The following is a 144,179-nucleotide window of genomic DNA, read 5'->3' as shown; positions in this document are numbered from 1 at the left end:
TATATTTTCAATGGGACTTGCATAGCACCGGTATTACAAGTCTGACCAAAAGTGAGCGGTAGACCCTCTCCTGTCAAGACTGGTACCGCATTTTAAAGTCAGTAGTTAAGAGTTTTACACTACAACGCCATAGCATAAAACTCTTAACTAAAGTGCTAAAAAGTACACTAACACCCATAAACTACCTATTAACCCCTAAACCGAGGCCCCCCACATCGCAAACACTAAAATACAATTTATAATAAACATATTAACCCCTAAACCGCCGCACTCCTGCATCGCAAACACTAGTTAAATATTATTAACCCCTAATCTGCCGTCCCTCGCATCGCGCCACCTACCTATATTTAGTACCCCCTAATCTGCCGTCCCCAATGTCGCCGTCACTATAATACATTTTTTTATTTTGTTAGGGGGATTAGAGTAGGTGTAATTAGTTGAAAAATCTTGTAATTTCTTTATTATTTTTTGTAATTTAGTGTTTTTTTTCATACTTTAGATAATTTTATTTAATTGTAATTAATTGTATTTAATTTAGGTAATTAATTTAATTATAGTGTAGTGTTAGGTGTAATTGTAACTTAAGTTAGGTTTTATTTTACAGGTAAATTTGTCTTTATTTTAACTAGGAAATTATTAAATAGTTAATAACTATTTAATAACTATTCTATTTTGTTAAAATAAATACAAAGTTGCCTGTAAAATAAAAATAAACCTTAATCTAGCTACAATGTAACTATTAATTATATTGTAGCTAGCTTATGGTTTATTTTATAGGTAAGTATTTAGTTTTAAATAGGAATTATTTAGTTAATTGTAGTAATTTTATTTAGATTTATTTTAATTATATTTAAGTTAAGGGGTGTTAGGGTTAGGGTTAGACTTAGGTTTAGGGGTTAATAACTTTATTATAGTGGCGGCGACATTGGGGGCGGCAGATTAGGGGTTAATAAATGTAGGTAGGTTGAGGCAACATAGGGGGCGGCAGATTAGGGGTAAATAAAAAATGTAGGTGTCACCGATGTTGGGGGCGGCAGTTTAGGGGTTCATAAGTATAATGTAGGTGGTGGCGGTGTCCGGAGCGGCAGATTAGGGGTTAATAATATAATGCAGGTGTCAGCGATGTCAGGGGCGGCAGATTAGGGGTTAATAAGTGTAATATTAGGGGTGTTTAGACTCGGGGTTCATGTTAGGGTGTTAGGTGTAGACATAACTTTAGTTTCCCCATAGGAATCATTGGGGCTGCGTTAGGAGCTTTACGCTGCTTTTTTGCAGGTGTTAGGTTTTTTTTCAGCCGGCTCTCCCCCATTGATTCCTATGGAGAAATCGTGCACAAGCACGTTTTACCAGCTCACCTCTAACGTAAGCAGCGCTGGTATTGAGGTGAGATGTGGAGCTAAATTTTGCTCTACGCTCGCCGGGTTTGTAAAAACCTGTAATACCAGCGCTGTCTGTAAGTGAACGGTGAGCATAAACTGCTCGTTAGCACCGCACAGCCTCTAACGCAAAACTCGTAATCTAGGCGATAGTTTTTTCAGTCTTTATTTTTATATTCTTGTATAATACACAGCAATATGGAAAAAATACTACTGAGAATGGATTTGTTCTATTCAGCAATAGGAAACATTTATCTGTAAGAGAAACACAATAGTTATATGGCTTGGCAGGTATTGTGACTAATCAATTGCTATTTTTAAATTCCACAATATTGATTGAATTGTTCAGTTTCAAAAATACTTCAACTATAAGTTTCAGGATATATCAGATACCCAACATAATACAATTATTGTATCCTGTAGACAAATACCCGGTTGACTGTGTACGTTGCCAGCTGGATATGGACATAAGAATACTGATCTTCACACAAATGAGTAGCCGTTTATTGCACGTTTAAACGTCTTGTTGTTATATACAGTTATGACAGTGCTTTGAACACTAAGGCTTGTGCCTTAAGGCTTGTGATTGTACATAATGGTATCACCTACAGGAATCATTAGTGTTAATCTTTACCACTAACCCTGGGGACATTTGTTCATAGCTGTTTCATGGAAAGGTCTTTTCAGGGTATTTTTGTATACTTTTCGTGGTTGGTCCGCTAAAAAACAGGCAGGTATTTAAACGCAGAGTGTGGAACACATTTGTGACAGACATGGACATGGATAACATAGTATTATCCAGTACCTTCTATGATTCTGAAGCTAGGGAGTTATTCAGGAGAGTTTTCTTGGCTGGTAAAAATGAAGGTTTTATTCCAGGTATGGAATCTCAGTTTAAAACCTTGAAAAAATTGTTAATTATGGATTTAAGACTCACTTGGGACATTGAAGCTTTTGAACAATATGTAGAGTTAAAAAGAGTATCCAGGGGACTCCAAATGAACAAATTCCCCACATTCAAAATCAATGATCCAGATATTATTCGGGAATGGGGGCCAATTTATCAATGTCTGTCCAACATGATTGGCTGTAGTGTATCATGTCCGACAGACATCGCTGAATGTTGACAGCGCAAAGATGCAATATTCAGCAGAGATAGAATGGACTATATAAGGTTCAAAAAGTGTATCATTGGCCAAATTTCCACCAAGGCAATCGCAGCTTCAATAACAAAAATAACAAGAAAGGAAAGTTTAACAACAACAAAAAAGAAAGAAATAAAAAACTTCTGATCAACAGGAAGATATAATTCCTAATAGACTTGTGTGCGGCGGAAAAATTTGGACTGATTTGGATTTTTTCAAATTTTGTTTTTGGATTGATTCAAATTCGGATACATTTGAATGTATTTGTTTCAGATTCATTTGGATTTGAATAAATTCGGATGTATTTGGATGTATTCGGTTCGGATTCGATTCATAAATTCGGAAATTTTGGTATGTGTTAGGTTGGATGTGCTGTGTATTAGACTAGTATTATGTACTGTATATTAGGTGTGACCCATCTAAATCAACATAAGTACCAACCTCACAGGTACCAGCTACACAATATGCACAGAGCTAGCAGAGGCATATAACCGAATATACAGTACATAATACTAGTGTAATACATAGCACATCCCACCTAAGTACCAACCTCACAGGTACCAGCTACATAATGTGCCCTGCAGAGAGCTTGCAGAGTGATATAACCTAATATACTGTACAATACTAGTATAATTGTGATTAGTCCATGGCCATTCAAATGTAACATATAAATCCAAACTAATTCAGATTTATTCATTACAAATGCATTCGGATTAGTCTAGTTTCGTTGCTAGGGTAATTAGGAAATTCAAATCGATTTTAGATCAACAGTGGACCAACAGGTATACAAAATAGATTTCTATGCAAATTGCAAGACCACTTTTGTGGTTTATTTATTGCGATGCAAATTTTGCCACTGTCAGTATATTGGCAAAACAAGAATACCCTTACAAGTGCATGCTAGAGAACACTTTAATGATGTTAAAAATTACAATGTGGATTTTACAGTCGCAAGACACTTTAATAATGTACATTTTACCACAGAGGACATTTCTCCATTAAAGCTATTGATATAGCCAAAGTGCCAGCGAGAGGGGGTAATAAATATAAAATCCTAGATAAAAAAGAGCTATATTGAATTTTTAAATTGAGGACAAGGTCCCCCTTAGGCTTGAATAAGGAATGGGACATCAGTTACTTTGTATAAAATTACCTTAGTTATTTTGTATATAATATACAGAGTTATTTCATATAGAATTATCTATGATAAAATATAATGAATGAAAAAGCTGATTTTATAGCAATATATACAAATGCTTTATCTGGTGATATTGTCCTCTTGGTCATTACAGGACAAATACTAGGCTTCTTTGGGTTTTGTGCTTTATCGAAGGGAAGGAGGGATATGTAAATATATGCTGTGTTGATCTTTAAATGTTTTTAAATGTGTTCACATTTTTGCTGCTTATTGATACCAGGTGCACATTTCTTTCACCTATAAAAGGGGATTAGATACTTACCTTAAAATCTATGATTAAGCACCACTAGGGGGCACGAAATGCGTCAGACTGTCTGCAGCCTTCATGTCTGTCTGTCAGAGTGTTTGCTGATATGCTGTAATAAAGGATTTTTCCATTTTTATTCTACTCTGCGGTGCTGTCTTACTCTTTTTATTTGATACAATTATTGTATATTTGGGAAATATTTAATTTGTATCACTTTTTTCTTTAATCAAAAAATGAAACAACAAAGTCACTTAATATTAATATGAAACAACAAACAACAAAGTCACTTAATATTTCTACTATTAAGAGGACACAAAACTATTTTTTTTTTCCTTTCATAATTATGCATACAATGTTAAACAAATTTCTAATTTAATTCTATTATCTAATATGCTTCATTATCTTTGCATCCTTTATTGAAAGAGCAGCAGTGCGCTATTGGAGCTAGTTGAACCATTTGTGTGATCCAATAACAAAATGCATATATGTGCAGCCACTAATCAGCAACTAATTCCCATTAACAAGAACATTGAAGTTCCTGAGCCTACCTATTTATGCTTTTTAACAAAGGATATTAAGAGTATTAAGCAAAGTATTTGATAAAAGTAATTATTAAAATTGTTTAAACTTGCATGTCTTATCTGAATCAGATTTGTTTAATTATCACTTTAGTGTCCCTTTAAGTTTATAAGTTCTTCTTTGTATCCTACTAAATTTCCTTTTCCTGTTCCCACCCAAGACAAACAGGATTGCTTTAGAGACCACCCTGGAGTCATTTGATGATCATCAAACTACTTTTCAAGTAATTTGCACATTATCAGACATCATCAGGCTTGTAAAGTTAACAGCTAAGGGAAATAATACGGGTGATGACTTAAGAATGATTAGCAGATAACCTTACTGATTACTTCACAAGCATGAACAGCCAGTGAATGACTCTAAAGTCATCTCATTTAAATATTTTGGCCTGTGGGCATACTTCAGGATGGCTAGTCTGGAGTCATCAATTACTTCAGAATGACTGCAGGAAGATCATCCTTTTTGACTAGGGAAGTCAATTAACAATACTCATAATAAGGCAGAATTTATGTAGTATCTGGGATAAACCACAGGTGTTCTCCTCTTCCCAGTCCCATTTGTAATCCGAATATTCCTACTTCTGTACCCTTCTTTGTCTATCTTGTTTTCAGTAATATTTTCATGGAAATATGTGATCTGGATTCTGTGCTCACAATGTGTCACTATTCTAAATGTTGAATAAGAGGATGATATTTAATGTAATATTGATATTTCACTAACAAAAAAAGCTTACTGTTGCATTCTGGCTGCAGCGCTAGTAGATAAATATTTTGAATAATTTAAATAGCTTCCAGAAGTGTATGGTCTGTTATTTATATGACAGATCTGTCTAAAGGGACATGAAACCCCAATTGTTATTTTTAATGATTCAGACAGAACAAGTGAATTTTTTAAAAATAACTTTACAATATATTTCTATTATCTAATTTGATTTGTTCTCTTGGCATTTATGTTTAAAAGCATACCTAGGTAGGCTCAAGAGCAATGCATTACTGGGGGCTAGCTGCCAATTAGTGGCTGCACATAAATTCTTCTTTTCATTGGTTTACCAGGTTTGTTTAGCTAGCTCCCAGTAGTGTATAGCTGCTCCTTCAACAAAGAATTCCAAGAGAATTAAGCACATTTGAGAGTAGAAGAAAAATGGATAAAAAATTTAAAATCACATTCTCTATCTGAATCATGGAAGAAAGTGTTTTGATTTAATGTCACTTTAAATGTAAGAATGCACATAAACTCACTAATAACTATTTGTAATGATGATGCTTTTACAGTAATTTCTATTAAATGTAAGAATGCACATTAACTCACTTATAATTATTTGTAATGATGATTTTACAATCATTTTGATTATATGGTTTACATTTTCAATCATGTCTATATTACCTGAGACTGTTAAGAATGCAAAATACAATTTTACTTTGCAGATTTATAAATAGGGTTTTCAGCACTGTTAATTGTTAATGCAACACATACTTTATTACAAATTAATTTTCCTATTATAAAATATACAAAGCACCTTCTCTGTTTGCTGCACTTCCTGAAGCAAAGTCAAGTGCCAACCGTGTCTCACCTTAAAAGGATTTCTCTGGATTTATAAATCTTATACCTTCTATTAACATATAGTGTGTGACCAGGTCCAAAAGAGGTATGTGCTGCTCTAAAAACCTTCAGCTTCGGCATTAGAGTTAATTAAGGTCCAAAAGTGTCCTATATGGTAGATGAGGGCGATAAAGAAGATGTCCTTAAAGATTTTTAACTTTTAGCTTGCTATCATACACCAAGGGTCCATAAGTGGCCCTATAGTTTACTAAATGTTACAGAATTGTAATTCTTATATTTCTTGCTTATATATTTAATGTTTGATCAGGTCCAAAAGTGGCTACTGCTAAAAACCATAGTCTTTATGTTTTTACCCCCCACACACACACTATTGCGGATAGGGGTGACTGTAACCCTCCGTAATCTTAGGCAGATTTAGGTAGCATCTGCCCAACCTTAAGCGTATGCTCTAGGCATGAGCTAACACAGTGAGGCCAATTTAACATAGGTCTTGTGGACCTGATCAGTGCGGATCAGGTCCGCAAGACCTCGCTGAATGCGGAGAGCTGCTGGTGCTACACCGCCCCCTGCAGACTCGCCGCCAGCAGGGAGGTGTCAATCAACCTGATCATACTCGATCGGGTTGAATTGTGGCGATTCCTGTCAACCTCATCAGAGCAGGCAGACAGGGTTATAGAGCAGCGGTCTTTAGACTCGCCAGAAACACAGGCCCACAAACTCCATATGGAGCTTGATAAATGGGCCTCTATATAATTTATTAGATAACTTAAAAGCACTACAAATGTATTACTTGTTATAGAGATATATTGCAGATAACAGTTTTTATGCTGCATAACATTATACCTTCTTAGAAGGTTCAAAAGTGGTCATTATGCTGTCAGAAAACCTCCTATAGTCGCTGTGATATTTTTTTGGGTCCAAGAATGACCTTAGTTTGTTTAAGGAGGTGAAAGTTTGAGTGAAGTTTATTTTGCAAATATCTTATTTCTAACAGATTTATATATGTTTTTCTAATGTGCTATTTATTATAGAAATGTTTTCATAGTTTATAGTGGTCCAAAAGTGGCCTATATAACTTAAAAGTATTATTTACTGTGATAACACTCATAGTAACTTATAAGTATTTCTTCCCTGTTGTGTCGCCTTAATATGTTCAGAAGTCCAAGAGTGGCTTCTAGCTGTCTTGGGGATATGTATTCGGCAATCTTAGAAAAGAATGTAAAAATAGAGGTGATGTATTGTGCTTTATTTCTTCAGTGTATGTAAAACATTGCTCTGTGAAGCTTTAGCCTTGTTTTACCATCAGAAACTGTTGTTTTAGCCACTCAAGGCATAAATAATAAATAATTCTGAATCTGTACAAAGTCATGTGCTATATTTTGTTTTTGTGTACTTTTGCAGTGTATCCCTTAACTCCTCAATAAAAATTGTCGCGGTATTGCTGAGTGACATTGGATAAACTGTGCATGTATCACATAATTTAATAATTCCGTTGAGCTAATATCTACCTGATATGACTTGATTTGGCTATAACTAAAGGAGACCCCCCTCACTACCTTAGACATCTAAGGGCTAATCGGCCGCCAGCAGGGGGGTGTCAGTCAACCCGATCGTACTCGATCGAGTTGATTTCCAGCGATGTCTGTCCGCCTGCTCAGAGCAGGCGGACCGGTTATGGAGCAGCGGTCTTTGTGACTGCTGCTTCATAACTGCTGTTTCGCTGGCTCGCCAGAAACACAGGGCATCAAGCTCCATATGGAGCTTGATAAATATGCCCCTTAATCTTCATAATAATTTAAAATATCCAGATCATATTGAAAACATCTATATATATGTATCAATCTGAAAATTATACTTTATTGAATAAATATCTGCTATATGGAGTAAATAACTGTATGGTGAGTTTAAAATGTTTAACTTATTTCAAAATAAATAATGCTTTTCTTTGTTGTTGTTTTTTAAGAAACTGATGTGACAGTGAAATTCCAAATATGATACATACTAAATAAGTTATCCTATTAATATGTCATAGATAGGGGGTCCATATTTCAAATGTGGTTGAAGCATGTGAAATGGTGAAGTGAAATATCTAATCAATGTACTAATCAATAATTATATATATCTGTCATGAAGTAGTTACTGCAGAATCCACTTCCAATTACAGATGTGATATAAGATGGTGACTGGGAAATGCAGTATATACTGGCATATTGAATGAACTGATATATTAATTAATATCATACTGAAAGTATTAAATTATAAAAATCCTTTTAAAAGACCTAATATTTAGAATGTATGAGAATACATACTGAATCAATATACTTGTGTTTGATATTGATACATGCATTTTCAGTAGTGTTAATTGGTCCCATATATGTTGAACATATAATTTATTAATAATAGGAAATATACGGCTAGATTACGAGTTTTAAGGTAAGAGCTGCTCGGTACTAACTTGCAAGTTATTGTCACTGCTCACCTCCCTACAGTGCTGCTATTACAGGTTTTCAAAAACCCGACATTAGCAGGCAATATTGCAGCGTAAAGCAAAATTGAGCTCCATACCGCACTCCAATACCAGCGCTGTGGTTAGCTGCGGTGAGCTGGTTTTACGTGCTCGTGCACAATTTCCCCATAGACATCAATGAGGAGAGCCGGATAAAAAAAAGCCTAGCACCTGCAATAAAGGAGCGTAAAGCTCCGTAACGCAGCCCCATTGATTCCTATGGGGAAAGAAAATTTATGTTTACACCTAACACCCCAAGATAAACCCCGAGTCTACACACCCCTAATCTGCCATCCCCGAAATCGCTGACACCTACATTACACTTATTACCCCTAATCTTCCGCTCCCGGCATCGCCAACACCTACATTATACTTATTAACCCCTAATATGCCACCCCAACATCACCGACAGCTACATTACACTTATTAACCCCTAATCTGCCACCCCCAACATTGCTGACACCTACATTAAGTTATTAACCCCTAATCTGCTGCCCCCGACATTGCCGCCACCTACCTACACTTATCAACCCCTAATCTGCCGTCCCCAATGTCACCGCTACTATACTAAAGGTATTAACCCCTAAACCTAACCCTAACACCCACTAACTTTAATGTAATTAAAATAAATCTAAATAAAACCTACTATTAATAACTAAATAATTTATATTTAAAACTAAATACTTACCTGTGAAATAAACCCTAAGCTAGCTACAATATAACTAATAGTTACATTGTTGCTATCTTAGGTTTTATTTTTATTTCACAGCTAAGTTTATATTTATTTTAACTAGGTAGAATAGTTAGTAAATAGTTATTAACTATTTACTAACTACCTAGCTAAAATAAATAGAAATTTACCTGTGAAATAAAACCTAACCTGTCTTACACTAACACCTAACCTTACACTACAATTAAATCAATTACATTAATTAAATACAATTAACTAAATTAAAAAACACAAAATAAAAAATAAATTATCATATATTTAAACTAATTACACTTAATCTAATAGCCCTATCAAAATAAAAAAAGCCCCCCCAAAATAAAAAACCCTAGCCTAAACTACCGATAGCCCTTAAAAGGGCCTTTTGCAGGGCATTGCCCCAAAGAAATCAGATATTTTACCTGTAAAAAAAAATACAAACAACCCCCCAACAGTAAAACCCACTACCCACACAACCAACCCCCCCAAATAAAAACTAAAATACCTAAGCTCCCCATTGCCCTGAAAATGGCATTTGTATGGGCATTGCCCTTAAAAGGGCATTTAGCTCTTTTCCGCCCAAACCCTAAGCTAAAAATAAAACCCACCCAATAAACCCTTAAAAAAACCTAACACTAACCCCCGAAGATCCACTTACAGTTTTTGAAGACCAGACATCCATCCTCAACGAAGCTGGGAGAAGTCTTCATCTAAGCGGCAAGAAGTCCTCAACAAAGCTGGGAGAAGTCTTCATCCAAGCGGCAAGAAGTGGTCCTCCAGACGGGCAGAAGTCTTCAGCCAGACGGCATCTTCATCGATCCGGCGCGGAGCTGCTCTATCTTCAAGACATCCGGTGCAGAGCATTCTCTTCTGACAACGCCTCTTCTCGAATGTAGGTTCCTTTAAGTGACGTCATCCAAGATGGCGTCCCTTGAATTCCAATTGACTGATCGAATTCTATCAGCCAATCGGAATTAAAGGTGAAAAAATCCTATTGACTGATTCAATCAGCCAATAGGATTGAGCTTCAATCCTATTGGCTGATCCAATCAGCCAATAGGATTGAGCTTGCATTCTATTGGCTGATTCGAACAGCCAATATAATGCGAGCTCAATCCTACTGGCTGATTGGATCAGCCAATAGGATTGCAGCTCATTCCTATTAGCTGATTGCATCAGCCAATAGGATTTTTTCACCTTTAATTCCGATTGGCTGATGGAATTCGATCAGCCAATCGGGATTCAAGGGATGCCATCTTGGATGACGTCACTTAAAGGAACCTTCATTCGAGAAGAGCCGTCGTCAGAAGAGGCTGCTCCGTGCCGGATGGATGAAGACAGAAGATGCCATCTGGGTGAAGACTTCTGCCCGTCTGGAGGACCACTTCTTGCTGCTTGGATGAAGACTCCTCCTGGCTTCGTTGAGGACTTATGCCCTCTTGGATGAAGACTTCTCCTGGCTTCGTTGAGGATGGATGACCGGTCTTCAAAAACTGCTAAGTGGATCTTTGGGGGTCAATGTTAGGTTTTTAAGGGTTTATTTTTAGCTTAGGGTTTGGGTGGAAAAAGAGCTAAATGCCCTTTTAAGGGCAATGCCCATACAAATGCCCTTTTCAGGGCAATGGGGAGCTTAGGTTTTTAGATAGGTTTTTATTTGGGGGTTTGGTTGTGTGGGTGGTGGGTTTCACTGTTGGGGGGTTGTTTGTATTTTTTTTTACAGGTAAAAGAGCTGATTTATTTGGGGAAATGCCCAGCAAAAGGCCAATTTAAGGGCTATTGGTAGTTTAGTTTAGGCTATGTTTTTTTTTTATTTTAATAGGGCTAGGAATTATTTAGTAAACGATAGGAATTTTTAATTAGATTTATTTTAATTATATTAAAGTAGGGGGTGTTAGGGTTAGGTTTAGGGGTTAATAACTTTAGTATAGTGGCAGCGACGTTGGGGGCAGCAGATTAGGTGTTAATAACAGTAATGTAGGTTGCGGTAATGTTAGTGACAGCAGATTAAGCGTTAATAATATTTAACTAGTGTTTGCAATGTGGGAGTACGGCAGTTTAGGGGTTAATAGGGGTCAGATAGCCTGAAGAAACAGCCAGTTGTAGGCTGAAAAACATGTTGCTTTTAAAATAAAAACATTCTTTTTAACTAATACACTTGCTGCTGGATTTTATCTGGGAATCCATCTATACTCCTGCACCAGTTTTGGGAGCTTTCTTATTTGCTGAAACCTTTGAAACAGTCAGCTGGGTGGCTAAGAAGTCCCAGTCTGTGTATATTGCACTTGGAGGTGCTTTGCTACATGTAAGTGTGCATATTCCCTGGATACACATATATTTGTACAAACTGTACTGGGCTATGTTGGCTCTATATCCTTCCCTTTAGGAACCAGGAGTTCCTCACTGGTGAAGAAGTACTACAGAATTATCTCTGCGTCTGTTCAGTTTGCTGGGCAACTGTAAGATTCCAGTCTGCTTCCTTGCACTTTTTGGTGCTATTCGTTTGTGAGTATTAGTCTTACATATTTTGCTTGTCCCTTGGTATTGTGGTATTAGGCCATAGGGCACCTCTGTGTTTCTTTATTCAGACCATCTTTTATCATCAGGATTTGGACCCCACTACAACAGAGAGCTGACCTTTGCAATCTTCTGGAGCTATTGTGACTTACAGGATATCATTTAGTTATTGGACATTTATTGTGTTTCCAGTCACAAGGTTATATATTTTTTTTCCTCTGGTATTCTGCTGTTTATTTTTGGAGTGTTGTTGTATACATTATTATTGTTCTTATTACATTGTGTTACATTTTTTTTGATTGAGAGCACCCCCTTGAGGATTGGTGTGCTTCCACACACCATATCTATATATTTAGGGGTTAATATGTTTATTATAGTGGCGGTGATGTCGGGAGCGGCAGATTAGGGGTTAATAATAGACATGTGCAATTCGTTTCGGATCGATTCGGAAATTCGGCCAAATTCGGTAAATCCAGAGATTCAGATCGATTCGAATTTCCGAACTGAAATAGTGCCGAATCTACCGCATAAATCCGAATTAGTTCGGATTTATTCAGTAGATTTGGATGGCCATGGATTACACTAGTATTGTACAGTATATTAGGTTAATGACTCTGCTATGCGTTACACCTAATATACAGTACATAATACTAGTCTAATACACAGCATATCCCACCTAACACATACTGAAATTCCGAATTTCCGAACCGAACCGAATTGAACCGAATCCAGATGAATTTATTCAAATCGAATTAATCTGAAACGAATTCATTCAAATTTTTACGAATTTGAATCGATACAAACCGAAATTCGAAAAAATCTGAATCGAAACGAAACAAATTTTTCGATCATGCACAAGTCTAGTTAATAATTTTATTTTAATGTTTGCGATGCGGGAGGACCTCGGTTTAGGGGTTAATAGGTAGTTTATGGGTGTTAGTGTACTTTTTAGCACTTTAGTTATGAGTTTTATGTTACGGCTTTGTAGCGTAAAACCCATAACTACTAACTTTCAGTTTAAGGTATGGATCTTGTAGTTATAGGCTGTACCGCTTAATTTTTGGCCTCCCAGGCAAACTCGTAATACCAGCGATATGGAAGTCCCATTGAAAAATGACTTTTTGAAAGCTGTGGTAGTTACGATGTGTTACGGTCAAAAAAGTGTGCGGTACAGAAATACCTGCAAGACTCGTAATACCAGTGGTAGTGAAAAAGCAGTGCTATGAGGCTTTTTCAGCCATAACGCAAAACTCATAATCTAGCCAATAGTAAATTAAGTGAACACTTAAAAATTTACATTTGGCTATAATAGTATTTTGCTAACAAAGCCGTTCTCCTGCTTATGTTGCCCCCAATGGAATAAAACTGGCATTACAGCCAAAAAGTTGGCTGTTCAGAGAGGCATTTTCCAATAACCAATGAGGGACAAGTTCAGACAGGGCATAAACAAATTCTAATGGAGTGATTCAAAGAATAAAGGAGTGGCTTATAATTGATATACACTTACACACATGGCAAAAGGGTGAGACTCACATGACAAACAGAAAAATACTCAGACTTGGGGCAAGTACTTTCTCTGACACGTGTTGGAATCCTTCCTGGTGGATAAGAAAGATAATTTTTGTGATCTGCTCCCTTGCAAATTGTGAAATATACCTTCACGTATGACTAATAGAATATTGGAAAAGCTGAAATTCCAAATTGGTTATTTTGTAATGTATGATGATTTATATAAATGTTAATAGATTTTAACAAAGGGATTCTATAACTAAATTGTAGCTGTAATTTGTAAAAGTGTAAATTTTAAGTATAGGTAGGAGTTTCATAGTCCTGTGTAATTTAGAAATAATTATATTGGTGCTAAGTGATTTTATTTGCTAGAAAGGATCTTGCATTTTATATTTGAGTCAGTTTTATTATTGTGAAATCCCTTAGAAATTGTATATAAATTGGCTGTTGTGTTAATAATATTGTTGTCAAATTTATAGCTATCTCAGTAGTGATATTTTGGAGTACACTGCAGAGATTTCATATCTTACTGAAGTGTATTGACAAAGTTCTGCTATATTAATTGTAGATATCGCTGACAATAGTTTTATACTGCTATTAATTATTATTATTCATAATTACAATACGCAACACATTGGAGGACACTCCTGAGACGTATCAACAAATTGGAGGCACCGCTAAAAATCATTATCTTTTATCACCTTGATATAATATATTTTGTAATAAATAAAAAATATTATAAAAAAATATATTTTTTTAGTAATATTTAAAAACGAAAATAAATATTTTTTGTGCCGTTAAAATTGTATTAGCGTTTTAAGGTAACCAAATCCTAAGCCAAAATAATAATGTCTGTTACTAGAAGTAAATCAATTGAATCTCTACCTAATATTAAAATATGTTCCCCAAAATCGCCCATTAGTCAGTCAGAAACGCCTAAATCAGAAGCCATTACTCACCTTAAAAATAGATTAAGTATTAAGGGAGAATTTGACCATTATATTAAGATGTTTTAGACTAAGGCAAAAAATATTGCAAATAATATATGGTGTGGAGAAAGGGAAATATTTCAGAAACCTAAAAAGCGCAATTAAATGATTTTAAAAACTTGGGGTCTGCTCCTCTATGTGAACAATGAAATATCCAATAAGATTAAACGACAAAACTCACAATTGGAGCAACTGAGGGGTGAACAGTATTCCTTAAGACTAGATGAGGAAGAGGCGGGACGAGTCCAGGATAAAATTGATGAGTTGGCCCAAAACATGGCCAACTTACAAAAGTATAACCTAAATTTAGAAGCCCAAATAGAAGGTTTGAATAAACAACTTGCAGAGAGCCAGGGAGAAAATTTATTATTAAGAGAGAAATATTGTCAGGCTGAAAACCAGGAACAGAAAGAGTTAAGTGAACTAAAAAGACATTATAGCAATAATAAAAAACCTCCATTAAAGGACCAGTCAACACAGTAGATTTGCATAATCAACAAATGCAAGATAACAAGCCAATGCAATAGCACTTAGTCTGAACTTCAAATAAGTAGTAGATTTTTTTTCTGACAATTTTAAAAGTTATGTCTTTTTTCCACTCCCCCTGTACCATGTGACAGCCATCAGCCATTCACAAATGCATACACACTTATTCTTGCACATGCTCAGTAAGAGCTGGTGACTCAAAAGGTTTAAATATAAAAAGACTGTGCACGTTTAGTTAATGTAAGTAAATTGGAAAGCTGTTTAAAATGGCATGCTCTATCTGAATAATGAAAGTTTAATTTTGATTGAGTGTTCCTTTAATAGTGAAAATAATGAGGATAATGCAGGTATTTTTAAAACCTTAAAATAATTTATGTTAAATGAACTGCAGAACATTAGGGAAGAATTTATACAAAGGAGAACAGCTATGATAGTGAGTCAGAGGGCAGAGCCATTTACCCAGATAGCCCATATAATACTAAATAGTAAAAGTAGGGCAGATAGGGGGCACTCCAGCCCAAAAAATAAGGTCCCTAGGAAGACCCAAGATGCAACTAATAAGTTATGACACCCCTAAAATAATTACTTTCTTAAGTGGTGCAGTACTTAAACTTTTTTCAAAAAGGGAACAACTTCTATAATTGACCACTTAGAGGCCTATGAAAATGCTTTATCCACAATGAATGTTAATAGTGAGCAGTCAAAAATAAAATTTCTGCCCTGGGTATTTGAAGGTAAGCCTCACAAATTCTTTGCTTCACTTAAAAATATGAATATCCATTCCTGGAGTGAAACAAAGCAACAGTGCAAAAAGGAGTTTGTTTTTTATCGCACGACCGCTGCTGCTAAAGCGGCCGTACATGGTTTGAAATGTAGCATGAGTCAAAGCCCAATTAAATTCCTTTCTGCACTAAAAAATGCATACAGTATGGCTGAAGACTACCCCAAATTTGAGAGCTCAGAATTTGTGAATTTATTTTATGAAGCATTGCCCACGCACATCAAAATTAATTTGGTTAGAGATTTTGATGATAACTGCTCATTGGACTGGCTGATCAAAGAGAGTACAAAGTTATACTCTATTTAGCAGTCCGGTGAACAGGGGGTTAAAAGGGAACTAAGGCCCAGCCTTAAAATTGTGCCAGAAACTAGGGTGTCACCTACCCCCCTCCATTCCAGTCCAAAAGAAAAACTTATGCGGAGGTGGCCAGAGAAAACAGGTCCTCACTGCAAAGATTTGAGTCTGCACCTCCCCCACCAAGGGCTGAGGTGCAGAGAGAATATACTCAAAATGGGGGGCATACCCTGACAAATAGTTATCCCCAAAGAGATGAATACCCAAAAGGTAAAAGGTATACCCGTAGACGTAAATACCAAAAGTGGCGAAAATACTCTCAGGATAATCAGACACCCCAACAAATAGTGCTCCCCAAGATATTAACGCTGAACAAGTTGAACCCCAAAGACCACCACGACAAAATAGAAACAATAGCTATGATTCTGAGGGATCCCAAGGATCCAGGAATCAGTACCCTGGGATATCAAAAAATCGGTCCATGGGTAAAAATAGCTTGTACAATAAAGTAGGCCAACTCAGTACATAGTTAAGTACATAGTTAAATAAAGTATCTACACTATTTACTAATATGAGTCAAGCTTTGATGGCTCAGCACCCTAATAATCCTTTTTTAGGGGTACAGCCAGTGGCCAGCAGTGGGCCACAAGCACAGTCATAAATACTCAGGTATTACCTGAGAGAGAAGGGAGATAAATACCAAATGAAATAATCAATGTTAATAATGGTACTAATCATGTTCTCTCCCTACAGCCCAGAAACGGAAGCCTAGCTGTGATGACAGGCAGCCTCAGCCTGTAAGCTCTAACAAATCTCTTCCTTTGCAGTTTTCCCTAAACCTTATTCTCACAGATGCAGTACACAGGAACACAGTTATTCCAATTATAGAGGAAGTGACTGGTAAGAGTGAAAATTCTTCTGCATCAGGTAATGTGGCGGATTCAGGTAACTTGTGGTGAAGCCCACAGATGTGTAATCATGCTAATTGTATGTGTGATATGGTAGATACTGCAGGGAGATATTATGTATTAGCTGAGCTCCAGGATTCAGTTACTAAACCTATTATGGGATTAATTGATACTGTATCTCAGGCAACTATTTTATCCCACAGGTACTACACACAGCTAAATGAGATGACACCCCACAAGCCTAGACTCAGGGAATTTGATGGTTCATTAATAGGTGTTGGGGATGGTGACTTTCTCAAAGTTTGGGGTACTGCATGTTTAAAGCTAAAGCTGGGGAACAGAGTAATAAGACACCCTGTCATTATAGTGGATCTGCCAACTGATCGTTTACTAATTAGTATTGATCTCCTTAAGATAATAGATAATAATTGATTGCATAAATAATGTAATTTGGTCACAAGTCAAAATACCTATTAATTATGAGCTGCCCACCATAACTGTCAGGGTTTTTTCCCTGTTTTGTTTGCCATGTGCTGCTGGCAGACATTTTACTCACTTCTCTTACTGAATCTGGTACAGAGTGTGTGATGCTGCTCATTTCCTGCATGCCCTCTTATGGCCAGACTGGTGAACATCATTCGTGTGAGACAGGTTGCAGTCTCAGAATTGTTATGTCATCACTTATTATTATAATATTTTGACTGATTATTTGACTTGTGGACTTTTTATTATTTTTTGTTATTAATAAAGGTGTGATTATTTTTGCACTTCTCGTCTCAACCTGATTCTTGGCACCCTGACATTACGCAAGGGCCATGAATGCTGATGATGCTAATAATCCACCTTTACCTACTATCATTTCCTGGATGGATGAACAGGATCACTGCTTGGATCCTACCAGGATCATGTTCAGTTCTGCACCTCTACCTCAGTGATATGGAGGTGATCCTAATCAGTGCAGAGTATTTTTGAGCCAGGTTGGCATTTACTTTGAGATGTTACCTCAGGCGTTTCCCTCTGACAGAGCTAAGGTGGGATTTCTCATCTCTTTACTCTCTGACACTGCTCTTGCCTGGGCTAATCCCTTGGGGGAGACTAATAAACCTGTGATTTCTAATTACCCTGAATTTCTGGCCCTCCTTTCAAAGGGTATTTGATGTTCTGGCTTGCTCCTCCTCTGCTGCCAAATGACTCATGTCCATTCAGCAAGGTACGAGATCTGTTGCTCAGTATGCCATTGAGTTCCATACGCTTGCCGCAGAGGTAGGTTGGAACAATGAACCCCTTGTTGCCACCTTCTTTCATTGGCTTTCTGATGCAATTAAAGATAAAGTTGCTGCCAGAGATTTACCAGAGCATCTAGAGGCTTTGGTGTCTTTTTTAATCCTAATTGACATCAGACTCAGAGAGAGGCCCTCTTTCAAGGAGCGCTTGCGGAAGCCTTCTGTTCCATTGTCTCCTACGTTTTCGTTCCCACTGATGCCTCCCTCTCCTACCATGTCTCCTGGTCCTGAGTCACCAGGTACTGCTGAGCCAATCCAGTTGGGATTTACATGTCTTTCTGCAGCAGAGAGGGCCTTTAGGAGGAGGGAGGGGCTCTGCCTCTATTGCGGGTTACAGGGCCACCTTTGAAAGTCTTGTCCTACACAGTCGGAAAATGTTCGCACCTAAGGTCATGTTGAGAGGAGACCTTGGGTGGTTTATCCTCATCCCCGGAATCGCTAAAGGAGAAACCTTTGGTCATGGTTGTCCTTTCCTGGGTGGACTTCTCCATAGTCACCCAGGCTCTTGTTGACTCCGGCCCTGCGGCCCTGCGGGCTATTTCATTGACAGTGCTTTTGTATCACAGCACGCCATTCCTGTATTGCCTCAGTCCGTTCTGCTTGCTATTGAGGCCATTGACTCACAAAACCACTCCATTATCCATGGCTGTTGGGGCTCTCCATTTTGAAACCCTCCAGTTCCAGGTAATGAACTCTCCGCATTTTCCGGTTGTTCTGGGTTATCCCTGGCTCCAAAAGCACAATCCCAGTCTCGAATGGTGTAGGTCCGAAATTTTGTGATGGTCTCCGCAATGTATTTCCACTTGTCTTCGGAAACCAGTCAAAGTCCTGTGCACTTCTTTGGTATTTCAATTGCCTGAGGAGTAGCGATAGTTCCAAGACGTTTTTGATAAGGTGCATGCTGGTACGTTGCCTCCTCACCGATTGTGCCATAGACCTGCAACCTGGAGCCATTACTCCTTGGGGCCGGGTTTACCCTCTCTCGGTTGCAGAGAACTGTGCTATGGGGGAGTATGTTGCCGATGCTCTGTCACGGGGGATCATCTGCAAATCCTGATATCCTGCAGGGGCTGGCTTCTTCTTCGTGAAGAAAAAGGGTCGTGAGTTAAGACCATGCATCAATTATAGGGGTCTTAATCATCTTACCATTAAGAATGCTTACCCTTATGCTCATTATGGAACTCTTTGACCACCTCAAGGGAGTTACAGTCTTTTCTAAACTTGATTTGAGAGGAGCATACAATCTCGTTAGGAATAAGGAGGGCCACAAATGGAAAAAAGCATTTAACACCAGGAGCGGGCATTTTGAGTATCTTGTAATGCCCTTTGGCCTTTGCTCCAGCTGTTTTCCTGGAATTTATTAATGATGTCCTACAAGATATGTTGTAACAGTGTGTTTTGGTGTACTTAGACAATATCCTTATACACTCACCCACTTGAGGCTCATCATTCTGATGTTACATGGGTACTTCAGAGACTACATGAGAATGGCCTGTTTTGTAAACTTGAGAGAGTTCCATCAGACTCAAGTAACCTCCCTAGGTTATGTAATCTCCATTGCAGGGTTCTCCATGGATCCTGACAAGTTGCCTGCAATCCTGCAGTGGCCTTGCCCAGTTGGTCTACGCTCTATTCAACATTATTTGGGCTTTGTAAATTACTATAGAAAGTTTATTAAAATCTTTTCTTCCTTGGTAAAACCTATCACTGACATGACCCGTAAGGAGAATGATCCACTCCATTGGTCACCTACTGCCAATATGGCTTTTAAGAGTCTTAAGACTACCTTTGCTGCCGCTCCAGTTCTGGATCATCCTAACCCTGTCCTGCCTTTCATTCTTGAGGTAGATGTGTTTGAGACTGGAGTAGGTGCCCTCTTGTCTAAATGTCTTACGCCTTATGGTTCCTTGCATCCGTGCAATCTGTTCTCTAAGAAATTGTCTCCGGTGGAGTGCAATTATGAAATTGGCAACAGGGAATTACTGGCCATAATTTTGGCACTCAAGGAATGGAGGCACCTTCTTGAGGGTACTAGCGTACCAGTGCTCATTCTTACTGACAACAAGAATTTGACTTATCTATCCGAAGCAAAACGTTTGTCACCATGACAGGCCAGATGGGTGCTATTTTTGTCTCGGTTTAATTATGTGGTCTCCTACCTGCCTGGTAGTAAGAATGTTAGGGCTGATGCCCTCTCTCGACAATTTTCACCTTTGTCCAAGGAGGAGTCTGTACCTACTCCTACACCTACTACTGTTTCTTTCCATGGACTTCATTGTTGAGCTCTCTGTTTCCAATGGCAATACTGTTATCCTAATGGTGGTTTACCATTTTTCTAAAATGTCACATTACATTCCCTTGAAGAAGCTGCCTACTGCTCAGGAACTTGCTTCAATTTTTGCCCGGGAGGTCTTCCGTTTACATGGGTTACCCAAGGAGATAGTCTCGGACCGGGGTAGCCAGTTTGCCTTCAGATTTTGGCGTTCCTTTTGTGCACAAATGGGGATCCAGCTTTCCTTCTCCTCAGCATATCACTCTCAATCCAATGGGGCTGTGGAACGGTCTAATCAAGCATCCCGGCAACTCTGTTCCACGTGGGTGCAGATTCAGGATTGTCTTCATTATTCATTGTTCTATGCAGCACCAAAAGTTCCCGGCTGATCGTAGGCGTCTGCCCATGCCTTCCTACCAGTTTGGTTAGAGGGTTTGGCTGTCATCCCGCAGCTTGAACCTTCATGTGCCTTCCAATAAACTGGCTCCCCGTTATGTTGGTCCTTTTTGAACACTCCGACAGATCAATCCTGTGGCCTACGCTCTTGAGCTTCCTCCTGTAATGCGCATCTCCAATGTTTTTAATGTCTCCCTCTTGTTACCATTGGTTTGTAATCGGTTTACCACTGTGTTGCCTTATCCCCATCCTATCTCTGTTGACAACCATGAAGAATATGAGGTGAGCAGCATTATTGACTCTTGTATGTTCAGGGGTTGCGTACAGTATTTGGTTAACTGGAGGGGCTATGGAACAGAGGAACGTTCATGGGTTCCCACCTCTGATGTTCGTGCTCCCGCCCTCCTCCGTGCCTTTCATGTCCATTTCCCCAATAAGCCTTTAGTCCTCCCACAGAGGAGGGGTCGTTGAGGGGAGGGCACTGTCAGGGTTTTTTCCTGCTTTGTTTGACATCTGCTGCTGGCAGCCATTTTACTCACCTCTCTTACTGAATCTGGTACAGAGTGTGTGATGCTGCTCATTTCTTGCACACCCTCTTATGGCCAGACTGGTGAACATCATTCGTGTGAGACAGGTTGCAGTCTCAGAATTGTGATGTCATCACTTATTATTTAAAGGGTCTCTGTTCAGTATGCTTTGTCCTTGCTTTGTCTTAGACCTGTTTGTGAGTTCCTGTGTTCCAGTTCCTGTGTATTACCTGGCTAGTCGGACATCCCTTCTGGTTCATGATATCTGGCTTGTTCCTGACTCTGCTGTTCTCCTTGTTCCTGATTCTGGCTCGTCTGACTACTCGCTTTGGCTCTTGACTCGGCTCGTCTGATGACCAGCTCTGGCTTTGACTCCTGGCTTGTTATTTGACTTGTGGACTTTTTATTATTTTTTGTTATTAATAAAAATTAATAAAATTAATAAAAATTCTCGTCTCAGTCTGATTCCTGGCACCCTGACAGGCCCAAAATGAGTTGAGCTTGCAGGGTAATCAGATCTCCTTATTTTTTCACTTTCTGTACGCACAAATGCTTCCTTATCTCTGTCTGTATACCAAATCCCAAAAAAAACAATCGGAAATTAACATTGTATAACTTATTTCTCCTACCTCCCACAGTAAGGGCCCCATGTACTAAGCCGTCAATTCATCCGTCATTTTAGACGCGGCTAAACTCGCTGTTACTCGCCGCGGGTGAAATGGTGTCCGCTGTTGCTATGTACTAATAATCCCATAATAAATAGACACGTCTAGCCCGCCGCGAGCAGTGGTGGAATATTGATAAATTTGACGCCTCGCTCGCCGCGACTAAGCTGATGTACTTAACTTTCAGTTGAATTGTCTGGCCAATTGTTAACACGTGACATGTAAGGTGTCATGAATGTCATAGTAGTCGCGGGAATAGAATGTTGCTCCTATAAATGTACAACTTTTCTAAACAACTTTATTATTGTTCCAAAATTTTTGGAGAGTAATTACCGAGCGCTCTTTTTTGTGATCTGTATTTACAAATTCGATATGGCTTCATCTGGATCTGAAACCGCTTAAAAATCCAAGAATCCTCACTTTTCTCATCAGCAAAACGTCGTTTTGATTGACATGATTATTGACTCTTATGATTATTTGTTTGGATGTCGTGTCAAACAGACACATTTTTCTAGGAGGAAGCAGATCTGGCAAAGGATCAGCGATGCTGTTAGTGCTCAGGGTCCAGGAAAAAAGGATGTCGATCAGCTGAAGAAGCGTTACAACGACATTAAATGTTTCGCCAAAGCTAAATTGGCCAGAGAAAAAAATTTGGCACGTGCTACCGGAGGAGGACCAGCATATGTGGCAGACCTCAATGATTATGAGCAGAAGCTTGTTCAGCATCTGGGACCAGAGATCATCACTGGTATAACGGATGATTGTGACAGTGATTTAAGAGGTAAATGTACAACATAATTGACGCAAATGTTTTTTTTTAAATTATGATAGGTCATTGTCTCCAATATATATTTCTTTAAAATAACATTATCTGACTTCTTACGCTTCAGTATCTGAATCTATATAGGCCATTTAGGCCCCAAATACTGTAATCATTTATGTAGCATATATGTATAAGGGATTGTACAAGCCATTTAGGCCCCAAATACTGTAATCATTTATGTTGCATATATGTATAAGGGATTGTACAATAATAGGGTTGTTATACTGCCTTTTTTTTAAAGGTCTAACGGAACTATAGATTTGTTGATTATTAATATAGTGATCCCTAAAGATAACACCCATGTGTTTATTTTCAAACCAGTATTGCATAGAAACCTTAAAGAGATAATGACAATAGAAATAATGTAATTTGAAACTATTAAAAAAATATTGATGTTGTGTAACATGATATGTCCGACATTAATCTTGAGACTAACCCCAGATCACATACCTTCTTAAATTTCTGATCTATTGACTTCCATGTTGCGTTATTTGACTATAGAATATTATTTTCAACATCTTTCAAAATTGTTCTCCGCTTTATAAACATATACTTTTTTCAGATATAGCTATGCACATAGTTGACGCAGTCACATGAACCATCTATGTGCATCAACCAATGATCATTTACTGTGCCTGTATAGATTTGCTTTTCATCAAAGTATAAAAATCCAATGAAGGCAAAAACATAATACAATTAAATATTTTTGAAAAAGCATTTTCTTATGCGATTTGTAAAGGAAATTTTATTTGTTCATGTCCCTTTAAAGGGCCACTAAACCCAAAATCTTTTTTTAATGATTCAGATAGAGAATAGAAATTTAAACAACATTACAGATTACTTCCATTATTTCTTTGGCTTCATTTTCTAGATATTCTTAGTTGAAGAAAAATAAATACACATGTTGAGCCAATCCCACGAGGCTTCTTTGTGCAGCAATCAAATGCTTTTCAACAAAGAATATCAAGAGAATAAAACAAATTAGATAATATAAGTAAATTATAAAGATGTTTATAACTGCATTCTCTTTCTAAATCATAAAATAAAAAAGGTGGGTGGCATGTCCCTTTAATGATTGAGCCTTCATTCACTGCTGTGATTATTATTATTAACACTTTTAGCTTTCAGTTTCAACTAGAAATAAAAATAAACCTAACGTGTTTTATTTTTTATTTTTTTTAAAGCAACGCCAACAACACAAGCAGAGCCTGTGAGGAGTAACAAAGTGCCCACTTGTTCTACTTCATCTTCTGCGGTTTACAGACCACCCAGTTCAGCTGTTTCCAGACCTTCGGCCAGTTTTACACATGGACAATTAATACGCTCCACATCTAATGTTACACACACAACTTCCTCGGCGGACACACTTCCTGATGTAAGGACCAGCACTCCAGAAACTGGTGTTGGTAGAGCAACTGGTAAGTACTTTACAAATGAATAATTTCAATGTTGTGTGTTTTATCTCTTTTATCTATCAATTTCTTTTTTTAATTTTTTTTTTAAAATGTCAAATGTCATTACTGACATATTCTAGTTCGAGATCTTTTACAGATGGAATGTAATTTGAAGGACAAATAGCAATGATCATAGATTTTCATGAAAGGGACACTGTACAAATTTTTTTAAATGAGGATTCGTGTAGAGCATGCATGCAATTGTAAGCAACTTTCTAATGGGTTTAAATGTTATCATTATTTTCTTTTTGAGAATTGATCATAGTATTACATTACAAAGTTGATTGAAATTCCATGCTATATATCTTATTCTCAAAAATATTATTTTTGCTTCAGTGTCCAGTTAATTGCAAAGTACATTTCCATTAATAATTTTCCAAATAGAAATTTCACTGAATGTAATAGCGTTTGAATATATGGTTACATTGACTAAAAAAACTTTTTATTTTATTTATTTATTTATTTTTATTTTATTTATTTTTTTATAGGTGATTTGGGAAGTCTTTTCCAGCGATTGACTGGACATTCATCTCCATTATTTGATGGTATGTATCACATATGTATATATATATATATATATATATATATATATAATATAACTTAAATTGGTGTATGACGGTTGTATCTGCTTTCTCCTTCTATTCTATTTCTGCAAGTGTTTTTAGAACATTTTATTTTTATTTACTAACAATTTGTTATGTCTTGATCTAGAAGAAGAAAACTCATCAAGGGAAATCACTATCAATCTCATGCCGATAGTGGAAAATCCGATTCAAGATGAACCACCAGGAGGGCATGATGGAAGCGAGACTCCAGATATTCTTGAAGATTTTGGAGATGCGCAACCAGATGAAATTCACACACCGGAAAACCTTGAGGAACCTGTTGAAACACAGACACCACCAATTGCACTGCAAACAGGTGGTCTAAATATTGACAATACACCGGCAGAAGGACTATTGGCCGATGTTGGAGTGAGGGAAATGTTGACACTTGCAAGGCAATACAGAGAGGACCACAGAGAAATGCAAAATATGATTAACACTAATATTGACCGCTGGGCTGCTCTGTCAGAAACAAATGTTGAACTAGAAATGCAAAGGAATGAGATTGAAATGCAGAAATTACAGCTGCAAAGAGAAATGTTCCAGTGGCAGAGGCGGATGGATGAAGAGAAAAACCAGCAAATTAACAGAGCTTTAACCATCAGTGAAAGGACATTACAATCTCTTTTGGCTATTGTCAGTGAAAGGGAGGGTACAACAGACCCAAAGAGGCCACGTCTGGAGTGAACATTTAATTTATTATTTCTAACACTATATTAGTCACTGTTGATTTTTTTTCATCGATATATTGTTTAATAAGTTAGTTTTTGTGTTCTTTAAGTTTAAAATGTTATTATTTAATAAAGACAAATTTTTTTATGCCCAAAAAAAAAGTTTATTTACATAAATTCAAACTCACTTTTGATTCTTCAACACAAAAGTTTTTCTCAGTTATTAATTGTCATTCTTCTGACAATCATCATGACAAAACAAAAAATGAAATCAAATAACATATTTACGGTATAAAAAATCTACTTGCTCCATTAACATTCCCAAAGTTGCCCTAATTTTAGAATTTTTTTTGTTTAACATGATCTTCAAGACAACTCTGAGTACTTTTGTCTGCAGTTTCAATAGTTGATGTTGAAGATAAATCTGTAGAAAAGTAAATGCAAAGCAAATTTTAATTCAATTTTCATATACATATGCAATGTATGATAGGGTTTTTCATCACAAATATTACCTCCTGATGTGCTGTTATCTAGGTTATCTACTATATTAGCTTCTACACTTATGTCCACTCCTTTAAAGCTTTCATCTGAGCCAACTCCTATTTGAAATATACAATATGTATTAGTTAAAACTTTGATTTTCTTAGATTTAAGATTACAGAGTATGAAACATAACTTTATCTACCATCATTGTTGGTAAAACTTCTATCCTTGGTTGAGTATCATCTGAACTCAAGGCTTCAAATATTGGCACACTATCAGGATTTTGAAATTCTTCCATTTCCATACTATTTTCCATGTCTTCCATGGTAATATCTATGTACGTAATTACAAAGATAAAGATAGAAAACTATTAAATCAAAAACCTAGGATATATTATTTAAATCTATAATAATAATCATTAAAAGGGACATTGTACCCAATTTCTAAGTTTCATGATTCAGATAGTGCATGCTATTTAAATAAACTTTCTATTTTACTTCATTCTTTTTGTATCTTTATTTGAAAAGCAAAAATGTAAGTTTAGATGCCAGCCCATTTTTGGTGAACCAACTGTGTTGTACTTGCTAATTGGACAGAACCAATCAAAAAGTGCTGTCCATGGTGCTCAACAAAAAATTGGCTGGCTCCTTAGCTTAGATGCCTTCTTTTTAAAATAAAGATAGAAAGATAATGAGGAAAAAAATGATAATAGAAGTAAATTAGCAACTTGATTAATATTGCATGCTAAAACTTTTTAAGCCAAAACCTAAAATATATGATTTTAAAGTTAAATAATAAATCATTACCTGTCTGTGTCTTTTTATGAAAAATTTCATATGGATTTGGAGATAATTCAATATCCAATAGTATTATTGGCAAAGGTGGAGAAAGAGCTTCACTTCTGGGTGTTTGCACCAACATTGACCTTAGGTAGCGTGGTGGGTGTTCACACTTCATTCTCCTACTTCTCATATCTATAAACATATATATAAAAAAAAATTGGAATAAAAAAAATAAATTTAATTATTCCAAGTAATTTTTTGTTTTCAAAATATTCAGTTCGGCATGCTTACTTTTCTAACATGTTTCAATGGTATATAGTAATATATTTATATTGTATTCTACTAACTCAGTTCTGCATGTTTCAATGGTATATACTAATATAGTTATATTTTACTCTACTAACTCATTTTTGTATGCTAACTTTTCTAACCTTTTACGTGTATATAGTAATATAGTTAAATTTTTAATCTACTAACTCAGTTCTGCATGCTTACTTTTGTAACTTTTTGCAATTGTATATACTAATATAGTCAAAGTAACACTCAGAAAATAATATTGTCCTGGATTCTTCAATGATGACGCAGTTCAAAAATAAACGCTTTTTTTATATTATAAAAAATTATTTCATATATAATTTTGGAACTTACATGTCCTTATCAATCTTCGAATCGATTTACAGTACTTCGGTTCTCTTCTCTTCAAATCACTATATTTTCTAAGACACTGTTGTCTTGTTCTTTTAATTTTTGAAATACGATGCATTCTTCTCAGCATCTCGTATATAATTTTGTCTCTGCATTCCTGTCTCACTCCCCTCACACCACCAATCCGTTTAGGGAAATATTTATCCATGGCATAAACTAATATCACCAATTCTCCAGCACCAAAAGGTTCAGGACGCGACATGTTTGACGATGACGTGATTAATCGTTATGTCAATCATTAGCGCATTGATATAGATATGTATCCCCGAAAAATAGAAAAAAATATAATGTATATGTAGATTAATGTATTTTATGAAGGTTTGTAAATATTGATGTTTATAGTTATTACAAATGATATTTGGTTTCTATACATGTTCTTTGTTTCAGATGTGTTGATATGTATTAAAATTTACTTTGGTTTACAATTGTTATTTTGTTTCTAAACATTTTCTTTGTTTCAGATGTGTTTATATGTATTAAAATTTATTTTGGTTTACAATTTTTATTTTGTTTCTAAACATTTTATTTTTTTAAGATGTGTTTATATGTATTAAAATGTACTTTGGTTTACAATTGTTATTTTTTTCAAAACATTTTATTTGTTTCATATGTGTTTATATGTATTAAAATGTATTTTGGTTTACAATTGTTATTTTGTTTCTAAACATTTTCTTTTTTTTCATAAGTGTTTATATGTATTAAAAGTTACTTTGGTTTACAATTGTTAATATATAATGTTTAAAGATTGTAATTTTGTAATAAAATAATTTATTTGCCATTATTTTCTATATGCCACTATTCTTTTAACAAATCTTGAATGGAAAAATATATTATTAAGGATAAGAAAATAAGTGTTAAGAGTAAGCCCTTAAGGTATTTATTTGAATATGGGAAAACCTAGTAGCTGTTTAAAATTGAGGTTAGAATAAAACAAATCAAATTAGCAAGTCTTTTTTAACTCAAAAATCCTATCTGATAACATAAAGCACTGTTGAATATACTGTCGCTTGTTACAGCTACAATTCAATGACACAATACAATGAATTAGCATCAGCTATGGAGGGATTACATTACACTATTCACATTATGTAAAAGAGTGAGAGCAGCTATAGACACTAGTGTGATGTCACAAAGACAATGTATTACCTATAATATATTGTCTGTAATAACTTTGATCATAAACTTTATTTATTTGAAACCTTTGATAATTGAAGAGCAACAACTTTTATGTATTTAACTGTTTATCATGAGTGATTTTTAATAACCTTAATTCTTAAAAAAAAAAATGGAGACAAGTTAATAAAGAAAGTTTTTTATTGATAAACTGAAACTTTAATCTTCAAAATATTGTTCTGAAACCATGTCCCTTGTTGCATTTCCACGCCTATTAGCTTGTTCTACACATATTTCTTCTGGTAAATCATCAGCATCTATTGGATCTTCATCTTCTAATGGACAGCCTCTTTTAATTGCTATATTGTGCAGTATGCAGCAAACCAATATAATTTTTGCAACTTTCTCTAGTGCATACTGCATAGCACCACCAGAACGATCAAGACATCGAAACCACATTTTCAAAAGACCGAAAGTCCTCTCAATAATCCCCCTGGTAGATCGGTGAGCTTCATTGAAACATACTTGACTTCTGGTCTGTGGGTTGTTATAGGGAGTCAACAGCCATTCTGTACATGAGTAACCTCCATCTCCTAATAGAAGATATAATAAATATAAATATTAATATAAGAATAATTATAAAGATTCAGAACTATACAATACAAAATTAAACTATACAGATTACAGTCGACAAATTGGGCGCAATTTTTGTACATTGAAATGAGAGACAAATTAGACGCCAGTTATGCTTACCTAGAAGCCATCCTTCAGGCATATTTCCGTCCTCGAACTTCCGGTATAACCCAGTCTGCCTTAAGATGTAAGAATCATGACAGGAGCCAGGAAAGTTAGAACGGACACTGATAATCCTCATGTTGGGGTCACAGACCATCTGGACATTCAAGGAATGGAAATGCTTTCTATTTCTATAGATCTCCTCACGAGCTTGAAGTGGTCTTACAGCAACATGGGTACAGTCTATGGCACCTAGGACATTGGGCATCCCAGCCATCCTATAGAAATTTGACTTGATAGATTGCCATTCTTCAGGGGTAGATGGCAAACAAACATATCGATGAAAAATAACCATCATAGCCCCTATTACTTTGGATAAGTGGCGTGAAAAAGCAGATTGACTCATTCCAATAATGACGCTAGAAACTGCCTGAAAGGAGCCTGTTGTAAAAAAATGCAATACAGCTAATAGTTTCAGAAGTCCCGGAATAGCTTGTGAACGAGCAGTCATCGGCTCCAAATGATCTTCAATCTCTCGATACAGGTGTAATATCGATTCACGATCAAGCTGGAATCTTTGTATGATCTCTCGGTCAGAAAGCCGTGCAAACCAACCCGTGGAAGGAATACACGGGGGACACAAACTCTCCTTCTTCTAACGATACGATTAGCTACATTTCCAGTATTCTGTCTTCTAGCCCGAATTTGCATCACACGGAGAATAAACAAAAACAGAATTCTCTCCATAGCTGCTGAAATGAACAATGTAAGTACAATGCTGATATTACTGCCTTTTATATATGTCTAGACTGGCGTCTAGAGTGACTTTCCTATTGTTTTGTACCTTGCCCGCCACCTAAAAGGTGGCGAGGCAAAAATAACGAGGTGGGGGCGGAGATTGACGCGAGCGGACAAATGGATTTTTTAGTACATTCGTTTTTGGCGAGTTGGTGGTTAAATGTGTCTAATTACAGTAAAAAATGGAGAGGTAGCGAGGTTTGGCGGATAAGTACGCTCGCAATTTTAAAGATGCGAGTTTGAACATAATTGACGGCTTTGTACATATCAGTTTGCGAGTTTTGACGCGAGATTTGTTGCGGGTAGCTCGCTGACTGCTTAGTACATGGAGCCCTAAGTGTAATTTATTCTTCTGGCTATGTTTACACAGCTTTTCTATAGCTAATAATTAAGCATATAAACTTTTGGTATAGGTAGGGATTTATCAGGCAAAATCAGCTATTTCAAATGATAATATAAAGGTAAAGGAGCTATTTGTTAACAATTTAATACACTCCAGCAGTTAAAATTGATTTTTGGGAACAAATTAAAGGTAAGAAATGTTTAGGGTAAACTGTCCCTTCAAGATCAATGTTTTATAGAAGCTGCTTCTAGGGTACATTAAGCAAATACGAGTGGTAAGCCCAAAGAGCGTAAACCCCCGTGATAAACCCACAAACTCTACACAAGCCTCATATCATCATACACAATGCTAAGAGTCAGCTTACTATAGGGCAGTTTGATTGAAGAACCTGAGTGTGTCAAATACCAAGAGAACACTACCTACCAGAATGCTTAGTGCCTACAGGAAAAATTGGTGAAGGAAGGATATTGGTCTATAGATGTTTACAGTTTTTTCTGGGTTTATGCTAATTTCCTTAATTCTACAGAAAAAAAAACACATTTTAAACAATTGGGTGCTTCAAACTCGGTGGCAACAGTTGGTGGAAGACCCTTTCCAATTTGAGAATGACTACGCCCATGTGCACAAAGCGAGGTCCATGAAGACATTCTTTAACAAATGTGGTGTAGAGCAACCTAAATTACCTGCACAGAGCCACAGCTTTAACCCCAGTAAACACCTTTGGGATGAACTGGAATGTCAATTGCAATCCTGAACTTCTAGTCCAACATCAGTGCCTGACCTCACAAAAGCTCACAAAGGTTGGATGGGCACACATTCCCATAGACCCACTCCAATTTTTTTTACAAAGCCTTCCCAGAAGAGTTGTAGCTGCTATTGCTGCATAATGGGTGTTAGGGGTGACTCCTTATTAATGCCCGTGACTTTGGGATGGGCAACTCCTTATTAATGCCCGTAGCTTTGAGGTGGGATGTCCAACAAGCTCATTTAGGTGTGATGGTCAGGTGTCCACATACTTTTGGCCATATAGTGTATACGATTGCACAGATTAGCCAGTTTTAATGTATTGTATAAAAAATAATTAAATAGAATAACACACTATGGTCAAATATCCAGTATCCAGAAAATGAGTAAAAGGCCTAGTAAAATGCAAAGAAACCAAAATAATTCCATTCCAGGTTGTTTTGTTTTTAGAAGTTTTTTTATTTACAAACTATTTACAAACTATTTACATATTATTTACAAATTATTTACAAATTATTTACAAACTATTTACAAATGATTTAATAACTATTTACAATATATAAAATTACTATGTACAATGAACAATTAATGCTAGGGGGAGGGATTTATATTTACATATATATAGACCTACTTAAACCTCTTAAATTTCTTAAACCTCTGGTTTTTTAAAAAAAAGTTTTGACTTTTTCTGTAGTTTAAGTTTTGGCATTTTCTTTATCTTTCGTATCTTTGAGAGTTTTAGTTTCTGAATTTTCTTTAGCTTTGGTGCCTTTGCAAGTTTGATTTTCTTCTTACTTCTTCCTTCCTTTACTTTAGTCTTTTCAGTTTTCCTGACCTTTTCTGTCTTTTTTTTCTCCTCTTTTGCTTTTTTATGTTTACGTTTTTCTTCCTTCCCTTCCCCCTTTTCCTTCTTTTTCCTCTTCTCTTTCAGTTCTTTACGCTCTTTCCTCTTCTCTTTCTCTTTCAGTTCTTTACGCTCTTTCCTTTTCTCTTTGTCTTTCCTCTTTTCCTCCTTTTCTTTTAATTTATCCTTGTGCTTTTCCTTCCTTTTCCTTTTTTCTTTTTTATCCTTTTTCGTGTCATGTTCATCGTCTTCACTTTCCTTGTGTTTATGTTTTTCACTATGTCTTTCCATTTCTTGTCTTTCTATCTCTAATTTCCTCTGTTCAATATGGTCCTGTATTTTATGCCCTATCCATGACACTATTGAGCCTCCTGTCTACTGTTCTACAGCTTCATCATTCGAGGTCTCATCTTCATCCGAGGAAATCTCTTTTTGTATTTGGTATTTACGGGCACCTAATGCAAAATCATAAGATAAAATCAGTACATACAAATCCTTCTATAAAACGCTAAAATTCTTCCATTTGCACTATGTATCCTTCTTACATAACTAACCCTTATTTTATATTACCCCTCTGCAGAAAATCTATTGTTCCGTAAAGTCTTCCCAGTAACTCACTCAGCTGCTTAACAGAACAGTCCATCAATCATCTCAGTGTTCCTTATATTTTTTAACAATATTATTTTCTACTTGATGCAAAAAGGACAGTCTAAGCCCAATACATAATTTTAATTACTTATTGTTACATACCAGAGAAGCATCCTGCAACTGGTCCCACATCTATAAGCTTGTTAGAAGTACATGAAACATTTAAATACTCATCGTTTTTTAGGAGCCAAAAATGTCCTTCAAGCCCCACCCACCTATTCAGTGTATATTTTGGTATGTTAAGTTTCTCCAATCACGATCGACTTGTGAATATGTTTTCCTACTAACTCACGCTGATTTGTGCATGTGCAACTTGAAAAAGCTAACTGAAAAATATAAAATGTGTCATACAAAAAATCAGCTTACTGGACAAGAGGAAAGCTGTAGACAGAGCTTGGTGGCCATTTTCAGCTGCTAACAAACGATGTTTATTTGAAAGCAAGATGTTTGTCTGGTATGTCACAATAAATAATAAACAATGAGTATTGGGTTTAGACTGTCCCTTTAAACTTACACAATACTGAGAGAGAACACAATAAAAAAAAATCCTTTAATTTTATTGTAAAATTGTTTATTTTTACTTGGTGTCTTGTATTAAAACGTAAAGGCCTAGATTTGGAGTTTGGCAGTAGCCGTGAAAACCAGCGTTAGAGGCTCCTAACGCTGGTTTTAGGCTAACGCCGGTATTTGGAGTCACTCAAAATAGGGTCTAACGCTCACTTTCCAGCCGCGACTTTTCCATACCACAGATCCCCTTACGTAAATTGCGTATCCTATCTTTTCAATGGGATTTTTATAACTCCGGTATTTAGAGTCGTTTCTGAAGTGAGCGTTAGACATCTAACGACAAAACTCCAGCCGCAGGAAAAAAGTCAGTAGTTAAGAGCTTTCTGGGCTAACGCCGGTTTATAAAGCTCTTAACTACTGTGCTCTAAAGTACACTAACACCCATAAACTACCTATGTACCCCTAAACCGAGGTCCCCCCACATCGCCGACACTCGAAAAAAATTTTTTAACCCCTAATCTGCCGACTGCCACCTACGTTATACTTATGTACCCCTAATCTGCTGCCCCTAACACCGCCGACCCCTGTATTATATTTATTAACCCCTAACCTGCCCCCCACAACGTCGCCTCCACCTGCCTACACTTATTAACCCCTAATCTGCTGACCGCAAAGTGCCGCCACCTACGTTATCCTTATTTACCCCTAATCTGCTGCCCTAACATCGCCGACCCCTATATTATATTTATTAACCCCTAATCTGCCCCCCACAACGTCGCCTCCACCTGCCTACACTTATTAACCCCTAATCTGCCGACCAGACCTGAGCGCTACTCTAATAAAGTTATTAACCCCTAATCCGCCTCACTAACCCTATCATAAATAGTATTAACCCCTAATCTGCCCTCCCTAACATCGCCGACACCTAACTTCAAACATTAACCCCTAATCTGCCGACTGGAGCTCACCGCTATTCTAATAAATGTATTAACCCCTAAAGCTAAGTCTAACGCTAACACTAACACCCCCCTAAGTTAAATATAATTTAAATCTAACGAAATTAATTAACTCTTATTAAATAAATTATTCCTATTTAAAGCTAAATACTTACCTGTAAAATAAATCCTAATATAGCTACAATATAAATTATAATTATATTATAGCTATTTTAGGATTTATATTTATTTTACAGGTAAATTTGTATTTATTTTAACCAGGTACAATAGCTATTAAATAGTTAAGAACTATTTAATAGCTAAAATAGTTAAAATAATTACAAATTTATCTGTAAAAGAAATCCTAACCTAAGTTACAAATAAACCTAACACTAGACTATCAATAAATTAATTAAATAAACTACCTACAATTACCTACAATTAACCTAACACTACACTATCAATAAATTAATTAAATACAATTGCTACAAATAAATACAATTAAATAAACTAGCTAAAGTACAAAAAATAAAAAAGAACTAAGTTACAAAAAATAAAAAAATATTTACAAACATAAGAAAAATATTACAACAATTTTAAACTAATTACACCTACTCTAAGCCCCCTAATAAAATAACAAAGCCCCCCAAAATAAAAAAATGCCCTACCCTATTCTAAATTACTAAAGTTCAAAGCTCTTTTACCTTACTAGCCCTGAACAGGGCCCTTTGCGGGGCATGCCCCAAGAAATACAGCTCTTTTGCCTGTAAAAAAAAACATACAATACCCAAGCCCCCCAACATTACAACCCACCACCCACATACCCCTAATCTAACCCAAACCCCCCTTAAATAAACCTAACACTAAGCCCCTGAAGATCATCCTACCTTGTCTTCACCTCACCGGGAATCACACCGTCCAGAAGAGCTCCTCCGATGTCCTGATCCAAGCCCAAGCGGGGGGCTGAAGAGGTCCATGATCCGGCTGAAGTCTTCATCCAAGCGGGGCAGAAGAGGTCTTCCATCCGATTGAAGTCTTCATCCAAGCATCCATCCGGAGCGAAGCGGCAGCATCCTGAAGACCTCCACCGCGGAACATCCATCCTGGCCGACGACTGAACGACGAATGACGGTTCCTTTAAATGATGTCATCCAAGATGGCGTCCCTCGAATTCCGATTGGCTGATAGGATTCTATCAGCCAATCGGAATTAAGGTAGGAATATTCTGATTGGCTGATGGAATCAGCCAATCAGAATCAAGTTCAATCCGATTGGCTGATCCGATCAACCAATCAGATTGAGCTCGCATTCTATTGGCTGTTCCGATCAGCCAATAGAATGCAAGCTCAATCTGATTGGCTGATTTTTTGTACTTTAGCTAGTTTATTTAATTGTATTTATTTGTAGCTCTTCTGGATGGATCGGTGTGATACCCGGTGAGGTGAAGACAAGGTAGGATGATCTTCAGGGGCTTAGTGTTAGGTTTATTTAAGGGGGGTTTGGGTTAGATTAGGGGTATGTGGGTGGTGGGTTGTAATGTTGGGGGGCTTGGGTATTGTATGTTTTTTTTTACAGGCAAAAGAGCTGTATTAATTTATTGATAGTGTAGTGTTAGGTTAATTGTAGGTAATTGTAGGTAGTTTATTTAATTAATTTATTGATAGTCTAGTGTTAGGTTTATTTGTAACTTAGGTTAGGATTTCTTTTACAGGTAAATTTGTAATTATTTTAACTATTTTAGCTATTAAATAGTTCTTAACTATTTAATAGCTATTGTACCTGGTTAAAATAAATACAAAGTTACCTGTAAAATAAATATAAATCCTAAAATAGCTATAATATAATTATAATTTATATTGTAGCTATATTAGGATTTATTTTACAGGTAAGTATTTAGCTTTAAATAGGAATAATTTATTTAATAAGAGTTAATTAATTTCGTTAGATTTAAATTATATTTAACTTAGGGGGGTGTTAGTGTTAGGGTTAGACTTAGCTTTAGGGGTTAATACATTTATTAGAATAGCGGTGAGCTCCAGTCGGCAGATTAGGGGTTAATGTTTGAAGTTAGGTGTCGGCGATGTTAGGGAGGGCAGATTAGGGGTTAATACTATTTATGATAGGGTTAGTGAGGCGGATTAGGGGTTAATAACTTTATTAGAGTAGCGCTCAGGTCCGGTCGGCAGATTAGGGGTTAATAAGTGTAGGCAGGTCGGCGATGTTAGGGCAGCAGATTAGGGGTACATAGGGATAATGTAAGTAGCGGCGGTTTACGGAGCGGCAGATTAGGGGTTAATAATAATATGCAGGGGTCAGCGATAGCGGGGCCGGCAGATTAGGGGTTAATAAGTGTAAGGTTAGGGGTGTTTAGACTCGGGGTACATGTTAGAGTGTTAAGTGCAGACGTAGGAAGGGTTACCGCATAGCAAACAATGGGGCTGCGTTAGGAGCTGAACGCGGCTTTTTTGCAGGTGTTTGTTTTTTTTTCAGCTCAAACAGCCCCATTGTTTCCTATGGGGGAATCGTGCACGAGCACGTTTTTGAGGCTGGCCGCATCCGTAAGCAACTCTGGTGTCGAGAGTTGAAGCTGCGTTAAAAATGCTCTACGCTCCTTTTTTGAAGCCTAACGCAGCCTTTATGTGGACTCTCAATATCAGAGTTATTTTTATGGTGCGGCCAGAAAAAAGCCGGCGTTAGTTTTTCGGGTCGTTACCGACAAAACTCCAAATCTAGCGGAAAGTGTTTCCTGGAGAGCACACCAAGGTAGGCTTAGGAGTATGCATGTGTACAAAGCATTATATTGCAACAGCGTTTAATGAAACATTAATATACATTGCAACAAACCCTACTGCCATATAGTGCTCTAAAACCTACTTAGGTAATTTGTTATGGAACAGAGCTTAGTTTAAAAAAAGAATAGCAAAAAAAAAAAGATTTTTTTTAATTGAATGTTTATTGTGAATCATGACCCTTTAATTCTGACCGCCATGACCCTTTAACTAATTATGGCCTAGATTTGGAGTTTGGCGGTAGCCATGAAAACCAGCGTTAGAGGCTCCTAACGCTGGTTTTAGGCTACCTCCGGTATTTGGAGTCACTCAAAAAAGGGTCTAACGCTCACTTTTCAGCCGCGACTTTTCCATACCGCAGATCCCCTTACGTAAATTGCGTATCCTATCTTTTCAATGGGATTTTTCTAACTCCGGTATTTAGAGTCCTGTCTGAAGTGAGCAGAACTCGACAAAACTCCAGCCGCAGAAAAAAGTCAGTAGTTAAGAGCTTTCTGGGCTAACGCCGGTTCATAAAGCTCTTAACTACTGTACTCTAAAGTACACTAACACCCATAAACTACCTATGTACCCCTAAAACGAGGTCCCCCCACATCGCCGCCACTCGATTAAAGTTTTTTAACCCCTAATCTGCCGACCGCCACCTACGTTATACTTATGTACCCCTAATCTTCTGCCCCTAACACCGCGGACCCCTATATTATATTTATTAACCCCTAATCTGCCCCCCTCAACGTCGCCTCCACCTGCCTACACTTATTAACCCCTAATCTGCCGAGCGGACCGCACCGCTATTATTATAAAGTTATTAACCCCTAATCCGCCTCACTAACCCTATAATAAATAGTATTAACCCCTAATCTGCCCTCCCTAACATCGCCGACACCTAACTTCAATTATTAACCCCTAATCTGCTGACTGGAGCTCACCGCTATTCTAATAAATGTATTAACCCCTAAAGCTAAGTCTAACCCTAACACTAACACCCCCCTAAATTAAATATAATTTTAATCTAACGAAATTAATTAACTATTATTAAATAAATTATTCCTATTTAAAGATAAATACTTACCTGTAAAATAAATCCTAATATAGCTACAATATAAATTTTAATTATATTATAGCTATTTTAGGATTAATATTTATTTTACAGGTAACTTTGTATTTATTTTAACCAGGTACAATAGCTATTAAATAGTTAAGAACTATTTAATAGCTAAAATAGTTAAAATAATTACAAATTTACCTGTAAAATAAATCCTAACCTAAGTTACAATTAAACCTAACACTATACTATCATTAAATTAATTAAATAAAATATCTACAATTACCTACAATTAAACCTAACACTACACTATCAATACATTAATTAAATACAATATCTACAAATAACTACAATGAAATAAACTAACTAAAGTACAAAAAATAAAAAAGAACTAAGTTACAAAAAATAAAAAAATATTTACAAACATAAGGAAAATTTTTTTTTAAACTAATTACACCTACTCTAAGCCCCCTAATAAAATAACAAAGCCCCCCAAAATAAAAAATGCCCTACCCTATTCTAAATTACTAAAGTTCAAAGCTCTTTTACCTTACCAGCCCTGAACAGGGCCCTTTGCGGGGCATGCCCCAAAGAATTCAGCTCTTTTGCCTGTAAAAAAAAACATACAATACCCCCCCCCAACATTACAACCCACCACCCACATACCCCTAATCTAACCCAAACCCCCCTTAAATAAACCTAACACTAAGCCCCTGAAGATCATCCTACCTTGTCTTCACCATACCAGGTTCACCGATCCGTCCTGGCTCCAAAATCTTCATCCAACCCAAGCGGGGGCTGGCGATCCATCATCCGGCGGCTGAAGAGGTCCAGAAGAGGCTCCAAAGTTTTCATCCATTCCGATCAGCCAATAGAATGCAAGCTCAATCTGATTGGCTGATTGGATCAGCCAATCGGATTGAACTTGATTCTGATTGGCTGATTCCATCAGCCAATCAGAATATTCCTACCTTAATTCTGATTGGCTTATAGAATCCTATCAGCCAATCGGAATTCGAGGGACGCCATCTTGGATGACGTCACTTAAAGGAACCGTCATTCTTCAGTTGGACGTCGCCGGAAGAAGATGGGTCCGCGGTGGAGGTCTTCAGGATGGAGCCGGTCCTCATAGGATGAAGATAGAAGATGCCGCTTGGAAGATGATGGTTACCGGTCCGGATCTACTCTTCTTCCCGGATAGGATGAAGACTTTGGAGCCTCTTCTGGACCTCTTCAGCCACCGGATGATGGATCGCCAGCCCCCGCTTGGGTTGGATGAAGATTTTGGAGCCAGGACGGATCGGTGAACCTGGTATGGTGAAGACAAGGTAGGATGATCTTCAGGGGCTTAGTGTTAGGTTTATTTAAGGGGGGTTTGGGTTAGATTAGGAGTATGTGGGTGGTGGGTTGTAATGTTGGGGGGGGTATTGTATGTTTTTTTTTACAGGCAAAAGAGCTAAATTCTTTGTGGCATGCCCCGCAAAGGGCCCTGTTCAGGGCTGGTAAGGTAAAAGAGCTTTGAACTTTAGTAATTTAGAATAGGGCAGGGCATTTTTTATTTTGGGGGGCTTTGTTATTTTATTAGGGGGCTTAGAGTAGGTGTAATAATTTCCTTATGTTTGTAAATATTTTTTTATTTTTTGTAACTTACATTAATTAAATACAATATGTACAAATAACTACAATGAAATAAACTAACTAAAGTACAAAAAATAAAAAAGAACTAAGTTACAAAAAATAAAAAAATATTTACAAACATAAGGAAATTATTACACCTACTCTAAGCCCCCTAATAAAATAACAAAGCCCCCCAAAATAAAAAATGCCCTGCCCTATTCTAAATTACTAAAGTTCAAAGCTCTTTTACCTTACCAGCCCTGAACAGGGCCCTTTGCGGGGCATGCCCCAAAGAATTCAGCTCTTTTGCCTGTAAAAAAAAACATACAATACCCCCCCCAACATAACAACCCACCACCCACATACCCCTAATCTAACCCAAACCCCCCTTAAATAAACCTAACACTAAGCCCCTGAAGATCATCCTACCTTGTCTTCACCATACCAGGTTCACCGATCCGTCCTGGCTCCAAAATCTTCATCCAACCCAAGCGGGGGCTGGCGATCCATCATCCGGCAGCTGAAGAGGTCCAGAAGAGGCTCCAAAGTTTTCATCCATTCCGATCAGCCAATAGAATGCAAGCTCAATCTGATTGGCTGATTGGATCAGCCAATCGGATTGAACTTGATTCTGATTGGCTGATTCCATCAGCCAATCAGAATATTCCTACCTTAATTCCGATTGGCTGATAGAATCCTATCAGCCAATCGGAATTCGAGGGACGCCATCTTGGATGACGTCACTTAAAGGAACCATCATTCTTCAGTTGGACGTCGCCGGAAGAAGATGGGTCCGCGGTGGAGGTCTTCAGGATGGAGCCGGTCCTCATAGGATGAAGATAGAAGATGCCGCTTGGAAGATGATGGTTACCAGTCCGGATCTACTCTTCTTCCCGGATAGGATGAAGACTTTGGAGCCTCTTCTGGACCTCTTCAGCCACCGGATGATGGATCGCCAGCCCCCGCTTGGGTTGGATGAAGATTTTGGAGCCAGGACGGATCGGTGAACCTGGTATGGTGAAGACAAGGTAGGATGATCTTCAGGGGCTTAGTGTTAGGTTTATTTAAGGGGGGTTTGGGTTAGATTAGGAGTATGTGGGTGGTGGGTTGTAATGTTGGGGGGGTATTGTATGTTTTTTTTTACAGGCAAAAGAGCTAAATTCTTTGGGGCATGCCCCGCAAAGGGCCCTGTTCAGGGCTGGTAAGGTAAAAGAGCTTTGAACTTTAGTAATTTAGAATAGGGCAGGGCATTTTTTATTTTGGGGGGCTTTGTTATTTTATTAGGGGGCTTAGAGTAGGTGTAATAATTTCCTTATGTTTGTAAATATTTTTTTATTTTTTGTAACTTAGTTCTTTTTTATTTTTTGTACTTTAGTTAGTTTATTTCATTGTAGTTATTTGTACATATTGTATTTAATTAATGTATTGATAGTGTAGTGTTAGGTTTAATTGTAGGTAATTGTAGATATTTTATTTAATTAATTTAATGATAGTGTAGTGTTAGGTTTAATTGTAACTTAGGTTAGGATTTATTTTACAGGTAATTTTGTTATTATTTTAACTAGGTAACTATTAAATAGTTATTAACTATTTAATAGCTATTGTACCTGGTTAAAATAATTACAAAGTTACCTGTAAAATAAATATTAATCCTAAAATAGCTATAATATAATTATAATTTATAGTGTAGAGCTATATTAGGATTTATTTTACAGGTAAGTATTTAGCTTTAAATAGGAATAATTTATTTAATAAAAGATAATTAATTTTGTTAGATGTAAATTATATTTAATTTAGGGGGGTGTTAGTGTTAGGGTTAGACTTAGCTTTAGGGGTTAATACATTTATTAGAATAGCGGTGAGCTCCAGTCGGCAGATTAGGGGTTAATACTTGAAGTTAGGTGTCGGCGATGTTAGGGAGGGCAGATTAGGGGTTAATACTATTTATTATAGAGTTAGTGAGGCGGATTAGGGGTTAATAACTTTATAATAATAGCGGTGCGGTCCGCTCGGCAGATTAGGGGTTAATAAGTGAAGGCAGGTGGAGGCGACGTTGTGGGGGGCAGATTAGGGGTTAATAAATATAATATAGGGGTCGGCGATGTTAGGGCAGCAGATTAGGGGTACATAGGGATAATGTAAGTAGCGGCGGTTTACGGAGCGGCAGATTAGGGGTTAATAATAATATGCAGGGGTCAGCGATAGCGGGGGCAGCAGATTAGGGGTTAATAAGTGTAAGGTTAGGGGTGTTTAGACTCGGGGTACATGTTAGAGTGTTAGGTGCAGACGTAGGAAGTGTTTCCGCATAGCAAACAATGGGGCTGCGTTAGGAGCTGAACGCGGCTTTTTTGCAGGTGTTAGTTTTTTTTTTAGCTCAAACAGCCCCATTGTGTCCTATGGGGGAATCGTGCACGAGCACGTTTTTGAGGCTGGCCGCGTCCGTAAGCAACTCTGGTATCGAGAGTTGCAGTGGTGTTAAATATGCTCTACGCTCCTTTTTTGGAGCCTAACGCAGCCTTTATGTGGACTCTCAATATCAGAGTTATTTTTATGGTGCGGCCAGAAAAAAGCCAGCGTTAGCTACGCGGGTCCTTACCGAAAAAACTCTAAATCTAGCCGTCAGTTTATTTGATCTCACTTTGTTTTCTTTCCTTTACCTCCCTCAATTTCACATTTACCCCTTTTTACCTTTTTTCTTGTTCTTTTTCACTTTCTTGGGTTTATCTTCTCCCATTTCAATGACTGTGTGTCCTATTGGAGATTCAAAGGCAAAATGATGTTATAATATTATACGTATGCTTTTATAACAGCCCAGGGGTGTATCTACCTAGGCAAACAAGGCACTGGCCTAGGGCAGCAATATGGGAAGGGGAAGCCCCATTTTGTGATTATATTTTCAAGAAGCTTACAGTTATTTAAGTATTATACAGATATATAATAGGAGATTTTTCCTAAAGAGCTTACATTCTAGGGGGTATAATAAGAGACTGCCCATGGAACTTACAGTAAAGAGGTAGCTCCGAACCTTTCATTTATTCAGCTAGCTATTGCCTTTAATTCTATTGTCTTTAGCCCTTAATATTGTGTTTAAGGAAGTATTGTTTTAAGAAATCTGTGTTTGTTTTATATATATATATATATATATATATATATATATATACTGTTTATATATATATATATATATATATATATATATATTGCAGCAATAGTTTAGGTGTGTATGTGTCTATGTATGTTTGTGTGTTGCTGTGTGTGTCTGTATATGTCTGTGTGTGTCTGTGTGTTGCTGTGTATGTCTGTGTGAGTGTCTGTCTGTGTGTGTGTGTGTCTGTGTGTGTATATGTGTATTTTAATGACTCTGTGTGTGTGTGTGTCTGACTGTGTGTGTGTATGTGTATGGCTCTGTGTGTGTATGTATATGTGTATTTTAATGACTCTGTGTGTCTGACTGTTGTGTGTGTATGTCTGTGTATGTCTGTGTGTCTGTGTGTTGCTGTGTATGTCTGTGTGAGTGTCTGTCTCTGTGTGTGTGTCTATGTGTATTTTTATGACTGTGTGTGTGTGCGTGTTAGACTGTGTGTGTGTGTATGTGTATGACTGTGTGTGTGCATGTTACTGTGTGTGTATATACATGAACATTTATTTTGGAAATGCCATAAAAAATTCACATTACTCCCTGGCCAAAAAAATATTCTGGCCAAAAAAGGCCTAAAACCTTGGGGGAGGGGGGTTAGAGGGGAAGCTAAAGTTTTAGTGGCTATGGCAGCACAAATCTGAAATACACAACTGTATTAGCCCCTATAATGTCTCCAATGACTTTATACTTCCCCTTTTCTCAAATTTTCTATTTAGTTTGACCTACTTTTGACATGTTTGGGGCAATGTTCCTTTTCCTTCTCTTCATCCGGTGTAATTTTACCCAAGATCATCAGAATTTCACTTATTTCTGTTGAATTCTGCTTACTGGGGAAAAAAAAACACTAAACATTTTTTAATTTTCAAATGACTTAGCCATGAAAGAGTTAAGGTGCTAGAAGAACCTCCCCCATATCAATATGTTCTGATCTTGGTATCATATATCAGTTTCTAATATTAGAAGCTCAACCTCATTAGCAAATATGTAAAATTAAAAGGACATGAAACCCAAAATGTTTCTTTCATGATTCATATAGAACATACAATTTTAAGTAACTTTCAAATTTAGTTCTATTATTAATTTTGCTTCATTCTCTTTGAAGGAGCAGCAATACATTACTGGCAGCTAGCTGAACACATCAGTAAGCCAATGACAAGAGGTATATTTGTACAGCCACCAATCAGCAGCTAGCTCCCAGCTCCTGAACCTACCTAGCTATGCTTTTCAACACAAGATACCAAGAGAATAAAGCAAATTAGATAATAGAAGTGAAGTGAAAAACTGTTTAAAATTACATGCTCTATCTTAATCTTGAAAAAACATTTTTGTCCTTTTTTTAAAAGTTTTTGACTGTATAAGTGAAAGGTACCATGTATCAGGAGCAAGTATCACGCTGTGTGAGAATTCACGATGAGGTAAATGTCCCTTATAGAATATTTATTTTAATTCTACAATCTGCACTACTGTGCATAGACAACCGTCAGCTCTATGTAGTTTGATAGATTACCTTGTGGTTCTAGCTATCTCAATGGCTCCTTATCTGGCAGAGGTTATGGGTCATGTCGGGGACGGTTGTTAGGATTAATGGTTTATTAAAGTTCTGGATCTAGTAGCTAAATTGATAATTACACTGTGTTCTTTTAGCTTATGGGTTACTGGTAGGGGGAGTCTTGTAGATCATGGATTAAAAACAACTTAAGTTTTCATAAGGGTGAAATATAAAAATTTCAAATTAATTTTAACAATCTCATATGCTAAAGCTTGGTTATACAGCACAAAAAGAACCAAATATATTAAATGCACTAAAGGGTTGAATATTTTCGAACATTTCTGTTTTGTGTTTACGTAAAACATAGCACTAGTTCACTGCAAATGTTATGGGAAAATTAAGTTATTAATTAAATTAACATGGAGATATTGATAATTTGAGTTGATTGTGAGGCAATTTCTTTTGTGCTGTCAATTAGGATGTGAGTACATCTTTCTATCTATTATTATTTATACAGAGAGTTTACAAATCTATTTATGTATAAAACATTTATGTATTAACCAGAGGAACTGGGCTACTGAGTACTAAGGATGAGGCAGAGAACCCGAGTTACTTATTGAAACCGTTGTGCATCTGTAATATCCTCATTCTTCAGCCTAAATAACTTATTTTTCAGGTAGAATTATAAATTAGATGTTCATGTGTTTTTGACATGGAATTAAAAAAACAAAAACAAAACAAAAAACAATGTTATATACAGTAAATGGAGTGGGTGATGGAGACTAAAAACAATTTTGAAAGCCTTGAGACAATGGTGGGTTGCACCTTAAATTCTGAAAAGGGGATTGTGCTTTATGTTGTTGTGCTTAATAACTTTATGTTATTTTTCATAGAATATCTCTGGCAGGAATTAGTTAGTACATGTAATTAAAGGGCAGCTTTCCATCCACATTATATTTTTATAGTTTTTTTCCTCTATTGTTACTGTGGGCTGTGATAACTATCAGGTTTAGAATACATTATTATCTTAGGTTTCTACCAAGTGTTTTTATTTATTTAAGAGGACTAAATTGTTATATATATAGCGGCTGTAAACGTTGTATTGCCATAGCAACGCAGATGCGGTCATTTAGTGGTTCTCTGAAACATGTAACCATGCTTACTAGGAAGTGCTGTGGAGTGTTTTTGGTTAGTGCCGTAATTGGTGCTGTGAGTACTAATGATTTAACTTATATCCTCTATGACTTTTAGTGTAAAGCAATGCTGTATATTTCTCTGTGTATTTAGCCCCTGTGATCTATAAGTCATGTTGATTATAGGATGCAGTCTAAGTAAGACACGATCTGTATTTTGATGTTTATTTTATTTTGTTCATGTGCTTCTGCTACTACATTGACGTTCTTTGTTACTGGTTTTTAGTATTACGTCACATATGATCACCACACCAATACATATATATGTGGATACTCAGACATATATATCGACATTATATTGTACACTTATGTTTATTATGTGACAGGGTGGTTACCATGACTACCATTTGGTGTTTTTTTGGTCCTAATTGGGGGTGGGGTTTTGTTTTGCTTGTTAGGACTATATATTGTTTGCAATGTATACACACTGTGTCTGAGGAAGGGTATACTTTGTCCCCGAAACGTCACTTTTCACAGTAAATGATTGTTTCTAAAAGACCAGAGAGTGCAAGTTTTTTGTTCTGATATATATATATATATATATATATATATAGATGGATGATAGACAGATATAGAGACAGAGAATATGAAAAAATACATATTTTTTAATTTTATATAAAAAAGTTAATGGGTGCAAGGTCATTTGGTTTTCAGAGGGGAAGTAGGGTCAGGGTATCTGATCTGATGCAGGGCTATAGGGTCATTATCTGAGGTCTCTTGTGTGCATCTGAATAACAGTAAATACAGGGTCAGGAGTCTGATCACTAGTCTAATGTGGTTTGTGGATGTCAGAGAGGCCATAGGGACAGGGTCTTTATGTGGAGATATGACTCCCAGAGAGGCTTCAGGGCAAGGGAATACCATGTTTTTTGTGGCTATAGGACTGACAAAAAACAAAAACAAAACTGCATAGTAATTTTAGTATGATATGAGGTTTATTTGAGAGTGCAGAAATCATATAGGTTCAGTTAGAGTATATCACCACTGAAAAGTATAAAAATTGAAAATGAGAGGAATTATTTGAGCTATTTAGCAGTTATAGGGTTACTTAAGAAAATGCTTTGTGTGACTGGGTTGTACAAAGTCTACTTAGGTGACTTACTTGATTGCCAGGAAGCATGGGTACACAGAGGAGTGAAGAGGAAGCAGTGTGAACAGAGCTACAAAATGGAGCAGTACTAATAGCTAACTGACGTCCACTTGTTTAGATGTGTTGCAGTTTGGTGCACAGCATAACAGGAAGCAACTGAGTGAGAGACTTAAGAGTTATTTGCTTGAGGAGTGAGGTGTGTGTAGAGAGTAAATGTGGATAGCAGAAGACAGGAGATATCCGAATATTATTTACAGTGCCAAGGCACAGCTATGGGGGCAAAGTTCGCCCCCTCTTATGCAAATTTATTTGTGGGTAGGTGGGAACTCCAATACATATATGATATTAGAGAACCCTTTAAGTCCGACATCCTTTTGTAAATGAGGTATATAGATGACCTTATTTTTATTGTTAAGGACGGCTTTTTGTTTGATGATTTTCTGGTGGCTATTAATGACAATGATGTGAATTAACTTTTTGGACCTGCATTTATATGGTGACAATACTACACATAAAATTATGTCTAGTACCTATAGAAAGGACACGGCGGGTAATACAATACTCCATGCCACCTCGTGCCATCCCCAACATTTGGTAAATTCTATCCCTAGAAGTCAATTTATTAGGCTTTGGCGTAATGCCAGCACACTTGATAATTATATACAAGGGGGTAAGGAATTAATCAAAAGGTTTAAAGCTAGAGGTTACAATGAAAGGGCATTACACAAAGTTTTTGAGGAGGTAAAAGATTGGAAACCAAAGTTAAAAGAAGCAATTATTTCAACAGATAATACTGAAAGTGACAATTTGTGTAAAAAAAGGAGCTGGCAAAGGCTATTTAGACGAATAAAGTATAGTTTTTTTCTACAGAATTCTCATTACAATATAATTCAATATGTGGTATTATCAAAAAACATCTACATGTATTAAAGGGTGATGAGATTCTACAGTCATATATTAAGGACTGTAAGTTCGTAACCAAAAAACCGCCTACATTAGCTTCTAGGCTTTCTCCTAGTCTAGTGAATTCAAAAACAAGGGCTAATGGGAATTGGCTCAGGGGCAAAGGGAACTTTAGACCAATTGCCTAACATGTGAGAATATGGATTACATAAACAAGTTTTCTAGCAATGTTACAGGCAAATATTTTGACATAGATTTTTATGCTACCTGCCTAACTGACTACATAGTATATTTACTGGATTGTCAGTTATGTGGGGCCCAGTATGTGGGTCAGTCTACCAGAAACCTCAGGGCCCATGCTAGGGAACATTTGAGAGATGTAAAGAATTATAACAAGGATTCTGCTGTGGCAAAACATTTTAATCTTGTCCATTTTACTAATGTACCCAATTTCAAAATTAAAGTTATAGAACTAGCAAGGATTCCCCAGAGGGGTGGAAATGTGACCAAAATTTTAGATAAAAAGGAATTGTTTTGGATTTATAAATTGAAAACTAAATTACCATCAGGTATGAACTTAGAATGGGACATGAGATATTATGTGGACTAGGAATATGTTAATACAAATATACATACATATATAATCATATTAGTATGTATTTGAATGTATAGCCTTAGTGTGGATAATATTATATAACATAACAGAATAGTTTCAAAGAGAATGACTTTGTAATTAATTATTATAAGGCAAAGTGGTGTTGCTGTTATTATTTAAATGTTATATGTTTCATGTTCCATTTTTTATACATCACTGATTATTATGTATTTGTTTATGTTCCTCTTATACATTGCTGGTTTTGAACTTATGTAAACGTCATACTTATACGCTTATCGAATTGTTTTATATTATTCATCCATGGCAACAACTCGTAGTTGCTACTGTTTTTTCAAGGATATTGTTTCTGCTTTGATTGAATATGTATTTTATTTTGTGTGCCAAGTCTCATTGCTATTTCTTCACAAGTATAATGTTTTTTAAATGTTCCAGGTGTTGCATTTATAAAGGGAGTGCACTTTAAACTATGTTTAGGAGTCTGTGTGACAGTTATTTATTACGTCATCTAACAGATAATGTTTTCATTGGTGCCTTACCCTTTAAATGCAACAGCTGTTCTTACTTGAATTTAGCATCCATGGCCTCTATTTAGCAAGCTGTCTACTTACCTGCATTCACCTGCACCAATACGCTCGCCTAAGATTGCCTAACATCGCTGCCGCAGACCTGAATACGCTCCCCAAAATTATAAAGAAAGCTGTCAAAAATCTGTGCACCAAGTACGGTGCGATGAGCAGTGGACTGTTGTTAACTAACAGTCATCGATTTCGCTGCTCATCGGCTTATTTGCAGCTTTCTTGCTACCCTGTCACTAATCACCCACACTATACTATACTGTTTTACCCCCTATACCGCCACTCCCGGAGCTCCCCACACCTAAATAAAGTTATTAACCCCTAAACCGCCCCTCCCGGAGCACACCACAACTCTAATAAAGTGCTTAACCCCTAAACCGCCGCTCCCGGAGCCCACCGCAACTCTAATAAAGTGTTTAACCCCTAAACCGCTGCTCCCAGAGCCCACCGCCACCTACATTATATGTATTAACCCCTAAATCACCGCTCCCGGACCCCGCCGCAACTAAATAAAATGTTTAACCCCTAAACTGCCACTCACGGATCCCGCCGCCACCTACATTAAATTTATTAACCCCTAATCTGACCCCCCTACACCGCCGCCACCTACATTAAATTTATTAACCCCTAATCTCCCGCCCCCAACGTCACTGCCACTATAATACATTTATTAACCCCTAAACCTAAGTCTAACCCTAACCCTAACACCCCCTAACTTAAATCTAATTTAAATTAATATAAATAAATTATTCCTATTTAAAACTAAATATTTACCTATAAAATAAACCATAAGATAGCTACAATATAACTAATAGTTACATTGCAGCTATTTTATGGTTTATTTTTATTTTACAGGTAAGTTTGTATTTATTTTAACTAGGTACAATAGTAATTAAATAATTATTAACTATTTAATAACTACCTAGCTAAAATAAATACAAATATACCTGTAAAACAAAACCTAACCTAAGTTAAAATTACACCTAACACTATACTACAATTAAATTAATTAAATAAATTACCTACATTAACTACAATTAAATAAATTGAGCTTGCATTCTATTGGCTGATTGGAACAGCCAATAGAATGCAAGCTCTATCCTATTGGCTGATTGGATGAAGATAGAAGATGCCGTCTGGATGAAGACTTCTGCCCATCTAGAGGACCTCTTCTGCCCGGATAGGATGAAGACTTCGCCCAGCTTCGCTGAGGACTTAGGCCCGGTTGGGTGAAGACGTCTCAAGGTAGGGTAATCTTCAAGGGGTTAGTGTTAGGTTTTATTAAGGGGGGATTGGGTGGGTTTTAGAGTAGGGTTGGGTGGGTGGTGGGTTTTAATGTTGGGGGGTATTGTATTTTTTTTTACAGGTAAAAGCTGATTACTTTGGGGCAATGCCCCGCAAAAAGCCTTTTTAAGGGCTTTTTGTAATTTAGTAAAGGGTAGGGCTTTTTTTATTTTGGGGGGCTTTTTTATTTTATTAGGGGGATTAGATTAGGTGTAATTAGTTTAAAATTCTTGTAATTATTTTTTATATTCTGTATTTTAGTGGGGGGTTTTTGTACTTTAGTTAATTTTATTTCATTTATTTAATTGTAGATAATTTAGTAAATTAATTTAATGATAGTGTAGTGTTAGGTGTAATTGTAACTTAGGTTAGTTTTTATTTTACAGGGACTTTTGTATTTATTTTAGCTAGGTAGTTATTAAATAGTTAATAACTATGTACCTAGTTAAAATAAATACAAACTTGCCTGTAAAATAAAATTAAATCCTAAGATAGCTACAATGTAATTATTAGTTATATTGTAGCTATTTTACGGTAAGATTACGAGTTTTGTCGGTAAAGCCGTGCGTTGCTAACAAGCCTTTTTTTCCAGAGCTCAATTTAAACAATGCTGGTATTACAAGTTTTCTGAATGGCTGCGTTAGCCTCAGAAAAGTGAGCGTTGAGCAAATTTAGCTCCACATCTCACTGTAATACCAGCATTGCTTACGGTAGCGGTAAGCTGGCTAAAACGTGCTTGTGCACGATCTCCCCATAGGAAACAATGGGGCTGAGATGGCTGAAAAAAAACCTAACACCTGCAAAAAAGCAGCGTTCAGCTCCTAACACAGCCCCATTGTTTCCTATGGGGAAATACTTTCTAAGTCTACACCTAACACCCTAACATGAACCCCGAGTCTAAACACCCCTAACCTTACACTTATTAACCCCTAATCTGCCGCCCCCGACATCCTCGCCACCTACAATATATTATTAACCCCTAATCTGCGCTCCGGACACCGCCGCCACCTACATTATACCTATGAACCCCTAATCTGCTGCCCCTAACATCGCTGACACCTACATAATATTTATTAACCCCTAATCTGCCACCCCCAACGTCGCCGCCACCTACCTACAATTATTAACCCCTAATCTGCGCCCCCAATGTCGCTGCTACTATATTAAATGTATTAACCCCTAAACCTAAGTCTAACCCTAACCCTAACACCCCCTAACTTAAATCTATTTTTAATAAATCTAAATAAAATTACTATAATTAAATAAATTATTCCTATTTAAAACTAAATACCTACCTATAAAATAAACCCTAATATAGCTACAATATAACTAATAGTTAGCTATTTTAGGATTTATTTTTATTTTACAGGCAAGTTTGTATTTATTTTAACTAGGTACAATAGTTATTAAAAAGTTATTAACTATTTAATAACTACCTAGCTAAAATAAATACAAATATACCTGTAAAATAAATCCTAACCTAGGTTACAATTACAATTACACCTAACACTACTCTATAATTAAATTAATTACCTAAATTACCTAGAATTAAATACAAATAAATTAAATAAACTAAATTACGAAAAAAAAACCCCACTAAATTACAGAAAATAAAAAAGAAATTACAATATTTTAAACTAATTACACCTAATCTAATCCCCCTAATAAAACAAAAAAGCCCCCAAAATAATAAAATTCCCTACCCTACACTAAATTACAAATAGCCCCAAAGTAATCAGCTCTTTTACCTGTAAAAAAAGAATAAAATACCCCCCCAACATTACAACCCACCACCCACACACCACTACTCTAAAACCCACCCAATACCCCCTTAAAAAACCTAACACTACCCCATTGAAGATCACCCTACCTTGAGCCGTCTTCACCCAGCCGGGCTCCGATCCGTCCAGAAGTCTTCATCTGATGGGCCAGAAGAGGACATCCAGACCGGCAGAAGTCTTCATCCTATCTGGGCAGAAGAGGACATCCGGACCGTGAGAAGGCTTCATCCAAGCGGCATCTTCTATCTTCATCCAACCGACGAGGAACGACTCCATCTTGAAAACCTCTGGCACGGAACATCCTTCCAGGCCGACGACTAACGATGAATGAATATTCCTTTAAATTACGTTATTCAAGATGGTGTCCCTCAAATTCTGATTGGCTGATAGGATTCTATCAGCCAATCGGAATTAAGGTAGGAAAAATCCGCCAATCGGATTGAAGTTCAATCAGATTGGCTGATTGGATCAGCCAATAGAATGCGAGGCCAATTCTATTGGCTGATACAATCAGCCAATCGGATTGAACTTCAATCCGATTGGCTGATAGCATCAACCAATCAGATTTTTCCTACCTTAATTCCGATTGGCTGATAGAATCCTATCAGCCAATCGGAATTCGAGGGATGCCATCTTGGATGACGTCATTTAAAGGAATATTCATTTGTTGTTAGTTGTCAGCCTAGAAGGATGTTCCGTGCCTGAGGTCTTCAAGATGGAGTCGTTCCTCGTCGGATGGATGAAGATAGAAGATGCCACTTGGATGAAGCCTTCTCCCAGTCCGGATGTCCTCTTCTGCCCGGATAGGATGAAGACTTCTGCCAGTCTGGATGTCCTCTTCTAGCCCAACGGATGAAGACTTCTGGATGGATCGGATGACCACTGGTGCCCGGCTGGGTGAAGAAGGCTCAAGGTAGGTTGATTTTCAATGGGGTAGTGTTAGGTTTTTTTAAGGGGGTATTGGGTGGGTTTTAGAGTAGGGGTGTGGGTGGTGGGTTGTAATGTTGGGGGGGGATATTGTATTCTTTTTTTTTACAGGTAAAAGAGCTGATTACTTTGGGGCAATGCCCCGCAAAAGGCCCTTTTAAGGGCTATTTGTAATTAAGTGTAGGGTAGGGCTTTTTATTATTTTCGGGGGGCTTTTTTATTTTATTAGGGGGCTTAGATTAGGTATAATTAGTTTAAACTTCTTGTAATTTTTTATTTTCTGTAATTTATTGTTTATTTTTTCATAATTTAGTTTATTGAATTTAATTGTAATTAATTGTAGGTAGTTTAGGTAATTAGTTTAATCATAGTGTAGTGTTAGATGTAATTGTAACTTAGGTTAAGATTTATTTTACAGGTAACTTTGTACTTATTTTAGCTAGGTAGCTATTAAATAGTTAATAACTGTTTAATAACTATTGTACCTAGTTAAAATAAATACAAAGTTGCCTGTGAAATAAATATAAATCCTAAGATGGCTACAATGTAACTATTAGTTATATTGTAGCTAGCTTAGGGTTTATTTTACAGGTAAGTATTTAGTTTTAAATAGGAATAATTTTTTAAAAAAAATTAAATTTATTTCGTTTAATTTAAATTATATTTAAGTTAGGGGGTGGTTAGGGTTAGGTTTAGACTTAAGTTTAGGTGTTAATACCTTTAATATAGTAGTGGCGACATTGGGGGTGGCAGATTAGTGGTTAATAAATGTAAGTAGGTGTCGGCGATGTTAGGGCATGCAGATTAGGGGTTAATAAAAATTAACTAGTGTTTGCGAGGCGGGAGTGCAGCGGTTTAGGGGTTAATACATTTATTAAAGTGGCGGCGATGTCCGGTCGGCAGATTAGGGGTTAATAAGTGTAGTTAGGTTGCGGCGACATTGGGGGTGGCAGATTAGGGGTTAATAAATATAATGTAGGTGGCGGCGATGTTAGGGGCAGCAGATTAGGGGTTCATAAGTATAATGTAGGTGGCGGCGATGTCCGGTCGGCAGATTAGGAGTAAATCATTTTATTATAGTGTTTGCGATGTGGGGGGGCCTCAGTTTAGGGGTTAATAGGTAGTTTATGGGTGTTAGTGTACTTTGTAGCACTTTAGTTAAGAGCTTTATGTTCCGGCGTTAGCCCTTAAAACTCTTAACTACTGACTTTTAAATGCGGTAGAAGTCTTGACAGGACTTCTTCCATGACTTGTAATACCAGCGTTAGGCAAATCCCATAGAAAAGATAGGATACGCAATTGACATAAGGGGATTTACGGTAGCCTCGAGTCACGGAAGAAAAGTGAGAGGTGAGCCTCTACCTGTCAGACTCGTAATACCAGCGTTAGATAAAAAGCAGCATTGGGACCTCTCAACGCTGCTTTTTAAGGCTAACGCAAAACTCGTAATCTAGGCGTTAGGGTTTATTTTTGTGGCTGTATTTATTTTATAGGTAAGTATTAGTTTTAAATAGGAATAATTTAGTTAATGATAGTAATTTTATTTAGATTTATTTAAATTATATTTAAGTTAGGGGGGTGTTAGGGTTAGGGTTAGACTTAGATTTAGGGGTTAATAAATTTAATATAGTGGCAGCGGTGTAGGGGGGCAGATTAGGGGTTAATAAATATAATGTAGGTGGCGATGGGCTCCGGGAGCGGCAGTTTAGGGGTTAAACAATTTATTTAGTTGTGGCGAGTCCGGGAGCGGCAGGATAGGGGTTAATAACTTTATGTAGGTGGCGGCGGTATAGGGGCGGCAGATTAGGGGTTAATAGGTATAATGTAGGTGGTGGTGGGCTCCGTGAGCGGCGGTTTAGGGGTTAATACATTTGTTAGAGTTGTGGCTGGGTCCGGGAGCGGCGGTTTAGGGGTTAAACACTTTAATAGAGTTGCGGCGGGCTCCGGGAGTGGCGGTTTAGGGTTTAATAAGTATAATGTAGGTAACGGCAGTGTAGGGGGGCAGATTAGGGGTGATTAGACTCGGGGTACATGTTAGGGTGTTAGGTGTACACATTCCCATTCGCTGCTGTCAGACTCCCATTGATTTCTATGGGATCCGCCACCTCTAGGGTACCAGGTACGCTGGGCCGGAAAAGTGGCAAGTGTACCTGGTAGTTATTTGATAACTTCCAAAAGTAGTCAGATTGTGCCGAACTTGCGTTCGGAACATCTGGAGTGATATAAGCATCGATCTGTGTCGGACTGAGTCCGGCAGATCGTATGTTACGTCACTATATTCTATTTTTGCCGGTCTGTAGGGCTTGATAACTACGGAGAATCAGGCTCGCCACAAATACGCTGCGGAATTCCAGCGTATTTGCGGTTGACAGCTTGATAAATAGAGGCCTATGAGTAAGCGCCTCACAGCGCGAAACATGTAAGATAGCTAAAACCCTCCTTTGACATGTTGTGTCTTTCTTCTATATTAATGGAATAAACTACCTTCGCTTTTTGACTGTTGCTCGGCAGCCTTCTGTCTTGTTTTAGTGCTGAGTTTTGTGGCAGTCCACCGCTTTAGGTGGCTCCACACACCTCTACTTCGGGTTGGTCTGCTCCTCATATCCACTCATTCTATGTGGAAGTTCCCTGCAGCGGCACGTCTCTTTCTCACATCAGTTGTAAGATGATGCATGGGTTAATAAATGCTGCTTTGGTAAAAGGCACTTGTTTATCATGAAGTTATGCAATATGAAAAATAAAAATGGAGCTAAAAAAATGTTTTTTTTTATATTTGTTATGTAACTTTTAAAACGTAGGAAGAAACTGTAAAAAAATGGAATGCTTCAACTGTCTGTTTTGTGAGCTAAATCAAAGTGCACAGCGCCCTATTAAACAAAACAGACAATGTTACCACTCTGTGAATGTGCACTGCTTTTATCACGTGGTGCATGAATGCATGTGCTTCAAGAAGGGGGGGGGGGCAGAGCATCATCAAATGGCATCTGTAAAGAGAATAACTGTAAAGAGAGCTACAGGCGCATGTCCCTTTAATGGCACAATAAGACCCTCAATACTGTGTATGCAGGCTGAAATGTTTTATTCATTCAATCAATAGTCTTCTGTTGAATTAGAATTTCTTAGAAAAATTGCTCAAGCCATCAATATCTTTGTATGTAAAATTGAATTGGATTAAATTACTACTTTATTGTCAGGTAAAGCTGGGGAAGACCTTATACATAGCCAGGAGTATGGTATAAAATAACTGTCATAACTTCCTAATGGGTGTATGGAACAAACATAAGTACTTAAAGGGACATGATTCAAGCAGAGTGTACAACTTTAAAAAAGGCACTCAAGTGTCTTTTTTTTGCCTTGTTTTTCTTGGTTTCCTTTGTTGAAAAACTACCATGAGAGCAAACTAAGTCAGGACCAGAAGAGTGCAAGTATGTTGAGAAAAAACTATTAACCTCTAAACCACCACATACCCATTGCAATCAACTTACTATTAACCCTTATGTTGCTAACTATAAAACCCTATACCTCCATATACCCACCGCAATCAACTAACTATTAACCCCTATGTTGCTAACTATAAAAACCTATGCCACCATATATAAACAAAAATCAACTAACTATTAAACCCTATACCGCCATATACCCAACCCAATCACTATTTTTACCTCTCCAATATTTTATCTTTACTTAATAGTATCATGGAATGTAAGGGGTATCACTAGTCCCATAAAAAGGAAACGAATCCTGACTTGTCTCAAAAAACAGACATCAACTATTGGGTTGAAGAAGTCATAGTTTCCCCTTGTTTAGCTAGGAAAAAGGGAGTCACAATTTTACTGAACTATAATTTAGATTATAAAATTTTATACAAAGAGTTAGATCCGGATGAGAGATATATCATACTAAATATTTTAATTAAGAATAAGCCCCTAACACTTTGTAATGTATACGGTCCAAATAGAACATATGAAAATTTCTGTGCAAAACTCAAGAGTAAACTATATGACTGTATAGACACCATAATAATAGTAGCAGGAGATTTTAATATGGTCTTTAACAATGTAGATGGATTATACTCGTTAGATGTCAACAGGAAGAAAGTCACTAAAACAATAGTGAAACCTTTAAAAAAAATTGTAGTTCTCTAAAATTAAGGGACATATGGCGCTTCCAAAAGCCTAACACTCATGCATTTACGTGTGAATCAAAGAAATATAGTATCCCTCTCTAGAATAGATTTTTTTTTTAGCCTCTGACAAAAATTTTGGACTCAATCCAGAAACTAGAGAATTTACCCTCTCTGGCCATATAATAATCTCTCTTAAATTATCTTGGGGCGAAGTAACGAAAGATCAATCTGAGTGCTATACATTTCCTCGATTTCTGGCCAAAAATATTAAATTTAAGAATGGGCTTATGCCTAAATGGCAATTATATAAAAAAAGATCAAAGATCTTATCTACATAAAACATTGACTTTTTGGGAAGCTGCAAAATCTGTGCTTAGAGGGGAGGTTAGAACATATTTCCAAAATTGGAAGTAAAATGTTAACAAGCAAGAACTGACTGTTTCTAATCACCATAAAATTAGATATAATGCTTATATTGGATGCTCTAATTGGGAGAACTAACGAATAAAACAAAATTTTGGCAGGGTAAATCTCTGTCCCTTTTAAACACTGAGAATTCACAATTTCTTAACTCACCAATTTCTTAGCTAGAGGTGCAGCAGGTAATAGATGACATAAAACCTAATAAAGCAGCTGGCCCAGACCAATTACCGGGGGAATTCTATAAAATGTTAAAGGTAGATATATCCCCAATTTTGACTAATCTATTTAACGAATATTAGATATAGGGGATAACTCTGTTTTGTTACTTTGCAGAATCTATCATTACCTTGATTGAGAAAACAGGGAAAGATCAAGAATAAATTGATTTGTATAGACCAATCTCACTACTCAACACTGAATATAAATTACTGACAGGTATTCTAGCAAGAAGACTAAAAAAGATTATTGAAACATTAATTCACTTAGACCAAGCAGGTTTTATACCCAACTGGAACCCTTCTGCTAAAATTTGTAAAGTTTTCTAAGTAGATTCATGTTGCGCATAGATGCGCAAAAAGCGTTTGATTCTATAGCGTGGGACCACTTATTTTTCTCACTTGATCAATTTGGGTTTAAGAACCAATGCCCTAACTTTATTAAATCAATCTATATGAAAGCATCGTCTTTCATTCTAGTCAATTATATCAAATCTGAAAAATTCACTATGGCAAAAGGTACGTGACAGGGCTGCCCGATTTCTCCCTTACTATTTAATCTGGCTATTGAACCCTTAGCCATTATGCTTAACAAAATACTAGAAGGAATTACTGTAGGGGAAAAAGCAGTTAAATTATTGCTCTATGCCGATGATCTTTTATTATTCATCAAAGACGCTAAGAGAGATGTACCCCAATATTCTTAACCTAGTACAGGAATTTGGCTCATTTTCAGGATACCAATGCTTTAAAATCAGAGCTACTCTGGCTGTTTAAATCCACAGAAAGAAAGATTGCAACTCCCTTTAAAGAAGTTAAACAATACTTCACATATCTGGGCATAAACATCTGTATTGACCCTAAAGAATAGTACAGAATCAATTATGCCCCTATGATAATTAAAATTAAACAGGATCTGAACAATTGGTCAAGACTCCTGCTATCTCTGACAGCAAAAATCAATTTAATTGAAATGATCTTAATCCCCAAATAATCCCCATATCTAATGCATAATATACCCTCTATTATTCTTAAGAAATATATAACTCTGCTGAATGGTGCTTTTAGATCCTTCCTTTGGGGAACAGGTCGGAATTTCATAGCGCTAGACAAACAAATACAACTCAAATTTTGTGGTTTCTCCTTTCTATCATTACAAATATACAACAATATTTGCCTAGGGAAAATAGCAATAGACTGGCTGACAGAGGGCAATTATAATGCATTGCGGGAGGCTGAGGAGAGAATGGTGTCCCCATACTCACTTCAAGCTTTGGTTCACTGTCATGAAGTGAAGAGACTGTCATCTTTTTACCAGGTAATTAAAGCATGGCAATTTATTTGAAAATCATTAGAATACAATCAAGTTATTCCTAATATTTTACCAATTGTAGGGAACACCTGTTTTATAGAAAGTGTTCACAGTAAAGTCTTTAAAATATGGGCATCTAAAGGGCTTGAATATATTAGTCAACTACTGTAAATGAAATAGGATCAACTTTTGAAGATTTAAAAATCTAACATAATCTCTTAAACTCAGATTTCTGTGAATACCTACAGGTACACCACTGGTTTTACATTGGATTCACCCAGGGATACGGACAGGGCTAGCCTTATATTTAGCTGGTAAACACTCCATTAGCTATAGGTAAAATGCTTAATTATTACGGAGAACAAAACATACAGACTTTAGTCCTGAAATGGCACTCTGACTTCACAGAGATAGACAAAAAGGCAATTATCCAGAGTATTTACAGAGTAGAAAGGGCTACTTTATCCTCAGCCTGGCAAGAAAGCCACAATAAATTAATTAAAAGAACTACTTTGCGTAAATGGTATTCTAATATGATAAACAATTACGGATTCATAAATACTTTATTAACACCACCATTTTGGGAGGGAGACTTTTGATACTTAAAAACTGGAAGATTAGAAAAGAACCTTCTATACATAAATTGACTCATTTACTATTAAAGCAGGCAATAATATAATAATTTGACAGTACTTTAGGATCAAAGAAGAATATTAAGAAATATTGCAATAAATGGATCAATTTGATAAATTTGTATGAAAACAACACTAAAGCCAATTGCTTGCCCCATTCGCAACCTGTAAATATGTTAATAATATCCTACAGAGGATGAATAACCCCAAGCAAACAACTTGACTACTTAAAGTTCTTACATGTATCAATTCTATGGTATCATTTTCTTAAACGGAGAACTGAGAGTGGTCAGCGGGGGGGGGGGGGGCTGGAGAGGAAAGGATGAAATTATTTCTTTCTCTTTTTTTGTTTTGTTAGTGTTGTTATTATTATTATTGTTCGACAGATATAGGAACAATTGAAGATGAGTTTCAGATTCTATCTTCCAATTATTATTAGATGATATTAGAATGAGAATAATAGAGATGAAAGGTGTATGTCCATTACTGAGACATACATTGAATGCTATCTACTCCCTATACTCCATTAGGTGCCCTCTATACTATACTATAGTTATATATTAGGATACACTATGTTATATTACAATGAATACTATAGGAGGGGTGATGAGACGGAGGACTTAAAGACAGGGAAAGTTATGTCAAGTAGCAATTTTTTAAAATGTATTTTCAACTTAAGTTAGGAATGAGGCAGGAAAGTTACAGTTAAGTAACTGAGACATGTAAAGGAAAGCTGGTGCTACTCTAGATGATAACCTATGCAATTTCTAGATTTGTTTATTAACAACCATGAAAGTATATAGATTAGATTTTTGTGTTATTTTATAATTCTAAGTTGTATGTTACTATGGAGGATATATGAAGGTATCGGGAAGTGAAACGATGACAATGTGCATGTATATCTGTCAGGATATACATCTCTGCCATATACACTATCCTTGGTTGTACTGTTCCTTTAAGGATCACTGCTTCTCATACCTGTCTCCACCCTATTTAAGGCACACCTGTTTCAATCATTCTTTGCTTAGTATTGATATACACTTCAATTGCCTAGCCAGTTTTGTCTGAACTCTGCTCACTCAAATTTGCTACCAGCAACTTTTTTCTTTGGATTCAAGTTTTGTCACGAACTTTGCTGCTGTTGCTTTTTACTTGCAACCTTCAGTTTCCTCTGAAACTCCTGTGATTTACTAACCTCCACTTGAATTGTTTTCTTACAATTACCTTGGACGCTCCTGTCTCCTGTCTCAGCACTTCCACGGAGCTCCGCAACTACCGCGGTGACGTCACACGCCAGCTGCTCTCTCTCTCGCTACTCAGCTCTAGCCTGCTCTTCCGACTACGCTGTAAGTGTTACTACTTCTGACTCTCAGCCTTGATATCTGCCAGCACTATAACGCTTACCATTATAATATCCTCAAAATGCATATGTCTTCTTGTCAGTGTTCTTTTGTTTATTTAACATAGTTCCAACCTTCGCATATATCTACTCTCATATGTTATTCTCCATGTTTTACTTACAAAAGCCTGCTGAAACTTCATATCATTACTCATCGTTCATTCTGACCATTTATGTCTTATAAATTTGGGTATTCTGATTTAACATCTTACCGGAGGAAGTGTGTTTCATGTTTTCACTGCAGACTAGAGTGTAGCCACTCTTTTCAGCCTGCAATAGGGTTAACATAGCGAATCTCCTCCTTTACATTAATTACAGCCTGCTGATACAGGAAAGCCGCCTTCACACATCCTGTGACTATTGTGGTTTTTAGTATCTTCTTGCTACATACACTCTCTATTGTTGCTACCTTCCATCTCAGCAGTTGTGATTCACCTGACCTGTTCAAAATACTGTGTCTTTATTTTAGATTTCCTAAACCAGTGTGACAGAATACTAAGCCCTTTAAAACCTATGGATCCAGCTGAGATTAACACTCACATGCAGGCATTAACACAAAGAGTAGATTTGTTAACAAATGGTTTAAACGCATTAAAAGTGGAGAATGATAACCTTAAAGCATACATTAGGGATGTAGTAGACAAAAGAACACATATATATGAACCCCAGGTTAGTCCTCCAGATTGTTTCCATGGAGACAGGACTCTCTACAGAGAGTTTAAAAATGCATGCCTGTTATTGTTTGCTTTAAGACCTCATACCTACCCAAATGATAGGATTAGAGTACTCACGACCATATCTTACCTTAGAGGTGAACCCCGTACATGGGCAAACACTTACTTTGAGAATAATGAAGAGATATTTGGATAATTTTTTTGTCTCAATGGATCAATTGTATGAGGATCCATACAAACAGCTTACAGCTGAAAACGCCATGCGTGGCCTTAAACAAAAGAAGAGGGTAGTCGAAGACTACATCACAGAATTTAAAAAATGGGCAAAGGACTCTCAATGGAACAATCTGTCCCTTAGGAACCAGTTCAGACTCGGCCTCTCTGAGGGAATAAAAGACGAGTTGTCTCGCACAGATATCCCAGATACCTTAGAAGAGCTCATGTCACTTAGTATTACAATAGATAGGCGCCTCAGGGAAAGGTACCAAGAAAAGACTGGGCATGACTCTAACCCTAGGAAAACTTCCTACCCCACACATGCCTCTTCCCTACAAAAAAACACTCCTGAACCCATGGACATTGCCTTCATCAAAGGACCTTTATCTCCTCAAGAGAAGCTCAGACGTCGTTCCAATAATCTATGCCTGTACTGTGCCTCTGACGAACACACTGTGAAAGACTGCCCTTCCCTCCTAAAACAAAACAAGGGTAAGACCTTAACAGACTTTTATTGTTGTACTACTCAACAGAGTTCAGTTACTTACATAAAAATCCCTCTTCTGTTACAGTGGGAACAACTTCGTCTTCACGCCACAGCGATAATTGATTCTGGTGCCACGGCTTCCTATATAGATAAGGAATTTTGCACTGTAAATAAAATACCACTGATGCAGAAACAGTCTCCTGTTTATTTGAGAGGGATAGATGGAAAAAATATTTCTTCTGGGCCTGTTGAATTTCATACCATACCCCTACTTGTGGTCTCTCATGATCAGCATAGAGAATATGTCTCTTTCGATGTAATAAATTGCCCGGTCTCTCAGGTGGTTTTGGGGATGCAATGGTTGCATACACACAACCCACAGATAGACTGGTCCAATTCCACACTTAATTACAATTCATCATACTGCCAAAGTACTTGTCTCCCCAGTACAGTATTACAAATTTCTGACACTCAGGACATACCACCCATACCAGAGGTTTATAGCGATTTTTCTGATGTTTTTAGCAAAAAGGAGGCAGAGAGTCTGCCTCCGCATAGAAAATACGACTGCCCCATAGACATACTCCCTGGGTCAGAGATCCCTATTGGGCACATATTTCCCTTATCTCATACTGAGCTAAAACACCTAAAGACATATTTAGAAGAGAACCTTAGAAAAGGGTTCATCAGACCCTCGACCTCGCCGGCTGGGGCCGGAATATTTTTTGTTAAAAACAAAGACGGCACTCTTAGACCTATAGTCGATTACCGTCAGCTAAATAAAATTACAGTAAAAAACCGCTACCCTTTACCCCTCATACCAGAGCTTATTGAGAGACTAGAGGGAGCTAAGTTTTTTACAAAATTGGATTTAAGGGGTGCATACAACCTTCTCCGAATAAGATCAGGAGACGAATGGCTGACTGCGTTCCGAACCCGTTATGGTTTATTCGAGTACGTAGTCATGCCATTCGGGTTGTGTAATGCGCCTGCTGCTTTTCAGCACTTAATAAATGATCTTTTTAGAGACCTCCTTGATGTCAACATAGTCATATACCTAGATGATATTCTCATCTACTCAAAAACTTTAGAACAGCACATTCTACATGTGAGGCAAGTTCTTTCCCGGCTTAGAAGCAATTTCCTCTATGCAAAAGCTGAAAAATGTGTTTTCAATTCCCAGACCATATCTTTCCTTGGATATGAAATATCCCCTTCAGGAATTTTTATGGAGAATAAAAAAATTGAAGCAGTACTGAACTGGCCTACCCCAAAGACCAGACGCCAGGTTCAATCCTTTATGGGATTCGCAAACTTCTACCGTAAGTTTATCAAAGATTTTTCTAAACTGGCAACTCCTCTAACCACACTCACAAAAGTCAAGATTCCATTCAAGTGGACTCAAGACTGTCAATCAGCTTTTGATACACTCAAACAGAAATTCACCAGTGCACCCATTCTACGTTTTCCTGACCCAAAACTTCAGTTCATTTTAGAGGTTGATGCATCCAACTTCGCAATTGGAGCAGTACTATCACAACGGGAGAATCTAGATAAACCTCTCCATCCTGTCGGTTTTTATTCCAGGACCTTAAACATCTCTGAACAAAACTATCCTATCGGGGATAAAGAACTACTTGCAATTAAACTATCCCTGGAACATTGGCGACATCTTTTAGAGGGTACTACCTACCCTACTCTCATCTATACTGATCACCGTAACCTTCAATATTTAAAAACCTCCCGAACACTCACCTCCCGTCAAGTTAGATGGAATTTGTTTTTCTCACGTTTTAATTTCCTTATTACCTATCGACCTTCAACAAAAAATCAGAAAGCTGATGCACTTTCTCGCATACCACCTGAGTCCATCTCACAACCATCTCAACAAAGTATAATTCCTTCGGAAAATTTCCTCTGTTTCACATACGACACCAGGCCTATTATTCATACCGAACAACAGAAGGATTCTTTAAAACCACTACAGGAACTGCAGTTGAAGTCCGATGGATGTTATTATCATGGCTCCCGTTTATACATTCCTCCCATACTCCGTCTACCTCTGCTGGAATCATTACATGACTCTCCACTCGCTGGTCACCCTGGTATAAAAAAGACCCTGGAATTAGCGAAAAGGAGTTATTGGTGGCCAAATATGACTGCCGATGTATTCCAACATGTCCACTCCTGCAGCATTTGTACCATATCAAAAAGGAATAAACAACCACCATATGGACTTTTACTGCCTTTACCTACTCCTAAGACACCGTGGTCCGAAATTGCTCTCAATTTTATAGTCGACCTACCTTTTTCCTCAAGGAACAACACCATCATGGTTGTAGTGGATCTTTTCACAAAAATGTGTCATTTTATCCCGTACCATAAACTACCTACCTCAATAGAAACTGTTCAGCTTCTTATTTCTAATGTCATCAAGCTGCATGGCCTCCCAAAGACCGTTTTAAGTGACAGAGGCACTCAATTCTCCAGTAAACTCTGGTCAGAGTTCTGCAAACTCTTCCATATTGACAGGCGGCTTACAACCGCATACCATCCCCAGTCAAATGGACAGACCGAACGCTGTAACCAATGGCTGGAACAATTCCTAAGGTCTTTTTGTTCCTCTGAACAACATCTTTGGGCGGGCTTACTACCATACGCTGAATTTTGCTATAACAACACCTTACATGCCACCACTAATCAAACTCCATTCTACTCGAATTACGGATTTCATCCAACATTCCAATTGTATCCTACTCAAGATTCTTCTTCTCCTTCAATCGCTGAGCTTTCCCAAAGCATTTCCTCGAATTTCACTCGTATTGAATCCTCCATTGAAAACGCAAAAAGGCTCTATAAACGGTACTACGACAGACGCAGGACAGCTCCTCCAAAATATGAAGTAGGTGACTTGGTATGGCTTTCTACAAAACATTTACGTATGAACACTCCATGCAGGAAGTTATCTCCACTCTTTGTTGGTCCTTATCCCATAGCTCATATCGTCAATGCCAATGCTGTTCGTCTCACCCTACCTCCTACTATGAAAATCCACCCGACATTTCATGTCTCCCTTCTGAAACCTTACCGGGCAGTGAGGGGTTCCGCCTCATCTTCTTCTCTTCCTCTGGTTTCTGTCGACCCTGATATCGAATATGAGGTTCAATCCATCAAAGATTCCCGCATGATGAATGGGGTTTTACAGTACCTCGTAAGCTGGAAGGGTTACCCACCTGATGAGGATTCCTGGGAACCCTCTGTTAACATCTCCGCACCCAGGTTGGTGTCTCGTTTTCATCAACGGCATCCCGACTCTCCTGGACCCTGAGCTCCGGAGTCGCTCTTAGAAGGGGGGATCCTGTCAGGATATACATCTCTGCCATATACACTATCCTTGGTTGTACTGTTCCTTTAAGGATCACTGCTTCTCATACCTGTCTCCACCCTATTTAAGGCACACCTGTTTCAATCATTCTTTGCTTAGTATTGATATACACTTCAATTGCCTAGCCAGTTTTGTCTGAACTCTGCTCACTCAAATTTGCTACCAGCAACTTTTTTCTTTGGATTCAAGTTTTGTCACGAACTTTGCTGCTGTTGCTTTTTACTTGCAACCTTCAGTTTCCTCTGAAACTCCTGTGATTTACTAACCTCCACTTGAATTGTTTTCTTACAATTACCTTGGACGCTCCTGTCTCCTGTCTCAGCACTTCCACGGAGCTCCGCAACTACCGCGGTGACGTCACACGCCAGCTGCTCTCTCTCTCGCTACTCAGCTCTAGCCTGCTCTTCCGACTACGCTGTAAGTGTTACTACTTCTGACTCTCAGCCTTGATATCTGCCAGCACTATAACGCTTACCATTATAATATCCTCAAAATGCATATGTCTTCTTGTCAGTGTTCTTTTGTTTATTTAACATAGTTCCAACCTTCGCATATATCTACTCTCATATGTTATTCTCCATGTTTTACTTACAAAAGCCTGCTGAAACTTCATATCATTACTCATCGTTCATTCTGACCATTTATGTCTTATAAATTTGGGTATTCTGATTTAACATCTTACCGGAGGAAGTGTGTTTCATGTTTTCACTGCAGACTAGAGTGTAGCCACTCTTTTCAGCCTGCAATAGGGTTAACATAGCGAATCTCCTCCTTTACATTAATTACAGCCTGCTGATACAGGAAAGCCGCCTTCACACATCCTGTGACTATTGTGGTTTTTAGTATCTTCTTGCTACATACACTCTCTATTGTTGCCACCTTCCATCTCAGCAGTTGTGATTCACCTGACCTGTTCAAAATACTGTGTCTTTATTTCAGATTTCCTAAACCAGTGTGACAATATCTAATGTCTGTTCTAATTTTTTTCTTTCTCTGTAACTTATATAATACTCTCATTCTTGTTTTGTAATAAACTTATTTTCAAATAAAAAGAAATTTACAAGAAAACTATAAAAACCTATGCCACCACATACCAACCGCAATCAACTAACTATTAACCCCTATCCTGCCATATACCAACCCCAATCAACTAACTATTAACTCCTATGCCACCATATACCCACCTCAATGAACTAACTATTAACCCCTATGCCACCATATACCCACCATAATTAACTATCTATGTTGCTAACTATAAATATATATATATAAAAAAACTAAACCACCAAACCCCAAATTAAATCTAGCCCTACTCTACCTAACGCCTAACCCCCCCCTCTAAACTAAATCCCCCCTCTAAACTAACCCCAATTAGTTACAAAACAAAAAAAGCTGTTACAAAAATAAAAAATAAACTACAGTATCAAAAATAATAAAATCTTTACACCAAACACTAAACTACATGCCCCATAAAATAAATTAAAATGAAAACAAAAAACTTATAAACCCTAAAACTAGAATAAGTTACAATAGCCCTTAAAAGGGCCTTTTGTAGGGTATTGCCCTAAAGTGATCTTAGATCTTTTCTAAAAAGTTACAAAACCCCCCACCTTTAAAGTAACCCCATCACTCAAATAACAAAATCTAATTAAAAAAGCTAGCCTACAAAATAAAATTAAAAATAACCAACACTTTTCTTAAAAATAAAAAACCCACACAAGTGTTACTCACAGTTGATGGGGACTCCTGCTCCTCTTTATACAATGTTTTCTTTTGGGGTGCTACCTTCTGGAAGAATGGGGGACCAGATTTGAAGTGTCCCCTATTCTACCAGAAGGTAGAACCCCCAAAACTAGTGGTATCCCTAGGTGCCTCATCAAAATGACGACAACATAATAAAAGACCGACTTGATCCTTTGCACCCCTTTTAAGAAGCTGCAGTCTGGTGCTTAACTCCAGGAGCCTGGAAAGGCGGGAGAGGCTTTGCCGGTCCTCCGGTGGTCTGCGCTGGTGTTTTAGTTTCATAGTTATTATGGGGAGGTTTAGGATTTATATTTTAGATTATTATAGTGAGTTATTTTTTTGACAGTTAGCTGGGGCGTTCCAGGGGAGTGTTGTTTACACATGATGTCAGTGTAGATGGTATTAGGGACTTAACTGGGCGTCCCGGGGGGGGTGTAGGTTAGGCGTGACATAAGTGTAGGCAGTCAGGGAAAGTTAGCTGGGCAGTGCAGGGGGAGTGTAGGTTAGCTGTTACATAGGTGTAGGTGGTTATGGGAGGTAGAGAGGCAGTGCAGTGGAGTGTAGGTTAGCCGTGACATGGATATAGGCATTCAGGGGGAGTTAGTAAGGCGTACTAGGTGGAGTAGCCCGCACTTTGCTTTGGACACATCGACACAAGATCGAAATGTTCAAAGCAGCAAAGTGTAGGTTGCAAAGAGGGTAGAGGTCATATTGGTCTCGTCACCTATCAGCTGCCGATACTACATCGCCTGAGCTAGTTAGTGTAGGTATAAATAAACTTCGGTCCCCATCGCAATATTTGATGTGTGCCTAATTTTAATTTTAGTTTCAGTGAGCACACTGTATGCGCCGTGTAGGCACACTTTGAATAGCCCCCCCCCCACACAGTAAAATACAGAAGAGCAGAGATGTGGGTTGATGTGGGAGGTGACGTCACACTCCCATTGACTTCTATGGAAGCAACCTCACCACTCGCATTGCTCAGACATTCCCCTTTTTTAGAATATTCCGTCAGACTGCCGGGCTGTGATGCCGAAAAGGCCATCAAAGCAGTATCCCAACAATCTGTCAATGTTTTGAATATTGGGCTATGGTATACATGCAAAGATAATATAAAGAAGCATGTTAGTGTGGACAGAAAGTGATAAAATATGGAGATCTGATTTCCATATAAGCTCAACCCATTTAGGGCTAGATTACAAGTGGTGCAATATCATGCCCGCGTTAGCCTGGAAGCAAACGCGACCACACAAGCGCCAAATAAATTTGTACTTCTCGGGCTAGCACAACTTAAGACCTCTCGTAAAGGGTTAGAGTTAAATAAAAAGATGCACCAAACACAACATAAACACATTAAAATAAGTGTTACACTCATATATACACTCGCTGATCATAATTATACATATAAATATTCATAAAAACCTTTATAAAATATTTATAAAAAATCTACGGAACTCTATGGAGAGAAGAAGTTAACGTAGTTGCAATATCTGAGGTCCTACAGTTAGTGCGCACCAGGTTTCGCTCACGCAATTTTTGCTTTCATCTTGCAATATGCTCTATATCCCACGTGCATTACAAGTTTATTTTCAGTGGTAGAGCTCAAACCTGAGAGCTAAATACTGCTGCACTTGTAATCTGTCTCTTAATGGGTTGTGGTTTCAGCAAACAGCTATTTCATATACATACATAAATAAACCAAAATAAGGAATTTCTCAAATTTTATACTCTGCAGTTAATATAACAAGTCATCGGAAACACATTAATGGAAAAACAATTTTACATTACACTTAAAATTTTAATTGACAAGGACATTGCTGGGACATTATTAAATAGTGTATATTTAAAAAGTCTTTCCCACCTTTACGTTATTGGTTTAATTACATGAGGAAATCAACAAGGGATCACCTATTTATTGTATTTCTTATAAGTTCCCCCCCAAAAAGACAATATTTTTCAATAGCTCTAAAATAAATATAGTGCACGTGTAAAGCTAACGAAATAATATATTTTTATTGTATGGTCTGTCTAAATTATGATTTAAAATGTATAATCCAGTTAAAGGGGCGTGAAACCTCAAATCTTTCTTTCCGGTTTACTTCTAATATCAAATTGTCTTCATTCTCTTAGTATTCTTTGTTAAAGGAGCAGCAATGCACTACTAAGAGCTAGCTGAACACATATGGGTGAGCCAATGACAAAAGGCATGTATGTGAAGTGATCAATTAGAAGCTAGCACCCAGCTACGTGTTTCAGTAAAGGATACCAAGAGAATTAAGTAAAACAGATAATAGAAGCAATTTGGAAAGTTGTTTAAAACTGCATGCTCCATCGCAATTACGTACACAAGAACGGTTAATTTCTCTTTAAACACAAATACTTGAAAGCAACTTTTTCATTAATTGAACCTCCTCTTACAGCATGTTGCAAATATAGCCAATTTTTTATGTTTTAGTAATTTAACACTTTTAAAATTAAGGCAAACAATAAAAATAGGGTTTTATAAATCCACAATATGTGTATATGATGCATATTAAATTTACCTAGACTTCAAAACATATTTAAAAAAATGTTTAAATAAAGTTGTCTGGTAAGAGGAAAATTAAGTTTGAAATTCCAAGAAGTGTCCATTAGTCATTAAGCTCCATTACTTTATATACATTTTAAACAAGAATCCTCTAGTTAGATAAATATGATACTTTATGGGATATCAGGAGTTATAACAGGGGCTTAACAAAAGAATTTAATTGCATTTTGATCATGGGTTTTCAGATCTGCCTTTTTGCAATTATAGCTGCATTGTGTGGAGATAACAGCTGACTGAATTTGAATCTCTGAGCGATAAGAGGTTGAAATGAATAAATATCTTACAGCTACGATTTTAGATATTGTGTTTCTCATCTTTTTAAATCAGGGTTTATTTATAAATCCACAGGACATTTATTTGAATAGATTTATCCATAGAATACCTGAAGAAAATTATAAAAATATAACAGTGAGGTGAATATTTTGAGAAATTCCACTGCAATACAGATTTATTTTCTTTAGTTTCTAAAGTAACTAAGGAAACAGTTTTTGTAGTGGTAAAAGTATTCGAGAAAGATACCCAACAATGGGCTAGATTACAAGTGGAGTGCTATTTAGCACTTGGATTCAAGTTTTCTAAACCACTAGAAGTGTTTTGCGTTTTGATATTTGCGCTCGTATTACGAGTTGAAAGTAAAAGGTTTGAGCTCTTGAATTTTCAAAGTCGCAGTAGGAAATAGACTTTGAGAAGTCGCAAGCCCCAAATTGCATTCTCCCATGGACCTCAATTGAAAAAGTTGAAAAAACCTAACACCCACAAGTCGCACAAACACGATTGCAGTTACTTAAAAGCGCAATGTTAGAAGATAATATTGCATATGTCATAATCTAATGTTCTGCACATAGCAGAATATGTTCTATTTATTCTTAAAGAGATATTTAAATATACATTTGATTTTCTTTTTTACAAATATATATTTATACCTACAGTAGTACACCCTTCACATTTTTGTAAATACTTTATTATATATTTTCATGTGACAACACTAAAGAAATGACACTTTGCTACAATGTAAAGTAGTGAGTGTACAGCCTGTATAACAGTGTAAATTTGCTGTCCCCTCAAAATAACTCAACACACAGCCATTAATATCTAAACCATTGGCAACAAAAGTGAGTACACAACTATATACAACTTAAGCTTTGAAAAATGCTGTTTAAAATAAAAAGAACAACAGGCTTATCTTTAGCTTTTAAAAAAGCTTTTGGATAGAATAGCTAATAATACTAAACAATTAAACTAAATACGATGTTCCGATTTTTAATCTAACTGATCTCTCTCTCTACAACGACTCTCCTCACAGACTACTTTATTCTAACTGCATCAAATACTGTTTTAACATATTATTTAAAATGACTAACCGGCGTGAGGAAGGGGCGTGGTTAGTCGCGAGCGACACACACGGTTTGCCGCGAGCGAGAGGCTTGGCTTTCCACAAACGTGCAGTGTTTGATTCACACTGACGTATATGTTAATCCTATGACCACACATAATTTATACTGTATCAATGCATAGTTACTGTATCAATAAGTAGACACTGACACAGAAAAAATAAGCATTAATAAAAATGTCAGTGTCTACATTATTTATACAGTCACCATATGCATTGTGACTGTATAAATAATGTTTAAACTGAGCCACCTCCCAAAAATAAACCTAACATTTCTTAACCTATATTTCCACCTTCCCCAAAATATCGCAATTAATACTAAAATTAATAACCACTTAACCGTCAACCACCCACATCGCAATACACCTAATTACCCTATTAACCCCTAAACCGCAAACCCCCCACATCGCAATAAACCTAAATACCCTATTAACCCCTTAACCGCAAAACCCCCACATCGCAATAAACTTATTTACCCTATTAACCCCTAAACCGAAAAACCCCTACATCGCAATAAACATATTTACCCTATTAACCCCTAAACCGCAAAACCCCTACATCGCAATAAACCTATCTACTCTATTAACCCCTAAACCAAAAAAACCCTACATCAAAATAAACCTATTTAACTTATTAACCCTTTAAACCGCCAAAACCCACAATGCAAATAACAATTTAAATAACTAGGTACAGTACACTAACCTAACACCCCCTATCCTAACACACCCTAACCTAACATCCCATTAAATAAACCCAAATTACCTAAACTAATACATTCTAAAGTTACAACAAATAAAAAAAAATAAGTTTACAAAAAATAAAAAAGGCTAACATTACAGAAAAAAAAAAAAAATCAAACTACCAAATTTAACAAAATTAAACCTAATCCCTATGAAAATATAAAAGACCCCCGAAAATAAAAACACCCCCTACTAGAATAAACTACCAGTAGCCTTTAAAATGTTTTTTTGCAGGGCATATCCCCAAGATAATCAGCTCTTTTACAAAAAATATACAAAGTCCCACCTAACATTAAACCCCCCACCACCCAAAATAAAAGAACCTAACACTAAAAAACCTAAACTACCCATTGCCCTGAAAAGGGCATTTGTTTGGGCATTGCCCTTAAAAGTGCATTTAGCTCTTTTACTGCCCATCCCTAATCTAAATAAAACAATACCCCCCTAAAACCCCTTAAACATACTAAATCTAACCCCCAGGTTGGTACTCACAGTTCCTGAAGTCCGGCGGAGAAGGTCCTGTTCCAGGCGGTAAAGTCTTCTTCCAAGTGCAACCTCTTCTTCTTCCAGGAACATCCTGCGCGGCGGGGTGCTGAAGACTGAAGACCGCAGAGCTGAAGACCGGCGACCCTGGAACTGCAGACTGGCAATCACGGAGCCATGGAGCGTGGAGGATCCTCTTCATACGATCTCCGCTGTACACTGAATAGTGAATTCAAGGTACGCGATTAAAGATGCCGTCCATTGAATTCCTATTGGCTTATTTTATTCTTCCTTCTATCTGCTATATGTGGATGGGTGTCTTTTGGTAAGTATGTTTTCATTACTTAAACACTCTCAACTATGGTTTGGCACTTTATGTATTTATATAAAGTTCTAAATATATGTAACGAAAAACAACAATGAAGTGTGTGTTCCGGTTAAGAGTCCCCCTCGGTTTCTTCTTAAACGTATACAAAAGAATCCTCAAAGCTGGGGAATGAATAGTCCCAATATAAGGGTGTATGGGAAACAAACAGTTAGTTTCAAGTGGTGTCCACAATCTAGGTATCAGAAAAATTTCCTGCTACGGTTGTCCGTGTGTGTCTGGGGTTCAGGGGTGATCAAATTGTGAGTGCCATGGATGTCTTACCCTCCGTTGATCCGGTGGGATGCCTGGGCACGCTGCTGTACTTCCTCTTGGATGGGCGATGCAAGCCCTCCCGGGCGGGTGCAGTATGCGTGTCCTTCTTGGCGTGTGCGATATCCGGCTTGTCTTCCTGTTACGTCACCCCTGGCGTCGGTCGGCTCGAGTGGATGAACTCACTTGGAGAAGTAGAGAGGCAGGAAAGGAAAGCTGATTCCTAGTCGGGACTGCAGCTCGAGCAGCGGAATCAAAGCGGTAAGCCCCACCGCTAGTATGCAAACAGGCAAAGAAAGAGGTACGCTTGCTCACTGTGGAAATGCTGGAAATCATAAATTTATTTGAAGACCAAATAGATACAGGTATACAGGGTCACAGTTAGGAACACCTGACGCGTTTCGGAGCCTCCGATGAAGCGCATGTACGCATGCGCGAAACGCGTCAGGCGTTCCTAACTATGACCCTGTATACCTGTATCTATTTGGTCTTCAAATAAATTTATGATTTCCAGCATTTCCACAGTGAGCAAGCGTACCTCTTTCTTTGCCTGTCTAAATATATGTAGTTTACTTATATTTGCCATGATTCAGGTTTCAGTATATTTCCTTTTGCAGACTGTCAGTTTCATATCTGGGAAATGCATTTTTTAGGAAAATGTATTTCCTACTTGGGGTATAGTCTTTTTTCAATTGACTGTCTTTTTAAATTTGAGGGCAGAATTAGGCTCGCGAGGGCTCGAAATGCCAAAATATATTGCGTCATTTTTGGCGCAAGATTTTTTTGGCGCAAAGTTACATTCAATGACGCAAATTCGTAATTTCCGGCACCTTTGTCAATGCCAAACCCTTTCACAAGGTTGCGTCTTCAATGACACAAGTGTGCCATTTCCAGATGTTAGCGCCAAAAAATGTTCTCTGTTTGTTTGTGCGCCATACTTGGCGCCAAATATTTTTAATTATTTTAAACCCCATTCCTATATGCCTCTTGCCTTTTTTCTTTATCAGGGGGCTATGCTGTTTGCATTTTTTTTTCCCATTCCTGAAAACTGCATATAAGGAAATTGATAATTTTGCTTTATATGTTGTTTTTTCTCTTACATTTGCAAGATGTCTCAATCTGATCCTGTCTCAGAAATCACTGTTGGAACCCTGCTGACTGATAACAGTTCTACCAAAGCTAATTACATTTGTGGTAATCTTGTGGAGATTATCGGCTAGATTACGAGTTGTGCGTTAGAGTAAAAAAGCAGCATTAACAGGTCCTAACACTGCTTTTTTACTACCGCTGGTATTACGAGTCTTGTAGGTTTAGGGGCCCCGCACACTTTTTTGGCCTTACTGCAAAACGACGTACGTAAACTTCGTAAAGTCTTTTTTCTATGGGACTTCCATAGTGCCGGTATTACGAGTCTGTCCTGGGAGGCCAAAAAGTGAGCAGTACACCCTCTACCTCCAAGATCCCTAACGCATTCTAAAGTCAGTAGTTATGAGTTTTATGGTACAACGCAGTAGCATAAAACTCATAACTAAAGTGCTAAAAAGTACACTAACACCCATAAATTACCTATTAACCCCTAAACCGAGGCCCTGCCGCATCGGAAATACTAAATTAAAATTTTTAACCCCTAATCTGCCGCTCCGGACATCGCAGCCACTATAATAAACATATTAACCCCTAAACCGCCGCATTCCTGCCTCAAAAACACTAGTTAAATCATATTAACCCCTAATCTTCCACCCCTAACATCACCGCAACCTACATTATATTTATTAACCCCTAATCTGCCACCCCAACGTCGCCGCCACTATATTAAATGTATTAACCACTAAATCTAAGTCTAACCCTAACCCTAACCCTTACACCCCCTAACTTAAATATAATTTAAATAAATCTAAATAAAAATTCCTATCATTAACTAAATAATGCCTATTTAAAACTAAATACCTATAAAATAAACCCTAAGCTGGCTGCAATATAACTAATAGTTACATTGTAGCTAGCTTATGGTTTATTTTTATTTTACAGGCAAGTTTATATTTATTTTAACTAGGTAGAATAGTTATTAAATAGTTATTAACTATTTAATAACTACCTAGCTAAAATAAATCACATTTACCTGTAAAATAAAACCTAACCTAAGTTACACTAACACCTAAGACTTCCCTTTAATTAAATAAATTAACTAAATAAAATACAATTAAATAAATTAAATTAAATTAGCTAAATCACAAAAAACAGAACACTAAATTACATAAAATAAAAAACAAATTACAGATCTTTAAACTAATTACACCTAATCTACACCTATCAAAATAAAAAAAGCCCCCCAAAATAAAAAACACCTAGCCTAAACTAAACTATCAATAGCCCTTAAAAAGGCCTTTTGTGGGGCATTGCCCCAAAGAAATCAGCTCTTTTACCTGTAAAAAAAAATACAAACAACCCCCCCAACAGTAAAACCCACCACCCACACAGCCAACCCCCCAAATAAAATACTAACTAAAAAAACCTAAGCTCCCCATTGTCCTGAAAAGGGCATTTGGATGGACATTGCCCTTAAAAGGGCATTTAGCTCTATTGTGGCCAAAAGTCCCTAATCTAATCTTCATCCTTCTGACGAGGAGCAGCTCCATCTTCAAGACATCCGGCGCTGAGCATCCTCTTCAAACGACGGCTTCTTCCGAATGAATATCACTTTAAGTGACATCATCCAAGATGGTGTCCCTTAGATTACAATTGGCTGATAGAATTCTATCAGCCAATTGGAATTAAGGTAGAAAAATTCCTATTGGCTGATTGGATCAGCCAATAGGATTGAACTTCAATCCTATTGGCCAATCCAATCAGCCAATAGGATTGAGTTTGCATTCTATTTGCTGATTGGAACAGCCAGTAGAATGCCAGCTCAATCCTATTGGCTGATTGCATCAGCCAATAGGATTTTTTCTACCTTAAATCTGATTGGCTGATAGAATTCTATCAGCCAATTGGAATCTAATGGATCACCATCTTGGATGACATCACTTAAAGTGATATTCATTCGGAAGAAGCCGTCGTTTGAAGAGGATGCTCAGCGCCGGATGTCTTGAAGATGGAGCCGCTCCGCATCGGAAGGATAAAGATAGAAGATGCCGTCTGGATGAAGACTTCTGCCCATCTGGAGGACCACTTCTGCCCGTCTGGAGGACCACTTCTGCCGGCTTTGTTGAGGACATCTTGCCGCTTGGATGAAGATTTCTCCCGGTAAGTGAATCTTCGGGGGTTAGTGTTAGGATTTTTTCAAGGGTGTATTGGGTGGGTTTATTTTTTAGGTTAGGGACTTTGGGTCTGCAAAAGAGCTAAATACCCTTTTTAAGGGCAATGCCCACCCAAATGCCCTTTTCAGGGCAATGGGGAGCTTAGGTTTTTTTAGTTAGCTTTTTATTTGGGGGGTTGGTTGTGTGGGTGGTGAGTTTTACTATTGGGGGAGTTGTTTGAATTTTTTTTTACAGGTAAAAGAGCTGATTTCTTTGGGGCAATGCCCCCAAAAGACCCTTTTAAGGGCTACTGATAGTTTTCTTTAGGCTAGGGTTTTTTTTTATTTTGGGTGGGCTTTTTTATTTTTATAGGGCTATTAGATTAGGTGTAATTAGTTTAAAGATCTGTAATTTGTTTTTTATATTCCGTAATTTAGTGTTTTTTTTGTGATTTAGCTAATTTAATTTAATTTATTTAATTGTATTTAATTTAGTTAATTTATTTAATTGTAGTGTAGTGTTAGGTGTTAGTGTAACATAGGTTAGGTTTTATTTTACAGGTAAATTTGTATTTATTTTAGCTAGGTAGTTATTAAATAGTTAATAACTATTTAATAACTATTGTACCTAGTTAAAATAAATATAAACTTGCCTGTAAAATAAAAATAAATCCTAAACTAGCTACAATGTAACTATTAGTTATATTGTAGCTAGCTTAGGGTTTATTTTATAGGTAAGTATTTAGTTTTAAATAGGAATAATTTAGTTAATTATAGTAATTTTATTTAGATTTATTTAAATTATATTTAAGTTAGGGGGTGTTAGGGTTAGGGTTAGACTTAGGTTTAGGGGTTAATAAATTTAATATAGTGTTGGTGACGTTGGGGGCGGCAGATTAGGGGTTAATAAGTGTAGGTAGGTTGCAGAGACATTGGGTGTGGCAGATTAGGGGTTAATAAATATAATGTAGGTGTAGGCGATGTTGGGGGCAGCAGATTAGGGGTTAATAAGTATAATGTAGGTGGCGGCGATGTCCGGAGCGGCAGATTAGGGCTTAATAAGTATACTGTAGGTGTCGGCGATGTCGGGGCGGCAGATTATGGGTTAATAAGTGTAATATTAGGGGTGTTTAGACTCGGGGTTCATGTTAGGGTGTTAGGTGTAAACATAAAATGTGTTTCCCCATAGGAATCAATGGGGCTGCGTTATTGAGTTTTACGCTGCTTTTTTGCAGATGTTTTTTTCTCAGCCGGCTCTCCCCATTGATGTCTATGGGGAAATCGTGCATGAGTATGTACGACCAGCTCACCGCTGACTTAAGCAGCGCTGGTATTGGAGTGAAATATGGAGCGAAATTTTGATCTATGCTCACTTCTTGCCTTTTAAAGCCGGGTTTGTAAAAACCTGTAATACCAGCGCTGCATGTAAGTGAGCAGTGAGAAAAAACTGCTCGTTAGCACTGCACAGCTCATAATGAAAAATTTGTAATCTGGCCGTATATCTCCAGCTGTGGTTTGTAATAGTTGTCATGATAAACTTTTACATGCAGAGAATGTGTCCATCAATAATAGTGCATTGCCTGTTGCTGTTCCTTCAACATCTAATGTACAAGATATAACTGTGAATTTAAAATAATTTATTGCTGATTCTATTCAGAAGGCTTTGTCTGCCATCCCGCCTTCTAATAAATGTAAAGGTCTTTTAAAACTTCTCATAAAATTGTTGAAATTTCAAATGACCAACAACATACTGAATTATCCTCCTCTGATGAGGATCTATCTGATTCAGAAGATCCTTCCTCAGATATTGACACTGACAAATCTACTTATTTATTTTTATTGGAGTATATTCGTTCTTTGTTAAAGAAGTGTTGATTATATTGGATATTGAGGAAACTAGTCCTCTTGATATTAAAACTAGTAAATGTTTAAATTCTGTTTATAAACCTCCTGTGGTTATTCAAGAGTTTTTTTCCAGCTCCTGATGCTATTTCTGATATGATTTCTATAGAATGGAATAGGCCTGGTACTTCTTTTATTCCTTCTTCAAAGGTTTTTAAAAAAAAAAAATTATCTTTTGCCAACAGTTACATTAGAGTTTTGGGAAAAGATCCCCAAAGTTCATGGGCTATCTCTATTCTTGCTTAGCGTACTACTATTCCTATGGAAGATAGTACTTCTTTTTTAAGATCCTTTAGATAGGAAACTTGAATCTTATCTAAAGAAAGCCTGTTTATATTCGTGTCATCTTCTCAGGCCTGCATTTTCTTTCGCTGATGTTGCAGCTGCATCAACTTTTTGGTTGGAAAATTTAGAGCAACAAGAATTGGATTATGATTTGTCTAGCATTATTCGCTTGCTTCAACATGCTAATCATTTTATTTGTGATGCCATTTTTTTCATCAAAATTGATGCTAAATCTATGTCTTTAGCTATTTTAGCTAGAAGAGCTTTGTGGCTTAAATCTTGGAATACTGACATGACTTCTTCTAAGTCCAGATTGCTATCTCTTTCTTTCCAAGGTAATAAATTATTTGGTTCTCAGTTGGATTTGATTATTTCAACTGTCACGGGGGGGAAGGGAGTTTTTTTGCTTTAGGATAAAACTTAAGGGTAAATCTAAAGCTTCTAACCGTTTTCGTTCCTTTCGACTAAATAAGGAACAGAAACCTATTCCTTCCCCCAAAGAATCTGTTTCCAATTGGAAACTTTCTTCAAATTGGAATAAATCCAAGCCTTTTAGGAACCAAAGCCAGCCCCTAAGTCCGCTTGAAGGTGTGGCCCTCCTTCCAGCTCAGCTGGTAGGGGGAAGATTAAGATTTCTCAGGGGTATCAAATAGGATTCAGAGTAAGACCTCCTGTGAAAAGATATTTTCTCTCACACATCCCAGCAAATCCAGTAAAGGCTCCGGCTTTCCTGAAGTGTGTTTCAGACCTGGAGTTTCAGGGGTAATCATGCCAGTTCTGTTTCAGGAACAGGGTTTGGGGTTTTATTCAAATCTATTCATTGTCCTAAAGAAAAAAAAAATTCAGGCCAGTTCTGGATCTGAAAATTTTTTGAATCGTTATTTAAGTGTACCAATTTTCAAAATGGTGACTATAAGGACTGTTCTGCCTTTTGTTCAGTAAGGGCATTATATGTCCACCATAGATTTACAGGGTGAATATCTTCATATTCTGATTCATCCAGACCAATATCAGTTTCTTAGATTGTCTTTTCTAGACAAGTTTTATCAATTTGTCGCTCTAAGAATCTTTTCAAAAGTTTTCGGTACCCTACTCTCTGTAATCAGAGAGCGGGGTATTGCAGTGTTTCCTTATTTGGATGATATCATGGTACTAGCTCAGTCTTTATATTCTTCAGAATCTTACACAAATCAACTAGTGTTGTTTCTTCGAAAACATGGTTGGAGGTTCAATTTACTAAAAAGTTCTTTGATTTCTCAGACAAGGGTCACCTTTTAAGGTTTCCAGATAGATTCAGTGTCCATAACTCTGTCTCTAACAGACAAAGAGACGTTTTAAATTGGTTGCAGCCTGTCGGAACCTTCAGTCTCAGTCATTCCCTTCAGTAGCTATGTGCATGGAAGTTTTAGGTCTCATGACTGCAGCATCGGACGCGATCCCCTTTTGCTCGTTTTTCATATGAGACCTCTCCAGCTTTGTATGCTGAACCAATGGTGCAGGGTTTTTTCAAGGATATCACAATTAATATCCTTAAATACGAATGTTCGACTATTTCTGACTTGGTGGTTAGATCACCATTGTATAGTTCTAGGGACCTCTTTTGTTCATCCAACCTGGACTGTGATCACAACAGATGCGAGTCTTTCAGGTTGGGGAGCTGTTTGGGGATCTCTGACAGTGCAAGGGGTTTGGAAATCTCAAGAGGCGAGATTACCAATCAATATTTTGGAACTCCGTGTGATTTTCAGGGCTCTTCAGATTTGGCCTGTGTTGAAGAGAGAACCGTTCATTTGTTTTCAGACAGACAATATCATGACTGTGGCATCTGTCAGTCATCAGGATGGGACTCACAGTCCATAAGCTATGAAAGAAGTATCCTGGATACTTGCTTGGGCAGAATCCAGCTCCTGTCTAATTTCTGTGGTTCATTTCCCAGGTATAGACAATTGGGAAGCGGATTATTTCAGCCGTCAGACTTTACATTCGGGGGAGTAGTCCCTCCATCCAGATGTGTTTTCTCAGGTTGTTCAGATGTGGGGTCTTTCAGAAATAGATCTGATGGCATCTCATCTAAACAAGAAACTTCTCAGGTACCTGTCCAGGTCCAGGGATCCTCAGGCGGAAGCAGTGGATGCGTTGACACTTCCTGTAAGGGTTACTGTGCCTTTAAATCATTTTACCTGTTAATTAGGTAATTCCCCTTTAAATAGCAAGAACAACTAAGCATCATTGCTTAGTTATTCTTATTCGTTTCTACGAACACCTGACTGCCAAGCCTCATTTCCAAGTTCAGCAAGGTGAAACTCTCATCTCTGCACGAGTAAGCTGTGTCACTATCAGCTCTCTACTACAGGACAGGATTCCTTTGTTACCTTCCTTCACCAACTAACCGGTGATTAAGTATTTCGACCTGGCAAGCTGTACTTTACTTCTAATCCTTAACAGCAAGTATTTACCCTTTACTTTGTTATTACCTTCCACGCAGCATTGAACTACATTTCCCAGAAGGCCTCTGGACTGAAACTGGAACTTCCGGTTAACGCAGATCAGTGTCTCACAGCACAGCTCAATACCAGAGTGCTGACAGGTAACAGGGATAACTCTCTGCTGGGAATTAAGGTATCAATTGTGACATAACATCTATCTTTGCCTAATACGTTATTCTGGGAATCTGATAAGCATAACAACATCTCTGCTAAATCGATGTATTGTGAAACTGTTTAACAAGACTACTCAGCCTTTATACTTTATAAAATGACTGTGATAATCTAATGAAATCTCTGCTTATATTTGATCTCCTCAGTTGTTTTTCACAAACGGATAGCTAGGATAATTTCCTCTCATTCCTGATTATTAGTTACTCTGAATTCAACATATCATTGCTATTCTTTATATATATTAACTCTATCATAACCACATTAGTTTTGGTTCTTATGAAGCAATCATTCTAGATTAACTCACTGCTGTATCAGATTGCCTTAGAAAAATTGGGTACTCATTACTAGCAGTGATACAAACATATTATAATATCTGTATCTTGTGTTCCTTTATTGGATATTCCTTACATAATAACTAAGCCCAAAAGATGGAACTGGAACCAACAGATATCCCACAAATCGTTTATAACCTGTCACAGAAAGTTGATCAACTTGCACAAGCAGTCCATGATGTGCAAATTGAGATTCAATCTTTAAGAGCTATATTAAGGGATTCTATAAGTCTTAGACCAGCAAAACAGGAGAATACCCCAGAACCCCAGGTTATGTTACCAGAACCCTTTTCTGGAAACCGTAAACTCTATAGACAGTTCAAAAATTCTTGTCAACTCTTGTTCCAATTAAAACCCAGAACATACCCAACTGAGAGGGTTAAGGTTCTGAGTATTATTTCATTCATGAAAGGTGAACCCCGCTCATGGGCGGATAATCTATGTGAGACTGAAGATCCGCTATTGGGATCACTAGAATAATTTTTTGAAGCTCTAGATAACCTATATCAAGACAAAGATGTGCAATTAACTGCAGAATCCTCCATGAGGTATCTTAAACAGGGTAAGAGGCCAGTCGAGGACTATGTCGCTGACTTTAAGCTATATGCATCTGACTCCCAATGGAGCCAAGTTGAACTTCGCAACCAGTTCAGACTTGGTCTTGCTGATAGTCTCAAGGATGAGCTTGCCAGAGTCGAATTACCTAAATCTCTGGAAGCATTAATGAGAACAGCCACACTGTTAGATCGCAGACTACGTGAAAGACGTGCTGAACGATTTAACTCTGATGTTCGTCCGAAAGTTTATTCGGGACAAAGCTCACAAGACCTACCTACAACCTCAAAAGCGGCTGAACAACCTATGGAGATAGGTATAGCCTGAGGTCCGCTCACACCTGAAGAAAGACTTCGACGTAGGATTAAATCCTTATGTATGTACTGTGCCAACCCACAAACATACCGTCCATGATTGTCCTATCCTCCAAAAGAACAAACGCAGTAAGTCTGGTTATACTTTTACTACAATATTGAATGTACATAACCCAGCTTATTTCACTCTGTCCCTCTCTCTACAGTGGGATCAAAGACACCTGATGATTGATGGGATTATAGATTCAGGAGCCTACGGCAACTTTATTGATTTGCAAATTGTTAAATCTAATAAAATCCCCCTTATTCGCAAAATAAAACCTATCTGTGTCCGTGTGATTGATGGTTCACCCATAACTACAGGTCCTGTTACACATCAAACCATACCCATTCACATGTCCTCATTTGGTCATAGCGAATTCATTTCATTTGATGTTTTACCCTCTCCAAACTATCCTGTAGTATTAGGAATTAACTGGTTGCAACAACATTGCACCAAAAACCAAAATTGTCTAAATATTGAGTCATCAGAATCTCCAATTCCTACGGAGTATTCTAAATTCCAGGATGTATTTAGCAAGACTGAAGCTGAAAACCTACCACCTCATAGACAGTACGACTGTCCCATCGATTTACAGCCCGGAGCAGCCATCCCATATGGTCACCTTTATCCACTCAGTCAGCCAGAACTTGAACATCTTAAGGCTTACCTGGAAGAAAACCTCAGGGAAGGGTTTATTAGACCATCTACTTCCACAGCAGGAGCTGGCATTTTCTTTGTGCGCAATAAGGATTCTACTATCAGACCTATCATCGATTACCGACAATTGAATAAGGTAACGATCAAAAATCGCTATCCGCTATCGCTTATACCAGAGCTCATTGAGCGTCTGTCAGAAGCCACCATATACACCAAATTGGATTTAAGAGGAGCCTACAACCTCATCAGGATTAAAGAAGAGCATGAGTGGCTAACTGCTTTTAAAACCCGATATGGCTTATATGAATACCTGGTTATGCCATTCGGATTGTGTAATGCCCCTGCCACATTTCAGCACTTCATTAATGATATCTTTCATGATCTCTTGGGTACTAGTGTTGTTATATATTTGGACGACATTTTAATTTATTCAAAGAATTATACTGATCACGAAGATCATGTAACAGAAGTACTCCGACGATTAAGATTACACAAACTATATGCGAAACCTGAAAAATGTTTGTTCCATACTGACAAAGTAACTTTCCTGGGATACAATTTATCCCCAACTGGCATAGAAATGCAAAAAGAAAAGGTTGAGGCTTTTTCCAATTGGGAAATACCTAAAACCAGGAAAGACCTTCAGAGATTCCTGGGTTTCTCAAATTATTATAGGAAGTTTATTAGAGACTTCTCAAAAGTTGCTAAACCTCTAACAAAGTTGACCAGTATATCTATTCCATTTCAATGGACTTCAGAAGCTGATGTAGCATTTAACACCTTAAAGAGCCTTTTTACTACAGCATCCATTCTGACATTTCCAAATCCTTCGTTCTATTATATCTTAGAAGTCGATTCCTCTGATTTCGCCATTGGGGCTGTATTATCTCAACAAAAGGATCTCATTAGTCCCTTACACCCCATCTCTTATTATTCCAAAGTTATGACACCAGCAGAGAGGAATTATCCGATCGGAGACAAAGAACTTCTTGCTATAAAACAGGCTCTTGAATACTGAAGACATCTTTTGGAAGGTACTAAACATCCTATCAAGATTTACACTGACCATAAAAACCTCCAATATTTACAATCAAACAAAACATTATCCGCAAGACAAGTTCGTTGGAGCCTCTACTTTTCTAGATTCTCTTTTAACATTATTTATAGACCAGCAAATAAAAATGGGAAGGCGGATGCGCTTTCAAGGTTACCTCAGAAACCTGAACCCCAAAACTATCCAACAGAGATTATTCCTAAACACCATTTCATTGGTCTCACTGACACCTTTATATCAGATCTAAAAAGGCATACCAGTCAAGAGACCGATCAAGATCACTCTACACATCAAATCAAGTCTGGGATTTACTATCACAAAGGGAGGATCTATGTACCTGTATCACTGAGACTAACACTTCTACAGATCCATCACGATACTCCCCTTTCAGGACACCCTGGAATCCATCGCACTCTTGAGTTACTCAAGAGGTCTTTTTGGTGGCCAAAGATGAGAGAGAGCGTTCAACAACACATTCAAACTTGCATTATATGCAACACATCCAAACCAGAGAGAAAACCTCCGTACGGATTACTCATGTCACTTCCTATACCCACCAAACCATGGCAACATCTATCGATGGACTTTATCGTTGACTTACCACCATCAAAAAATCAAACTACGATTTTTGTGGTAGTAGACATTTTCACAAAAATGGCCCATTTCCTACCTTTTCACAAATTGCCGACCTCCGCTGAAACATCTCAATTGTTCCTAGACAACATAGTCAAACTTCACGGAATACCTTCTATCCTCACAACAGATAGAGGTACACAGTTCACCTCTAGGTTTTGGTCAAAATTATGTGATCTCACTCAAATAGATCATAGATTCTCTACCTCATTCCATCCACAAACCAATGGCCAGGCAGAACGTGTAAATCAGTGGTTGGAACAATACATAAGATGTTTTTGTTCCTTCCATCAAAACAATTGGGTTGACTTCATATCTACCGCTGAGTTCGCTTACAATAACTCTGTAAATTCATCAACAAAACTCACACCATTTTTTGCTAACTATGGATATCATCCCACCTTTCTACTGGACTCAAATGACGACTTAAATTTTCCTCTGGTTGATGAATTACACAATTCACTGGTTGACAATTTCAACTTTATTCACTAGAATATTGAGAACTCGCAAGCTGCACAAAAGAAGTTTTATGATTTACCCAGAAGATCCCCTCCAAATTACTCCATCGGAGAGAAGGTTTGGTTGTCCACAAAAAACCTGAAACTACAATTACCCAGTAAAAAGTTGGCAAGTCTTTTCATCGGTCCCTATCGCATTAAGGGGATAGTCAATCAAAATGCTGTCACTCTCGAACTTCCTGATACCCTTCGTATTCACCCAACTATACATGTGTCACTTCTAAAGCCTTATATGGAGCAGAGAGTTACCAACATTCTACTACCTCCTCCTCCACTTCTCCTCGACCCAGATGAGTTCGAAGTTCAATCCATTTTGGACTCCAGATTGCGTCAGGGTACCTTACAATATCTTATTCGGTGGAAGAATTTCTCTTCCGATGAGGATTCTTGGGAACCTGCTTCTAATATCAATGCTCCCAGGTTGATCTCTTCTTTTCATCACCGTCACCCCGACAGACCTCGTCCAACCGCTGTGGAACAGCGTCCTTGAGTGGGGGGTCCTGGAAGGGTTACTGTGCCTTTAAATCATTTTACCTGTTAATTAGGTAATTCCCCTTTAAATAGCAAGAACAACTAAGCATCATTGCTTAGTTATTCTAATTCGTTTCTACGAACACCTGAGTGCCAAGCCTCATTTCCAAGTTCAGCAAGGTGAAACTCTCATCTCTGCACGAGTAAGCTGTGTCACTATCAGCTCTCTACTACAGGACAGGATTCCTTTGTTACCTTCCTTCACCAACTAACCGGGGATTAAGTATTTCGACCTGGCAAGCTGTACTTTACTTCTAATCCTTAACAGCAAGTATTTACCCTTTGCTTTGTTATTACCTTCCACGCAGCATTGAACTACATTTCCCAGAAGGCCTCTGGACTGAAACTGGAACTTCCGGTTAACGCAGATCAGTGTCTCACAGCACAGCTCAATACCAGAGTGCTGACAGGTAACAGGGATAACTCTCTGCTGGGAATTAAGGTATCAATTGTGACATAACATCTATCTTTGCCTAATACGTTATTCTGGGAATCTGATAAGCATAACAACATCTCTGCTAAATCGATGTATTGTGAAACTGTTTAACAAGACTACTCAGCCTTTATACTTTATAAAATGACTGTGATAATCTAATGAAATCTCTGCTTATATTTGATCTCCTCAGTTGTTTTTCACAAAAGGATAGCTAGGATAATTTCCTCTCATTCCTGATTATTAGTTACTCTGAATTCAACATATAATTGCTATTCTTTATATATATTAACTCTATCATAACCACATTAGTTTTGGTTCTTATGAAGCAATCATACTAGATTAACTCACTGCTGTATCAGATTGCCTTAGAGAAATTGGGTACTCATTACTAGCAGTGATACAAACATATTATAATATCTGTATCTTGTGTTCCTTTATTGGATATTCCTTACACTTCCATGGTGTTATCAACCTGCTTATATTTTCCCGCCTTTAGTTTTTCTTCCAAGAGTGATCTCCAAAATTATTATGGAGCAATTGTTTGTGCTGCTGGTGGCTCCAGCATGGCCTCACAGGTTTTGGTATGCAGATCTTGTTCGGATGTCCAGTTGCCAACCTTGGCCACTTCCATTAAGGCCGGACCTTTTTTTCAAGGTTCATTTTCCATCAGGATTTCAAATCATTAAATCTGAAGGTATGCAAACTGAACGCTTAGTGCTTAGCCATAGAGGTTTTTTCTGACTCTGTGATTAATACTATGTTTCAAGCTTGTAAATCTGTTTCTAGAAAGATTTATTATAGAGTTTGGAAGATTTACATTTCATGGTGTTTCTCTCATAAATTTTCTTGGCATTCTTTTAGAATTCCTAGAATTTTACAGTTTCTTCAGGATAGTTTGGATAAGGGTTTGTCTGCAAGTTCCTTGAAGGGACAAATCTCTGCTCTTTCTGTTTTATTTCACAGAAAGATTGCTAAGCTTCCTAATATTCACTGTTTTTGTTCAGACTTTGCTTTGTATCAAGCCTGTCGTTAAATCAATCTCTTCTTCTTGGAGTCTTAATATGGTTTCAAAGGCTTTACAGGCTCCTCCATTTGAGCCTATGAATTCTTTGGACATTTCATTTTTTTCTTGGAAAGTGTTGTTTCTTTTGGCCATCTCTTCTGCTAGAAGAGTTTCTGAATTATTTGCTTTCTCTTGTGAATCTTCTTTCTGATTTTTCATCAGGATAAGGCAGTTTTGCAGACTTCATTTAAATTCTTATCTAAGGTTGTGAATTCTAACAACATTAATAGAGAATTTTTTGTCCTTTCCTTGTGTCCTAATCCTAAGAATTCTTTGGAGAGATCCTTACATTCTCTGCATGTGCTGAGAGCTCTGAAATATTATGTTGAAGCTACTAAAATTTCAGGAAGACTTCTAGTCTATTTGTTATCTTTTCTGGTTCCAGGAAAGGTCAGAAGGCTTCTGCCGTTTCTTTGACATCGTAGTTAAAGCTTTTTACTCATCACGCTTATTTTGAGTCGGGTCAAGTCCCACCTCAGAGAATTACAGCTCATTCTACTAGATCAGTCTCCACTTCATGGGCTTTTAGGAATGAAGCTTCAGTTGAACAAATTTGCAAAGCAGCAACTTGGTCTTCTTTGCATACTTTTTCTAAATTCTACCATTTTTATGTATTTGCGTCTTTGGAAGCAGTTTTTGGTAGAAAAGTTCTTCAGGCAGCTGTTTCAGTTTGATTCTTCTGCTTATGATTTAAGTTTTTCCTTTCATTTATGAGAATAAACTTATATGTGGGTTGTGGATTAGTTTTTTTCAGCGAAATGGTTGTTTTTATTTTATCCCTCCCTCTCTAGTGACTCTTGCGTGGAGTTCCACTTCTTGGGTATTGCTATCCAATACGTCACTAGCTCATGGACTATTGCCAATTACATGAAAGAAAACATAATTTATGTAAGAACTTACCTGATACATTAATTTCTTTCATATTGGCAAGAGTCAATGAGGCCCACCCTTTTTATGGTGGTTATGATTTTTTTGTATAAAGCACAATTATTTCCAAATTTCTTTGTTGATGCTTTTTTACTCCTTTCTTTATCACCCCACTACTTGGCTAATCATTAAACTCAATTGTGGGTGTGGTGAGGGGTGTATTTATAGGCATTTTGAGGTTTGGGAAACTTTGCCCCTCCTGGTAGGATTGTATATCCCATACGTCACTAGCTCATGGACTCTTGCCAATATGAAATAAATTAATTTATCAGGTAAGTTCTTACATAAATTATGGTTTTTGATGTGTTTTGTACAACTTTTTAGTCTTGCGTAACAGTTAACCAGAGCCCTGAAGTTGCGGTAATCATTCTAGCCTAAATTGCGTTTGCACTTGCACATTTGCATTTACTTTCAACTTGTACAGAATTTAACTTGTGTGCAAACGGACGGGAAAACCCAATATTGCTTACACGCAAACAATAGCACGCCAATTGTAATCTGGCCCAATAAAAGACCAGATTACGAGTGGAGTGCTAACAGTTACATGCGAGTGATAAAGGGCTTATCATGGATGTTTGCACTCATCAGGTTTACCAATTATATTACATGTTGAAAGTAAACACATCTGCAACTATATATACTGTATGTATGTACATACTGTATGTATTTATATATTTATGTGTTTTACTGTATATTTACAGTATGTATTGTACAGTATATTCCAATATTCTTCACATAGGAGAATAGGTTATAAGTATTTATAAATAGATATTTATATATAAATGTGAGTGCCCTGCACTTTTATATTGATGAACAATTTCAAGAGACTATTGAGATACACATGAGGCACCCTCTTTGTCTAATTGCATTTTTAGAGCTTTGAAGTTTAAAGTTGGAGATGGAAGAGGAACTCTCTGTTCATATGTGTCACATAGAATTATATGACTATTAACTTTGAACTTTACTCACACTTGTATAGAGAGAACTTTGTGGGACATTTTATTGTAGCCATCATAGATATATTAAAAGGTGAAGATGCTGACTCTTGCACTTCTCTGTTTTTTCCTCTTTGAAGAATTATTTTTTATTTTGCTAACAGTTGACATGGATCAATCTAGGAGAGTGCCTGTTCCACCTAAGAGGTTTTGTGAAGAGTCCACAGCGTTTTCTCATCACTGACCAGGCTCAGTTTCTGAACCCCCTATCCTTGGTCTCTATGGTCGTTCTGTGGCTCTCAAGCCCTCTTCTGCACCATCTTCACTAGAACTTGGTTCCTTAGTAGGACATGTTCTTCTCAGAGCTCAGAGCCTGTTCCAGGACCTTCCTCTTATTTTTCAACTCATCAACCTTATCTGGAGGTCATGCAGTCCTTCCCCTCCCTTTCCTTCTTTAATTTCTCCAGCAGCTGACCATGTTGTGTTTTGAGTTTGGCCTTTATTCCACAGGAAAATGCGGCTATGTATATGTGCATACACTATCCACTAGAGGGGAAAAAAAATCAAGTGTGTTAAAAAAAGTATATATTTATTAAAAATATTATATATATATACACACACATATATATATATATATATATATATATATATATATATATATATATATAATATATATATATGTTTATGTTAAAAAATGTATGCATTTTTTAAACACTTGCTTTTGTTTTTGGCTTATACTCAACATCATTGGAGTTATTCCTGCTACTGCCAGGGTGTACAAACAGTTGGGTGACTGCAAAGTCCCAGCCTGCTTGTTTTGCACTTGGAGTCACAATAATCTTGTAAGTTTTCCTTTTCCGACATTATAACTATCTTATGCTGCTGTGCTGGCTATGTGGTTTTGTGTTTCTTCCATATAGGATAGTACCATACTTCACATTGGGCACCCTGGATCCACTGGAAACAGTTAGCTGGACAACTGTGAAGTTCCAGCTTGCCTTAAATGCACCTGATAGGTGCCCTACACTTTTGAGTTAAACATAATTCACAATTTTTTCTTCCCTGAGTTTAAAATCTACTATGCCATTTGGTGCCTTTGTGTTCTTTGTTCCTCTGTAGGCCACAGGAGACTGCTTCATTGGTGGACAGTGTGATTTAACAGGACTCCTCCACCCCAACAGGGTTCTTTACTGACACAGAGGGTAGCAGGGAGTGTTTCTTTGGTTGGGGCCTTTTATCTGTTGCAGCAGTTGCAACCATCCTCCAGTCCTGTGCGGCATAAGGGCAAGGCATTGGGCATTGACAGATATTGTGGCCCTGTCCAGGAGTCCCTTTCTAGCATCAGGTCCATCATCTGTGGTGGTGTCTAATCTATCAGTAGGACTTCAGTTTTGCCAGTGCTATTGACCACAGTTTGGAGAGCAGGAAGCCTAGCACCAGGACTGGTTATAGGCATGGTCAGTAGCAGCTCACAGTGAGAGCAGATATGTCAGGGGTGCCAATGTCTTTTTATAACTGACATTACTGGTGACAGGCAGCAGATGATGGAGGTTGTGATGCAGCGTGGAGGCAAAGTGCATATGAAGGGAAGCCATAAGGCTTGCATGGTTGCTGAGGGCACAGTATCTATGCAGAGACCTAAGGTTTTGGATCATATGTACAGAGGTTTGGATGATATTAATATTGACAGTGATTATGCCACTGGTGAGGAGCATGACTTGAGGGTGCAGAAGTCAGGGAAGTGTGCACAGGGGCCCCTAGTGGAAGATTAGTTTAGTTTTCTCTGGGGTGTTATTTGTCATAATGTGTAGCTTGAGAAGCCATTGGAAAGGTTAAGCACCAGGGAGTGGTACCAGGGCTCTGGGTGCTCCCAACTTTTTTCCTGTGTTACAGGAGTCAGTGGGATCTTCCAGCTGTATGGATACCCTGCCCTCTCTTTTGGGTCCTTAGCACAGTACACCAGCTCTGCAGCAAGTGGGACCTAGTTTGACAACAGATGCTCCTCCTAACTCAGCAGACTTAGGGCCTTAATCAGCCTCTGTTGCATCTTCTCAGAACCCATTTGTTGGAGCAGCTGTTGCTGGCCCCAATTACCCCCCTTTTTCTTTCTCATACACACACACACTTGCTTCTGGGTCTTCCAGTGATTCTGGGTCAGACAGTGACAGGTCCCTAGAGTTGGTTGGGAAGAGCCAGCAGCACATGTTTAGCAAGGGCAAGGATCAGAGAATCAAAGAGGTTAAGAGGGTTCCTCAGCTAGGAGTTGGTGTCATTTTGTGCCCTTGAAGTGGTCAGGCCACTGGGGGCCAAGAAAGGTTTAGTCACAGAGTAGCTTTTCAGGAGGACACTAAACCATGCTTAATCCATTTATTACACACTCACCTTAAAACAAAGGTTCTAAGGTAAATTCAGGAAGGCAGGTATGTGAACATGTTCAAACTGTCAGTCAAAGCTTACAGACAGAAAGAGAGGAGTGTAGATAAATGGATCCTAAGAGTTTCAAGTATCCAGACACTGTTGATGAATGGCAATGGGTGTTTTGAGGTAAAGGTACATGAGTTAATCTGTTGAAAAAATTTAATGGAGAAAATATCATTGTGATTTCTGATTAGTCACCTCGGTTTCACAGCTGACATGAAAGTGTTGTACTGACCTAATGGAATATACTTTTCTGGTGTTGCGTTTAATTTATTTCTAGAGAGTATTAGATTGGCATTATCTTCTCAATTTAAGATGTACTATTAATGGCAAGAGTTCAAGGTCTGGATTAACTTTTGTGGCAGGAGGTACTGGCCCGGCATCTGATTTACATATTGCGGGCAGAGTAATGGCCGGGCTGGTAGGAAGGGTGGCCACACTAGATGACTCCTCACAAGCAGAAGAACTCATTAATTGCCCTACTTACTACTTTGGTTAGAGACATCGGGGAGGGGGGCTCAGTCACTGTGCAATTTGGGCCAAGACCTCTTAATGCCTAATAAGTTATAGACCCACTTGCCACCATGTATATGATAAAAAAAACGTTTTAGTTGGTTTAATTTATTTGGTGACTTTAATAAATGTTGTTATTTTCCTCCATCTGTTGTGTACGTGTGTTAAATATAAGGGCAAGAGGCGTAAATCAGCTTTTGTAGGGTTAGATTGTGACCTACATGGTAATCCACAACTGGGCTTTAAATGCTTTATACTTATCTGATTTAAATGTCTTCTAGTAATGCAAACAAAGTTACATTTTGGCAATTCATTAATTAAGAAGGAACTTTGGGGAAAAAGCTACATTTTAATCTTTATAACTGCAGGGCGTACTGCTTGTTTTTTCATTAATATTTAGACAAGGAATACACAATCTCATTTGATACATTTCCAGGCCAAGTTTCATGAAAGTAAGTTGTTGTTTTCCAGTAGCTTTGTCTAAAATCTTTATTAAATAATGCCAAATGATCATATCTTAGTAACTCAAAATGTTCTAAACCAATTTACTTAAAATGTTTAAGGTTTATAGTAACTCTCAAACCCAACTAAAATTACAATTGTGTATCTAGACAACGTTTAAGCAAATAAAATTTGTATTTAATATAGAATGATTGATTGTTTGAACTTAGAGGAAAAGTAGACTCTGGACATTTCTATCATTATTACATAAACATGTTTAAACATGTTAGAAAATATTGTTTTGTTTTTGCATAAAAAAAATTTGAAGCTGATTATTTTTTTACATCTATACTTCTGGTTAGTGACATGCCTCATAAGCATAAAACCAAAAAATCCTTATTTTGTGGCACAGAGACATCCATTTAAAAAATAATAATACTTTAATATATGTTTAAACATTTCTTAATGTTCCTTTAACTTATAGGGGCTTGATATGATAAAAAATAAACACAAATGTATAGAGTGAGACCTGTAGACTACATTTTATTTTGTAACAATGTTAAATCCCAGACTAACTTAAAATTAGAATGATAATTTGTAATACATATCTCATGAGTAAAGGACAGATGCTGCACAAAATTAGTATTACATTAACAGAGCAATATGATTAAGTTCTGTATAATTGTGTAATTGTACTATTTCTTACTTTTAAGCAGTTTTAGAAAGGACATTAGAAAGTTATTATTTTGCAGATTGTGCAAGAAACATCTACTTTCTAATTAAATTAATGAAACGATAATACATTTGATCTAGCATGTGGAAAGATTAAATAATAAAATAAAATAACTTGTGAATTTAAACTTCTGTCTTTTTTTCTAAATTAATAAAAATACAAAAGAGTGTTTAAAGGTACATGAAAGTCAAATTACATTTTTTTTTTTTTTAGTTAAATTTTTTTATTGAGGTTATAATAAAAGTTTCACAACATATTCATCCGGTAACATTGATAGCATAATTCTGTAAGATACATCCTTATAACATAAACATAATCTTAAACCAAAGAAATAGCAAGTCTTGGAATAAATTCTATATGTCTTTGGAGGGAAACGTGTAGAATAGTCATGTAAGTTACATCTTTGTCCTGTAGTCATAACTCCCTTATGAAAAGGTAGACATTAACAACGGATAAGAGGCATATGAAATTGTTAGAGTTAACCTTGTAAAACATGGATGTTGATAACGGAAAACATTTTTGTACATAAAATAAAGGAACCTCAGTTTTATATTTTTTATATATAATAGATATGGCCCACGCCTTACCGTGAAGAAAATTTATATGTTCATTTATTCTAATAGGGTTGAGGCAGGCGTGGGGCAGTATTTGTTTGGACGCTCTCAGACCAAGGTGGTCTAGGAAAGGGAAGAAAGAATTCAGCAGGCAAGAGCCGCTCATGTTAGAAAAGGAGGAGAATAGAAGGGAATGGGGAGGGGGGGGGCGGAGCTATCTAGAATGCCAAATTAATAATGTAAATGAGCTATTAGAAGGCTTATTTTACAGTTACAAATTTGCAATTTTACAGGTAGAGTTATGCGTAGAGGAGAAAATTTGTATATATAGAGTGTCGGGGACTACTGCATGAGCTCCTCTCCTAGGGAAGTGCCAGCTCTAGGCGGTGTGGGTAAAAGGGATATGGGTATGACCCGCAGGCAACAGGTACCGGCGGGAAAGGGAGGAGAGGGGCTCAACAAGGACCAGCATTTTATCCAAATAAAAACTTCCACACCAGGAGTGTGATTAATTAGTGATCTATTTATCATAAGGCTTTCAATGCATTCCCTGCAGGTAACTCAAGTATCAAATTCTATCATACCAAAGATCTATGAGATATAGGTATATGGCCTAGGGAGTTTCATCTGGTACCAATCATCATTACTCTCAACAGTATCTTAAAACAATCCTTTGAACACTATAGGAGCTAGAACAAAAACAAATCTAAACATTTTATATTGAGGGAACAGAAACATTGGTCTTAATTGCTGCACTTTTGTAACAGACTTATATAACGCATTTAACATACAATCACAACACTCTAATAAAGAAAGGTTATGCTATAGACAATATGCTATTTAAACTGCCGAAGACGTATACCCTATAAAGGGGATTTAAACCTGTAGTGGGATATTTCAATTTTTTTGATCATGTAAATTTACTAACTAGCAGAGTTATTGAAATCTTTCTATAAATATAAAGTGAGCTGCTTAAAGTGTAGGAGAATATTACTGAAGGTGTAAAATTAAAAGCCAGACATACATCATCCCATATAACTTAAATCCCTGAGTGGCGTTAAAGAATTATATTGCCATGTACATAAGCTCAAGCACTTAGTTATGCCTCTAATACATAAATAGTATAAATGGGTATAGACATTTTTAACAATCCCTTTGTCATTAGGGTATGAAAAATTATCAATGACAAGAATAAACCTAGATTAACTCCTGACATTTTGTTGTACATAGTAATCCTCAGATATTTGAGACTAGATAGGGTAGATAAATTGGGCTTAAGTAGATATGAACTGCTAATAAGACCCATTATGTGAGAAACTGACTCTCAGTATGGTTAACTATAGCTTAGGAATGAGCTAGTTATTGTACTACACTTAGTATAGAGACCATTGTTAATCCATCATAGTCCCTCTCAAGTCCCAGGTATATATGACATGGGGTGGTAGCGCCAGTTTAAGTGAATGAATACTTGAAATTTGCATAAGAACCAATGGAAAAAGAAAACAAACACCCGCTCCCATTACAATAAAATAAAACAGTTTCTCAATATCAATTTTCTTACTGCATAAGCATGTACAAACACTTCAATTTAAAGAACCAAGTAAGAAGCAAGCCAACATTATAACTGGAGTGTCCAAAAAGAGAACAAATAATACTATAGAGTCAAGAGCCAAACCGACCGATAGCAGTGACAAGCATGGGAGATGACTGGGAGGACGTCCCTATATAACATCAGCAGGACAGAGCAGGGACAAGTCTGGGGATATATATGTCTATGCAACCTTTTGCCAGTGAATATTATTGAAAGTTAGCCTACCCCAGACCGCCCATGGTCCAAGGAATATTTCATATCGAGAGCTTTGGCCTGAAGGTCCCGGGAGGCTCTCGGGAGGCTCTGTTAGGTAACATAAGCGGTAAGGTCGGAGCCCTGTTCAGGAAGCACATATTAGAGACATTGTTTGTGCTGTGAGTCTGACAGCCAGCAGAGAAAGGTCGTTCTTTAGGATCTAACTGGCTATGATGAGTAGGCTTTTTCTTAGTGTGTAGAGGGTGCGTTGGTCTAAATATCTCATGTTCACTGCTGGGCTGTATCGTGGGCCAAGTATAGAGTCCCTTTCTGTGTTCTGAGTGCCAGTTCCTCCCATCTTCATCGGCCCTCTTCTCGAAGTGAAGGAGATGTGTGGCTGTGAAATACCTGGGTTTAGGAGGACATACGTTAGGGAGGTGAAGCACGGCTATATCTGCTCTGACTTCCGCCCCGACCGGCCGCTCCGGGGAAGAAACCGGGTAAGTGTCAGTATAGGTGAGAGTAACGTCAGGCCACAGGGGCAATGTGGAAGTGCTGTGGCTAATCGTATCAGCTGTCCAGTCCTGTTGACGTAGGTGATGAATCCGAGGAGATAGGTTTTCAAAATCCCCCTCTGTGAGGCCATAAGATTTCTCTTGTCTGAGCGACACGATGTGGAAGAGGATGCAGAACTGAATGTCCATGCGGTGTCCCAGCTCTGCTAAAGCATCCACGAGCACAGCATCCATCTTCTTAGTTAAATGTGGATTTCGATGTGCAGATAGTTGGCCCTTTTCTACCATGGGACTCGTTATATCCTTGTTTTCCCCGTCACTGTTATTCACCTCGTGGCCAACTGTTAATCACTCCAAAGTGTGGGCTGGAGTGTTTGCTAATGAGTCTTGCTTACATTGTATCATGAAGGATGGTATTTTTGGGGCTATTTAGTGGCTTTTGATGAACTATTAGAGTAGGAGCTCTAGGATTCTGCATCTGCTCAGCTCGGTGGTTGACTCCGCCCCCCATCAAATTACATTTTAATGGTTCAGGTAGAGCAGTTTTAAAGGGACACTAATCCCAATTTTTTTCTTTAATGATTCAGATAGAGCATGCAATTTTAAGCAACTTTCAAATTTACTCCTATAATCAATTTGTCTTCTTTCTCTTCCAAGGTGCCAAACCTAAAATGGTAACCTGTATGTAGCCATATGCACCTTGTTGAAATAAAAAGGACATACTTCATACTGATAGGTTAGAAACACTCTGACATCAGTCACTATACACATGTAAGCTAATAGTAACCAATTAGGCAACCTGTTAAATATACAAACATTTAGCATTTTCCACTTAGTCTAAACATCTTAAGTTTCTTTCATAAATCACTAACATGTTAAGTAGTTCAAGACATCTTCAATTCTAAACACGGTATCAAATTACACTCTGCGATAAAGGTTGTCCACCTTGTACATGTTAAAAAAATTCAAAATATCTGAATTAGAGTATTACTAAAACTATTAATTACTCCTGTGAATCTGGTATATATGGCATAGAGTACAATATTTATAAAAAATCATGTCACCAATCTCAGATATCTTAAAAGTTCAGACTCATTTAATGAAAAAATGTACAATGTATAATGTGTAATATGGAACCCTTAAAAATAAGAGGGGGGAGGGGAAATTGGGGAAGGGGGAAAAATTGGGGTAAATAAGGGCGGGAGGAAGGGGGTTTGGGTGGGAGTTGGGAGGGGGAGGGGAGTGAGAAGGGACGAAAGGGGGTAGGAGTAAGGAGGAAGGGAGGAGAGGGGGATGGAGAAGGGAGGGGAGGGAGGTTTTTTTTGGGGGGGTGGAAATTATATTGTAAATACTTTTAATACCAGAAATTTATTAGATCAAATTCCGAGTTTAAACCTTTTGGTACTCTGGTCTGAAGCTTGTGTAAACTAATGATTGGTGTCTATGAGTATATGCATTTTGTCATTGGCTCACCTGATGTCTTCAGCTAGGCCTCAATAGTTCACAGCTGGTCTGCAGCTGATTTTAACTATGTGTTTACACCTTTGCTGGGTGGGGAATCTCATTTCCTTTAATAACACTATTACAGTGTGCACAACCCATGACATGGCCCCTAGTGATAACATCCCACTTTTTGCTAAACACAAAAATGGCACATATTCATGCCTGGATTGTGCACATTGTAATTGTGTTTTTAAAAGAGATGAGGTTTCCCACCCACATACAAAGAGGTAATATAAGATTAGGGGCTCTTGTACATGTAATTCATCCTATGTGGTATATGCCCTTAAGTCCACCAGAGCAAAAAAGAAAACTGGAGCGCTAGTAAATTATGTAAAACATAACCTTTATTGGTTATTTAAAAGTAGGACATACAGTCATCATAGAACGAATAGAGGGGATACCTCTGGCTGGCAAGCTTACGCGTTTTGGCTAGGCCGTAATCATAGCCCTTAAGTGCCTGCATGCTTTTTTATATATAGGGGAGATCATCCAGCGGGTTAGGGACCGCGTTTGTCAACACAAATCTTAAAAAAAAAAAAAAAAAAAATCTCCTAGTCCCTAACCATTTTCAAACTATATGGCACAAATCTAGCCAACTTAGATATATGGTTTTGGATAGTGCTGAGAAGAAAATGAGAGGGAATGACAGATTAAAAGAGCTACTATGTAAGGAAGCTAAATGGATCTGGATGCTGAACACTATGCATCCTAAAGGGATAAACAGGGAATTTAATCTCAATCATTTAATGTAAGTATTTCCTTCTTTTACAGTATATACAGTATTTTTCAAGTTTTCAGGTTATTAAGCAGCTTTTCATTAGTTATTTTTTTAACTTTGGGACTTTTCATTAGCCTGGGGGAGATGTAAGGGTTAATGTTTTGCATAAATGTTATGTATTTATTGATTGACCCTTGGGGCTTTCTGATTTACCCATTTTTAATTGGTTGTGGTATATTAGTGTGGTGTCTTTAGTATGACAAAGGGGCAGGTGCCCAGAAGCATTGATGTCTTTTTTTTTATAAAAAGCTCCTTAAACTATTGAAAGTGTGCAGCTTTGCCTTAATGTTCTTTTATATATTGGGAGCTAGGGCATTTCTCTGCAAGCTAGCACCTACATGGACTAAAAATACTGAAGGAAATAAGGAGGTTGGTGTGCATACATACATATATAACTTTTAAATTTACTTCTATTATCTAATTTGCTTGGATCTATTGGTGGTATCCTTCCTTAGTAGAAAATAGTACCTAGGAAGGCACAGAAGCAAAAATGCATTACTGGGAGCTAATTGCTGATTGGTGGATGCACATAAATGCCTCCTAGGTTACTCCTTACCCAATACAGGAAACCTTGATCGATTTGTTATTATATAGGCTTTTTGTATTCATCTGGGAACTAAGAAGACTTCCCTCTGCTTCCACATACATGGGATTTATTATTTTATGCAATAATGTTAATAATTAACCAGTTATAATTTTCTAAACAGCTAGACATTTTAGTCACATATTGCACCAAGAAAATAGTGGAAATATATCAGGGTCTTAAATATCTCATGAAGCATTTGAGAGTCTCCTAATGGTTTGTGCTGTGTTCTACCAACTTCATCTCAATGCAGTGACCAGCACAGTTTCTGGATTTTAAACAAATTGAACATTTTGTTGGATCAAGTTAAATAGGCTAAGCTCATGGGACCTATTCACAACTTAATCAAGTTTATTCCTTAATCAATTCAGGCAGCATTGAAGGTAAAAGGTGGTTATACCCATTATTAGGTACATTATTATTATTATTATTATTATTATTATTATTATAGATTTTTTGTAGTGCCAACAGATTTCACAGCGCTAAGCAACAGTAAACGGTATGTTACTATTTTACCATATTTTATATAAAAGCAAAGCTAAATAAAAAGTGTCATTGCACCTTATTCAAAAACACGTTTACATCTCACTATTTTTTTTAATTTTTTTTTAACAAAGTGTTTCTATTTCTTTCATCCTAAGGGCTTTCATATCCATTATTTTATCAAGCCAATACAAGACCCACAGACTGACAAACACTCCACATAAATGAGTATTGCTACCTTTATTCTGTTTCAGGTAATACAATGAATGGGTTGACCCCCCAAAAAATAAGCTGGGGAGATCTTTATTTTTATCAGAGCATCTGTTTTCCAGTTTCATGATTCAGATAGGGCATTACATTTTAAACAAGTTTCCAATTTACTTTTATCATCAAATTTGCTTTGTTCTCTTGGTATTCTTTGTTGACAGCTAAACCTAGGTAGGTTTGTATGCTAATTTCTAAGCCTTTGAAGGCCACCCCTTATCTCAGTGCATTTTTACAGTTTTTTCAAAGCTAGACAGTGTTAGTCCATGTGTGCCATATAGATAACATTGTACTCACTCCTGTGGAGTTATTTAAGTCAGCACTGATTGTCTAAAATGCAAGTCTGCCAAAAGAACTGAGATAAGGTGATAAGGTAAACGAGTATTACTATAACAGTTTGGTTATGCAAAACTTGGAAACGGGTAATAAAGGGATCATCTATCTTTTTAAATAGTAACAATTTTGGAGTAAACTGTTGGGATTCCACATTTTAGACCCAGGAAGAGGCTTTGCAACAGGTGGAGGAAGCTGGAGCTACTGTGAAGATTAAAAGACCTCCTCGAAGACCCCATGAACCATCCTGGCGGTACAGAGACTCTCCTGTGAAAACTTCAAAGAAAGAAGCAGAAAGAGGACTTGGACTTCCTGTACAGGTCTTAAAAAGACGCTTGGAGGAAATCGTTTGTGAGCCGGGTGTGCTGCCTGCTCCAGAGGGGACTGAGTCAGCCGAGCGGCTCTGAAGCCTTGGTCTGCTGAATATTGCACTGGATGTGCAACTCATTTTTTGAGTATATAGGAGTACTCATTAGTCGTGCCATTGGTCATTACGTTATTACCTTATTGGGCGCCTCTTTCTGTTCCTATTCTTAGGATAATTTGCTGTTTCTGACACTTTCTGAAGAGAGCTGCCATGTATGGAGAACACTGTTTTTCACAGAGAACTTACTTATATTTTAGTAAACTATCACGCCACTTCTTTGATAATTTTTTTGTACCAAAGCTTCACATGTTATTAATTTGGACACGCATTTGGACACTTTTGATAACTATATATGGACACATTGATGACCTTTTTATAAAAGTAGGAATTTGATTAATTTTGTCATCTCATTATTCAATCACATTGTTTATTATTTATTATTTTCTTAGATTAAATTTGTTTATTCATTTGTTTTATTTTGTTACTTACGGTAGTTGGCGCACCCTTATTTCACTCATATTGGTTGGGTTGATACATCTTTTTGTATGCTAATCTCAGTGCATTTTGACACTTTTTTCAAAGCTAGACAGTGTTAGCCCATGTGTGCCATATAGATAACATTGTACTCACTCCTGTGGAGTTATTTGAGTTAGCACTGATTGTCTAAAATGCAAGTCTGCCAAAATAACTGAGATAAGGGGATAAGGTAAACGAGTATTAATATAACAGTTTTGGTTATGCAAAACTGGGAAATAAGTAATAAAGGGATCATCTATCTTTTTAAATACTAACAATTTTGGAGTAGACTGTCCCTTTAATAGCAGGAACGCACACCGGCAATCGACCTGTAAACTATAACTTCTAGTTGCTAAAATGCTTAATTGCTTTAATCTTAATGCACAACCATTTTATATATCTCTCCATTGCAAAAATACCCAGCACTTTTCTTTTAGACAATATTAATCATAACATTTCCATTTTCTAGATACATTAAATGTTCTGCTATATTTACTTTAGTTATAAATTTCACCTGAAAAAGGAATCACAGTGTCCTTAAAACTTCAATTTTCTCTTCTTTTTCAGTTGGCCATTAAAGTGATCACCTTACCATCACTTTGTTATATATATATATATATATATATATATATATATATATATATATATTTTTTTTTTTTTTTTTTACTGCAAAATACAAATACTTTATGCTTTTGTCTACTGTCTAACACAGAGCAATCTTCTGCAGCACATTAGAAGGAACAACTAGAAATTGGAAAGATGACAAGGATTCAATTTCTTTTGTTGTTTTTTTTCATTTAGCTTTTTATATCCTTTTTGATACAAGTCCTTTCTTACATGATTGATAGATTTTAGGACAAGATACTGTTTCTAATATCAGAGCTGCCATGATAAGGATGTTGATTAACTTGATCACATTTTGGATGTTAACTTTTAGTACTGATGAAACCAATGACTTTAAGTACAGTAATCAATACTGCATACATTTAATTATTATAAAAAAAATTAAAACCATATTATTTTATCACAATTTATTTCTGTCACAACTCTTCATTCAACGTATGTGAAAGATCAAGTGATAAGTCTGTGGATACTTAAAGGCACATGAAACCCAATAAATTTCTTGATTCAGAAAAAGCATACAATTTTACAACTTTCCAATTTACTTCTATTATTTAATTTGTTTCCTTCTCTTGTAATTCTTTGCCTTTAGGAGCAGCAAATAACCTAGTTTCTAGCTGCTGGTTGGTGGCTGCATATATATATACCAGGTGTCGTTGGCTCACTCATGTGTTCAGTTATTAGTGCACTGCTGCTCATTCAACAAATGATACCAAGAGAATGAAGCAAATTTGATAATAGAAGTAAACTGGAAAGTTGTTTAAAATTGTATGTTCTACCTAAATCATGAAAGAAAATGTTTGGGTTTCATGTTCCTTTAATATTGTGTCATATAATTGTTTTATGCATTATTTTTCAGCTATCTTAAAAAAGCAAATACATTGGAAAAAACATAATTTATGTAAGAACTTACCTGATAAATTCATTTCTTTCATATTAGCAAGAGTCCATGAGCTAGTGACTTATGGGATATACATTCCTACCAGGAGCGGCAAAGTTTCCCAAACCTCAAAATGCCTACAAATACACCCCTCACCACACCCACAAATCAGTTTAACGAATAGCCAAGAAGTGGGGTGATAAGAAAAAAGTGCGAAAGCATATAAAATAAGGAATTGGAATAATTGTGCTTTATACAAAAAATCATAATCACCACAAAAAAGGGCGGGCCTCATGGACTCTTGCTAATATGAAAGAAATTAATTTATCAGGTAAGTTCTTACATAAATTATGTTTTCTTTCATGTAATTAGCAAGAGTCCATGAGCTAGTGATGTATGGGATAATGACTACCCAAGATGTGGATCTTTCCACGCAAGAGTCACTAGAGAGGGAGGGATAAAAATAAAGACAGCCAATTCCTGCTGAAAATAATCCACGCCCAAAATAAAGTTTAATGAAAAACATAAACAGAAGATTCAAACTGAAACCGCTGCCTGAAGTACTTTTCTACTGCTTCAGAAGAAGAAAATACATCAAAATGGTAGAATTTAGTAAAAGTATGCAAAGAGGACCAAGTTGCTGCTTTGCAAATCTGATCAACCGAAGCTTCATTCCTAAACGCCCAGGAAGTAGAAACTGACCTAGTAGAATGAGCTGTAATCCTTTGAGGCGGAGTTTTACCTGACTCGACATAGGCATGATGAATTAAAGATTTCAACCAAGATGCCAAAGAAATGGCAGAAGCTTTCTGGCCTTTTCTAGAACCGGAAAAGATAACAAATAGACTAGAAGTCTTTCGGAAAGACTTAGTAGCTTCAACATAATATTTCAAAGCTCTAACAACATCCAAAGAATGCAACGATTTCTCCTTAGAATTCTTAGGATTAGGACATAATGAGGGAACCACAATTTCTCTACTAATGTTGTTGGAATTCACAACCTTAGGTAAAAATTCAAAAGAAGTTCGCAACACCGCTTTATCCTGATGAAAAATCAGAAAAGGAGACTCACAAGAAAGAGCAGATAATTCAGAGACTCTTCTGGCAGAAGAGATCGCCAAAAGGAACAAAACTTTCCAAGAAAGTAATTTAATGTCCAATGAATGCATGGGTTCAAAAGGAGGAGCTTGAAGAGCCCCCAGAACCAAATTCAAACTCCAAGGAGGAGAAATTGACTTAATGACAGGTTTTATACGAACCAAAGCTTGTACAAAACAATGAATATCAGGAAGATTAGCAATCTTTCTGTGAAAAAGAACAGAAAGAGCAGAGATTTGTCCTTTCAAAGAACTTGCGGATAAACCTTTATCTAAACTATCCTGAAGAAACTGTAAAATTCTCGGAATTCTAAAAGAATGCCAAGAAAAATGATGAGAAAGACACCAAGAAATATAAGTCTTCCAGACTCTATAATATATCTCTCTAGATACAGATTTACGAGCCTGTAACATAGTATTAATCACAGAGTCAGAGAAACCTCTTTGACCAAGAATCAAGCGTTCAATCTCCATACCTTTAAATTTAAGGATTTGAGATCCTGATGGAAAAAAGGACCTTGCGACAGAAGGTCTGGTCTTAGCGGAAGAGTCCACGGATGGCAAGAGGCCATCCGGACAAGATCCGCATACCAAAACCTGTGAGGCCATGCCAGAGCTACCAGCAGAACAAACGAACATTCCTTCAGAATCTTGGAGATTACTCTTGGAAGAAGAACTAGAGGCGGAAAGATATAGGCAGGATGATACTTCCAAGGAAGTGATAATGCATCCACTGCTTCCGCCTGAGGATCCCGGGATCTGGACAGATACCTGGGAAGTTTCTTGTTTAGATGAGACGCCATCAGATCTATTTCTGGAAGCTCCCACATTTGAACAATCTGAAGAAATACCTCTGGGTGAAGAGACCATTCGCCCGGATGCAACGTTTGGCGACTGAGATAATCCGCTTCCCAATTGTCTATACCTGGGATATGAACCGCAGAGATTAGACAGGAGCTGGATTCCGCCCAAACCAGAATTCAAGATACTTCTTTCATAGCCAGAGGACTGTGAGTCCCTCCTTGATGATTGATGTATGCCACAGTTGTGACATTGTCTGTCTGAAAACAAATGAACGATTCTCTCTTCAGAAGAGGTCAAGACTGAAGAGCTCTGAAAATTGCACGGAGTTCCAAAATATTGATCGGTAATCTCACCTCCTGAGATTCCCAAACTCCTTGTGTCGTCAGAGATCCCCACACAGCTCCCCAACCTGTAAGACTTGCATCTGTTGAAATTACAGTCCAGGTCGGAAGAACAAAAGAAGCCCCCTGAATTAAACGATGGTGATCTGTCCACCACGCTAGAGAGTGTCGTACAATCGGTTTTAAAGATATTAATTGAGATATCTTTGTGTAATCCCTGCACCATTGGTTCAGCATACAGAGCTGAAGAGGTCGCATGTGAAAACGAGCAAAGGGGATCGCGTCCGATGCAGCAGTCATAAGACCTAGAATTTCCATGCATAAGGCTACCGAAGGGAATGATTGTGACTGAAGGTTTCGACAAGCTGAAATCAATTTTAGACGTCTCTTGTCTGTCAAAGACAGAGTCATGGACACTGAATCTATCTGGAAACCCAGAAAGGTTACCCTTGTCTGAGGAATCAATGAACTTTTTAGTGAATTGATCCTCCAACCATGATCTTGAAGAAACAACACAAGTCGATTCGTATGAGATTCTGCTAAATGTAAAGACTGAGCAAGTACCAAGATATCATCCAAATAAGGAAATACCACAATACCCTGTTCTCTGATTACAGACAGAAGGGCACCGAGAACCTTTGTAAAAATTCTTGGAGCTGTAGCTAGGCCAAACGGCAGAGCCACAAACTGGTAATGCTTGTCCAGAAAAGAGAATCTCAGGAACTGATAATGATCTGGATGAATCGGAATATGCAGATATGCATCCTGTAAATCTATTGTGGACATATAATGCCCTTGTTGAACAAAAGGCAAGATAGTCCTTACAGTTACCATTTTGAACGTTGGTATCCTTACATAACGATTCAATATTTTTAGATCCAGAACTGGTCTGAAGGAATTCTCCTTCTTTGGTACAATGAAGAGATTCGAATAAAACACCAGCCCCTGTTCCAGAACTGGAACTGGCATAATTACTCCAGCCAACTCTAGATCTGAAACACATTTCAGAAATGCTTGAGCTTTCACTGGATTTACTGGGACACGGGAAAGAAAAAATCTCTTTGCAGGAGGTCTTATCTTGAAACCAATTCTGTACCCTTCTGAAACAATGTTCTGAATCCAAAGATTGTGAACAGAATTGATCCAAATTTCTTTGAAAAAACGTAACCTGCCCCCTACCAGCTGAGCTGGAATGAGGGCCGCACCTTTATGTGGACTTAGAAGCTGGCTTTGCTTTTCTAGAAGGCTTGGATTTATTCCAGACTGGAGATGGTTTCCAAACTGAAACTGCTCCTGAGGATGAAGGATCAGGCTTTTGTTCTTTGTTGAAACGAAAGGAACGAAAACGATTATTAGCCCTGTTTTTACCCTTAGATTTTTTATCCTGTGGTAAAAAAGTTCCTTTCCCACCAGTAACAGTTGAGATAATAGAATCCAACTGAGAACCAAATAATTTGTTACCCTGGAAAGAAATGGAAAGTAGAGTCGATTTAGAAGACATATCAGCATTCCAAGTTTTAAGCCATAAAGCTCTTCTAGCTAAAATAGCTAGAGACATAAACCTGACATCAACTCTGATAATATCAAAAATGGCATCACAGATAAAATTATTAGCATGTTGAAGAAGAATAATAATATTATGAGAATCATGATGTGTTACTTGTTGCGCTAAAGTTTCCAACCAAAAAGTTGAAGCTGCAGCAACATCAGCCAATGATATAGCAGGTCTAAGAAGATTACCTGAACACAGATAAGCTTTTCTTAGAAAGGATTCAATTTTCCTATCTAAAGGATCCTTAAAGGAAGTACCATCTGACGTAGGAATAGTAGTACGTTTAGCAAGGGTAGAAATAGCCCCATCAACTTTAGGAATTTTGTCCCAAAATTCTAATCTGTCAGACGGCACAGGATATAATTGCTTAAAACGTTTAGAAGGAGTAAATGAATTACCCAAATTATTCCATTCTCTGGAAATTACTTCAGAAATAGCACCAGGAACAGGAAAAACTTCTGGAATAACCACAGGAGATTTAAAGACCTTATCTAAATGTTTAGATTTAGTATCAAGAGGACCAGAATCCTCAATTTCTAAAGCAATTAGTACTTCTTTAAGTAAAGAACGAATAAATTCCATTTTAAATAAATATGAAAATTTATCAGCATCAACCTCTGAGACAGAATCCTCTGAACCAGAAGAGTCATTAGAATCAGAATGATGATGTTCATTTAAAAATTCATCTGTATAAAGAGAAGTTTTAAAAGATTTTTTATGTTTACTAGAAGGAGGAATAACAGACATAGCCTTCTTGATGGATTCAGAAACAAAATCTCTTATGTTATCAGGAACATTCTGAACATTAGATGTTGATGGAACTGCAACAGGTAATGGTACATTACTAAAGGAAATATCTGCATTAACAAGTTTGTCATGACAATTAATACAAACAACAGCTGGAGGAACAGCTACCAAAAGTTTACAGCAGATACACTTAGCTTTGGTAGTTCCAGCACCAGACAGCGATTTTCCTGAAGTATCTTCTGACTCAGATGCAACGTGAGACATCTTGCAATATATAAGAGAAAAAACAACATATAAAGCAAAATTGATCAAATTCCTTAAATGACAGTTTCCGGAATGGGAAAAAATGCCAAGGAACAAGCTTCTAGCAACCAGAAGCAAAGAAAAATGAGACTTAAATAATGTGGAGACAAAAGCGACGCCCATATTTTTTTAGCGCCAAATAAGACGCCCACATTATTTGGCGCCTAAATGCTTTTGGCGCCAAAAATGACGCCACGTCCGGAACGCCGACATTTTTGGCGCAAAAGAACGTAAAAAATGACGCAACTTCTGGCGACACGTATGACGCCGGAAACAGAAAAGATTTTTTGCGCCAAAAAAGTCAGCGCCAAGAATGACGCAATAAAATGAAGCATTTTCAGCCCCCGCGAGCCTAACAGCCCACAGGGAAAAAAGTCAAATTTTTAGGGTAAGAAAAATAATTGATTCAAGTGCATTATCCCAAATATGAAACTGACTGTCTGAAAATAAGGAATGTTGAACATCCTGAGTCAAGGCAAATAAATGTTTGAATACATATATTTAGAACTTTATTAAAAAAGTGCCCAACCATAGCTTAGAGTGTCACAGAAAATAAGACTTACTTACCCCAGGACACTCATCTACATGTTTGTAGAAAGCCAAACCAGTACTGAAACGAAAATCAGCAGAGGTAATGGTATATATATAAGAGTATATCGTCGATCTGAAAAGGGAGGTAAGAGATGAATCTCTACGACCGATAACAGAGAACCTATGAAATAGACCCCGTAGAAGGAGATCACTGCATTCAAAATAGGCAATACTCTCCTCACATCCCTCTGACATTCACTGCACGCTGAGAGGAAAACCGGGCTCCAACCTGCTGCGGAGCGCATATCAATGTAGAATCTAGCACAAACTTACTTCACCACCTTCATAGGAGGCAAAGTTTGTAAAACTGATTTGTGGGTGTGGTGAGGGGTGTATTTGTAGGCATTTTGAGGTTTGGGAAACTTTGCCCCTCCTGGTAGGAATGTATATCCCATACGTCACTAGCTCATGGACTCTTGCTAATTACAAGAAAGAAATAGAGTTCCTTTTGTTATATGTGTGGGTGTTTATTCCTGCAGGTATATGGTGCTGTATCAACCCTATTGTTATCAAAGAATATAAAAGAGCAAAATTACAAAACATATTTCAGCCCCGGTTGCAAATGTAGTACTTAACAGCCTACCCTATCAACTGAGTTTTATTAAATACTAAACTGAGAGACTATTTGTATTCTATAGTGAATTGTTATTACTAGAATACTGTGTTTTAACCTTTTAATGCCGTTATGCCGTTGTATTCCGTCATAACGGCACTGGGCTTTAAAGCCATTATGACGGAATACAACGTCATCGCAAACGGCTGTCCTGAAACTTACTAGGCTTGCAGGATTTGATTGCGGTCTGGAGGGTGTTCCTAGCGTCTTATGGACGCCCCCCAGACCCGATCCCATAATTGAAATCTCGCAAACTTTTGCACGATCGCATGAATTCAATTTGTCTACATCGCAACGCTGTTCCGATGTAGACGTTTTAACCCGGTCATGAAAGGGTTAATTACAGCTTTACATCCAGCATGAAAAAGTTGATGTTATTATTTCAAATGAGTTCCTTTTTAATAAAATGTTCCCATTAAATTCTATGTTGAAGATATAGGCATCTTGAGCACTCCATGGCAGGAAATAGCGCTGCCATCTAGTGCTCTTGCAAATGTATATCATTTTTGTAAAAGTGCTGCCTTATAGTGCTCCAGAAATGGGCCAGCTCGTAAGCACATGCCCCTGCTTTTCAACAAAAGATACCAAAAGAACAAAGAAAAATTGATAACTGAATTAAATTAGAAAGTCGTTTAAAAGTCCATGTTCTATCTGAACCATGAAAGACAATTTTTAGCTGCAATATCCTTTTAAGGGCATCTGTGTATGAAAGAGTGAGTTGATTATTTGACTAAACACTAATTCTAATACAATCTTAGCTGATTCCAGGACAAATCCTATACTAGATCCGCTATAATTACAGACTAGTGCTTACATGTATCTTCCAACATAATCAGGAGGGAGAGAGAGATATGTATAACGTTAAGATATCACTTTATTGAGTATAGCATTAAAGGGATATTCCAGCCAAAATTGGAAACCACATGGATGCATTTCAGTATTGAACAGAAGCATTTTTGTAATATACATGTATTAGCAAAAATGCTTCTAATAAAAGCTATAACTGTTTTAAAAGAGTATTTACATATGCAACGTGCACCAGCATTTTAACCACAGTACTTGCTCAGAGAGCCTTAGGTGCTTGTACCATCTGGTAATGATTCAATTTGTTAATTGCTGACATGATACAAGCCCCAGTGATGATCTGAGCAGCTGCAGTATTTAAAATGTGGGCGCAGTGACAATATCTAGCTATGCTTCACATGCACGTGCAAAGAAAAATGTTAACACTAAAACAATGATAACTTTTACTAGAAGCATTTTTGCCAATACACGTATATTGCAAATATGTTTCTATTCAAAGATGTAATTAATCTATGTGCATTTAAATTTTGACTGGAATGTCCCTTTAAAACCGACCTGGCACAGCACACAGCAAGACTCCACTGCTGACGCGTTTCCTGCCTTACTGGCAGTTCATCAGAGCACTGGGAGAGCTTTCCTAACAGCTGTTAAATCAGTAGTAAACATTTGAATAGCCCAATCACAATACAGCAGGGTGAATACACATAGAATTTAACCCTTACTTAACCTAGAAATTGGTATTAAATCTTGGCTATCTACATAATATTACAGCTGAATTTAAGAAACAAAATTAAAATTTAAGGGGGGCGGAGCTAGCCACTGAGCTGACTAGACGCGTGGGTGCTGAGCTCCTGAACCAAATTAATAAATATAGCCATATTAGGTGTTATTTCCTAGACCTAAAGTTTATTTACCTGGTGTCCCTGAAAGTGAACACTATATCTCTGCAAGGTGACCTGCCTTACCTATTCTACTTGCAATAAAAGACACCTGACAGAGGACTATCTGTGGTGCTGGGAGCGGGGCCGCCTGCGGCGGACGAGAGACCAGGCTGATTCCAGATTTCTCCCAGAGGGTTGGGGATCCACTCCGGGCCGTCTAACTACCATCCAAGCCTGCTCAGACCTCTTTACAGGACCTGCTTGATCCTACCACTGCCCCAGAGGAAATAGGCTACCGCAAGCGGACTCCAAAGTTCACTTCTACCTGTGGCTGCAGCTGCCCTTCTACTGCAGAGGGTCGGGGTTCCTCTCCGGTCTGCCTGCTACCCCAAACTAACTACCCCCTCTTGCTACCAGTCGCCACCAACCAGCACCGCTCCGGAGGGTCGGGGATCCGCTCCGGAGCGCAACATCGCCAATACCTGTTGTTCCTGAGAGGCCGACTTCTACCCGGGCGGCCTGCTCGGGTGTATCCAGGGGCCTCTACGATCCCGGCGAGGTAAGCACCAGAGGTGGACCACTTACCTCTCATCACTCACCGCACAGCGGCCGGTACCGGGAAACCAGTCAAATCAGCTGGCACCTGGAAATCTGGGGGAAAATTTGGCCAGGCCTCACCGCTGCGCAATCTAGGAGAAAAGGCGCGAACACCCACCATTTTGGGCCTTAGGGTCCTTCATCTTTGCACAACACTGAGAGCAGCGACAGTTCAAGGAGGAGATACCTACAGCTGAGTCCTCCATCTAACATCTGCTCAGCTCCTTGCCGCAACATTTTCTCCTACAGACCGGGTAAGACTCTGTCAGTTTATCTGGCACTCCTAGTATTTGCCCCTGACACTGGTGTATAGACTGTGCACATTTATCAGTTTTCCCACAAGACTCTTGCTGGCCAATATATAAAGCCGATAAGCATTTTTGTATGCCAAAGTTTTAGGGGTACTTTGAACCCTGCTGCTGGAGCTAGCCTGTGTCCCCTTATCACTTTATACTTATAACAACCTGCTCCATCTCTCTAAGACCTGTGGGGGCCAATTACAATAAGGATCATCATTTAAGAATCTTCTGCTGGCCTTTCGACCAATACTGAGACACATAGGTGAAGCCCCCACATTGCTGGGCTAATTGTCCATACCCTCTCCCCTCCCCAAGGGTATATACCCTAGAGACATTGGATGCTATATATCCCATTTTGTCTCTGCTTCCCTAGCAACTGTTCTCCCTACCTGGCAACCTAAAGAGTAATACATAAGGGTTAACTTTAACTGCGCCAGAGACCCTCATCCTCTTTCACTGTTTAACTTGGGAGGAAGATAATTGACTCCATTCCTTATTAATAACTTATACAATCCCCCTCCTTATCAGATAACTTAGAGAACTCTGCCACTGTCACTCCACTTACACTTCACTCTTTTGAGACTGTGGGACTATAATCTGAACTCTTAATAAAAGAATAAATGTGAAAGGCGGCTGCGTCAGTGCAACTGTCCTTAGGCATGATGCCTATGGTGTAGTGTCATTTCATAACAATTGTTTCCTTCCACAGGTTACCTACAGACCCTAATTAGTTACCGGCCTCTGTTCCTCTGGGGCCTGGTTTATTGTCTTATTTGATTGCATTGACCTTACATAACTACTGTCTTCTCCTCCACAAGACTTGTGCTCCCATATTCCTCAGACCCCAGTCTCTCCTGCCTGTTCATTGCACTTATTTGAACTGTCCATTATCTGAGAAAGCAATCTTAGCTTCTCTCCCGTGAACTGACCAGCAGGGGCCACTGCGCCAGGTAACCTAGGCTCACGAGCCCGCCTGTGTACGAGTGTCAATCTTTTAACTTACATTCTGACACAGTCGGGTTCGATTTTGCTGATTTTTTTTTTTCTTTTTCTTTTAAAAAAAAAGGGGAGAAAAAAAGGAAAAAAAGGAAAAGAAACTTGTGATATATTATCTGATTTCTGACTGCTGCTATCTGACCCCTCACCTCCCCACTCCCGCCCGGCTAGTCCGGGTGGGTCACCTCCAATTTCCTTTTCCCTTCCTTCGGGTCGTATCCCCCTGCTCCCTGAGGTGGGGGACCTGAGTGGTAGTAACAAAATTATATGCTAATGTAACTTCTCTTTTTTAAGTGTGACTCAGCCCCGCTCTAACCACGAGATAGGTACTATGTAAACTACGTGCTTCACTTTAGTATGTATAACCCTTGAATTTCTTCCAAAACAGCAGGACACTACCTTTGAGCCCCCAGAGACTTCCTATTTTGCCTTCTGGATATCTAATTACTAATATATAAGATGCCTCACATGATAAAGAAACATTCAAAGTCTAACCCCAAACCTAGGAAGACAGTCTTTGACCATTTCACCCACGTTTCCAAGGAACCCCCACCCCACCCAGGGGGTGAGATGAGTGAACAGGACTCCCAAGATGAAGAGTCCCAATCTAGCCAACACTCAGCATCTTCTTCCCAACATTACATTACAGAATCATCGCTCAAGAAACTCCTGGCCATCCAGACTAAGTCCATCACCCAGGAAATCCAGCGCAGCTCCGCAGAACTCAAGAAAGAAATTTCAGAAATTGGTGACAGAGTTGATGCTCTGGAGCGCAAACAAGATGATCAGGCTGTGGATCAATCCAACATTCTGGCTTATGCCGAAAACCTTGCTGAGCAGATCTCACAATTGGAATCTAAATTGGCTGACATGGAAGACAGATCGAGACAAAGTAATATCAGATTCAGAGGAGTCCCAGAAACAGTGACTCCAGCGGATATCCAAGGCTACCTCCAAGATCTCTTCAAAGAGCTTATAGGCACCCCTGAAGGCCTGTCTAGCACAATGGAGAGAGCGCACAGGGCATTGCGCCCCAGGTCGGTGAGTTCTGACAAGCCGAGGGACATTGTGGTGTGCTTCCATAGCTACTTATATAAAGATCGCCTCCTTCAAGCTGCTTACCGTAAACCAAATCTAAGTGGTAGGTTTGAGGGGGTACAAATTTTACCTGACCTTTCTGCACATACCCTCCAACAACGTCGACACTTCCAGTCAGTAACCACTGCTCTGCGGAAGGCTAACTACCGATATCGATGGGGGTTCCCAACCAGGCTCATAGTTACCAAAGATAACCAAACCATAACCATCACTACACCCTCTCAGGGAACGTCTCTACTGGCCTCATGGGGTCTACTAGTGGACCCTCTCAATGTACGGGCTCAATCTCAACCTGCCTTGAGAGCATCAGCTCCTGAATGGTCGACAAAAGAACAGAGAATAAAAAGGCCCAAGATACAACACTTGCAAGTTTCTCAAGGACACCCTGAGCCCACCGAGTAGGCTCCTACAGAAGTCACATGTCCTGGTTTAGAAGTTTGTCGGCCCTAGGGTCTCTCCTGATGGTACTTTTTGCCTAGCCTACATTTTGACTAAGGCAGGGTTCCTGTGAGACCTTCTGAGCCGCTAAAATGTTTATTTATGGAATAAGCTATATATTATAAGTTCTGATAAGTTATGTTACTTGCTGTTTTGTAATTGTTTAGGTTTAAGCACTTTATATTATGACAAACTTACTTTTAGAGCGGGGCTGACGTCTCTGCTCCACTGTGCTATCTCCGGAGCTGTTTTCTCAACCCCCCAACTGAAGCCCACACTAGGGCTCATTTGAGGTGGACTACTTCCACCACACCAGAGGCACTTCCCAGTGCCTTCCTTTTCTACTTACCTACCAACCCTTTCTCTTTTCCCCCATTCTGTTTCCCAGACCCAGATATTCTGACTTCCCGGCTCCAACTTTTAATCATTATTATACATGACTGGCTCTCCTCTGAGGTTTCTCACTCAAAATGTTAGAGGACTTAACACTCCCTTTAAGAGAAGCCTCTTATTGCGTTCACTGAAACACCACAATCCTGACATAGTGTTCCTCCAGGAGACGCATTGGCTCAAGGACGAACCGATTAGACTTTCCTCCAGGGATTATACACATATTGAGTATGCTCCCTTTACTAAAAAAGCCAGGGGCACTGCAATTCTCCTACACAGGAGACTAGCTATTGAACCAGTCTTGACCATCAGAGATCCACAGGCCAGATATATCATTCTAATTTGTAACATCAACCATGTGCTTTATACACTTGCATCAGTCTATCTACCCAACACTCACCAACCTAAGTGCCTCAAACACATACTTCATGTTATCTCCCAACACCAACAAGGTAGGGTTATTATCTCGGGCGACTTCAATATGACCTGGGAACCGAAACTAGATAGAAAATCCTCTGACTTGGTTAGGGCCCCTCCCTCTATTGAACGACTTGCAGCGAACTTCTGTACCCTCATGACAGGTTCAGGGTTCTTTGACATTTGGAGGTCTATTCACACTCAAGACCGAGACTACACGCACTACTCACATTCGCATCGACAATACTCTAGACTCGACTACATATTCTTTACGGCAGACTCTCTAGACCTAGTCACTAACACGGCCATCCATATTTTCCCCTGGTCAGATCATGACTGCGTTATCGCCGACCTCATATCTTCAAATACCACTCGCTCCAGACCCTCCTGGCGCATGCCCCACAACTTACTGCAAGATATTCCCTTCAGAGAAAAATTACGTACAGAAATTGGACATTTCCTTGAAACTAACGACCGGGCACAGGTAGATGATGATACCCTATGGGGAGCTGCTAAAGCAACCATAAGAGGCTTAATGATATCCGAACAGGCTAAAATACGAAGGCAAGCGGGTCTCTCGCTGTCTCAGTCTCACATTAAGCTCAGAGAATTGGAGGGCCAAAATAGAGTAAAGCCTACTACCCCTCTAACGACCCAAATAACCGATATTAAAAATCACATCTCTCAGCTAGAGCTTGTAGTTCTATAAGGGCAACAAGGCGGACACCCTTTTAGCCAATAAACTTAGAAATAGAACTAATATCTCACGTATACATGGCATTGTCAGGGAGGGCTCTCTCCTTAAAATTCCCTCACAAATAGGGGAGTCTTTTGCCGAGTTTTACTCCAAATTATACAATATAGAAAAATCCGAGAACCCCCCCCGTGACCTCGGAAGATTCCATTCGTGAGTACTTAAAATCCTTGAATCTACCGTCCCTCTCACCCGATCAAAGGGATACTCTAAACTTGCCATTCTCTCTCAGAGAAGTGCAACAAGTTATCAAGAATTCTAAATCATTTAAGTCACCTGGGCCAGATGGCTTCCCAGTACACTTCTATAAAACCTATGTCCAAGAACTCTCCCCCATACTCCTTAGACTCTTCAACTTAGCTAGGAAGGAAGGTAAATTTAAGAGTGAATTTCTTGAAGCCACTATTGTAACTATATTAAAGCCTAATAAGGACCCCTCTCTTTGTGCCAGTTACAGGCCAATCTCTCTAATCAATACTGATATTAAGTTCTTCTCCAAAATTTTAGCTAATCGTATTGCCAACCTTCTCCCCTGTTTAATCAACCCAGACCAGGTAGGATTTATCCCCAAAAGAGAGGGACCAGATAATACTAGAAGACTCTTGAATGTTATGACTCTGTCGTCCAGCCTTAACAAACCCATGGCGATCATATCATTAGATGCAGAAAAGGCCTTTGATAGGGTGAGATGGCGTTTTCTGTGGGAAGTACTTGACACCTTTAAATTCCCAAGTTCCCTCATAGGAGCAATCAAAGCCTTATACTCTACTCCCTCCGCCTTGGTAAAGGGACTTGGTTTCCAAACTCCCCCTTTCCAAATCTTCAATGGGACTAGACAGGGCTGTCCCTTATCACCCCTACTTTTCGCGCTGGCCAACTTGACCCACATATGAGTGGGATCACCCTATGTGGCACCAAACATAATATAGCCTTATTTGCTGACGACATTACCCTTTTCTCCTCAGATCTCACGACCACCCTCCCTAGACTTTTACTGATAGTCAGGGAATTTGGTGCCCACTCTCATTACAAACTAAATATCCCTAAAACTGAGATTTACACTCAAGGCTTTCAGAACTCGTCTATAGCCCCTCTAAAACTCAAATATCCGTACAGATGGTCGGAATCTTCAGTGACCCACCTGGGAGTCAGACTGTCCAACGACTTCCCCCGGGTTATCAGGGACAATTACCTCCCCTTGCTGACAGAGCTTCGCTCCCTCAGTGGGAGGTGGAACCTCTCCCAAGTCTCATGGCTGGGACGGATCGCAGCCTTAAAGATGTCCTTCCTACCTCGACTCACATACTTATTCCGATGTCTACCAATCAGAGTCCCCAGGCATATTCTATTACAGTTTCAGAGTGAGTTCACTAAACATATATGGCAGGGTAAACCCCCAAGGGTGGCGCAGAGAGTTTTACAGCTGCCTCGGTCAAAAGGAGGTCTGGGCTCTCCCTCGATAGTAAAATATTGTGAGGGAGCCATGCTCACCCATGTCTCTCAATGGGGAGTCATACAGTCTTCCTCCAAATGGAAGTCTATTGAACAGGCCTCATTACCCTACAACCTAACTTTGCGTGATCTGATTTGGACGCCTACACATTGTCGTAGGGAGCTATCCCTGATAAACCCCATCATCCGGGAATGCCTGCAATTTTGGGATAAAATCCGCCACTCTAGCCAAATTGCTCCCCACCCCTCTCCCATAGCCTCCTTGTCCGGCCTATTGGTAGGACTACAGGATGCCCATCCATTGAAATGGTCCCAAATCGGAATAAAGATGGTCTCGGACCTCTGGCTCCCGCCATCGGAATGTGGATTTAAATCTGATACACAGTTGGGAGTAGATGGGGCCTTACCCCATATCCTGAAATTTGAACATTACAGAGTTAAAAGCTTCTTGACCTCCTGGGGCTTTAAGCCTCAGTCAAACCGTCCACTGACCTCGTGGGAGACCACTTGGAATCAAGGAGAGAGGCTTCACAAACCCCTCTCCAGACACTACACCCTGTTGGACTCTGATCTAAACTCAGACCTGGCTCCCCACCTTGTAAAGTGGGGATCCCTGCTAGACAAATCACTCACAGCAAATGACTGGGAACAAGCGCTTGAGCGAACCAAAAAAGCTATACATTGCATCACCCTATTTGAAACTTATTATAAGTTGGTGGCTCATTGGTACTACGTGCCCACCAGGCTAGCTAAAATATTTCCTAGCGCATCCCCGTATTGCTGGAGAGGTTGTGGTCAGAGAGGGGACTCTTTACACATCTGGTGGGAATGTCCCAAAATACGCCCCTTATGGATAAAATGTTTTAGAGCCCTTCCCAAATTGGGAATCTCCCTACGTAGCTCTCCCGCTGTTGCCCTGCTACACATAGGTACTCATTCCATCCCTAAACACCATGCTTGCATAAGTATATACCTCTTTATGTCCATTAAGCATCTGATAGCCTGTGACTGGAAATCGGAGTCCCCACCTAGCTGGTCGAGAGTTTGCTCCTATATGGCCTACTTATACACCATGGAAAAAAGCATATTTTATAATCTAGGCAATTCTGACCTATTTGAGCTTATATGGGCCGACTGGAAAGACATTTATGACACAACCTGGAGACCTAATGTTCTCTCTCCCTCTTAGCCCTCCTGGACGGAACGAGAGGTCCAAACTAGGGATAGACCTGACCGGACTCAGATGTCTTCCTGATGACGTACCCACCCTTGACTGACGATATATTCCTCAACCCTCTTCTTCCCCTCCCCTCTTCTCACTTCTAGACTTCTATCCTCCCCCCTTCTCTCCTGGTCGGGAGACCTCTGGGTCTCCCCCATCCGCGCTATAAAGTTCCATCATATATCTTAACTAACCACTGTGTTAGCGGAATTTCCTTGAACAATTTACTATTCATTTCAAAATGTGTGTTTATAGACCGTTTAGAGGACGAGATGAGTCCTCGAATTGCTAATTTTATTTCTGTTTTGTTTTTCTCTTATTGTGTGCATATTCTCACTTGTAAACATGATAAGATTAATAAAGCTCTTTTGAAAACTAAAAAAAAAATAAAAAAAAAAAAAAATTAAAATTTAAATCAATTAACATTATATTGTTAAAAGACTAAACTGGGAACTCTTATGAACAAATATTAGAGGGCAGTTTATTATGGGGTTAATAACGAAATTTAGTCTCCTTCAGACACAACCGAAAGCCAACCAATACTTAATGTTTAAAAGATAAATGCAAGTTATTAATGTGGCAAGCACTTGTGTCTTAATGTAAATATGCCGCTCTTCCTCACTATACATTTTTGATATTTTAAAGACAAATATCATTATGACACATTAAAGAAACATGTTAACAACACATTATCAAGACTGGGTAGATGATACAACTAGTAAGATGTTAAATATATTGAATATCTTAATTAAAGATACACTCTAACTAGAAAAGAGAAATATGTAAATCTATAGATTAACTCTTATATGAACAATAGCAAGAGTGTCTTAGAAGCATAATTATAGATTTGTAGTTTTATCTATCTATAAAAAGTTTAACATCACTAATTTTGTTAATCCTGTGTGGGAATCCTGTTTTTAATGTATAAATCCAAAAAATGTCTCTCCTACCATGGGCTTGATACCTATCACCTCCTCTAACTCCCAGTGTAACTTGTTCAATCCCTTAAAATTTAAAATAATTCAATCCATTTCTGTGTTCAAAAAAATGTTTTGCAACAGGTGTCTTAGGAGTTTCTGCCTCTAAAGATAATAGGTGCTCCCTAATACTATCTTTGAGGTTTCTAGAAGTGAGACCTACATATTGAAATTTGCAAAATGTGCAGGTAATAAGATAAACAACATACACAGAGTTACAATTATTTGGTTCTCTTATCTTATAGAATAATCCTGTATTCGTAGATCTGAAACTATCCCCCACTAGGGCATAGTCACAGCATTTACAGGGTTTTACCCTGCACTTATAAAAAACAATATTAGTGGGGAGCCAACTACCTCTTATAGTATCTTTTGAATTTAACTTAGGTCCAAAGTTTTTTCTTATTTTATCTCCTATAGTATCAGATCTACAGGAAATAAAGGTGCAGTTGTTGGAAATAGATTTAAGATCACTATCTCTCTCTAATAGAGGTAATCTTTTCCTAATGATGTTACAAATTTCAATAAATTGTCTACTATACTTTGTAATGAAATTAATTCCTTTGCGTTGTGTACCTCTAATATTTCTATTAGTATAACTTTGATCTTTCAATAAATTCTTTCGTTCAAATTTTGACACTATTAAAGATATTTCTTGCAATTTCTCTAGATTATAACCCCTATCAACAAGACGCTGAGTGAGATTATTTGCATGTTTCCAATAATCACTTATATTAGTACAATTACGCCTCAGCCTGATGTACTGGCCTTTAGGAATACCTTTTTTCAAGTGATTGGGATGTGAAGAATCTGCCCTAAGTATGGTATTCCCACTAATTTCTTTCCTATACACTTCTGTTAGTATAAGTTGATCTTTTTTTTTTAACAGCACATCCAAATATGGTATACTAGAATTAGAGGCACGAAAAGTAAACTTCAAATTATAATTGAGATAATCAATAAAATTACTTAATTCTTCTTTAGTGCCATCCCATATTAGAAGAATTTTGTCTATATACCTTGTATACAGTTTGATATTCCTCTGAAAGCTGTTAATTGCACTAAAAATCTTCATCAGCTCAAAGTTTGCGAGAAAGAAATTTGCATATGATGGGGCGAATTTCGCCCCCATCGCTGTTCCTCTGAGCTGTATGAAGAAATTTCCATTGAACATAAAGTAATTCCTATTCAACAAAAAGGTAATTGCTTGTAGAATATAAGAAATCAATTCAGCATCATATCCTGAATATCTTTCTAGCATCTTTTTCATTGCAATAATTCCAAGATTATGAGGCATACAGGAGTAGAGTGAGACTACATCTATGGTGACAAACAAGTACCCCTCTTTCCACTGAAAGCCTTGAATAAGTCTAATAAGATGTTTAGTATCTCTGAGGAAACCAGGTAACGATTGCACTATTGGTTGAAGTTGTGCATCTACCCATTGTCCAAATTTCTCCCCCAGGGAGCCAATTGCAGAAATATTTGGTCTCCCCGGGGGGTCAACCAGAGATTTGTGTATCTTTGGTAAATATTTAAAGATAGGTACTCTAGGATTATCAACAAAAATATACTCACTTGTTTTAATTGTAAGTGCCGAACTTTCTACCCCTAAATCAAGTAGTTGTTTTAACTCCTTCTGAAACTTAATAGTTGGATTAAATGTTAGCCTCTTATATGCACCAGTATCACCCAGTTGCCTGTAAGCTTCTTTAAGATAATCTGTTATATTTAGAACTACAACCTAGCCCTGCTGTATTGCGATTGGGCTATTCAAATGTTTACTACTGATTTAACAGCTGTTAGGAAAGCTCTCCCAGTGCTCTGATGAACTGCCAGTAAGGCAGGAAATGCATCAGCAGTGGAGTCTTGCTGTGTGCTGTGCCAGGTCTGTTGTAATGCTATACTCAATAAAGTGATATTTTAACGTTATACATATCTCTCTCTCCATCCTGATTATGTTGGAATTGTGTTCTTGTGAATTAATATCTTTATTGTAATTGAGGTGAAGGAGAGCCCTAGCAGTTCCAACATTGGGACAGCCCACAACAGAGGTATTTACCTGTTGTGTATACAGAGGACTAAACGCCGGAATTGCTCCGAAGTATGATTTTGTCGGTGCAAGGATAAAGGTGTGCTACTACTGTATAAATAACGGGAGCAGTAATTCCCAAGATTGACCCTTACAGCTACAGGTCGTCACCGGAGCGGTAAGCCCTCTGTTTTAATATTATAAGTCTTGAACTGAAAAAATGGTTACTAAACTTGATACCTTGTGATATCCGCACATAGTGGGACCCTTGTTAAGGGTAGTCTTTTCACAAAGGATTTTCTATAACAAACTTCATTCACACTGTTGCAGTCAAAAGCAAGTTTTGGGATAAAATCTTCTCACTTTAACCATGGTACATGGTCAAGGTCTCTAGTTATTGTATTCACGCATTTTGCTGTACTTAAGCTACATACATCTTACATATTATCATACTTCATATATGTCCTTCTATAGTCCACCTTAACCACTTTTAATGAGATTAAACAGAATATATATTTTTTCAAGTATTGTATGTATTTTTACTAAACCGATCTGCTTCTACCCTTTAGCAGGACACAATATTTGACTGAAATTAACGATAGAGAAATATTTTCCTTCTGAGTTCATAAGACATATAGGGCTAGATTTACAAGTAGCACGCTATTTAGCACTTTCCCTTGAGTGCAAACACTGCAAGAAGTAAATTTTTAACTAGGGCAGGTTAGCATGTGTATTACAAGTTGAAAGTAAACGTTTTTTGTGCAAAGGAAACCCAACACCACTTGTGCACAAACCCATCACCACGTAAGACCATTATATATATATATATATATATATATATATATATATATATATATATATATCACTCTCTGTTATATATATACTGTATATACTCACTTCAAAGCAAAATACAGCAGCCGGGGTGCGGTTCAAAATAATTAGTCCAAGTAAACCTCCTCAAGAACAGTACTCTGCGTTATTAAATTACTTTATTTAGTTAACGTTTTCAGGGTTTCCCCCATTCTCAGACTAAAATATAAACCCGTAACGTTAACTAAATAAATTAATTTAATAACGGAGAGTGCTGTTCTTGAGGAGGTTTACTTGGATTAATTATTTTGAACCGCACCCCGGCTGCTGTATTTTGCATTGAAGTGAGTGCTGAATCCCACATTGGAGCATATATATATCGGAACAGCCAATAGTATGCAAGCTCAATCTGATTGGCTGATTGGATCAGCCAATCGGATTGAACTTGATTCTGATTGGCTGATTCCATCAGCCAATCAGAATATTCCTACCTTAATTCCGATTGGCTGAATCCTATCAGCCAATTGGAATTCGAGGGACGCCATCTTGGATGATGTCATTTAAAGGAACCGTCATTCGGCAAGTAGGCGTCGGTTGAAGAGGTTGGATCCGCTTCGGTTGGAAAGAAGATGGCTCCGCTCCACTCCAGAAGAAAGAAGATTGAAGATGCGGCTTGATAGAAGACTTCATCCCGATGATGGACTTCCGACTTCAGCCCGATGATGGATTTCTTCAGCCGCCGCTTGGATCCAGACTTCAGCCCGAGGATGGACGTCACTCTTCAGCCCCCCTCTTGGGCTTGGATCAACACTTCAGAGGCTTGGATCAACACTTCTGAGGACGGATCGGTGAACCTGGTATGGTGAAGATAAGGTAGGAAGATCTTCAGGGGCTTAGTGTTAGGTTTATTTAAGGGGGGTTTGGGTTAGATTAGGGGTATGTGGGTGGTGGGTTGTAATGTTGGGGGGGGTATTGTATGTGTTTTTTTTACAGGCAAAAGAGCTGAATTCTTTGGGGCATGCCCCGCAAAGGGCCCTTTTAAGGGCTTGTAAGGTAAAAGAGCTTTGAACTTTTGTAATTTAGAATAGGGTAGGGCATTTTTTTATGTTGGGGGTCTTTGTTATTTTATTAGGGGGCTTAGAGTGGGTGTAATTAGTTTAAAATTGTTGTAATTTTTTTCTAATGTTTGTAAATATTTTTTTATTTTTTGTAACTTAGTTCTTTTTTATTTTTTGTACTTTAGTTAGTTTATTTAATTGTATTTATTTGTAGATATTGTATTTAATTAATTTATTGATAGTGTAGTGTTAGGTTTAATTGTAGATAATTGTAGGTATTGTATTTAATTAATTTATTGATAGTGTGGTGTTAGGTTTAATTGTAACTTAGGTTAGGATTTATTTTACAGGTGATTTTGTAATTATTTTAACTATTTTAGCTATTAAATAGTTCTTAACTATTTAATAGCTATTGTACCTGATTAAAATAAATACTAAGTTGCCTGTAAAATAAATATTAATCTTAAAATAGCTACAATATAATTATAATTTATATTTCAGCTATATTTGGTTTTATTTTACAGGTAAATATTTAGCTTTAAATAGGAATAATTTATTTAATAAGAGTTAATTTATTTCGTTAGATTTAAATTATATTTAACTTAGGGGGGTGTTAGTGTTAGGGTTAGATTTAGCTTTAGGGGTTAATCCATTTATTACAGTAGCGGCGAGATTCGGTCAGCAGATTAGGGGTTAATAATTGAAGTTAGGTGTCGGCGATGTTAGGGAGGGCAGATTAGGGGTTAATACTATTTATTATAGGGTTATTGAGGCGGGAGTGAGGCGGATTAGGGGTTAATAACTTTATTATAGTAGCGGTGAGGTCCGCTTGGCAGATTAGGGGTTAATAAGTGTAGGCAGGTGGAGGCGACGTTGAGGGGGGCAGATTAGGGGTTAATAAATATAATATAGGGGTCGGCGCTGTTAGGGGCAGCAGATTAGGGGTACATAAGGATAACGTAGGTGGCGGCGCTTTGCGGTCGGCAGATTAGGGGTTAATAAGTGTAGGTAGGTGACGGCGACGTTGTGGGGGGCAGGTTAGGGGTTAATAAATATAATATAGGGGTCGGCGGTGTTAGGGGCAGCAGATTAGGGGTACATAAATATAACGTAGGTGGCGGTCGGCAGATTAGGGGTTAAAAAAATTTAATCAAGTGGCGGCGATGTGGGGGGACCTCGGTTTAGGGGTACATAGGTAGTTTATGGGTGTTAGTGTACGTTAGAGCACAGTAGTTAAGAGCTCTATAAACCGGCGTTAGCCCAGAAAGCTCTTAACTACAGACTTTTTTCTGCGCCTGGAGTTTTGTCGTTAGAGTTCTAACTCTCACTTCAGCCACGACTCTAAATACCGGCGTTAGAAAGATCCCATTGAAAAGATAGGATACGCAAATGACGTAAGGGGATCTGCGGTATGGAAAAGTCGCGGCTGGAAAGTGAGCGTTAGACCCTTTCCTGACTGACTCTAAATACCGGCGGTAGCCCAAAACCAGCGTTAGGAGCCTCTAACGCTGGTTTTCACGGCTACCGCCCAACTCTAAATCTAGGCCTTAGATAATAAAATCTTAGATAATTAAAATAATGTTATGGTACACTAAAATAGTGATACTCAAAACAAGTATATGTTATATACGCAATTTAGACCTCTAAACATGTCTATGCGAACATAGGTTCTTATGGATGTTCAGTCTCTGTAGGAATATGCTATGGGGCATATTTATTAAAGGCCTGTCCGATCAGCGGATAATGTCCAACAGACCTCGCTGAATGCGGAGAGCAATACGCTCTCCGTATTCAGCATTGCACCAGCAGCTCTTGTGAGCTGCTGGTGCAACGCCGCCCTCTGCAGATTTGCGTACTCGATTTGGTTGATTTGTGGCGATGTCTGTCCGCCTCCTCAGAGCAGGTGGACAGGTTATGTAGCAGCGTTCTTTAGACCGCTGCTCCATAACTTGTGTTTCTTGCGAGTCTGAAGGCTCGCCAGAAACACGGGTCTTCAAGCTCCATACGGAGCTTGATAGATATGCCCCTATATGTTGGTATTAATTAACTTCAAAATGAAAAACCTAATGTGTACTAAGACACATGAGGAGATATATATTGCGGCGTTGAGGACAACTTAATATACTCTAGTATCTGGCTAATATTGAATTGACTGATAAATGCTCACTGTGGGGAAAAGATAGGGAGCTATAAGGGTTAAATAAACACTGATAGGGTATCTATAAGAATGGTAGTACCAATAAACCAATGGTCCCTAGTAATATTCTAAAATTAGAGCATAGTATCAGACGGGCAGTTAGCACTTATTTAATATGGGTACATCATGCATAAACAATAAAATCGTAAAGGACAATCAGGAAATCCAGATGAAGTTACAATCAATAAAATTGACATATGCTTATGTCACAAACATAAATAAAAATCTCACATCACCAAGGTTATGAGCAATAAAATGATTAAAGTTCGAAAGTTCCAAATGTTATAAGCACTTCCGAATGAATCACCGTAAGTTGGTATCAGTTGGTTTGTTTCCAGGGATTTTTTGTCCCCTCTCACTGTTCCTTGTATCCTCCGTCCCTGTATATTCCCTCTTTACGCTGGTTTTGCCGCTTGTGTGGTAGATAGTATTAGATTGCAGTCAAACTACGGATCCCTCTCAGGTTCAAAACTAACAGAGTAATGCGTTTCGGCTACAAGTCTTTCTCAAACTCTACTTACTGGTGTATCTGCACCTGTCTTATACCCCACAGCTGTTGCTAAATTTATATATATAGGTATAGATATATACAAATATATATAGGAATATACATACAGGAATATCTATTTAAAATACGTATTCCCCTATGGCATGAATATTGGAATGTGATTGTTTTATAGTAAATACATAGTTAAAAACTTTATTATATATGAATATTGCATTAATATGATTTTACATGTTTTCATCTACTTTCTGCAAAGGGCTCCAATGCACTTACATATATGTCTACATACCTTTACATATTTAGACATGTATATTTAAATATCTCTATGTAAAACCCTTTGCAGTCCTTTTTTCTTTTGAACATCTGAGACCTTAAATCTTTGAGACCTTTTACCTTGTTTATGCATTTTTTTAATATTTTTTTTTTATATATAAATCTTTTTATTGTGAGAACAATAATAACAACCAAATATAAAGAAAACAATCATCAATTGTATCCAAGCAGGGATCATCAATCGTCAACATGACCATAGAATTACAAGGGTCGTATTTAAAGAAAGGTCATGACAGCAAGCAATCTCAACAAGTGTTAGACAACTTATTCTCAGTTTAATCTAGTACAAAATATATTTATGGTCGACCATAGCTAACAAGTAGATGATCGGGATCCTAAGGTCGGTGGGCGAGGTAAAACAGTTCTCATTTTACATTTTATGTTGTGTAGTACATAATGTCCCATGTTACTTGATGTCTCGTAAACCACTTCTAAGAGGGATATATAAAGGGGTGAGAGAGGGACGTGTGACTCACAAGACTAGTGTTATCAATTAGTTAGTTAAAGAAATGGGATACACGCTAAATGAAATAAGGGGGGAGGAGTTCAGCGGGCAAAAGCCACTCGAAAGTGGTGGGGGGTTCGGGAACTGGAGGGGGGGAGGGAGTAGCACTTAGAATGTTGATAGTAGTGCTCTTGGAGGTGCACTAATAACTATGTGTTAATGGTGAACCAAGCTTTATAAATAATAGAGACCTATGAGAGTAAGAGGAGAAATATTAGTGTCTTTAAGGGAGGGAAAGCAGTGTCAGGTATGTAAGTATGAATAGAGCAGAAGCTATGCGTGGGAGAGATAGGGGAGTGCCGGGGGGTTAAAGGGTTGGGGAGGGCGTCTCCACCTAAAGAAAATGGGTGTGGGCGTAACTAACAATGACAAAGGGGGATACAGTATGACCGTCTGTTTCCCTATACAGTCAAAGATTCGTGCAGTAACAATAGAAAAATAGAACATATACAAACACATTGAGAAAAACATTACTAAGACTTGCAAAGCAATATATGTTAACCCGTAGAATCATAGGAAAGGCAGGGTTTATAATGAGATATATATTATTAGATAACGAGTAGCAAAAACAAGGTTAACAATGTAGGGTTATGGTAGAAGCTCTGTTCGTGAGTACCTCTCTAAGTGTGGGGTATTTATACCTAGAAGTCCCACTGCAAACATATATATCTAGAGCGTTGACTGGGGGGGTGAACGCATCTTGGGAAACCTTTGCAACAACTGCTATGAGTGGTAAATATGCAAAAACATTAATTAAGACGTTAGGGTAAGGTAATCAAAACATAACAAAGCGCTTACATAACCATGCATGTATATTAACCCCTGCAGTTGTGGGGTGGATATGCGGTGCAATATATATTATTATAAGGGGGTCTAGGAGACCAAAACTAACAATTATAACATTATTGCATATATCTTATTCGAGTCTGACTATCTAAGTGTAGAGGGCCTGTGTATCGGGGACTTTCTCATGATACTCCAGTCTGGCGAGTGGGGTATATAGGGGATGTACAGGAATAAAAGGGATGTGAATGTAGCAGGGCCTCATGCTAAATGACAGTGTAAGGTGTGGGTGTGAATGAAAGTCTTATCAATGTAATTAATAGGAGTAACTAGACTGGGAAATAAAAGTGGGCCTCTGGTACGTAGAAATTTACGTCAGTATATTATAGACTGCACGAGAGCTGGAGTAAAATAAGCCCATAATCTATAAGCTGTATAACTGTGCTAGGCATAGTGAAAAAAGAACCTAAACATTGAAAACATAGGGGAAATAACCACAACAAGAAATAAACATATATGACATAATTGAGACAATACATTACCAGCAAGTTAAAGACCTTTCACAGAAACTGGAGTCAGTCCTAAAACTAATGTGTCACGTTTGAATCAGGAGTTAAAGCACAACTGTCCATAAGTGAGAGGTCAGAATGTACTAAAGAATAGTACTAGGGATATTATATGCCTCAATACTCCTACAAGTTTAAAATCAAGTGTCCTCAGTTGGTTGAGGGACATCTTTCCTCTTGGTTTGGTAACTGAAGGTTTGCGGTAAAGGCCTCCAGCTAGGAGCAGAGATGTTCAGTCTAGTGGGACGTTCTGTAGATTCTTTCGGTTGACCTGGGGCATGTAGCAATTGTAGGGACTGTAGGAGCTTCACTCCCTGTTCTGGGGAGGAGATAGAGTATGAGCGATCCTCCACTTGGAAGTATAACTTAACAGGAAACCCCCAACGATATTTGATATCATTCTGTCGTAGGCATTGGGTGACCTGTTGGAACGTGCGTCTCTTGAATAGGGTATGTGTTGAAAGATCTGGGAAGATCTGGATTGTGTGAAAAGGGTCTTTCAGGGTTTTATTTTAAAAGGAGGCTCTGATGATCTTTTCTTTGAAGGTGAAGTAATGTAACCTTACTATCACGTCTCTAGAAGCACCTGAAGGTGAGGTTCTCGGGCGCAGAGCTCGATGCGCTCTGTCCATAATGGCTTCTTGGGTTTGCACATGGCCCACAAGTTCACAAAACAGATCCATAAGGTATTTAGGGAGGGCAGCGGTATCTACATCTTCCGGGATACAACGAATCCTCAAGTTATTGCGGCGAGACCGGTCCTCCATGTCCGCCATTTTGGATTCCAGGTCCGAGATAGTTTCTGCCAATGTTTGGGTATAGGCTAATAGGTTGGAGTGGTCCAAGTGGAGATCCTCCTGCTTTTTCTCCAATGTTTCTGTTCTATCACCTAGGGATGAGATATCACGTTTCAGCTCAGAAACTGACATTTTCAGGTCATCTTTAATAGACGCATGATGAGAGTCCATTTTTTCAGAGAACTCCTTCATGGAGTCAAGAATAGAGGCATTTGTAGTGGCCGGCCTCTCACTGGGGAGGGGAGCGGCTCTGTGGGTGCCCCTGTTAGATATCAATGATTCCCTAGAGTCTTCATCCGAGAATTCCTGCTCGTAATGAGCTTTACTTGAAAAATGATCTGAGAGAGTCCTTTTTGGGACATCAGATTGCTTTTGCTTCTTTCTTTGGGCGTTAGACATTGTGATGGGGATCTGAGATATAGCCACTATCAGTGTTTCGAGAGGGGCAAAGCTGTACTAGCCCTATAGCGTATGGTAGATTAAGACAAGCAGACCGGCACTCCCCTAAATGGTGTTTTTATTCCTCCATTAAAGAAAAGGTGAGGGCAGCTGGAACAAGGGTATTACTGTATTCAATGGAGGTTCTTGGTCGCCACTGAGCACTTACATAAGCAAATAGTAGTCTATCTCTCCCCTCACTTCAGAGCGGCTTGGGAAAAAGGAGCTGGGGTATGACCCGTAGGCAAAAAAGGTCCGACGGGAAAGGGGGGGGAGAGAAAGTAGGAAATAATCACTCAAGGTAGTGTGTCTGTAGCTGTCTGCGTGGTGTCTGCAGGGCTTAAAGATTTCCGTTCTCAACGCTCCGCTGGCTATGCAGGATGGTGTGGGCCTATGTGTGCTCTCGTGGACTCACTGGTGGACTCACTGAGTTCAATGAGCCATGTCAATTCAATTGCCCCATATAAAATCATCCACCTCCTACTAGTGAACTTGCCCCTGTTTAGACAATTAGGATGAATGCAGTAGGCCTGTGGCTTCTTGGCTAAGGTGTTAGGGCCAGCTGGCAACGGATCTTTGTTTACAGCAGTCTGTGAACAGTATTGTAGCTACTGAAACTCCCCCTACTGTATGTAATGAGAGACGTTGTTTGCTAGAGTCCTGTGTGCTTCCCACATGTGCTGGGTTAGCTAAGATGGCCTGCCCGTAGGCTGAGACCCACAGGATGCTCTTCTTTATTAAAATTTAGGACAGTCTAGTTAGTGAGGGAGTCAGGCTTATTAATCTGTGCATCTTTATTTTCTGCAGGCCCCTAGTGTCACCACGTATCCAGTGTTATCCCCCAACGTGTAGAAAAGTAAAGCCTCTGCTCCGTGATTAGGAGCTTATAATATGCAGCATAGAGTGGGGAATAAAAAAGCCTCAGGGCAAATTTGGTTGTATATGGTTAGAGAGTTAGTCGCTCACCTTAAATCCAGTACCGTCGCTGCAAATCACATTCTGAACAGCTGGCTGCTGTTATTTGGAAGAAATATGTGTCTGTGGAGCCAGGTGAAAGGGAGGTACCCGGTCTGCGGCAGAATGTCTCCTGTCGGGTTAGTAGAGTGGGGTGATGTCTGTGTCGAGTGGCAGGGTAACGCTGTGTTTTCAGCGTGCGCTCTTTACTGTGATGGTTTTCAGCCTCCGGCTCCACTGTACTCGATTGCACCCAGTGTCCGGTGCGGCGTGGGGTAGAGCAAGCGACTAGGGCTCAATTGGAAAGTGTAGCTAGGTGGTGAGGGCCAGTGAGACAGTAGTAGAGTCACTTGGCGCCATAGATAACTCGGCAAGCCGCCGGAAGCAGAATCCCGCCACCAAGTATTGTTTTCCTGCAGTTAGCCCCAACAGCTCCGTCAACTAGTGCTCTTTGAGGTCCTGATATAATAACAGAGTCGGGGATAAAATAATAAAAGGCACAAAGTTAAAAAGTATAGAAGATAGGTATAGTTATATAAGCTTGGTCCACGGAGCTCTGTTAAAGTGCGACCGTCCTGTATGGTGGCTAGCTCCGCCCCCCCAATATTTTTTATTAGATAGTGTTATTATGAGTGTAAATGTACTTTTAAATGTATTTTTGATATGTTTTCAGACACTTTTAATTCGAGCATAACAGATAACCAGAGATCTGAGGTCACGCTTTCCCAATGTGTATTAAATTCAATTGTGTTCAAGCTTTCACGGTTACTTTCAACTTCTAATATGCACACTACTTCCGACGTGCTCAAATAGCCAGTATACACTCGATATCGCTTGTGCACAACTGTTAGCAAGCCACTCGTAATCTCGTAATATACTTAACAATTTGCAAATAAAAAAATGTATTTACTAAACACATATGGTGGACTTGTCCTGTAACCCAGTCTTTCTGGTCATCCTTGAAAATAGAGATGGAGAGAGTAATACATATAAACCTTACATTAACACCTTGGATTTTTCTTTTTAACAAATTTCCGAAAATCAATTGCAAACTGAAAAGGACACTATTTACCATTATGGTTAACACAGCAAAAAAAACGAATCCCGTTAAATTGGAAAAAATCTGGTCTCCCTTCCATTAAAGAATGGAAAATTAAAGTAACTCACTCTCTCTGCCTAGAGGATTATCATTATGCACACACTAAAAGAATTGAAGAATATCACAACATTCTCTTCCTATGGGAGGAATACTTGAGTAGCTCAGGTGACCCCCCCTAGCACATTACACTTTCCTCTTCTACATTCAGACAATTCTTCCTTGATACAAAGAGGGTGCACAATTAATATATAAGTATAGCTCTATTTTTACTTGATACTTCAGTGTTCAGATACTTCCCATTAGTATATATTTGGTACAAATAATCAAAACCATTGCTATTTGCCAACCTTGAGTTATATATTTGCTATGTATTTGCTATGTATGCATCATTGTTGCTATGTTCCATGTTGTACCTGTAACAGATTTGTTTTTATTTCTTATGCCTGATTTTGTATATCATACAATTTTTCTCAAAAAAAAAAAAAAAAAAAATATTTACATGTTTTTATACCTTCTAATGATATAGCAGTTTTAATTATAAAATGTGTTTCATTATAATCTTTACTTGGTCAATTTACTAAAGATCAGATATAATTAATTCCTATTAGTTGAGAATCAAGAGCTACTAAAATAAACTCTTTATGAGCTCTCGTTAACACTGTTAATATGCCCTAAAGGCTTTTTAAAAGTTTGAGTCTTTCAAGGGTCACACTGGGATCTTTACCTTAATTGAAAAAAAATGACAAAAAAAACAATTAAGGTATTCCTACAGGATTAGTTTTAGATTGTGGCTTTGGGGTATTAATAGTAGAATCAATTCTGTTAAACTCTTTAAATTCAAAAAAAGAAACAGTACAAAACATTGTTCTTTAAAAAAATAAAGCTATGTTAAAGTATATATATATATATATAATTAAAAGATTATTGCTATCATTTTTTTTAACTGGGAATCAAAGTAAATAAAATAACCACATGGGTTAAACACTTTGCTTATACTGTAAGAAAAAGGTGGATAATACAAAACGCAAGGACAATATAAATGTATAGAAATATATACAGGTGAAGAAATATGAGACAATTAATATTTGGAAACTAACATTATTAACATTTAAAAAAATATATATTGTTAAAACTTAAAAATCTATATAAAGATGAATAACCCAAATAAGAGAGTAAGAGAGTAAACTGAAAGAGGTTCACAAATATATAAAAGTTGAACAACATAGCATTAGTGATGTCGCGAAAAGTTCGCCGGCGAATAGTTTGTGGCAAACATAGCATGTTCGCATTCGCCTCGGCAGGCAAACATATGCGATGTTCGATCCGCCCCCTATTCGTCATCATTGAGTAATACTTTGACCCTGTACTTCACAGTCAGAAGACACATTCCAGCCAATCAGCAGCAGACACTCCCTCCCAGACCCTCCTACCTCCTGGACAGCATCCATTTTAGATTCATTTGGAAGCTGCATTCTTAGTGAGAGGAGGGACAGTGTAGCTGCTGCTGATTTAATAGGGAAATTGATAGCTAGGCTAGTGTATTCAGTGTCCACTACAGTCTTGAAGGACTCATCTGATCTCTGCTGTAAGGACAGCACCCCAAAAAAACCCTTTTTAGGGCTAGAACATCAGTCTGCTTTTTTCTTTTTTCCTGTGTAATCTAATTGCAGTTGCCTGCCTGCCAGCGTGTGTGTCATGCTCACAGCGTATACTGTGCCCACTTGCCCAGTGCCACCACTCATATCTGGTGTAAAAGTAGTGTAGATTTAAAAAAAAAAAAACACTTTTTTGACTGTGTTAAATAATAGCAGTCAGTTTCCTTCACACGTGTGTGTTTCAGGGCCTGCCTTCCAGGGCACAGTGTCACCCCAGTGCAACTCATATCTGGTGTAACAGTAGTGTAGATTTAAAAACAAAAAAAACACTTTTTTGACTGTGTTAAATAATAGCAGTCAGTTTACTTCACACGTGTGCGTTTCAGGGCCTGCCTGCCAGGGCACAGTGTCACCCCAGTGCAACTCATATCTGGTGTAACAGTAGTGTAGATTTTAAAAAAACAACACTTTTTTGACTGTGTTATATAATAGCAGTCAGTCTCCTTCACACGTGTGTGTTTCCGGGCCTGCCTGCCAGGGCACAGTATCACCCCAGTGCAACTCATATCTGGTGGAACAGTAGTGTAGATTTAAAAACAACAACACTTTTTTGACTGTGTTAAATAATAGCAGTCAGTTTCCTTCACACGTGTGCGTTTCAGGGCCTGCCTGCCAGGGCACAGTGTCACCCCAGTGCAACTCATATCTGGTGTAACAGTAGTGTAGATTTAAAAAAACAACACTTTTTTGACTGTGTTAAATAATAGCAGTCAGTTTCCTTCACACATGTACGTTTCAGGGCTTGCCTGCCAGGGCACAGTGTCACCCCAGTGACACTGGGGTGACACTACCTGATCGATACAACATCATACCTGATGTTTTAAAGCACATTATTCCAAACAATTTAGGAATGTTAGGTGATTTATGCCCTTTATGGCTTAAAACCAGACTCTGCATCAACTATGTAATTTTCCATGGGAGTTTTGCCATGGATCCCCCTCCGGCATGCCACAGTCCAGGTGTTAGTCCCCTTGAAACAACTTTTCCATCACTATTGTGGCCAGAAAGAGTCCCTATGGGTTTAAAAATTTGCCTGCCCATTGAAGTCAATGGGGGTTCGCCCAGTTCGCCGGTTCGCAAACTTTTGGGGACGTTCGTGTTCGCTGTTCGCGAACCCAAATTTTTAGGTTTGCGACATCACTACATAGCTTTTTAGCATATGATAATCGTTGAATTTAATCCATTCACAGTTAATCCTTTTTCAGATCCCTGTGTTAAGCTTTTTTTTGCTGCTTACATTTTAACACTATTGTAAGTCGTATTCCATTGAGTAGTTAGTCTCTGGTGCTGGGGCTTGCAATCTAGATCTCACAATAGTACAGAAGAAGTAAACAAACACATAAGAAAGCAATATAATAATTAAAGTTTTTGTTATGAACTTATTGCATTTACATCAGTAATCAGCTAATAAAGCAAAGCAGTGATTAAACTATACATGGATTGCTTATCTTTAGGTTTTGAATAAGACATTAATATCAGAGTACAATAGTATACAAGCAGAGGAGTCAGTTACAGTTAGCCTCATCATTCAGTTAGACATACGCAGCAGATTTCACAGGTACTTATGTCTGAGACCTCTCTGTAAGATGTTGCCCACATTTCTCCTGCCCCCCCTCTAGCAATTCTAATAATTAATGTACACATTAGCAGGCATGTCTTAAGTTATGTCATTCATATTATTTCATGCAGCAAGCATTTAGTAAAATAAAAGTGTTATCAAAATAATCGAATATTCTCACAGCAGAGCATCACACTATCTCTCTTAGAATATGTCATCCCACTCTTTCTAGATGATAACACTGCTTGAGAATATAAAAGCAAAGTGGCATAACAGTGTAACATTTCTTAAAGGCAATAAACTTAAAGGCATATATGTGTTTTTATGTGATATATATGTTTTCATGTACTACACTGTATATTTTTGCATATTGTTTATGTGTTGTCCACAAAGCTAGGTTTTAATATAAACTGCTAATTTATTTACTGTTTGATTAATTATTTGTGCATGGAATCATGAAAAGTGTCCAATCCTTTACAGTAAACTAAACAAATAATATATTGTTTTTTTTAGCAGGCCCAACAGATTTTAAAAAATAATATTGAAAGTGGCCCAGTGAGCGTCTGTTGTCATCAAGGGTAGAGATATGTGAAAGAGGGGCTTATAGAGACTTTTGGGGGTTACAATATAAAGTGGATCGGTCCCTTTGTGCAGGTACAGAAATAAAAGCATCTTTTGCAAGGTGACTATTGTTTCCACTTTTTTTATTTTTTAAATTAGTTTGTATTTTTCCAAGATGATCACTATTTGAGAGCAAGTGATTGTCTTTTAAATAAGACTTTTTGGAGGTTTGAAGATTTGAAGATTTCAAAGCAGCTAAGCTTGAGAGGTCTGATCCTTTTCCTCTCCCATCCAGCTATTTTCACTGCCTGACACTTCCTGGTTCTGCTCCACTCTCACATCACCACTCATGTTTGTGGTGATGTCAGCAGCACTCCTGTGTAGTCTAAGGGCTGCCCACTATATCACCAATCATGACCTGTAGTGCTTTCAGAATGAGAAAAGGTTGCCATATGCACATAGGCAAAGATCTGTATGATAATCAGTTCTTGTCCTTCACATGGAAGTGGTTAAGGGGAAAATGAGTGCTACCATTTAGTTTGCTAGTTTTTTTAATACCATATGTTTTCTAAAATCTATTTATTGTTGTGCAGTTGTTCAGTCATTCACTTCATTCTGCCACTTTCTCATTTCCCAAAAGATAAATGAGAAGGGATTGAAGGTTATGGTTAAGGGTGAAGGGGAAATCCAGCCTAGACATATGCTGATCACCTGCACCATTGGACACCAGGGATATGTCTTTTATTGGATGGGGGTATTACATAGCAACTATCTCCACCTGTAATTAAAGGTATATGAGACTTCATTGAAATAAAGTGTTCTCGCAATACAAATAAAGAATATAATAAACGTATAGCTGTCTTGTGATTGTTATGGTAATTGTGATAAATTGGAAAAATTCCCAGGACCTCCCCTCAGGCCTAAAACTTTGCAAAGGAACATTTTCAGCACTACTTCTTTATTTTATTAAAACAACTATAGCATATTTATATATTATTATACTATAGAGCTCACCATTTTAGAGATACTTCCCCTTTCTCAATCTCACATTAATTTCTAGTTTAAAAGTATTGAAACCCCATTCCAATGACAGGCCAAGACATTGGAATGGTAGACAAATAATTAATATTCTCATCTAGGTTTCATAATAAATGTTAAATGCCTTACTGACAAGCCACATTAATCTTTTAATGACAAGCTCTACAGCTAATACCAATAAAGCTTTATAAGACTACAATAAATGCAGTGAGGTAGTAATAAAAAGTAGTATACAAATCTAGAAAACAAATTAATAAAATAATGTCTCAGATAAATAGTTAAATCTTACTGTTTGTTTAAACCATAAGGGAACAGATTATCAACCATTATAGAGCAGATATTTGTTTCCATTACCTCATCTTCTTTTCTTCTAAATTCCATTTCAAACCACAAACTTTAACTGATGGCCTTAATGGCATTTCTCATATGAGATAGATTAATTATTTGCGCATGGAATCATGAAAAGTGTCCAATCCTTTATAGTAAACTAAACAAATAATATATTGTTTTTGTTAATATTATATTATAATTTAAGTTTTCTAACAGATTATTTATATTGTCTGATTCATTTCTTTATCTTCTGAATAGTTGCACCAACAAATGAAAGCTCATATGTTCATCATAATAAAGCAACTCTGAATGTAAAATATTTATTTAAATAATAATAGATTGCAAACAATACCTTTTAATTACATCATAGTATTATGGGAAATTAGGACATGGAAGTGTACTATTACTAGAGCATTTCTTGATTATGGTTTGCCTTTGACCATTCAGACTTGCTATTTTGATCTTCTGATTTTTTTCTTTGCTTTTTTGTTTAATTGTACACAAGTTGTATCTGTTTGTTTTCTCCTCTGCATCTCATGCTCTACAGTCCCTGGGGCCTATTTATCAAAGGTCTTGCGGACCTGATCCGACAGTGTGGATCAGGTCCGCAAGACCTCGCTGAATGTGGAGAGCAATACGCTCTCCACATTTAACATTGCACCAGCAGCTCACAAGAGCTGCTGGTGCAACGCCGCCCCCTGCTGACTCGTGGCCAATCGGCCGCCAGCATGGAGGTGTCAATCAACCCAATTGTACTCGATCGGGTTGATTTCCGGCGATTCCTGTCCGCCTCATCAGAGCAGGGGGACAGGATTATGGAGCAGCTGCTTCATAACTGGTGTTTCTGTTGAGTCTGAAGACTCGCCAGAAACACGGGCCCACAAGCTCCATTCGGAGCTTGATAAATGGACCCCTCCATCTCTTTATTGCCAACCTGTACTAGTGATGCTTGATCATCTCCTTCTCTTCTGTATTTCTCCTATGTGATGGAATTAGTATTGGTAAATATTATACTTTATGTTTTTTTAATAGAAAACGTAAAACAAATTAGAACATGTACATTTTTTTTACTATTACAGGCCTTTAAACCATAATAGTTATTCCTGATTATTGAAGGACAATTTTGGGTATGGGAGAAAGTTTTAAGCCCATTCTCTCATGTTTCTTCTAGACCATCCTCACTTCCCCAGAAGTCTATAATACATTTACTGCCAGTTTCTCAGTACAGAGACTTTCCAATTTATTTAGCAACACATGTAACATCAATCAAAGCACAAGAATAGCAAGAAAAAGATGGCTTTATTTGCTTTAACAATTGGTTAGGATCTAAACAACTTCATCATTATCTAAATACACATATAAATCAATGTAATATTAAAAGACCTCTTTCTAATTATGCCGCCCCCCCATCAGTCATCTTCTCTCTCTTATATATAAATGATAGTAAAAATTGCCCCGAGTTATATACACTGCCTTTTGTACAGAAAGCTGGGAGACAGACCTGGGTATAATTATTCTCCCTAAACTAGAAAATTATTTATCTCAGAATGTTATGAAATCCTCTGTCTCTGCTGCTATGGTAAAGATAAGCTATAAGATATTATACAGGATGGGCATCGAAGGTGCATTTGTCAGGGCCATTGAGAATCTTTATAGAGAACCCAAAGCATCCCTCCTAATCAATGGCACACCTACCAGACCCTTCACACTCCATAGAGGCACTAGACAGGGCTGCCCCCTCTCCCCACTCCTTTTTGACCTGGCTATAGAGCCCCTGGCAATAAAAATTAGGCAGACAATGCAGGGGATGCGCATAGGCGAGTCGACCTTGCATGTCTCGCTCTTTGCTGATGACATGGTGTTATACGTACAAGACCCTCAAAAAAATATTCCAAAATTGATGGAAATAATCAATGAATTCGGCTTAGTCTCTGGATACAAAGTCAACACTGACAAAACTGAACTACTCTGGTTATTGTCAAAAGGTAAAAAACAAATTCCCGGCTATGACTTTAGGATAGTGGAGGGTAACTTCAAATATTTAGGTATTACACTACACACAGACCCACGCAGATGGTACTCTATTAACTATGGTCCCTTGCTTAAACATTTAGACAGCCTGATTGGGGGGTGGACTTCGCTGCCCTTGAACCTATCGGGAAGGGTGGGACTTATAAAGATGATCTATTTCCCCAAACTGCTTTATTTTTTCCAGACTCTGCCAGCAATACTGCGAAAATCAGACTTAAATCACATTAAGGGAAAGGTGCTTAAATTTATTTGGAACAACAAGAAACACAGGGTCAGTTTTCTCAAGCTTACCGCCCCAAGGGAGATGGGGGGGATTAGCACTACCAAACTTTGAACTATACAACTGGGCGGCCCAATGTAAATTTGTTATTGACTGGCTGACGGGACGGGGAAAGTTCTCTGACCCTAGGTTGGAAAATGAACTGACGAAACCATGGGCTTTAGAGATGATCCCACACATGACCCAAACCCAAGCGACCAAACACTTAAAAGACATGGAGCTCCTGGCCCAACCGGCGAGAGCTTGGAGACAGTTTTGCAAGACACTAGGGGGCAACCACAGATTGACCGCATATTTGCCATGGTGCGGCAACCCTGAGTTCCCTGCAGGTATATCGACTAAAGCTTTTCTTCAGTGGAAGAGCCAGGGACTTCGCACAGTAGGTCAAACAATGACAAGGGAGGGGGGACTCATGCAGACTTTTGAAACCCTAAGAACCACGTTTGACCTGCCCAGAACACATCACTACGCTTACTTGCAAGCCAGACATTACTTTGACACACTACGGAGGGAGGGGAACAACAAAGACTAAACAGCTATAAAACAAAGCATAGAATTAGCTCGACATGGCATCACCTCTATAGCACCATTGTACACAAAGATGAACAGACTAGCGGGGACAACCTGCATAGACAAGATAGCCTCCATTTGGAGTGATAGGCTTGCAAAAGATGTGACAGCGGTGGAAGTTGAGAAAAGCATCAGTAGAGTAAAGTCAGCAACTCTCTCCTCAGAGGTGAGAGAATCCCATTTTAAGCTAATACACGACAGCTATGTTACCCCTGGGAAATTCCAGAGATGGAAGGCAGACAGGGACAGTAAGTGTCCTAGGTGCAGTCTGATAGACGCGGATATTGAACACATGGTGTGGAACTGTCCTAAACTAGTCAGATTCTGGAAGATGACGGCACACTGGGTAAAGACAAAAATACAATGCCCCTGTGGGGATTGGACATTTCAGAATGTAGTATTCCTTGACTTTTTAGGCCTACCCAAACATATTAAACTACTTATCTCTAATATAGTATTGATGGCGAGACATCTGATCTTCCAAAATTGGCTCAAACGAAATCCACCCACTGTTACACAGCTAAAGCAGGCGTTGCTAAAGCAACTTTTTATTGAGCAAGCAGACGGCTTAGGAGACATGAATGCTAGGGTTCGGTCCTTCTTTAACAAATGGGGACCCTTTATTCACACACTACCAGATACTTCGCGTACTATAATCATTGCACCATTTAAGAACACAGAATACGTTTTAGAGGCAACATTGCGAGGAGACTGGTAGACTAGTTCGGAGAAGTTCCCGGGGGGGGGGGGGGGGGAGGAGGTTGTCGGAGAGTGAATTATGCCAGCTGAGAGTTAGGAAGTTAATATTATTTTGTGTTTAAGGTAAAAAGAAAAATTGTGCATGATGGAAATTTGTTTTTGTTTTTTCTTTTTTTTTTTCTTTTGCTCCTTTCTTTTATCACTTTTCAAGACCCAGGCTACAGTATTGACATGACAACTGTTTTATAATTGATGTTATCATTTGCCATGTAATCATATACCACGTAAATACTACCGAATGTAATTACTTCTATCTGTCTGTTGCACTTGAAAAATAAAGATATTTAAAAAAAAAAAAAAAAGATATTATACAGATGATATTTTAAACCACAAAGTTTTTTTTACAGTAATTAGTTATAGATGATGGAGATTTTGCCTTGTTAAAAGTGGTCTTGGCCACATATGGTGGTGATGTTATATGGTTCAGTATATATGGTTGACTGTTATTAAAGTAATGGGAAAAATATATAAACAATTTCCTCCAGATCCACTAATATGACTACTAAATAAAATCCTGAAAATAAAATACCCTACGGTTTGTAAAATGTTTCAGATTATGGAAGTGTTTGATTTCTTAAAGCTAGCAATAGGAGACATAAGGATATACCTCCCCTGTCAATATGGATTCATAAAGTGTCTAAAACTCTTCAGCCGGAAGAGTACCACTATCTAACCACTGACATGATGAGCATTTATGCTCACATGATAGCTTAACTTCAAAGTCAATCTCAAATACATTGATTTTACAAGAGGATGATTGTTAGATATAAACTTCATTAAGTAAAATGCAAACACTGAGCTAGAAAATAGAGGGTGAAAATACAGGGTTTATGGTAGTCTTATTTTGATTGAGAGTTAATCATGATTTATAGGACATTTGAAAGTTTTTTTTTCTTTTATTTTTATTTTTTTGGTTTAAAAATAATCCAATAACTTGTATCTGTAATTGGAACAGAGTCTCCAATATGTATTTTGTATTTTCTGACTTAGTATTTTTATTGTTATAAATACTGCACTTATTTAAATAACAAACAATCAAAAATCTTATAATTAGACAACCTATTTATGTATGTGAAATCACTCATGTCAGCAATGTGTCTATCTCTGTTTTGCTGAATTAAGAACCAAATTAGGAGATGTCTGCAATTAGATGGTCCAAACTTAGTAACGGTCATAATATACATGTCTGTACATATGGTTTAACAGACACATTTCCTACCTCAGATATTCTAAAATCTATATAATATCATTGGATGTCTTAAAATTGGATAAAATAAAAATGGATGCATCTATATTCAAACTATATATGATAAGCTTCATTTCTAAAACACCAGAAATGAATAAAGATCTCAACATTTGAATTACTGATCCCAACAACCTGCAGATGTAAATGTAAGACATTACACACTTTTTCTATGATGCTTTTAAAAATTTACAAACATCATGTTGGATTTTTCTTGCAAAATCTTACTCCTGTATGTAAATTGGGTACTTAATCAACATGTCTGTATGGAGGTTAAAAATCATATGGAGAAGAATAGAGATAGATCTCATGGTCATAAAACCAAATGTAAATATAATCTGTAATTTAAAAACAGTCACTGCAACTCTAAATACATATATTTGTGGCATAAATATATCAGAATGTGAATCAGAAGAAAAGTGGTTTCTCAAAAAATATCCCCTTATGACATCTTTCTTGCCTCACAAGTGATAGATTACTTTAAATGGGAATTACTTTTTGATAATTCTGAGAACATATTCAGGTGCAGAAGTCAAATAGTGTATTCCCAGGTTGAGACATTTAGACTACTGTACACAAATCAATTTAAAATCTTTCATAAGTCATTGTGTCTATAAATCTGGAAGACTTTCAAATGAAACCACTGATTATAAATTGGAAAATCACTACTTATATGACTGACAATATATATGTACATTATTAATCACAGCTTCATTTTAATTGAATTGTTATGAATCTTTCACTTTATCTAGCTTTTAAAAATTTGACTTCATATGACAGTCTGATTAAACTCACTTTATAGAAAGTGACATTCTAATTAATACTAGGTAATTCAGTATGAATTTTAATGAATAGTTAACTGATGACTATAGACTTTTCCCACTCACTATTAAAAATAGAAAAAAAAATATGATTAAAGAAAAAGTTCCATGAAACCATGTTTAGTTCTTTCAATTGCAAATTTTATAGACACTTATTTTCTTTTAGTAGCTATTTTATTCTTTTGGATACATGCTGTAAATACTATGCTATCAATACTAACATTTGTATAACTTTTGTAATATACCTGCCCTGTATTTAAAAGATTGATATACACTGATTTACATTTGTGGTATATATATATTGGCTCATACTATATATAGATTTCGTCAACCCAGAGACAGCTGTATAATTGGACCAAATGGACCATGTGATCCAGGTGACAATTGACAAGGGTGTCAAATAGGCAGAACATTTTTTAATAGAAAAATGTTTCATATTGGGTCCATCAGAAGGACATCATCATGCTGTCCTTTGAAATTTCAATTTGCTGAACCTTGATCTTTGAGCCTGCTGGTTGGTTTTTAGCTTATAGCAGAAGAAAAATTTGAGGACATCATTTAATTCCTAGAACCAGAGATCATAATGCTTTGAGCCTGTCCTGCATGTATCCTGCTGTCAAAAACAATGTTGTTAAACAGCAACTATAAACAATGATTGATAAGCCATAGTCAAGCAGCATGTCATTAAAGAGTCTCAAGTAGTTTAGCATCTCTCATGTAATAGTGAGAGAGAATATATTCTATAAGAGCCTTCGTGACATAATAGGGATAGTGCCCCATGAATATCAATATTATTTCCTAAAAGCATTTGGACAGTTGCTTTAGCTATGATAAACTGATTTTAGGTACATAAACCTGAATGTAGAGGATACAAGATATATGGTCCTTTTTACAATAATTTTTTTATTTATGCCTCAGAAATTATTTACAAAATTACAAATGTTCTGCACGCAAAATAACATCTTGTGAAACTGTAATTTTGTTAGCAAAATATACATTGTTTTACAGGTTAAGGGGGGTTAAGGTGTAGTAGGGGAGTCATGGCTTAGAAGGTTAGGTTCAGTGGGGTTTACCCATTAGGGGTAATGTGTGGAGAGTTCTCTCTCCCTTCTCCCTATGTATTTTTGCTGTATTTTGCTGTATTGTGTTTGCTCTATTTTTTAAAACCTACCCCCTATCCAGCTAACCAGCCCGCCCACCTTTCATGCTGTATTTAATGGTGCTCCCTGCGCCAAAGGCACTATGACGCCAGCACCCTCCATGCGCTCAACAACGACAGATTGTCTGCCTGCCACCACACATCCCTAACCAACACCTTCGGACCTTTCACCTGCTGCAACTGCTCCTTCCCCTCCCTCCGGACCACAACCCAACCAACTATCCCACCCAAAAAAAGATGCAATTACCTCAATTACCTAAACTACATCCTCCTCAACACTTGCTCCATCCACAAGCACGCCCTCTAAATCTGGAACCTGCTAGACTCCACTTCCCCAGATGTCGCCTTCCTCACCGAGACCTGGCTGTACCCCGCATCAGGGCTGGACATTGCCATTGCAATACCCGACGGCTGCAAGATCTGCCACAAAGCTTGCAGCAACTGACCTGGAGGAAGCATCGCCATCATCCAAAAACACACCATCCAAGTCACAACCAGCTCCGACGACCACTCACCAGGCCTAGAACACCTACACTTCAAGATCCAGGTCAACCCCAACACCACCATACATGGCCCCCTCATCAACAGACCTCCCGGACCTCGTCCCACCTTCTGCGACTCCATCACCGACCAAATTGCACCTATGCCCTCGCCTCAATGAACTACATCCTCCTTGGTGACCTCAACTTCCATCTTGACAACCCCAACAACCACAACACCTCCACCCTCCTGGAAAACATTGGAACTATCGGACTGAAGCAACTTGTAAACTACCCAATCCATGCAGCCGGCCACACCCTCGACCCAATCTTCTCCTCAGGCAAAAAAAGTGACAGTATATGTCATTCAAGGATAATAACCATCACTCTTATAGAAACAAAACCAATGTCAATGGGGCCGCTCAACAATCACTGTGTTAGAGAGTAACATAAGTTATGAGTATCTGACCAAAGCCAATCTCACAAGACCCATCCGGGAGAAGTGAATCTATCGTGTCAAACAGAAGAAAAGAACACATCTGCCATCATCAATGAGTAACCACCCCCATTTGCATTCAGCTGATCAGGGACAGAATGTGGATAGCACAAATAAAGCCATCTATAATGTGAGTGTGATACATCGGTGTATGTAGGTGAAAGGCACACAAAGTTAATTAAAACTGTTATGTATAAAAAGAAAAGTTAAAAACATACATCACAACTAGCTAGCTAGAAGAATATATTCTTGTTACTATGTTGCAGAAAATAGTGTCAGAGAGCAACACTATTTTATAAACAAGAGGGACTACAAGGGCTATATACACTATGTCTGAGCTTTAAGGGGCCCAATTG

This window comes from Bombina bombina, chromosome 4, assembly GCF_027579735.1.
Source record: "Bombina bombina isolate aBomBom1 chromosome 4, aBomBom1.pri, whole genome shotgun sequence".
Classification (NCBI taxonomy): Eukaryota; Metazoa; Chordata; class Amphibia; order Anura; family Bombinatoridae; genus Bombina; species Bombina bombina.
This window is presented reverse-complemented; position numbering follows the sequence as displayed.